Raw genomic sequence first — 123112 nt, 5'->3', positions numbered from 1 at the left:
TAATTATTTAAGCCTGTTGACCATTCATGCTGTAAGTAAAGAAGGAGAGAACGGGGAGTCATGAATGTCATATTTGGAAAAAAATGAACTTTCACTGTTGTCCACTTCTTTGTACATAGTATCGTTCCTCACAGTGTTGCATACCTGTAAATGCAGTTATATGCTGATATACTTTTAAAAGAGACTCTGGATATTTTAATCCACAGGCGAATAAAGACAAGTGACCTTATGGTCTGAAACTGGGTGTGTTTCATTTCCTCAAACATTTTATTTATACCTGGAAAATGGTATTCTATATCAGTACTGTAAACCCTTGTGTTTTCATTAATGTGTTTAGTTTAAATAATAACATCGCTCAGTGAATGGTTTATCAGCAGTAATTTATATGATTACTTATCTAAAGGAAAAGACCTTGATATTGGAGTAAACATGTGATAACATAGCAGCAAACACTGTTACTACTGGGAACCTCTTGCTAAGGTGACTGATTGTGCTGTTCAGAGTCTAAGATTTTGAGGAGGATGCAGGCAACATGTCTCCCTCAATATTAAGAACATGCACATATGCCACCATCCCCTGATAATAACATTAAAGTAGCGGAGGACATTTACTTTAACAAAATTAAAGACATTGCCACCTTAAATGGATGCAGAGAAGGCACAAGTTGATGCATGAAAATTCCCCAAAATGCAATCCAATGTTGAAACAAAACCTACACCTTTGTAGGTCTCTGCCATTTTAAAATGATATGGCATTAAATGTGTGAGATGTTTGACTTGAATGTACATGGACAACAATGCAATGAAATTTAGATGATATGCAGTTTTTGTTTTTGTTTTTCCTCTGTCATAACACAATATATACACATACACATAACATACTTGCAAAAATATAGCCAATACCCCATAGAAAAGAACTGATATTTGAAGAGGCAACAGATAGGATTCGTTTTTTTGTTTTTTTTTTAAGTTTGGCGCCACCTAGCATCAGTGGTGTTGCTCGCACTGTCGCAACGACTAAATTGACCGTAGGGATCAGAGATAATCAATAAAATGTAAGCTGTAAAGACACCAGTATACTACTATGTATATGTAGAATGAGAAGGTGTGTGGACACTCTACTAAATAAATGAGTAAAGAGACCGAGCAACAATTATCAGATTTATCTGGAGAAAAAACAAATAGTAATGCAAATAATTATATCAGAATGCACAGTACCAGTACAAACAACTCACAGTAAATTATACCAATATGTACAGTATCAGTGCAAACAACAGTAGACACGTAAGGGATAATGTATAGTGAGCCTGTGACTGTTGAAAAATAACTCCCAACAGGGGAATGGTTCCATTCCCCCCATTGCTATGGCGTCCCTGGCAACGGAGCAGCAGAGCACCGGCGATATCTCAAGAAATAAACACTGCATTATTTTGTTGAAATTGAAATGGGAAATTGAATGGGAAACAAAGTTCAGTGTTCACTTAGGTGGGCCTAACTTAGCTGGGTGATGTCCGTTGATAGCTGCCTCCAAGAGAACAGAAGGAAGGGAGGGGGAGAGGGGGGGAGAATAGATGTTTTCTGTTATTTAGCTTTTTATTAGCTTTGTTTGCTTGAATTTGGCATATTCCTATTTGAGTCTTAGTAACAATTGGGGTTTGTAGTAGTTTTCTTTTACAACCATTTTCTGTTTTTTATACTATGAACCCTATCTACAGATTTTCTTATGCAAGGTTTTCTCAAATAAAGGTTATCATTTTAATGGAGAGGAAGGGGTTATCTGACTATCTCTCAGCGTTACATCAATTTTCTGGGGTGGGTCGGGGTGGGCTCTGGATGGACTTTTTTTTTCCATCCGTTTCTTTTTTTTTTGAGGGTGGGCTGTTGGAGCCTGTTCTGTTTGGGCTTCGCTTTCTTGGAGCAGGGGTTCAGAAGGGATAGATGGCAGGCTGGGTTTGTGGGTAAAGGTGTTAGAGGATTGTGGGACAATGGCTGGGTGGGACAGGACCCAAGGGATGGATCTTTACATCTGTTACTTTTTATTTGTGGTGGCTGTCTTTGGTTCATTTTTCTGACATTGTTTTTTTGCTCTGACACACATGACTAGTGTTTCGCGCTTGTCTTGGAATGGGCGGGGATTTAATATTCCTCATAAACGCACAAGCACACTGGACCTTTTGAGGAGTATGAAAATAGACGTGGCTTTTTTCCAGGAAACGCATCTACTGGAAAGTGATGTCTCCAGACTTCATGATAAACTCTATCATGTTATAGCTTCCTCCTCAAATTTGAAGAAAAACAGAGGAGTAGTGATTATTGCTAAACGTAGTTTTCAGTTTACAAATTTAGATTCTGGGAAGGACTCTGAAGGTAGAGTAGTCTATATTAAAAGTCTAGTGAATGGTAAAAAAAATTAGCTTTCATTTCTGTTCATGCCCCTAACTCATTTGATAGGAGCTTTTGATTATCTCACCAAACTTATGCTGGATTTATCTGATTTTGGTCTAATAATAGGAGGTGACTTTAATGCGGTTTGGTTGCACTCATTAGATAGAACTGGTGTAGCTGAGGGGTCAAACCAGCATCTTTATTTCTAAACATTTATTTGAAAAAGCCTCTGATTTTGCTCTTCTTCCTATGTCTCTTTCTGACCATAGGGCTGTATTTGGCAGACTGGCAATCCCTTCTGGCCCCAAAAGGGCGGCCCGTTGGAGGCTTAATTCCACTTTATTGCAGAATGAATCTTTCCTAAGGGAAATGAAAGATCAACTGGACCAGTTTTTAGCGATAAATAGACCTTCTGTTGATGACCCCAGGGTTCTCTGGTCAGCTGTGAAAAGGTTCATAAGGGACAAAACAATTGGATTTGCCTCTAATTTAAATAGAACAAGACTGCAACATATTTTAGATTTAGAAAATAGAATTGCAACTTTAGAGAGTTCTATGTCTCTGAATGTTACCCCTGACCTTATCCTTGAGCGAGACTTACTAATAAAAGACCTTAATCAATTATTGAGGAACAAATCTGATTTTCTAATTCATAAGACTAGGCAACTTGATTACTTGCACAGTGCCCAACTAAGTCATCTACTGGCTTTGAAACTCAAAACCAATGAACAATTGGCTAACATATCCTCAGGCAAATCTTCCACAGGTAAATTATGCTCTGATCCAACGCAAGTCAATGATATTTTTTGTTCGTTTTACTCCACTTTGTACTCCTCCGAGATTATTTGTAACGAGCACTTGTGCAGGAGTTTTTTGAATCCTCTTCATCTTCCAAAGCTTCCTGATGACGCTGCCCTGGAACTTGATGCTCCCATAACTTTGACTGAATTGCACAAAGCTCTGGTGAGTATGAATAAGAATAAATCCCCAGGGCTTGATGGTATACCCCCAGAGTTTTATCTGGCTTTCTGGCCCCAAATCCGTCCTCTTCCACTGGAGATGATTCATTCTGCAATTAATAATGGTTGTTTCTCTAAGAATACTAATATTGCCATTATTTCTTTACTTTTAAAAAAGGGTAAGGATCCTTCTGAATGCACCAGCTACCGTCCTATATCAGTTTTAAATGCTGATACTAAGTTATTTGCTAAAGTCTTAGCTTCCCGATTGGAACCGTATTTGCCCACTCTAATTCATTCAGATCAAACTGGCTTCATTAAGAAGCGCCTTGCCTCAGACAATGTCCGCCGCCTTCTCCACATCATTGAAGCTTCTAACACCGCAGATTCTTCAAATGCCATTTTGTAACTTGATGCGGAGAAGACATTTGTTCACCTTGATGTAATGATTCAAGTCCTATATAATCATTATCCTATATTATCAGATAGTGCTGTCGCAAAATTTAAGGAAATGATTACTCCGTCATTAAATTCTATACCAAGTCCTTCAGTAACAGAGGTTTCCCGTACCGACTTTAACCTCTCCCGAATTGATCATTTTGTTGATAGTGCCGTAGGCTCGCTGCGAACAACACTCAACTCTGTAGCTCCTCTTAAAAAGAAGTTAACAAAGCAAAGAAAGTTCGCTCCTTGGTATAACTCTCAAACCCCTAAGTTAAAACAAATATCGTGAAAATTTGAAAGGAATTGGCGATTAACCAAACTGGTAGAATCTCGTTTAATCTGGACAGACAGTCTCAAAACTTATAAGAGGGGCCTCCGCAATGCCAGAGCAAACTATTACTCAGCATTAATAGGAGAAAACAAGAATAACCCCAGATGTCTTTTCAGCACTGTAGCCAGGCTGACTGAGAGTCAAAGCTCTATTGAGCCTTGTATTCCTTTAGCCCTTAGCAGTAATGATTTTATGAACTTTTTTAATGACAAAATTCTAACTATTAGAGGCAAAATTCATGACCTCCTGTCCTCAGATAGTACCTATCTAACCTCAAACACAGCTGTAAGACCTAATATATATTTAGATTGCTTCGCCCAAATTTCTCTTCGAGAAGTGACCGCAGTGATTTCTTCATCTAAATCATCATCGTGTCTCTTAGACCCCATCCCAACTAGGCTACTTAAGGAGGTCTTTCCTTTAGTTAACACTCATATATTAGATATGATCAATATATCCTTATTAACAGGCTATGTACCACAGTCTTTTAAGGTAGCTGTAATTAAACCTCTACTAAAAAAGCCCACCCTGGATCCAGAGGTGTTAGCCAACTATAGACCAATATCTAATCTTCCCTTTCTGTCAAAGATCCTTGAGAAAGTAGTCGCAGACCAGCTGTGTGATAATAATTTATTTGAGGAATTTCAGTCAGGATTTAGAGTGCATCATAGCACTGAGACAGCACTAGTTAAAATTACAAATGACCTTCTGATTGCTTCAGACAAAGGACTCGTCTCTGTACTTGTTTTATTAGATCTTAGTGCAGCGTTTGACACTATTGACCATCAAATTCTACTGCAGAGACTGGATCACTTAATTGGCCTAAAAGGTTCTGCACTAAGCTGGTTTAAATCTTATTTATCTGATCGTTTTCAGTTTGTTGACGTTCATAATGAATCATCCTTAGGTACTAAAGTTTGTTTTGGAGTTCTGTGCTCAGACCAATCCTATTTACTCTATATATGCTTCCTTTAGGTAACATCATTAGAAATCACTCTATATATTTCCATTGTTATGCAGATGATACACAGTTGTATTTATTGATGAAGCCAGAAGAAAGTAATTAAATAACTAAACTCCATAACTGCCTTAAAGACATAAAAACCTGGATGAGCACCAATTTCCTGATGTTAAATTCAGACAAAACCGAAGTTATTGTTCTTGGCCCCAAACAACTCAGAGACTCTTTATCTGATGACATAGTTTCTCTAGATGGCATTGCTCTGGCCTCTAGCACTACCGTAAGAAACCTCGGAGTAACATTTGATCAAGATTTGTCTTTTAATTCTCATTTAAAACAAACCTCACGGACTGCATTTTTTTTATCTGCGTAATATTAGGACTATCCTGACCCGAAAAGATGCAGAAAAATTGGTCCACGCTTTTGTTACCTCAAGGCTGGATTACTGTAACTCTCTATTATCAGGTAGCTCTAGTAAGTCCTTAAAAACTCTCCAGCTAATTCAGAATGCAGCAGCACGTGTACTAACAGGAACTAAGAAACGCGATCATATCTCTCCTGTTTTAGCTTCTCTGCACTGGCTCCCTGTAAAATCCAGAATTGAATTTAAAATCCTACTGTTAACTTATAAAGCTCTAAATGGTCAGGCTCCGTCATATCTTACAGAGCTCATAGTGCCTTATTAGCCCACCACAACACTGCGCTCTGAGAACGCAGGGTTACTCGTGGTCCCTAAAGTCTCCAAAAGTAGATCAGGAGCCAGAGCCTTCAGCTATCAGGCTCCTCTCCTGTGGAATCATCTTCCTGTTACGGTCCAGGAGGCAGACACCGTCTCCACATTTAAGACTAGACTTAAGACTTTCCTCTTTGATAAAGCATATAGTTAGGGCTGGCTCAGGCTTGCCCTGTACCAGCCTGTAGTTAGGCTGACTTAGGCCTAGTCTGCCAGAGGACCCCCCTATAATACACCGGGCACCTTCTCTCTCTCTCTCTCTCTCTCTCTCTCTCTCTCACTGCATCTTGCTAACTCGGCCATTCTGGATGTCACTAACTCGGCTTCTTCTCCGGAGCCTTTGTGCTCCACTGTCTCTCAGGTTAACTCATATCGCAGCAGTGCCTGGATAGCGTGACGTGTGTAGTTGTGCTGCTGCCGTGGTCCTGCCAGATGCCTCCTGCTGCCATCATTAGTCATACTTCTACTGTTATTATACACATATGATTATTGTCACACATGTATACTGCGAGATATTAATATATACTGTCAACATATTGTACCATAGAACTATAACTATAATATTATTACTTTCATTAATGTTGTTGTAAGCTACTGTCATTACCGTCTGTCCTGCATCTCTCTCTCTCTCTCTCTCTCTCTCTCTCTCCTTCTGTCTCATTGTGTCATACAGATTACTGTTAATTTATTATGCTGATCTGTTCTGTACGACATCTATTGCACGTCTGTCCATCCTGGAAGACGGATCCCTCCTCACTTGCTCTTCCTGAGGTTTCTACCGTTTTTTATCCCCCGTTAAAGGGGTTTTTTGGGGAGTTTTTCCTTATCCGCTGTAAGGGTCCAAAGGACAGAGGGATGTTGTATGCTGTAAAGCCCTGTGAGGCAAATTGTGATTTGTGATATTGGGCTTTATAAATAAAATTGAATTGAAATTGAATTGAATATAATGACCCAACGGCAATGGTGTTGACGGGGAGCACCTATTCTAGGAAATTTTCTATCTCTAGAGGTTCTCGGCAGGGTTGTCCCCTTTCGCCATTGTTGTTTGTTTTGTCTCTTGAGTCTCTTGCCCAGGCAGTCCGGCACTCAATCAAGCATAACCCTATTATTATTCACAATACCAAACACTTTATATCTTTGTATGCAGATGACATCCTTCTTTTCCTCCGGAGTGTCTCTCACTTTCTTCCTCACCTTTTGAACATCTTTAAGGACTTCAGCCAGGTTTCAGGATATAAAATCAACTGGGAAAAATCAGCATTACTACCTTTAAACTCTTCCACCAGACAGGTATCTACCACTGCGGCCACTTTAAACATACCTGTGGTCCAGACTTTTAAATATCTAGGAGTCTCAATTTTTCCTACAGTTTCATGCACAGTGACTAACAATTATAAGAAAGTACTCACTGAGGTGGAATCTAGTCTTCAAAAGTGGAGCTCTTCATCTTTGTCGTTTCATTCCCGCATTTCAGTTATTAAAATGAATACTCTTTCCCTAATAAATTTTGTTAGTTTTATGCTTCCTCTGGCACCTCCTAAAGGCTATTGGAAGAACATTCATTCTTTAATCTCTAAATTTATCTGGGCTGGAAAAGACCCAGAATAAAATTATCTGTCCTTCAGGGACCAAAAAAGTTTGGAGGATTAGGGCTCCCAAACTTTCAATGGTATCATTGGTCCTTTTTGTTGCGCCCTCTCTCCACCTGTTTTGACACAGCATCCTGTGTATCTTGGCGTCCTATTGAGGAAAGCATTGTTCAGCCCCATAGATTACAAGATCTCATTTACTCAAATATATCTATTTGGGCCTATTATCACAGAGCTTATCTCCACCTGGAGTGCTGTTGAAAATTTTTGCAATGTGACTCCCAACTGGTACCTTCAGTCACCCATATTCTTGAACCCTCGTCTCCAGCTGGGAGGGCGTCCTATTTATTTTTCCAGCTGGGCAAATAACGACATATTTACACTTGCTCATATCTTTGGGGCTGAAGGTCTCCGCTCATTCACAGACATTCAGAATCTATTTAATCTACCTGGTTCCTCCTTCTTCTTTTATCTTCAGCTGCGCACAGCAATGTGCACGTATGGGGTGCCCTGGGATGGTACATTAGGTTTGCATCCTTTACATAAGGCACTGACTGGGAGTAAGGGTTTGGTTTCTGCGGTTTATGCCATCTTGATACAGGCACCAATTAAGCCACTTTTCCTTGATAGAGTTTGGAAGCAGGACCTCTCAGCTGATGACAATAATCTGGACTGGCACTTGATCTGGCAAAACTTGTCTTTATCTTCCAGAAACCCTAACCACCGAAACATCCATCACAAGTTCATACACAGGTCCTATTTCACTCCACACATTTTGTTCAAATTTAAAGCCTTTCCCTCTCCTAATTGTACCCTGTGTTCTCACATGGTTTGAGAGTGCCCAGGTGTCGCGGATTTCTGGAAGAAAATTTGTAGTGTGCTGTCCATAATATTGTCAAAGCAGATTCCTTATTCGCCTTCCATCTTATTACTTCATGATTCTTCCAACTTGGATCTACCTGTTAAACGCCTTTTCCTGGCTGGCCTTACTGATGCTAAAAGGCTGATAGCATGCAGAAGGAAACCTCCCCATTTGTTATCTTTAAAGAAATGGTTGTTAGACTTCATAGATATAGCCATCATGGAACGTTGGGCAGCCAATTTGCATTTGGCCAAACCTGACAACATTTTATGTTGGGATGATGCCATTGCCACTTTAAATGCATTATTGTAGCCATCTCTGGTTCTTCTTTGGGCCCTGTGGGTGGGTGGGTTTAGGGTAGGGGATGTGGTACTCCCTATTACTATTGTTACTATCTTTTTTGCTATTGTTTTTTGTTTATTTTTGTTTTTATTGATAAGGATCCCCATTAGCTGTGCCCTAAAGCAGAGCTAGTCTTCCTATATGATCATACCTTTTTTATGGTTATTTTTGTTTATTATGTTGTTATTTTTGTTTAATCAATGTGTGCCACATCTGTTTTATAAAATGAAAAAAACAATAAAAAAATTTATCCCAAAAAAAAGAAAGAAAGCTAGCTGGACATCGGTTTTGAATCCTTTTTGGTCACGGAGCTGCCTCCATCTCTTGAACGCCTGACTGAGGTTTACTCTTGTTTTTCCTCTTCTTTTATCACTCTCCTTTTTGCTTTTCTTTGCCTCCTCAGACAGAGCAGCTTGTTTTCTTTCGCTAGGCCATTTTTCACTTATCTCCAAACTTTATCCGTCTGACACTGTGCTCGTGACTCAACTATCTCATAAGGACCAGCTCCAGTCCCTGATTGGCTGACCGACCAGTTTTGCAATACATGACATGTTTCCTGCCGTAAAGCAGATTTTTTCCGCGAAATTTCGCCCTCGGTGGCAGAAGCTTATTACAAAGATTGCAAAGCCACGAAGTAACCTATGTAAATGCTGATAGTCTGATTTTACTGTGGCCACTACCCTGTGCAACCCACATTATTTTCATAATGATATATTTAGGAAAAAATGCTATCTGTTGCCTCTTTAAAACAAAGCATACTGATTTATTAGCATGATTTATAAGTATGAGTTATTTATTAGTAGTAGTACTGTATGTAAATGCTGAGGAAAAAGTTTTTAAAAATGAAAGTATAGAAAGTATACAAGAAAAACTAAATATGCACAAAATGTAAGTGTTATACACAATAAAATATTTAAATTTAAGCTGTTATGTTTCAGAGTCGTATCAGGAACATCATTTCACCTAAAATCACCTTTTGACTTTGCTAAGAGAACCTTTACTGTTTCTTTCAGTGGTTAGCACCTTCAACATGAACACAAATATTATACTGCACTGAAGTTATCCAAAAAGCTTTATCCAAAAGTTTGTTTCCTTAATCATATAGTTGACATTGTGTTAAGGTCAACGATTACTTTGTGCATTTCTTATCTTTACTTATCACCTGTTCACGTGTATTGCCTTATCATTGTGTAATAGGAAAATGTCAGTCCACCTGTATAAAAGAGGATGCATGTCTGTCTGTCAGCATCCAGGTTTTGGAGTCCACAGGTGAGTATACTCACAGTAGACCTACTATATTACGATTGCAGTATTTCAGTTTGAATGGTTCTGTGAGGTGATCGACTTCAGTGACATGAGCTAAATTCGACTGAAATTCCTTCTCTTATACAGTTGACAGCAGAGCCGAGACAATGAAGTGGGCCATTGTTGTGTGTGCCATGGTGGCACTGTCAGAGTGCCTTGTCCAGTAAGTCAGCCTTACCAGTGCTGTTTTTTTTTTATTTTTCCTACTATGTAGACTGTATGTACTGTACTCAAGAGTAAATCAGAATTTCAGTAAAGGCAGCTAGGTCAGGAGAATTTCTCTGTAATGTCCTAATATATGAGTACTGAGAGGATTACAAGGACGAATACATCAGCAAAAAACTTCAACAGATCAAGAAAAGGCTTACAAATGTAGCAACAGAATTAAGTTGTTCCCTTTGGTAACACCTAGGGTCCCTCTGGAGAAGGGCAAGACAGCCAGGGAGATCCTGGAGGAGCAGGGTCTATGGGAGGAGTACAGGCTCAAGTACCCATACAACCCCATAGTCAAGTTCGATAATAGCTTTGCCGTGGGCACTCAGTCCATGACCAATGATGCTGATGTGAGTAACAGCTGCTAAAGCTTGAACAGACAAACTTTAATGAATGGCTGATTTTGATCATGAATAATGCTGGTATCTCCTCTTCAACTCCAGCTGGCTTACTTTGGAATCATCTCCATTGGAACTCCTCCTCAGTCCTTCAAGGTCATCTTTGACACTGGCTCATCTAACCTGTGGGTGCCCTCCATCTACTGCAGCAGCCCAGCCTGCAGTATGTAAAACTGCACATGCACATACATCAAACATTTAGACACATGTTAGATTCTGATAATGTTTTGCCATCTTACTTCCCTCACTGAAGGTATTTCCAACATTAACAGTTTGCACTGGTTATCTAAAATGATTGCAAGACTTTCCTGTCAGTGTTAGGGTTAGGGATTTCTTGAAGTCTTGCCAGTCTTGACTGACATTTAAAGTTGATACAAGATCACACAGAAGGCTGGCACATTTCAGCTGACCACCAAGGTCCCTGAGGGAACCAGGTGCTTATTCAAACTAAACGACATTGAATATAGGAAAAACCAGATGACACCGAAATCCCATGGGTAGGGATAGAGTGGTCTGATATTCCTAAATAGGATTTAGAAGCATTCAAGACTGAGTATGGTTAGTATGAGGGCTGTTGTAAAGACCAGCTTAATCAAGCCCAAGTCAACTCCAAGCCCAGGTCCAGTCGAGTCTGAGTCAAGCCCAAATATAAGTTTAAGGACTACTACAGGTCTCTGCAGGTACGTTAACTGATATGATATCCTGTTCTTTGTGGTTGGTAAAACAAATTCAATTATGGTGGAATTTGTGGACATTTTGCCATCCAATGTTAGCTGGTGTAGCTAGCTAGTGACTTGCTGTGAGTGATGTTACGGTTAACAGACTGTGGCAGCAAGTGCTGGGCTCAGAGTCAGTGTTGCTTCCAAAACTGGGCCAGTGCCAGAGAGAAAGAAGCAGTGGGAGGGGTACGTTTTCCTCTGTACAACCTAACCTGAATCAGCAGCCAGCAACAACTTGATAAGTTCTCAATAGCCAAGACTGAGACCAAGAGAATACAAAGTCCAACAAGGCCTGAGACCAAGACAAGTGCAAGACTTCAAAAGTGGTCTCAAGCTGGACTTGAGACCAAGACCAGACTCAAGTACTACAGCCCTGGTTAGTATTTCGGCTGAATTTTGGGTGAGGGGATAAGAACCTGAGATAGCTATACGTGGATGAGAGGTCAAGATCTTCCAGAGGATACACAGTCCCTGGGAGCTTTTCTGTGCCACTTTTATAAATTTGCTTTGTATCTGACATTGTACATTTTCGAATAGCAATTGCATAGGTCTGTTGCTTCTTTGCTGCTCACCTGTTTAAATATCTTACTGTACTTTAATCGTTTTGACTGTCAATTGCATCATTTTCTTTTGACTCCTGCTAAAGTGCACATCAAAAAAAAAAAAAAAAGTGAATTCACGCTGTAACAGCAAATTTAAATTAGATGTTTTTTTTCACAATCTCTACCTTCCTAGACAACCATGACAAGTTTAACCCCAGCCTAAGCAGTACCTACAGGCAAAACGGCGCTTCTCTCAGGATCCAATACGGCACCGGCAGCATGATTGGTTTCCTTGGATACGACACTGTGACGGTGAGAGACAGAAGCATAAAGGGTCACTTTTAATCAGAAAATGATTTTTATTCACAGTTCTAACAGAATGGTTATCACTGTGTCTAACCACTTTTAAGACATTGAGGTACCCAGATTCATTTACAATTGAATATCTTTAAAAAAGAAAAAGCAATAGAAGATACCATTGTAATTTAAGACAGTCTTACACTCCTGTGCTCTCTTTATGTTTGTCCGTCAGGTGGGTGGGTTTGCTGTGCAGAACCAGATCTTCGGTTTGAGCACAAGTGAGGCTCCCTTCATGCAGTACATGCGTGCTGATGGTATCCTGGGCTTGGCATACCCACGCCTGTCTGCTTCCGGTGCTACACCTGTGTTCGACAACATGATGAAGCAGGGCCTGGTCAGCCAGGACCTGTTCTCTGTGTACCTGAGCTCGTAAGGACAGTCATAGCTTCGCAGTATCCTACTACTTACTTATACAAAGATAGCAACTAATTTCTAGTACATTTTTCAATAACTTCACACTTTTCTCCATAGTAACAGTAACAGTGGCAGTGTGGTGACCTTTGGAGGAATTGACCCCAACCACTACTCTGGCTCCATCACCTGGATCCCCCTCTCTAGTGAGCTGTACTGGCAGATCACAGTGGACAGGTAAAGCCACAGATACAGCATCCCACGCCCCCCGCAATTTAGCCAAACCAAATTGATATCGTCTGCAAAAGTGTTTGATATCTGCTTGATGCACGCATTACTGTGTATCCCTTTCAGTGTTACCGTCAATGGCCAGGTTGTTGCTTGCAATGGCGGTTGCCAGGCTATTGTGGACACTGGCACTTCTCTGATTGTTGGACCTCAGAGCAGCATCAGCAACATCAACCAAGTGGTGGGAGCTTACAGCCAGAACGGAAATGTAAGTGCCAATAAAAGACATAGTTATTGACTGAAAAAGATTTCTTTAGCCTTACATTAAATACAGCTTAACCAAGTTAAAAATTGAAGAGTGAATCAAATTCTGATATAATGTCATCCCTTTTACATTTTCTCCCTTAGGATATGGTCAGCTGTAACAACATTGGCCAAATGCCTGATGTGACCTTTCACATCCAGGGACAGGAATTCACCCTTCCAAGCTCTGCCTACATTCGTCAGGTAACTGTTTGTCTCCCAGTGGGACTAATATTTTCTCATTTTACTATGCTTACTGTCTGACTGAAATTCTTCTTTGAAAACCCCCCATAGTCTTACTACGGCTGCCATAGTGGCTTTGGCAATGGAGGAAGCAGCCTGTGGATCCTGGGTGATGTCTTCATCAGACAGTACTACTCCATCTTTGACAGAGGCCAGAATAGGGTGGGTCTGGCCAGGGCTGCATAAGCTGCCTGAACTCACCATGCTCAAGAGCTGTGAAACAATCATGTGTACCCTGTGATTTCCAACATGCCTAGACTTAAATCTTTTCCTTGCCCAATAACTAATCACATATCCTTAAATCCAATAAAAAGAGTTGAATCAATATGACTGGTTTTTTATTTAATTAAATAGAAAGTACTCTAATTCTGTGTCTATGATAAGCTACTGTAACATATAATTTAACATAGAAACCTAACAGAACACATCCATTGATGTGGAGACACTACATGTAAAACATACATGAAACAGAATAACTTGTATGTAATAGATTTTTGATGGATGTTTTCCAATCCAACGTGTGCAGACACAATAAATCACCAGTGTGTTAAATAGTGATTAGCAAATTTTAAGTCAGTCTATGTAAGTATCTATTGCTGGCTTCAGTGGCCACAAGGGATAATGGTAAATGCTAAGGTCACAGAAGTTACTAAATGAGTAACGTCAGTTACGCAGCAAAGTCTACCTAAAGTTTTAGGTAGACTTCATTAACTAACATGAGGCACCAGATACTGGTCATATCAGACTGAGTAAGACTGTAGCAGTAAATCCCCTGAGTGTATATACTTGATCAAGGGTCTGTAAGAGAATGAATTTCTTTCAGAACTTAAATAGTCTCTGACAACGTTCTGGAAGGCTGAAACAGCATCATCTCAATAGCCTTCATTCAGTTACTTCTTCAGCGACGTGATAACAAGTAGTTGAATAAAGGAGTGTCCCACTTGGACAATTCTGGTGGTCCCAGTTGAGTAAAGAGTGTCCGTCCTGGTTTTGAGTCAGGCTGGGATTCTCATCTTCTAGCCTACTCCCTCAGCTGTAGGCTCCAGGTTCCCCTGGAACTGCTGCGTGTCCTTCTCTATAACCTATAAGTGGACCTTTGAGCTTAGCTTATTTTGTTACACTTCTATAGCTTCATTTTAAGTTTTAATTAGTGTACATAGGATAAAAGTATAACAAGCCCCAATGCAATAAAACTGTGTACATCTTTAATTTCCTGCAACTATTCTTTTTACACGTCTTACGGTCCATCACTAATGGGGTTTGTCCTACACTTGTGTTTAAAAGTGTGTACATTTATATCTCTTTCTGGGGGGTTTTTCAGTGACTTCTGAAGCTTCTCGATGTCAGTGTTAACGTTTATGTTGACATGAACTGTAATTAAAACTGTGTACCAAAAATAACTTATTTCATTATGATTTTAGCACACTAATTTGAAATCAATCATAGGGACTGTAGTACTTTCTTGTGCTACAGCAATTAGGCTTGGTTGTAGTAGAAATCTTAACAATAGAGTATCAATGATTTAAAAAGACAATTTCATGTTGATCATGCTAACAATATTAGAATGAACCCTAACAAAACATAAAGTTCCAGTCCTTGATAATGATTGGCTAAACTGGCTTTGTTGGCTCCATGTTGACACCACAGATGTTTAGATGTTTCAGATGTTTAAAGTTGCTCAGTGTGGCATGAAGCCAAAAAAGTTGAACTGCATGGGTGTAAAATTACCTTTGCCCATACAGCAGCAGCACCAGAGACTTAACAGACAGAGCCAGCTACTTCTGGTATAGCCCTCCACTAACTTGAATGGGGATAAAATGATTAAATTGCATGGCTGGCTGGGTTGTGACACTCAAAAAAATGTATTCACTGATTGACAGACGTCTTTTCCTCAATGTAAGTTTATGGGGAAAAGTTTTTTTTGGCCTCAGGGCATCACGTGATGGACCAGAAATTCTAGATACCCGGTTTGGCCACTATGGTAAACTGGCTTCAAAGTCTTGAAGCCAAGCCTTCCCTGGGGCCTTGTTGCCACATATTTGTAAAGCAGCCAGCACTTTTCACACCGTCTGAGTGTTTCTCGGAAACCATACTAAATGTTGCTGAAGAACTAGATTGTTTGGGGTAAGAATGATTCTTTTCTATCAAAAAAAAAAAATATTGCATTATTGTGTGAAACATAAGTTTTGTTGTAGTACCTGTATCATAAAAGCAGCAAACAACTTGAGGTCCTGATTTACAATGATTTTAGAACAGCCCAGGGGTGTTGTTAGTCACTCTGCCTAACAACTCTGTTCTAAAATTATTGTAAATCACAGCCTGTTGTTTTATTCAATTTTGCCTAATATGACTAAATTATCAGATAACCAAAGCCTGTATTGATTTAGTGATTACATTTGCTTCTGGAGAACAACTTAGTCTGATAGAGTCACAAACATATTTTCTTTCCTGACTATTGTTACGTGATGTAGGTGCCTATTGATGGTATGAGGAAGGTTCACAAGAGCTCCCTATCCCTTTCATCAAACATTCCAGAACCAACTCTATTCTTAGGTTTCCTCATACAGTGAGCTTCCTGGTGACATAAACTTGTATGACTACAGCAGGTACACACTTTTCTCTCTTACTGTGGTGCTATCAAAGCAAAAACTTGAACACTGCAGCCTTTTAATGAGCAGCATTTTATGAAATATCAGTTCTTTGTATACTTCTGCACTGACACATTTGAGGTAATAAGGAACCCAAGGAAGGCTGCAAACCACCTCAGCAAGGTAAGTCGTGTTCCTCTAAACTTTTGACCTTCATTATGTTTTTAATGGCAACCTATTCATCATCAGCTGCAGATTACTGTATTGTTGAGAAAATGAGTGCTGACTTTGAGTTGTGTGCAGAATTTGAGATGCCAAAAAGAGGCAAAAGAGAAGTCACAAGCTACTGTGACTGGATGTCGCAACTGCCACCTCAACTCCACGACGTTCCTCTCTTTAATCTGGCCATACCAGGTATGACGATTATACGATTTAGTTGCTTACTGTACATTGCTACTGCACAGCACTTTGCCCACTTTTGACAGTGTATAGGTCAAGTGCATTGCAATTAACTTATTGTCACTTTCATGTGAAAAATGTGCATCATTTAAAGCCTTTATTCAGCTTCCTAAAATATTTTATTTTCAGATTTGTTTTTAAATGATAAAAATGAAAGACAAAAATCCAAATCACCAAATCTGGAAATATATGATATGGACAACAATGATATGGGATTTATTAAAACAGTACCATTGCCATGATACATTTGTGTGTATGTGTGTGTTCGGTATTTAGGTAGCCATGACTCAATGAGTTATGACTTGGACATTAACTCCTCTATAATAAAGCCCAACGGCCTGAAAAGACTGAGCAAGATTTACTGTATACGTGAAATAGTGCGCAGATGGGCAACCACTCAGGTAACATACGTTTAAAACCCATCAGTACCCACTGTATTTGTACATTTAAAAAATATAGAGGGGTGCATTTGTTTGACTGTTGTCATGGCTTTGCTGCAGGAGGAGACCATCACAAACCAGCTGGATGCAGGAGTTCGCTACTTTGACCTGAGGGTCGCTCGCAAGCCAAACGACACCGACCCCACCAGGCTTTACTTTTATCATGGGCTGTACACACGCACTGATGTGGAGGTAAAGATGGAAATGTCATATATAACCAAAACAACATTGCCTCTTTTCATTATTTGTACACATGGGCCAGAAAATAGGCCCCTGGGCACGATATACAAAAGGCCTCACCACCTCTTCTACTTAGGAGCAAGACACATAGACTTCGTGGTAGTTTTGGCTCTTTTATCTATACTATATAATGACAAAAACTCTGTCTGTCTGTCTGTGTGTCTGTTCCACGTTTTTCTCCTCACTAGCTATGTTTCCATCCAAAAGTGATTTGAATCACTGGGAAATGCGCATTAAAAGAAATACGAATCCTGTGTGTTTCCATTAAATGTACGGACTTTGGTGAAAACTGTGAACTCGCGCAAGTTTTCCGCAGAACCGGAAACAAAACAAGTCTCGCATTCTTCTTCTTCTTTAATTTTTTCTGGCGGTTGGCAACCAGCTTGTAAATGCATTACTGCCTTCCCGACCCGGAGTGTGGATATCACCATGGAGAGAGGTGCGCTATGTCAGACTTAATTCGAACATTATTGTTTCCATCCCCCGTTTTGTGAATCAACATTTTTTCGAATCAACCAAAACCCGGCTAAAGCAAGCGTATTTTAGTTTGTGCGAATCAGGGGATTTTAATTCGAATTTTGGCGTTTCCATCATAATTTCCCAATGCGATACTTCTAGATGCGCATCTTAACAGGCTGATGGAAACATGGCTACTGACTTGGTCAATCCATGTGAAATTTGGCACAGTGGTAGAGGGTAATGGGAGGATGCGAATGAAGCAATATTACATCAATTGGCCAAAGGGGGGCGCTATAGCAACCAATTGCAAACTTTGAATGGGCATATCTCATGCCCTGTATGTCGCAGAGACATGAAACTTTGCACAGAGACGCCTCTCCTCATGAGGAACAAATTTGCATCAAGAACCCATAACTTCCGGTCATATAGATTTTCCGCCATTTTGAATTTTTTGAAAAAAACTTCAAATTGATCTTGAAGTGTGACCGATCTGCATGAAACTCGGTGAACATAATCTAGGGACCAATATCTAAAGTTCCCTCTTGGCAAAAGTTGGAAAACTTACTAAAACTGAGCTTCTATAAGGCAATGAATATTGCGGAGGGCGTGGCTCATCACATAAAGGTGTATAACATCTCAAGGGTTTCACCGATCACCATGCAACTTTGTAGGCATATGACCACACATAATCTGAGGGGACCCGTCCATTATTGACCTGATCAAACAAAATGGGGGCACTAGAGAGCTAATTTCTTATTGATTTTTACTAAACTTGGTCGATATGTAGAACGGGACACCTCAAGGTGATCGGAGAAATTTAACTCTAATTGGCAACTGGGTGGCGCTATAACAACAGCAAAATGCTTAAAAATGGCTAAAATGTGACCGATTGCTGTGGCTCCCCCTGTGGCTGAATGTTGGCTTTTTTATTTTTTGGTATAACTAAGTCATGATATGGTATGCTGTACACAATCACAGAAACTGCGTCATTCTGTCAGTCAGTCATTCTGTCTGTCCCATGTTTTTCTACTCACTGACATGGTCAATCTATGTGAAACTGCACATAGGCAAGGAGGACTGGCATAGGTAGAAGGTGACAAAGCTGCCAGTGGGTATGGATGGACTAGTTTTGTTTGTTTTGCATCTCTTTGTAGTCTGTGTGCATCTTTTTGTGGTAATGTTGTGTCTCTTTGTATTTATTCTGTGTCTCTTTGAGGTATATTTGTGTCTTTTTTGGTATTTTTTCTGTGCCTTTGTATTTCCTTCGCATGTATGCTTATCTTGTGTGTCTTTTCTGTCATTTTGTCTCTCTCTAAAGTATATTTGTGTCTCTTTTTAGTTCATTTGCATCTCTTTGAAGTTATTTTGAGTCTCTTTGAGGTATATCTGTGTCTTTAGTTGTTTTGTGTCTCTTAGTAGTTAATTTGCATCTCTCTGAAGTCATTTTGTGTCTCTTTGAGGTATATTTGTGTCCTTTTGTAGTTTTTTGTGTCTCTTTGTAGTTCATTTGCATCGCTTTGTAGCTATTTTTGTCTCTATAAAGTCATTTTTTGTCTGAGGTATATTTGTGTCTGCTTAGTGGGTCTCTTTGTAGTTCCTTTGTATTTCTCTGCAGTCATTTTGTGTCTTTTAGAGGTCAGTACATGTCAATTTGAGTGACATTTTGCAGGTGACCAAGGGGGCCCCTGACATTATGTGCCCCTGGGCCTATGCTCTGTAGGCCCAATTAGTAATCCATCTATGTTTATACATCAATAAATATTTAGGAGGAAATCAATCTCTGTGGATCATAAGTGATCTGTGGTATCAGGACTTTTTACTTTATAGGCTTCCAGTATTTTTAAACCCTTAACTTTTATTTCAATAAATGTATAAATAAAGAAACAAACAACAAAAATAATGTACAGAAAATATGACGGCGCAAATAGCCAAATAGATAAGACATATAATGTGCCTAAAAAAAACTTTTAAATGACATTTTAGAGATTTTTGGTATGGGGGGCATATGAGAGGGGACATGAACTCATGACCTCAGTATTTCTAAAATCCTGGGTACGGCCCTGAACATTGCTGTGTTACGTCAGTCAGCAAAAGATTTCATCATCCCTCTCAAGTTTAGACAAAAGTTGACTCATTGTGCATAACAGAGGTCAGATGAGATCAGAATAACTTAGTAACTTTTGCAGTTGGTTTGCAGTTGAGCTATTTTTTGATATTTGACCATCCATTAACATTTTACCATGAGCAATAAAAAATCGAAATGATCCAATAAAATGTAGAGAGCATTTTACTTTTAAATAAGTCAAACCAAATGAAAAAGTATATCAAAGTAAAGAGGTACAATGGAAACGATATCTATAATTGACGCCAACTGTATTAAAAACTTTCCTTCTGCCATTGTGATCAGACTGTTCTCAGGGTCATGAACGACTGGGCAGAGAAGCACCCCAAAGAGATCCTAATCCTGGCTTTATCCAACTTCAAAGGGTTCGACAAAAATAACGAAGATAAGCTCCACAGCCATCTTATCAGCTTCATCAAGACCTTGTTTGGAGCCAAACTCCGTGAAAGGGTAAAGTATACTGAAACTTTCCTTTAAGATCAATAAGTAAATATATATTTAAAGTACCTACAGCAAGATGGTTTTCACATAAAAACAACTTGAGCTTAATACGACTTCCATAATAAAATCTTTTAAGGTATCACACCGGGAAATCATCCCTACACTGAAGAGGTGCTGGGACAAAGGCACGAACGTTATAGTGTCATATGATCATCCGGCACAACAGCACTTTGAGCTATGGAGTAAAATACCTTATTACTACGGCAACAGTATGGACACCACAAAAGTTGAAATGGAAATTCGGCGGGTTTTGGAAACAGCACGGCCATTTCAGTGTGAGTTTTCTCTGCTCTTGTGGCTCAATGAGCTGTTTTTAACAATAAGGGGTTCGCTTTCTACATGGTGACAAGGGCTGATAATGTCTTCATTGCTGTTATTTATGAATAACTGAGCCATTTTAAAAATGATGTTCTGTTCCATGAAATGATTGCTGAGTTTTCATTTGCCCTCCATGACCTGCAGGTTTCTTTGTGTGTGGCCTGAACCTGACACTGCCAAGTAATGTCAAGATACTCTTGTACATCCTTCGCTTTTGTGACAACTTTGCCAACGTCGTACAGAGGAGTCTGCCAAGGCTGCTGCGGTGGGTCAAACAGCAAGGTCACAAAACACCTATGAACATTGTGGGCTCAGACTTGGTGACTCGTGACGACTTCGTCTCAACGATTGTTAATCTCAATACTTTGAAGAATGTGAAAGCATAGTGGAAACACATTCCACTTTTCACCTTTCACTTTTGTTTTTTCTTTGAAGGAGAGACTGGGTATGGTTGTAACACTGATTTTTTGTGTTAGAGCTGTCAAATTTTGGCATCAAGCATCCTTATTTCTTAAATAAGACTGTAGAATTAAAAACCATACACTAACAAAAAATACACTAAGTAAAACTAATAACCAATTCCCACTAAGGTCTAACATGCTAACTTGCACCTTTCTGATGCTCAGTGAGTCAAAAATACAAGTGTGCTGCCTCAATCAAGACATTGTCTTGCTGCACATTGAAGACTTTTTGACTGCTGTGATCTCCCACAAAGGACAGCTGTGTTGATCCAGCCCGTTTTCACTCCCACTCGTCGCTGCTTTGTCACATATTGACGCATAAAGGCACCTTTTGTGGTTTGATACGCACATGGGGGATTCTATTTCTGATGCCGCCAACAACAATTGAACTCATCAAATACTGCTGCTTTGTCAGTGAATGTTGGCATCACTTCACAGCAGTGCAATACGCACTGAGGGGCGGCTATTTCTGAAGCTGCAGGAAAGTACCAACACATAAAGTGTGAAAACGTCCCTATAGGGTGGATGGTACAAGGAAACACCGGACTTTCACCCAGGAGCCTGCAGTTTCCCATGTGAACCCAAAAGTCAATGGAGATATTTTAACAACAATGTAGTGTGCTAGTATGTGCAGCATGCTACACCGGTGACATATGTCCCATTATGTATGTCGGGTGAAATGACATTATGTTAGTAAGAACTGTACTTATTTTAAACCAAACCATGATGTTTTTTATTAACCTCACCACATGCTTTTGTAGCCTATACTTAACCAGGAAGTTTTGTTTCATAAACCCAAGGAAATAATCATAAAACAAAGTGTTAAACTATGTAGTAAGTTTATTTTGATAAAGACTGTATGTATGGAGTTAGCAGAAACTGTACATTTCCTCACAATACATGTAACGATCATCAATCAAGACTGTGAATGTCTAAAACAGACATGAGGCTACAGTTACAGGTGATATTCTAGCACCACCTATTGGATGTTCAGTGGTAGTGCACTTCTTGTAAGGTCAGTAATCTCCCAGCATGCTTTGTGTGTGTTCCTTTCCACCTGACACTGTTGCATTCTGGACGGGTGCAATTAAAGCCTGGGGTCAACTAACATGATAGTCTGGCTCATCTTTGTCACACCACGAACCCAAACAGCTACCTAGCCTGTCATGTTTTGACATTCAGGTTCACTGTCAAAGTGGCGGTGTTTGATGAGTTGGGATGAGAATGGGTTGAATGAACCTCTTTCCTCGAAGCTTTGTTGTTGTTTTTTATCTTTTTTGCATTTTTATTATTTATCTATTATTATTTTGAGTATCTGTCTTTCCCTGCCTTACCTCATCTGATGCAGCTTTAAGTACGTGTGCAAGCAGACCCCTGTCAGTTTTTCTCACCAACGCTCCTGGCAGGCTGAAAAAAAAGAGTAAGATGAATAGAGAAAATGTTAGCCTACTTGTCATTGGGGTGCTAAAACCATTCCCACTCCTGTCAGCCAGGGTTCAGCCAGCTATTGCAGCATGGTGGTTTGAAATGATCAGAGATGAAATGCCTCATGTTTTACCCGATCATAGTCTCTGATACAAGTTACATAATTCTAGGACCCTACAATACCAGAGTGACGACACTTCCATTGACTCCTGTGGTATGCTGAAGTTTAGCCTCACGCGCCCTCTAGTGGGGCATGAGGGCTTTACCTTTCCGACCAGAAAACCCGTTCACTAACAGTATGTCTGATGCGCACTTGCTTGTAAGTTGATCAAAATGGCCTTGTTTTTACTTTTAGGTGTCTTGGTCATAGGGCGCACAAGAATTCCTGGTCGGCAGCAATGCAGCAATACTGAAGTTCAGTCAGTTCTTGGTCAGACATGCAACTCGCTATCTCGTCACTAGAGGGCACGTGACCAACTTTCCGCTTGACCAGTGTGTGTTGCTACTCTGGTATTGTAGGATCCTACATAATTCTAACTTCAGCAGTATCAGGACCAATCAAAATATGGACTTTGTTGGAAAAAATAGTTTCATTCCTGAAAATCAGTAGCAGCTGCAATGCTGCATACTTCTATAAAATTTAACATGCATGGTTAGGGAAGAAGGGGTCATACAATAAATGCATTACATGACTTATTGGTTATCACTTTTTTCAAGTGGTGCCGTTACAACCACACCCAGTCTCCCCTAATTTTCTCCCCATTTCCCTTTACAATGCTTTCAATGACTTCCTTCTCTCAAAAACATTGATGTATTATTATAGAAACCAACACACGCTGTGATTGTTTTGAGTGTCCCTGACCTGTTGGCGCGCTGTCATGTGTCAACTCATGGTACTGCAATAAAATGTTAACCTCATGCCTGGAAGTTTTGGCTGGTCTGTGGAAACAAAGTAACGTTAGCTGACGCTAGCTCGCTAAATCAACTAAGCTAGACACTTTGCTGGATTAGGATGTTAAGACTAGCATGGCGTCGGTCGGCGTCCAGAAATAGCCGCGTGGAGCCTGCACGCCTTTTAACTGCAGCTTTCCTGGCAGCGGACGGTCCACAACAGAGCTCGGGGGGTAACATTAGGTGTTTCAGACAATTTCCCCACCCACCAAGCGGCAGGTCACCGCTCCACCGCCATCCCCAGCCGGCCTACCACCTCAGGTAAAGCCACCACGGCTAATGGGTTGCTAACGGTAGATGTGCGTCACTTTGAGATGTTGCAGCAAACATGCCTGAGTTTACAACAAAGTGAATAAAGCGTCAACATGTTTGTGCTGTGTTTATTGTCGCGTGGTAGCTGTTGCGACGATTGTTGGCGTGCTTTTGGACGAGTTGAGATGCGCGAAACTCCAATACAAAATCATACAATTTAATATTTCCCTAGCGTTAACTTTAGCCAGGAGACTAGCTACTGTGATAACAGACATTTTACTAGGGTCCGAATGCCTTGTATGTTAATTCGGTGTAACTACACAAATCAACAAGCGACACTTTTTCCAGTAGTTCAGCAGCTTTTTCAACCGTTTTCCCAGCTGCACTGCTAATGGTACAAACTAGCTAAGTGCCTTAGGGTTACATTTAGTAAAATCAAATGCATTTTTCATAGCTATTTCGGCCGAATTTTACGAAAATGTCTAAAATATCAGACAGTGTATTCAGTTTTTTTTCCGGCACATGTATTTTTGTTTATAAGCAAAGTAACATTCACGTAGCGAATATTTCAATGGGATTCGACATGACTGTCCTTGAGCTAACAGCTACGGTGCTTGACAGCCACTGCAGCTGCAGGGAGCTGCTGAACAACCCTCTTCAATATCAGCTAACTGGCAGCGTGATAAAACTTTATTTTAATAGCATGCATGCCGATTTATACAACTAGACTATTGTAGTGAAGTTAAACGTTAGGTAAGCTCCACGCTGTCAAAGCATGGATTGCTCTTAATGAGTTAATATTACATCAGCAATCAGTGTTGCTCTTTTCTGTAACAGAAACTGCCATACACCTTTTTGACAGCAGAACATTTGACATGTTATAGCAGGAGAACCACAGTACATGTATCATTAGTTCGTGAGTGGCCAAAAACTTTTTAACTGACCCAGTGTGGAAACAACACTGCAACTGGAGCAACCTTAATGCATTGCAGCCATTTCTAACATTAATAATTACACCTGTGTTTTCCCTGCTGTGACATGCCAGTCTGTGTCATACAAAACATTTGTTAAGAGTGAAATATTATTGCAGGGACACACATCTTTGCCTAGCATTAAAATGTGCAGCGGTTTTTCAGTTGGAGTTTAAATGAAGCTTAATAATACAGCCACTAGGGATACCATATTCTCTGATTAGGATTGGCACCATCAGTGTAAAGGCTAACGCAAGAGCAATGCAATCATTTTCTTGTACATAGCTGTTAAAGCATTTTTCAACCTGGACCATATTTCCTCCTGTTTTTGTGTCAAAGATTGCTTTCACACCTGTAATTCAGGTTATCTGGTTCAGCCCCTGTTCACACTGACTTTTTACAAATGAATCAAGAGGAGTAAACATGAGCTTCCACCGACTGACAGGTAACTCCTTGATTGGACAGTTTTGGTGTTTGTCATCCTGCAACATCAGGACCCACATGAAGAAATCAAATTCTGGTGACTGACAGAAGTTTATGTAGCCCTGTTCGGCTTCTCAAGCATTTATACTTATAGTCTTTGGTGTCACAAAGAGCTGATGGAGAAAGAACTGATTGTAAGCATTATTAGTAGGCTATTATTACACTGCAAATTGATTTCATGTTATGAATGTGACTAATATAGAGACAGGATGAAAAGAAGGTGTCTTGTACAGCAATGACTCAGGGCTTAATACTTTTGGATCACTGTCACGCTTTTTAACAGAGTTAATGAACCGACAGTGTACACATGGTTGGATACAATCACGGCAGTTTTACCAGCCTTTTAATCAGGCAAAATACCCGTGCCGATGAGCATCTGATCAGGATGCCTCCTGGGTGCCTCCCGTTAAAGGTGTTCCGGGCATTTCCCACTGTTAGGATTCTCCGGGGTAGACCCAGGAAACGCGGGAGGGATTACATATCTCGTCTGGCCTGGGAACACCTCGGGATCCCTTCAGGAGCAGCTGGAAAGTGTTGCTGGGGAGAGGGACGTCTGGGGTGCATTGCTTGGCCAGCTGCCTCTGTGACCTGGCCCGGGATAAGCAGATGAAAATGGATGGATGGATGATGGGCATATGTGTTACTATGGTTACACGTATGCATCAGCATGAATAGGTTATGGGATATACATGGCCTTTATCAGGATCAGTTATGAGATTGATTTTATGATCAGCAGATTCATTTTGATTTAGCTGTTGAAATCCTGTTAAAATCACCTGTCTGATACCATAAAATCCCGTGAGTGGTTTGTTTTCTTTCACACCACAAACGAACTGCACCAGTATGCTTGGGAGCTGACCAAGACCCACCTTTTCAAGTGGTCTGGGTTCAGTTGTTTTGTTTGCATCAGGGTTTGAATGATAGCTTTGACACCAGCCCAAATAAACTGTAGTAACTGCACAAACGGACCAAGTTTGTTTTAACCAAACCCAACAGGTTAGGTGTGAAAGCACTCTAAGTGACTGTTATGAACAGTCTTTTTTTTAAATTTTTTTTTAATTAGTCCAGTATTAAGAGAGAGAGAGGACTGCAACTGTGCAACACTCACAATGTAACCAGATGGGGCAATTGTAGGCTATTAAAAATGGGTATGAAATGAATCCCACAGACAAGCTTAGATTGTTTTCGTAAGTGTCTGAAGTGTCTCTCTACCTTTTGCTTGATCTTGTCTGTTTGTTACTGTGTCCGAGTCTCCTTCCGAAATCTCACGAGATGTGTAATCTGGCTCAAATAAATATGGGTGGCTGTTGAATTCAAAGGCTTAATCGTCATTGTTGAAATCAGCTGTATAATCATCTGTGACATTTAAAGTCTTTTAAATTAGGCTAAGCTATGTTTTCTATTCTTCAACACGACACACTGTTCCCTCTCACACGTGTTTCCAGTGTTCTCTTACTGCAACAAGTCACCTCTTGTGAGATTTCAGAACGAGGCATAAACACAGTAACAAACTGACTGGATCAAGTGAAAGGTAAAGAAACACTTGAAATAATAATGACCTGAACCTGTCTGTGGCAAAAATAATCACTTTTAATGGACTTACAGTGACGGTGCGCAGTTGCCCCATCTGGATAAATTGCAGGCGTGTCACAGCTGCTGGCTGCAGCCCTCTCTTTTATTGCTGGACTAAATAAAGAAATTGTTGTTCATATCAGTCATGTAGACACAAAAACATGGGAAAATAGGGTCCAGGTTGAAAAATGCTGAAGTTACCCTTTAATGCCATTCACATAAAAGAAGTCAATAATATTTTTTAATTCATGGCATGCAGAGGTATTAAAGTACCATGATAATGAATGAAAAAAGTTCTTCTGTAGAAATCAGATCTTCTGCTCAATAGGATATCTGGAGTAACTAAACGCACACAAAATAAATCTTTTAAAGATGTCTGTGATGTTGTGCAGATTTCTCCACATTGTGGCAAACAAACAGCGTCTAAAATTCTAAATATGTTTGTGTGTCCAGTTCATCTGTCTTCATGAGCATGGCGTCAGGGGGTGAAGAGCCGTTATCCTCCCCTCACAGACACACCAACAGGTTAGCCAAGGAGAGGTCGCCCTATCTGCTGCAGCATGCACACAACCCTGTTGACTGGTGAGTGCCTTTAAAAAATCTGATGGATACACATTTCAGAAATCCAATATAATTTTGTAAATGAATTTCATGCCTGTTTCAGGTACCCATGGGGACAAGATGCTTTTGACAAAGCAAAGACTGAAGACAAACCAATCTTTTTATCAGGTAGGAAGCCTCTCTCACACATGGCCACTTTGTGTTTTGGTATTAACAGAAGAGAGCTGCTCCATATAAATCATACTTACATGTACCTCTGATATGATGTATGTGCATGTACAGGAAATGACACTAAATCTTTCTCTCTCTGACTATCAGTGGGCTACTCAACGTGCCACTGGTGCCATGTTATGGAGAGGGAGTCTTTCGAAGATGAGGAAATTGGCAAAATCCTGAGTGACAACTTTGTGTGCATCAAAGTAGACAGAGAAGAGAGACCCGATGTCGACAAGGTCTACATGACCTTTGTACAGGTGTGTGTACATGTGCGGTTTTATTTAGGTTTTCTCACACAAGCCTGTTGTATTTATTTTTTCCTCTGCTGATGCTCTCTCATGACTGTTGGTTGCTCATGTCTGCAGGCAACAAGTGGAGGTGGAGGTTGGCCCATGAGTGTGTGGTTGACCCCTGACCTGCGGCCTTTCATTGGAGGCACTTACTTCCCTCCCTCAGACCGTGCGAGAAGGCCGGGGTTTAAAACAGTTCTCACCAGAATCATGGAACAGGTAAGTGTTTTACAAAGTACATCTTTTGTTCTTGTTTGTTCTCAGCATCATTGTCACACCTAAATATGACAAGCATGACTTGTGATCCTCAGTGGCAGAATAACCGAGCTTCCTTGGAGTCCAGTGGAGAGAGGATCCTTGACGCTTTAAAGAAAGGCACCGCCGTCGCTGCAAACCCAGGAGAGAGTCCTCCACTGGCCCCAGATGTTGCCAATCGCTGCTTCCAGCAGTTGGCGCATTCCTACGAGGAGGAGTATGGTGGCTTCAGAGAGGCTCCAAAGTTCCCCACACCAGGTACTGTAGACTCAGCAAGTACTGCAGCCCTGTTATGTCTATTGAGTCCTCTTCACCAGACTCTTTCTCTACTTATATGTATCTCCCTCCCTTCCTCCATAGTGAATCTGATGTTCCTCATGTCCTACTGGTCTGTGAATCGCTCCACCTCAGAGGGGGTTGAGGCTCTTCAGATGGCGTTACACACTCTCCGCATGATGGCGCTGGGAGGCATCCACGACCATGTGGCTCAGGTTCATACGTGTTTGAATTGAAAAGCAATTTAAGGAAGTTACAGTGTGCATTTTTCACTGTTTTCTGTTATTTTATTGACTGAAATATTAACTAAACACTTAGTGTTTATAAGGTTCTGTCTGCACATATACAGATATTTTTGTTCACAGATATTTTCCTAGATGTTTTGGCCTTCTTGTTTACATGCAAATTGAGTTACAGGTCGGGGGGGGGGGTTTGAAACACTTTCTAAGGTGCAGAGCTGTCAGAACCCTGGCTACTCTGTGTCTGTAGATACACTGGAGCATTTGGGAAACACTGATGTCATCTCCTCAATTTGCACATACCCATTGTTGCTTTGTGTAATTAGCATATGCCAGAAACAATATCAACAACAACAGCAGACTACCAACATGTTTATATGTGTCAGCAATGCTTGGTCTAATGACTACTTCACACTTAAACTTAGTATTGCTGCATGCTTTCATGGACGAACAGAGCTGTCTGCTGTGCTCAGTGTTGTTCGGTCCACCTCAGCATTAATGGTTTTAAGCCAACAAGAAACAACGGTCACCTGGTCGAATCAGCAGCTGGTGGGCCAATTTTGAGATTGTTGCCTGTGAGGAGTGGAATGAAAATGTTTGCAGGTCTAGAGCATCAGCCTTGTCTTTGAATGAGCTCCTCAGTACTTATATTGAAGGGGAATCAATAATGATGAGAACTGCAGTAGGTGTTTTAAAAAGGTAATCTTAGCCTGTAAACTTCAGTACCTTTGTGATGAGAGGAGACTGCTGAAGACGACTGACGCCAGTGAGAGTTTGGAGTTGTTTATGTTCTAGAACTAAGTTATTTTGTAAAACGAATGTTGTGTGGACAGAATTACTTTTCTAATGGAGGGAAAAATGTCTGTTTTCAAAGAAATATATATATAAGTGTAGACAGGGTCTGAGCAATAAAGAATATTTTCTATTTGCAGCCCTATTTTGTTTGTTTGAATGCAAGTGTTTTATGTTCTGTTGTTTCAGTTCAGGTGTTGCCACAGCAACGTAGTGTTGGTTGTTATAATATAGACCATTTTATATACTGTACCTCACCTAATGTCTCTCTCCTGCAGGGTTTTCATCGTTACTCTACAGATTCCTCCTGGCATGTTCCCCACTTTGAGAAGATGCTGTATGACCAGGCTCAGCTGGCTGTAGCCTACATTACTGCCTCCCAGGTGTGTGTGTGGTTGTGTCTCTGGCTGTGTGTGTGAACGTTCTTTGTTTATCTGTCAGGGTGATTATCCCTCCATCACTCTGTCTCTCTCTTATCCGAGTAATGCATCGCCATATTACCCAGTCAGCGAAAATCATTGTGAGACGTGGCAAACATCGATTTTGCTTCAGAGTAAATACAAATGCTAATAATGACATCGAAAGTCCTAAAACACACATTTGTAAGGCTCGTTGTTGACAGTTTTTACCAAGTGTCCCCTTACTGGGATCTGACTGCCATAGTTTTTAGTTTTCTCAGGAGTGTATGCTGGCCTGTTTTCAGAGTGGACAGAGACAGAAACAAAAAGTGAATTAGGACACAAGTGTGCATGCAAACTCAAATACAGACACACGCACTGCGCACACATATGTGCTTGTGTTTAATGAGGCTGCCTCAGCATTTGCATCGGATTCTACATTTAATACCCTGCATATAAATCACATGACAGTATCGTTAAGGTTACGTTAAGGTTGAATCATGACTCTAAGCAGGTGTGTGCTCTCTGTGTCTGCTTTTCCAGGTATCAGGTGAGCAGCTTTTTGCAGATGTGGCTAAGGACATACTGCTCTATGTCTCCAGGGACCTGAGTGACAAGGTGAATCAGCTACAGCCTTGTTACGACTCTTCTGTGTGTTTACGTGTACGTGTGTGTAGTACTGGATTTATGGGGACCAAAAGTTCTCACTGGGGCACTAAGGTGACTGTGAATATTTTATATCAAAGGTTTTTTTTAGCATTAAGAAGATATACAAAGGAAAAGATTTAGATGAGGCTTAAGATGTAAGTTAAGGTTAGTGGTAACGTAGTGTTGTGTTGGCAGAAGAAAGTCATTAGAAATAGAGCAATAAACTGCACCTTGTTGTCACAATGTCTCTATCTGCTGCTGACAAAGCAAGAACATTAACTGTAAATTCCACCAGGAGATAATAAGTGTGTGTCTGTCTATGTGTGCATGTGTGTGTTCGTACACCCTTGAGGGCAAGGGGTGGGACCCCGCTGACAAATAGCCTCTTAAACCCCTTGCTCTCCTCTGAGGGTCAACCCTTTTTCCACTTTGATTAATGAATCAACAGCAGCAAACGGGGCACACAATTAAAACCACACTCGTTGCAATCATTATATTCTTCAAGATTTATTATCTAATTATACGCTAATGAATTAACGTCGCAAAGGTAATTCACTATAGAGTGTATGTTTCTTTTGTGCTACAGTGGCTGGGAGCTTTCCTCAGTGAGTTAGACTCCTCGACTTAGGACTGTGAAAATACTGTACGTAAGGTGTCTGCAGATCCTTATGGAGGGCTTACATGACACATTGTATGATCAGGTTCTTTAAATGTATTGATACATAATTTGATTCCTGTTGTGTAATCCCTGACAGCCCTTCAAAAGTGTTGATTGGTTAATTGATTTGTGTCAGAGATGTCAATTCTGTTCTTAGCTCGAGATTTTGATAGTTTCTTGAGAGCAGTTTGGTAAAAAAAAAAAAAAAAGTCAGTCTAATTGGTTCATGGTTGTTTTCATGCCAGTTGTAAAAAGCATTACGTATTTAATTTTAACTTGAAGGGGACCTATTATGCCTCTCCTTGGGTTCATATTAAAGGTAGCCAAAGTTTCAGATAATTCGGTAGATCTATGCAGATGTGTCCCTGTAAGCAAAAACATCAGGCTTTAGACCGTTCTGGATACTTGGTTTCTACGTTTTTTCTACTTTTGAAACAACCTGATGTCAGATCATGACAGATTTTCTGATATTGTCATCTGCTGCGGGAACGCTACTGAAAGTGTTTATATTGTTTTACACTGCTACATGTAGCTACATGCTAATGTCAGGGAAACCTGTAATCTTACAACGCTCAACAGTAAGGATTGCCCAATTGCCAGGGGCAAGTAAAGTACCACGTTGAGCTAGTAAAGCTAGCAACTCACTTTCCTTATCGGGCAAGTGGTAAAAAGGAAATAAACACATTGTTTTTACCAGAGATGTTGATGGACGTAGCTAAGGAGAGAGCCCTCTTGCGTGAAAAAATGGTGTCAGGCAAAGCTAAAGTGAAAGCTAAATTGCCAGCGATTTCAATCATCCTGAGAACAGGAGTTTAATTGGGTGGTGTTAGAGGATGTGGGTGAAACTTCATGTATGTATGATGCAGTTTGCTGCAAATTTGAGAGCAAGACGAATTTTTAAAGTCGCATAAAGTTTCTGAAAAATGTTCCAACATGATAATTAACTGAAGTCTTTGCTGTTCTTTGATATCTGCTAATAAATAAAACAGTATATATAGGGGCAAGTTAAAATTGATTGAGCAAGTAGATTTTTGACGCACTTGCCTGACTGGGCATGTGAAAAGAAAAAAAACGTAGTACCCTGTCTTGGTAGCCAATGTTATTAATTTTTTCCCCAACTTTGGATCATATTCCTGCTGGAACATGTCTGGTTGTAGTTGGAAAGCTATTATTGGTGATTTTGAAGGGAATAAAGTGCCATTATTCTCCATTGTAGTTTCTTCCTGGCTTTAATGATGGTGCAGACATGGCAAAAGCACAGATGCAGAAAGTCCGTGAACGCTGAACAATCAGAGGAGACTGGGCTTTTTTTGGAGGAGAGCTTAAAGAGACAGGTGCTAAAACGGAGTGTTTCAGAAAGAGGGTGAATACAGGTGTTATAGCACAGACAGTACGCGCTCTAGTAAAAATATGTGGTAGTATGAACCTGAAAAAGAAGGTCAGAGGTAAAACAGACTTGAAACCTTTAACCAAAGAGGGCAGCAAACCTCTGCTTTTCAGTCTGGTGTTAATTGACTCTATACAGTTTATACTTTCACAGTCATGTTCTCAAACAGTTAGTCTTCATTGTAAATGAACCATGTGACTGCACGTAGTGTAGGCTATTGTGAATTCTGCTGTATTTAAAGGTGTACATACATACCTCAAGTCCTGTATTTATCTCAAGTTACATAGTCATTAAATAGTAGCTTAATTCTTCTCTTTCCACTTCTTCCATTCCTGTCTGTTCTCCAAACAGTCTGGAGGCTTCTACAGTGCAGAGGATGCAGACTCCATCCCAGCATCAGGGGGACCAGAAAAGCGTGAAGGGGCTTTCTGCGTCTGGACAGCCTCAGAAGTTAGGGAGCTATTGCCAGAAGTGGTTGAGGGTGCCACTGGAGCTGCCACACAGGCAGATGTCTTCATGCACCACTATGGGGTCAAGGAGCAAGGCAATGTCACCCCAGAACAGGTAATGACTTAAGTTATATTCAGAAAATTCACTGTTTTGTGATCAGATTATTCAAAAATATTTATATGGAAAAATGTCATTTAAATTAAAAAAAATTGCACACAGTGCTCTGTCACTTGTTATATTTTAATTAGACAGCATGTTAAGGTGTTAAAACTGTCCATTAAGGCATTAACATGGCAGCTGTTCCAGTCAGTATGAGTTCATTGCTGTGAACACCCTCTTATCCCCTGTGCTGTTTGTTGCCAGGATCCCCACGGGGAGCTGCAGGGCCAAAATGTGCTGATTGTGCGTTATTCGGTGGAGTTAACGGCTGCTCGCTTTGGCATCAGTGTCGAGAAAGTCAACGAGCTCCTGGCCTCGGCCAGAGCCAAAATGGCAGAAGTGAGGAAGAGTCGGCCACGCCCACATCTGGACACCAAGATGTTGGCCTCCTGGAATGGTAAAGTCTAGACAAGTTTGCATAAAAATTAGGGTAGTATCAATAGCCTGCTAATGTTGCTTATCCTTTTCTATAACAGATTATCGTTTAACTTTTTAATCTCACACTCTAGACCACATTGGTTCACTGATGATGGATTGGTAGTAGGGGTCTTGTTCAGCATGGGTTGTATAAAATGACTATTTCACGAACATGGAGTATAAATTGTCTTGTTTTTTCAAAAGCCACTGGCATGAGACTGGTTTCAGTTTTTCAGTTCTTTTTCTCTCTCTTGTTGCTCCATCCCTCTGACAAACACACACACACATAAAGAAAGACTTACAAACATTATTCATCACACACTCCTCCACCCATGCAGATCACTTTCTCCTGAGGGATAGTGTGTGAGCAGGCAAAGTGTGTGTCTTATCTGCAGGGCTCAGGACTTCTACTATTTAGTCACAATTTGCTACCATGGAGCACCACTGCAACTTGCAAATATTATTAATGTATGGACTGGAATGGTGTTGGTTTGTTTCCAGCTTACAGAGGAAAAAAATGCTCATGTTTTATGGGGGCACGGTAGCAGTGTGTCTTAATGAGTTTTGTGATAGTGTTAGCAGACGATGCATGGTTTTATGTACCTGAAGGGCTCCAGACCTTGACTATTTAGTCACATTTTGTGACCATGGAGCACCAGTGCGACTTGCAAGTACTACTAATACATGAACTAGAGAGGTGTTAGTGTGTTTTCAGTGCACAGTGAATAAATCCTCACATTAAAAGGTGCACTGGCAACAGTTTAAATTTCTGCTAACTGTTAATGTCTACTGTTGACCAGAAGCTTCATGTTCACAGCAGAAAACATCAGCACTTCCAACTTGAGATGAGCCGGGTGTTTCAAAATAAAAGCACTAGTGGTATGGCTTTGATTTATTTAATTATAACAATACTTAAACTTTATTATAACAGTACTTTATTTAACGTTATTGTAATAATACTATATTTAACTTTATTGTAAATAGTATTATATGCCACAAATGTACTTTATTAGACTAACTTTTATATCAGTACTTTTAAAAATTTTATTATCACAGTAGCTACTTATTTAACTGTATTGTAACTAGAATTAATTTAATAAGTTTGTATTTCAGTGGTTTACAGTAGTTTTGAGGAGATATCAGAATATTGAGATATAAATTGTGTATCGCAATAAAGCCTAAAAATATTGCAATATTATTTTTAAGCCATATCACGCAGCACTAATTAGTAGTTCAAATTAAATGTTGGAAGTACTTTGTGCATCTTCTCTAAGTCAGATTTATACACACAATCATTTATACACACATTTATTTTCAGCAGTATGAAAATGTGTGTAAATTATTATGGAGGTACCAGTTGTCACTTTCCATTAGTGTGATGCCAATTTGGACACCTCAACGTTGTTTGTCCTGCACATTGTCTCAGATGTGATTAATTACAAGAACACAAAGCACACCACACACACACATGCACGTACACCCACAAATTTTGTTCCCATGGCTGACGTCGCAAGACAGAGTGTGTTAGTGAGGTAATGAGGCTCTGCGATCCCGAGAACTTTCCAATTAGACACGAGACTCTCCTTCTCCTCTCTAATGAAGAAACCTCTCCATTAATCACCTGTCCTCTGCTGCAACACTTTGAAGACCAGACTGTGCACTCACCAGGCTTTGATACACTACATGAAAGAGGGAAGAGAGAAGGAGTGAGAGAGAACAAGGAAAGTTCAAAGAGTGTGAAAAATAACTAGGCTGGGACTGTGCGGCTACACGGTGGCACCTCAGCGGAGAGAGGACATGATGTTTTAAGCTGAGTCAAAGTCATTTTTCTAACCAATCATCCCACCTCAACCACCATAATCATCATTACTACTTCTACCCCTGCAGGTCTGATGCTGTCCGCCTACGCTCGCGTTGGGGCCGTTCTGGGGGACAAGGCCACGCTGGAGAGGGCGGTACAGGCTGGTAACTTCCTCAAGGAGCACCTGTGGGATGCTGAACAACAGACCATCCTCAGATCCTGTTACCGTGGTGACAAGATGGAGGTGCAACAGATGTAAGAAAATGATTGTGTATCACCACAGTACACTCGCACTGTATACAGAGAAGATCAGCACATGAGGAAGTAGGGCTGTCAGCGTGAAGGATTAGGGTGTGCTCAGCGCAATATTTGGTATAACTGCAGTTTTTTATTGTTTTTGCAAATTACCTTATAATCTTATTACCCTGATTTTAGTGCTTTGTAAATACACTTTATTATATTGCTAATGTTAGGCATATTGTTGCTTTTTAAATGACACAGATGAGACAGTTTAAAACAAATTTAATACTTGTTCATTGTTGTTGAAAGCAGAACACAGAAGTGCAATGACGCTCAATAAGAGGGAAAAGTGTTTTTTCAGCTGAGGCACTTTGGCTCAACTGGTTGCTATGACACAGAATATCTGCAAAAATAAAAATGTTGGTACAAGGTAGAGTACCTGCTTTCTATGAAGGGAAGGCTGATGAACATCGGGAGAGAGGACGGACGCACAGGTCTGTGTACATTCAACTTCAATGTCTCCTTTGTTGTTGTTGTTGTTGTTGTTGTTCAGTGATGTATCGGCTGGTCTTTATGGTATTTGTCCTGCCTCTCCTCCACTTTGACTGGAGTAAAAAGTGACAGTGACAAGTAGCTGCAGCATTTGACACATTATTTTTCAACTCTGGGCAACCAAAAAAAACAGCAAACTTCAAGCAGTGCTTAAGTGCAAATAAATACTCAGCACCTCGTCACAGTGCTGGTGTTTGTAGCATAGTGTAAATATACAGTGGTCCCAAAGAAACATAAACATACAGAATATGGCAGTTGCTGGCCATCTCCTGCCGTTAGCTGTTGGCTTGTCAATAGCGTGGTATTGCAATACTGCTGTTAGCGTGACAGCCCTGTTTTGAATGAAATCTCTCATAACAGTTGTCACCTGTATACATGATCTGGTCATCATAACTTGTGGTGAATTATAGAGAAATAGTCACAGTTGCAGAACCTTGAGGGTCCCCACTGGCTGACTTAGAGTGTTAGAGTGTTTTGACATTGCTAACGGGAGAATCAAAATATGATCCTGCACCTCATTTGAAGGTCTACTCTTCATCACTATGAGTTAACCTTCATAAAGTAAATTCATGTAAATCTGACCCGATGAAAGGTTTAATGTAAGATGTTTGGCTTCATGCGCAGTAAGAGTCTATGACCAGATGCAGTGGTCTACAAGACATTCTGAGGTGCAAAAACTTTGTCATCAGTGTAACAGCTAAGCTTAGACTGAGGGTGATTTCAGACCTAGAGTTGTCTTGCTTTGGTCCAAATCTGGGACTAAGTTTGTTACGAAGTTGCATAATTGCCTAGAGTTGGTTTGTGTTCTCATTGAGGCATTTACAAGGAGACCAGATAAAAATGCCTTGCGCGAGAAGAGCTCCTCTCGAAAAATCCAGGAAGTAAACAAAACGTTGAAGAGGAGAACTTGCAAGATAAATGCAACACTTTCTAATGTCACAATGGAGGGACATCTACACAGTTTGATTTTAGCGCTGGTCATCATGAACTATATTGCTGTTATTGTTCATTTTAGTCAAACCATACAGTTTGAAAATGAGGCGCGGCTCCAACTAGAAAACAATGTTTTGATGCATTGGATGTGCTGAATGTGCATATTAAGGCAGTACAGGAGGAGGTGCACATTAATAATCCTCCAGGACTGTAACATGCTCATGTTTAACCCAAACAATGCCTAATGCAACTGCAGTTAGTTTGGATCGAGGTTCGAGCACAATCTCACCACAAACAAACCGTGCCAGAGTTAGTTTGTAACCCGACTGAGACCACCTCTTCAAGAAGGTCTCGGCCCTATTGTTTAGGTGTACACCTGAGTGTGATTGCTGTGTTCACACCTGCCCAAACCGCACTTAGGGGGTAGAAGTCCTCAAGTTCGATTGAACCGAACCAAACAGGGCAGGTGTGAAAGCACCCTCAAGTTCAAACAGCTCAGTCAGTTTGTCTCTTTCTCCTTGATGCCTCAAAATTTCCAGCAGTGAGACAATAATGCTTTAATATAACTCCCTTAAGACTGAATAAATGAATGTGGCAAATCCATTAATGGAGAGTTTTGCTTTTAGTTCAGCAGCAACAAGCAGTTGTTCTGTGCTAGGATGACTAACTGTTTATACACAAACAGGAAACAAGGCTATTGGTTTAAATCAGGTTACAGCAGGAAATCAGAGAACATGTTCACATGTTCACATGCACTACAGTAACCTGGTTACTGTAAAACTGCATTTACCTGCATGTCAGTAATTAAATTTCTCCTCTAGCCTCGATCATGGTGTATATGTGAAACAAGATTGGCCATATTTTAAATGGATTATAGATGCCTGTTGAATGACATATGATGGTGATGAGTTCTTTCTCGGTCAGGGCTTTTGGGCTGACAGCACAGTGAGACGAGAGGCTGTGTAGTGGGAGAATATGCAGTTTTTCTTGCTGATTGTATGTGTTTGAAATCTATGGAGAATTATTTTGACTTTAGTTAAACTAAGAAATCAGGTTTCTCTTGCAGAGTTGTAGCTGTGTCAACAAAATATCTTTTAATCCCATAACCTGACAAATAACACACAGAATTTCTCACTTATGTGACATTTAAAAAGTCAGGCTACTCCACACAGCCAGCAATAACATTAACTGGCCGATCGTCTAGTTGCAGTATCCAATCAGCGGAGGAGACTGAGAATGTTCTCGAAGCATCACAACATAAACACACAGGGCCTTGTTGATGGCACACCACCACTCCAGGTGTCCTCGTTCTGTTGGCCAGCCCGGTGCCCTAGATACTGTAAATGAGTGAGTGTGAAATGCCACCGAATCAGCAGAAAAATATGCCAGGAGACCCACAACACGCATGATGAAATGCATACAGTTTTAAACACACGCACCAACAGGTCCACACTAAACACTCTGGCCTTGTTCCACGGTTTCTGTCTCATTCATAAATGTCCAATTCAGGATGGTGTCAGCATTGAGAATGCTTACAAAGGCCATTTTCTCAAGCTTGGTTTGGTTTCCACATGTGGGTAAACCACTCTGTCATGCCAGGCACATATGGGTCGTGGACTAATTTACCAGGAGGAATGATAGCTGCTGAGACTAACTGGGTTAATAAGCTGTGGGGGTGTTTAGGAGCTGATGCCATAGATTTTCTGTGGCTCTTGCCTAGCACTGGGTGATTGAGGGTCTCACTAGTGTCCTCAGGGATCAGAGGGAGGGTGAGACAGTGGCAAGGTGCTAGTTGGATACTGATGATGTTGACTCACTCTTACGTGATTCGTCAACATGCTTGGTCATCCGCAGCTGTTTTGCACTGCATCTACCAGTGATTACTTGTCAATGAGTTATTTTTCTGGGTGTCTGCAGGTTGTGTTCCTTTGTTTTGTCCAGCCATTGTGGCTACTGCATCTTGTTAGCTAACATTTTTGTCTGTTTATTTCTAACATCTGTTTCTGCTGCAATCACATAACAACATGCTGTAGAAACTTTGATAAAGTTGCTGCTATGGGTTAATTCATGCCATATGTTCACAACATGGCCAAAAGTGTATAGACACTCAAACAAAGTATGTAGATTTCACATTTCATCTGTATGTTAAGTATATGTAGTATGCTGTTTTAACAGTCATTACTGTTCTTTGCTTCTGTTCAGTCACAAGAGCATTAATGGGTTAGCAGTCCAGTTCCTCTACACCATGGACCTGACTTAATGCATGGGGGCATTGTCATGTTCATGTGTCATGTCCTCCCTAAACACTTGCCACCAAGCTGGAAGCATACTATCATCTAATATCATTATAGGGACTAGGTCCACTTAGTGTTTTTCTTCTGTGACCGTGTCTTATTTTTCAGTTGTTCATAGTAAGGAGAGAGTGTATGCGGCTGCATGCAGTCGCCAAGAGAAAAAGCGCTGCTTCCAATGTCCATTTTCAGAGCTCTCCAGCTTTTTTTGTATAGCCGCTTACATCTAGTTGAAAATCTGAACTTTTCAGAAAGGTGCTGGTGATGTTACTGCCACTTCTTTAGCAAATGTATGATAGTCAGTTCAGTTAAAAACTCTACCAACAAAGACAGAGCAGCCATTTGTGGGAGCAGATCAGCCGGCCACTGAATGCTGTGCTAAACTTGTTGCGAGCTGTGTAGTCAGCCCTCTATCAACGTAGCGTTACATTAGCTACCCAGTAAATGTTAGTGTCAAGATACTGTCGTCATAGAAACAAAACCCACGCTTAGCACGTCATTTTAAAAATAAGACGTACATTTAAATTTTGCCTCAGTTTCAACTAAGGGACCTCATCCAAATGATGCCAAACAGCTCCAGACCAAAATACATCAACACACACTTTTAGCCATATAGTGTATCAGTTAGCATTAGCAAACAATATAGTGAACACCTTTTAAAGGACAACAATGTGGAATATATACAATTTGTTTGGTTACATTTTAAAGGTCCAGTGTGTAGGATTTAGGGGGATATGTTGACAGATATTGTATATTGTATGCCATTTTGTTTTTGTTACCTTAGAATGAGCTATTTATATCTACATATGGTCAGGTCCTCTTACAGGTCCTCTTAATGGAGTCTGCCATGTTGTTTCTACTGTAGCCTAGAACGGACAAATCATTCACTGGCTCTAGATGGGGCCTTTTGAGTTTTCACATCGGCTACTGTAGTTCTCCTGCACACTTGGCTCACAGGAGAAATTTCACTTCTGCAACCTCACTGCTCGATGCCACTAAATTCTGCACACTGGACCTTTAGAGGACAAACTTGTAATAGTATTTTTTTCAACTGTCAACACATTTTTTAAAAAGCAGCAAGAGAGTGCATTTTGGATGGACTTCTAGCCAGATTAGCCATTGTTAGCCATACCAGTTGATAACAATGCATTACACTGTATTTTGTGCATACAGACACTGTAGCAACATGCTCTTACACCCTCCCACATTACATTTACTCTTTTACACACAATAATATGGCATAACATTGCGTTTACAGTGTATTGTGTGGTCTTTAGAGATGTAGTAAGTTGTGTAAGGGGAGAGATGCAGCGACAGAAAGCAGAAAATAAAGCACTGGGTGTCACCGCACAGAAAGGTGCACAAAGTCTAGCAATTAAATGAGAGATACAGGAGTGTAAGTTGAATTGTAAAGGTCTCCAGAATGTCACAGGAAAACAAAAAACAGCCATGTGTCCTGATTAATGAGTCAGACAGGGGAATCTCTCTTCCTCTTTCTCTCTCTGTCCCTCTTTCTCTACATTGCTCTCTCTCTCCTATTATTTTTTTATGTCTCATTATGTGTTATTTCATATGCAATGACACAACGCAGTAGTTCAACAGTATATTCTGTAGCACGAGCAATCATATTAAATTATTCTCTAACATAAAGGTCGCCGCTGTTGTAAAACTGATGGGAGTCAATGTGTTTATGTGACCCACATCGCCCCAATGGGTTTCTCCCTGTAAGCGTTACTGAGGGGGAAGTGAAGTAGCTCGTGTATGAGAGAATCATTATGAAGCCATTATTATAAAACTGTCTCTGAGTGCTGCGGTATGATACGGGAGACTGACAAGGCGTTTTATCTTTGCTCTGAGGGAAATGACTCATTTAACACGCACTACTGAAGGTGTGAATGAAAGGCTGCTGAGTATTTCTCAAAGGCTTTTACATTTTTGTGTTTGTGTATCAGTGAGGCCCTCTTGAGGGCTTGTCTGAGGCTGTCATCCCTGTGGCTGGAGTCACCTCAGCCACATGACATGTCGCAGTGTGAAAGGAGGGGGCTTCTACTAAACAGAAAGGGTTGTGTTTAGTAAGTGCTGGACTGGGAGTATGTCAGGAAGGAGCATAGATTATGTAAAATAATGGACGTAGCCACCATGAAGTCAGCCATTGGTTTGTTGTGTCTAGTTTTGAAGTCTCTAGTTCGGCATTTGGCCATCGTCATATTAGAGTGATGGAGACAAACGTAACCATATTTGGACAAGAGGGTAGAGCTATGCTTTGCTTTAAAGCTTTCGATTTACTGGTCCATCTACGTCCCAGCCCTCACCTATGGTCATGAGCTCTGGGTAGTGACTGAAAGAATGAGGTCATGGATACAAGCGGCCAAAATGAGTTTCCTTGGAAGGGTGTGTGGGCTCAGCCTTAGAGATAAGGTAAGGAGCTCGAACATCCGGAGGGAGCTCGGAGTAGAGCCGCTGCTCCATTGCGTCAAAAGGGGTCAGTTGAGGTGGTTCGGATATCTGATCAGGATGCCTCCTGGGTGCCTCCTCTTAGAGGTGTTCTGGGCACATCCACTGGTAGGAGGCCCCATGGCAGACCCACAATACGCTGGAGGGATTACATATCTCGTTTGGCTTGGGAACACCTTGGGGTCCCCCAGGAGGAGCTGGAAAGCGTTGCTGGGGAGAGGGACATCTGGAATACTTAGCTCAGCCTGCTGCCCCGTGACCCAGCTTCAGATAAGGGGTTGAAAATGGATAGATGGATGGATGGTAGAGCTTCGCCCTAACACTAGCTGCTAGCTTGGTTAGCACAGCGCATTTACAGCTAGGGTTGATTGTGAAAATGCTAATGCTAGTTTTTGCTAGCAAAAAACAGGCTTAAAACAAACTGTACTTAAAATTGAATATCTGCCTCCCTAGAAGGTCTTTTAGTACAACCAAAAGCTGAACAAGACTTTTTTACAAGATCAGAACATTAGCGTTAACTTTTAAGAATTAAAAACACTGAAATAGTGACTATGGCTACACCTGTACTCTAGGAATCCGAGGTTAAGGACTTCTTAACAGACAACACCCACCTGTCACTCAAAATGGCCACACCCGTAACTATGCATAACTTTACGCCTTAATAACATTGAAATGTGTGGGTTTTTTAAAAATTCACCCCTTGTGCAGTTGTAATGAATGGAAAAAATAGCCATAGAGACCAAAATTGTTCTTTGCACAAGACTGTAAACGTGTTTATTTTGGCTGTGAAGTTGGGCGCATTAACAGGGAGCTCTTTGGGGCTTGTCTTGCTTTTGGAGCCAACCCTCACCGGCCCTTAAGGAAGCTGTAGTTCTTGGCACTTCTGTGATGGCTTCATTTTTTAGTCCCCAAGGTTGTCGCTTGGAAAGGAGGCAGCATAGATACAATGATCAAAGTTATTCTACAAGAAGTAGCAAGGGTACAAAATTTTTGCTGATGTAAAAAAAAAAGGTCTCTAAAACTGAACAAAATAAAGTTTCACATTACTACTTTTTGTTGTTCTAGCCATTTAGCCCATCAGTAAACATTTTATTCACCACTTTGATTGCTAAAATCTGCTTCGACAAAATCTGATGTGGCAAGAAACATGAACTGTGCCTGTACTTGGACATGTACTTACCGTAGTTTGCCTCTGTAATGAAGGATTACTGTTTATATTTCAGGTTAGTCACTTTTTGTTTTACCTCTGGCAATGTTGCTGTGTTGTCAGATCAGCAAATACTTTGATGAGTACAATTATGATATGTTTTGAAATTTCACTACCAAAATAATACCTAGGTAGTAATAACCAAAATATTTCGTTAAGGTGACTGTCTTTAGTCACCCTTAGCAATTATTATTTTTAGCATTGTATGTCAATCTCATGACTTTTCCTCCACTACCAACAAGAGGTTGACATCGTTGGTTTTTAATTAACTGTCTCAACAAATATGTGATGGATTGCAACTGCCACTACATAGTTTAGCCTTTCTGAGGCTACTGCATCTTTAAATCAATGAATTTAATTTAATGACAAATAGCCCCCTCGCAGATTTTAACACCCCCTTCACTTACTTCATACTGGCTCCTGGCATGGATGCAAAAAAGGGCAAACTGCACTCAGCTGCAAAACCTCTTTGCACTGTAATATCATGAGCTGAATATCTTCCGTGAATTAGACTTTGAGACAGGGTAAATAGCGGTTGCTAGCAAAGCACAATTCATGTTGCTGTCAGGGGCGGTGGTTCATTCTTTGTGAATTTGCCTCTTAGTCTTTTTCTAAATCTTAGCTTGTTTGACCTTAATCATGATGTCAAATTCCAAATACTGTACATTCTTTCCGCTTGTATTTTCATGTAACTGGCTATGTGCAGTGCAGGAGTGCCTGCTGCTGTCTCCTTGGGACTTATGAGTCAACCTTTGTCTGTCTGTCTGGAAAAGATAGGCCCAAATATGACTCCTCACCTCCCCATGACCTCTCAAAAGCCATCATGCACTTCATCTCCTCCAAAGCCTCCTCCTGTTCTCAGCCTCTTGACCACCAGCCACCAGCCTCGCCTGACACATCGCTATCTGACTTCCTGTCACCATCCGTCCCCCTGCACTCACCCAGACGGGGTGCCATTGTGGGAATTGGGATAGGGACAATTGTGACGGAGCCCAGAGGGGGCTTGTTGTTGGGGTGTAGATGTGATTAAACAATAAATCACATAAAAAAACTGAAAGAAATTGGGTTGTAAAATTGATGCTGGTAAGTATAGACGGAACACCAGGTGTGGAGAGGATTTCAAAGTCACATAAAGTAAGTTTAAATTAGAGGATGTGGGATAAAAATGTTAGAGGGTGCAAAGGTTTCCTGAAAGATGGTAGAGGGAGAGACAGGTGAAAGGAGAGGTTGCACACTGATGCCAGAGGGAGGTGGGGTGGTCTAACTGTAACCACATTTGCCTAATTACTGTACTGCTTCCCTTGAAACTTCAAAGACTGTGTGTGCATGTATAAATGTCTCTCATGCCCTCTGCAATATGACAAGAGCAACAGAAAGCAGATGAGTAATTTCACTTAGAGAAAAATACTGTAGGGAGAGATTATACCTAGCCTGTTATGTGTATGGTGATGTAGCCCTGTACTGTCACAGATGACTCCTTCAGGCTTTTTTATTATTTTCCAAGCCAGTTCTTCTGGGTTCTTTTTCTTTCTATATTGTCTTGATAAAAACCATAGCTTGATCCGCTTTGTGCGTTATAAACAAGCTTTTGGTATGTAAAAGATAAAGGGGGAACAAACAAGATGGAACTAGTTCACCGACAGTAACCCATCTCATCACTTCTCGCACTGATCCAGCAGTAAATTTTTAATGAAACTGTCCTCATTCTTTCCCACTGATTTTCATTTCTTTCCTCCTGCTGTATTCTCCAGATCTCCGCCTATCTCAGGCTTCCTCGACGACTATGCCTTCATCATCTGCGGCTTGTTGGACCTGTTTGAGGCCACGCAGCAGACGGACTGGCTGCAGTGGGCCGAGGAGCTGCAGCTCAGGCAGGACGAGCTGTTCTGGGATGACCAGGGCGGGGGCTACTTCTGCAGCGATCCCAGCGATAGCACAGTACTCCTGCAACTCAAAGAGGGTGAGGGACAGATACGCTAATGTATTAACAGATATCACCAGTGAAAATCTTGAATAGCTGGCCCTTTGTGTGACAAACAAAGCCGTGATGTGAGAGTCTGCCTTACTCAAGGCTGACAACAAAAAGGGAGGCATCACGCAGATATATCAGTCAAAAATTTATTTAACTCAAACTAAAAAACATATTAACCAACTAATGGGGTGTGCAAGTATTAGAGGAATCAGTCATGTTAGAAGTGTGTGGATGAATTAAAATATGGTGTAATGTGTGTTGGCTAGTGCAGCACACCAAACAAAGGAGAAAACTGACATACCTACAGAAAACCCAGCTGAGAGAGAGAGAGAGAGAGTGAAGGTAGGTTTATGCCGACCGCGGTGTCCCTAGCATAAAATTCAGGCCACAAAAAATAATTTCAAAAAAAATTTTGTACCAGGCTGTAAACATGTTTATTTCTGCTGTATAGTTAGGCATTTTAACATCGGTGTTAATGGGGACTGACTCGCTTTTTAGAGCCAGCCTCAAGTGGCCATTCAAGGAACTGCAGTTCTTGGCATTTTGCATTGGCTTTAGTTTTCAGCCCCGGAGATTGCCAAATTCTAATCGATAGTATCTGCAAAACAAGGAGCAGAACAGGACAAACAGGTAGCCAAAGGGGGAGGGGTCATTACTGATGGGAATGTCATTCATTATGCGTGGATTCAGGCAAACACCAAGATGAAGTTTTCACCTGATGATGGTGTTTAAAGAGCTGATAAGGGATTACCAAAGCTATTACAGTTCATCCTGAGGGAAACATTAAAGTCTGCACCAAAGTTTTTGGCAATCCATTCAATAGTTGTCGATATTTGGCTGAAAACAACAAATGTCAGCCTCATAGTGGTGCTAGAGGAGAAGTCAACAGATCCCCAAAATCACCAGAACAGGCTTCATATTCTGGAGTTCACAAGTATCTGTACAAAACTGTATGACAGTCTCTCCAATAGTTGTTCAGATATTTCAGTGTGGACCGAAGTGGTGGAGCGACAGACCAACATCATCCAGCTGTAGAAAATAAATAAGGTTTTGATGCTGCTACTGCTGACTGTAGCTCTAATAGGTTGAGAGATGCAGGGACGGATTGATGGACAGGTGAAAGATTAACGGTACTACTGGAGCGTACCTCTGTGGCCTGGACAGGGTCAAGGATGAATAACTCAGACAGATGAAAAATACAGGGTTTGAGGTCTGCAGACAGGTTGCTCATATCAACACACTGCCACAATCTGGTCACAGTGAAGGGAAAAAAGGATATATTGTATTTGAACAAAAACATTAATGGGTAGGTGTAATCATTCAGCCATTCATCTATTCATCCGTCTGTTTCTCACCTGTCTCTATCTTTCACCTTATCGATTGATCCGGAGCTTAACAAGATGGAGGCTGCTGCAGTAATATCACTGCCAGTTTCACTCCATTGCTACACTTAAACCACAGGAGAGGGGGTCAGCAAGGATAGATGGATGGATAGATGAACAGATAGAAGATAAAAGACGAGAGCAGAGGAAGATTGACCTCCCCTATCTACCTTCAGTGAAGTGCAACCGTCTCTCTCTGAAGCTGAACTTCTCTACCATGAAAGCACTCAAAAGACCGATGCTCTGAGTCCTCAGCTACTTTGATCAACACACGTGTCAAATCTGTCTCTATTCTGAAACTGAAATCCACTCTCTGCCTCTGCCGCCTCTGAAGTCACTCGCGTCTTAACTTCATCCTGGATCTTTTTTTTTTTTCTTTTTGTCCTTTGTTGCCATGCCTTTCAGTTCAGGTATAAGGTACGCCATTCCCAAAACTATACTAACTCTAACTTCATAATAACTAAATTCAATCTTGCAGACATGACAGTGTGACATTGAAAACAAAATTATTCAGCTTTCTTATAATAGCCAGTGGGCAATGTGGGCAATTTTAGTGATGCTTTCCGAATTATATTTACAAAACTGTATGTTAAAAGAGGCCACTTAATCATTTGTAAACATGTCTTAAACAAAAAGCAGCAAGACTCGATGGACACGGTGATCACTGATCCACCACTTTAGTCCAGACTAAAATATCTCAACAACTTTTGGATGGATTGCCATGGAATTCTGTACAGACATTAATGCCCCTCAGAGGATAAGGCCTCCTGACTTTGGTGATCCCCTGACATTTCTGTTAGCACCCCCATGAGGTTGACTTGTGTAGTTTTGGGTGAAATGTCTTGACACCTATTGGAAGGACTGGATTGCCACTGAATTGGGTACACACACAATCATGTTTCCCTTGGGAAATTCCTTAAATGAAGAACTATGAACAACAACAACAACAGTTTTGTGCGCTGAACCTCTGCCCTCTATTTGACCATGGCTTGGGTCACGACCTAGAGGTTCTAGTGTTCTTGTTTTGGCTGGCAAGTGCATCTTCTCAAGAGTGTTTTGCAACCCATATTCCACAGCGAATGATGTCATCCACATGCTCACAAACAAAATAGTCAGGCTCAAAAATAGCAGTGGGCTCCAATGATTCAGTGCCACTTGCTGTCAGTGGTCTCCTGAGCTCCTGCACACATTGCAGTTTATATGAAATATTGGTTGTGCATGACTTGTATAATGTTCATTTCAGATTCTAAATACAGCAACGAAAATACAGAGCAGCAACTGATATTTTTCATCTATGCTTTCATTATGTATGGCTATAGTATACAATAAATCCAACCCTTGTATGTCTTTTTAAGTTCTCCCACTTCTTGGCTGCTCTGCAGGACTCTCAGAGCCAGCAAGGCTCATCTCTTTGAACACAGCTCTACAAAATGTACTAACAGCCACATTGAAAAACAACACACGAGCTATGTGTGGATACATGCGTGGGTGGTCCTTCTTTCTCCTCAGGGGAGTAAAAATTTACCACATCGTCCGCCATTGATCCCTTTAGTGATTAAAATAAATTGATATTTCTCTAGTGCTTATGTGACACTGATGTAATTTCACTCCTTGTGGTTTTTTAGAAGTAGGCCATCTAGTTTAAACTTGGCAGTGCTGGAAATTGAAATTGCTGTACAGAAGATAGCTAGCTAACATTAGTGAGCTAGGTGGCTAGCTGTGATGTGTGCTGTAATGGCATAATACATGGACAATCAGTTCTCAACTTATAAAGTGACTAAAAATCTCGTAACACAACTTCGACATATAGAAAGTTAGACAGAAATTTATGCTTCTCTTTCCTCTTCTTGTCTGTTTGCCATTTTTCCAACAACGCATAGCATGATGGTATGTTGTGCTTGTAAGTGACCACTGGTTGTACACTACTTGTCATGGTGCACTGTGAGATATATTGTGTCATCTAATAATTCTCACTAGACATTCAGGCAGCACTTCAACATAGCAAACTCACTGTATTGTCGACTTCATAGTGAGTAGAAAGTAACTGTTCAGCAACAGCCTTGGTCTTGTTTATTTTTACGTTAGAGCCTGACAGATACTGGATTTTCAGAGAGACATTTTACTGTCACTAAATAAACTTATTGGTGCTCTCTATTGGACAAACTAAGCAACAAAGTATAGTTTCAGTGGACTTAAGTTCCACAGAATTCCGTTTTAGAGCAACAGGTGTTTGGATTTAATGAGTGCGCTTGTTAAGTTGTGACGTAGCCGAATGTGTTGTGGTTGCTCATAGTGGCTGTTTAAAGCAAGAACAGAATGTGTTCCTGGAGTTCTGATTTCAAGACATTAAACTCTGAGTCTATGACGTGTTATTTAACGTACTTTACATGATTACAGATTACTTAGTCGTAAGCAACATAAATGTATGTAATCTCTCGCTAGTGTAGTCTACATGCTAGGTTTCTCCACCGAGTACATGTATATATGAATATTGGGCTAGTCGCTAATGTCTTCTACACACTCACTAATAACATACAGATGTGGAAGTTGGTCATTTGTCGGGGTCAATTTGTTGACCATACCATACTACCATACTTCTATTGCCATACTGTGTGTGCATTATCATTTTTTCAAACTTTAAGACGCTCTATATGATGATAGGCTGTTTCTTAACAACCACAATAAATGTGTTTGGCATTTCTGTGCTGCAGTTCCTTGATACTTTTTAGCCAACAGATGCAATGTTATCAGTTACAAGCTAAAAGTGGCTTATCGCAAACTCAAAACAATATAAACACCATAATCAGAAGATACACCGTACAGATGTACCAATAACTACATCATGTATTAGGAGTGTAGCTTAATGTTGCTAAGCTGCATTATCTAATAATTGCTTGTGGCTAACACAGTGCTTTTGGACCCAGGGATTGATGGATGTAAATAGAAATGAGTTTGACCCTGCAGTCCCTTTTCAGCTGCTCCTCCACTTCTCCAGCTGATGGCTGCTGCCAGTTCAGAGACGCTGACACCTTGTGGACATGCAGACATTTACCTTTGATCTGTCAGAGCAAAGTTTCCAGTCTGGTTCTAATCGTCGCCGGTTTTCTCTTTGTTTTTCCTCTGGAGCTCCTCTGTCTGACAGCAACCATCCATTTTAACTGCTCGCTTTTCCCTCTTGTGTTTTTACTCTTATTCTCTTGTCATCTCTACTCAGCATAATATCTTTCTTATAATATATTATGTGCTGTCAATAGGCTGGTCTTTTCCCCAAGCTGATGGATCTCATCCTGTGTCTTTTCTCTTTTCTTGCCATAACAGGATACACATGTTTTTGTTTTTGTTTAGTCTAGGCAAAGGCATAAAAAATCTGTTGTACCCATTTGACCTCTCAGGTTCATAAATTCATGTAACAGTAATATTAAATGTACTTAATGATTCACTGCCTTATCTTAGACTTGTAACTTTTAACTTGTACTTAAGACAGAAACTAATTCCAAGGACTCTGTCTGGAAGATTGTCACTTTTAATGTTCCAGATGCCAAACTCATGTTTTTTTCCCCCTAAGAAGGAACGACACACACACACACACTCATGTGCCTATGACAGATAGCTTGGTGCAAATAGTTCAGACAGGGGCAGCACACCACATGGGCGGGGAGAACAGGGAAAAAGTTCGTAGTTACTCTTGTTAAGAACTACTGACAGATCTAAGATGATGGTTGCATGTGCGTATGAGCTTTTGTGTACGTGGGAGGGTCCCGAAATGTGTGCGTGTTTATCGGAGCTGACGTGTGAGAGGTTTCTCTTATGAGAGGATTGACTGTGCCATTACGGCGTCGGCGGTGTGTAGGGTTGAAGCCCATTAGTGACGCTACAGCCGCTGCAGAGTGGACGCCTGTCCCAGCAGCGTTGCCTGTCACCGCAAGACGGATTACCCCACCACACTTACTGCCACTCTACACGCTCCCTTTTACTGACCTGCCACACTCCCCCCGTGTGTATTTGTTTTTAGGAGTGGGGTTTAAATGATATACAGTAGCTGTGTGGCAACATATTTGACTTTTATTTGACGAAAAGGAGATGTGGTGTTAAAATCTGTTTCTCAAAATGCACCACCAGATGTATTCTACACTTCCTTATAGACTTGTTTTGTTATCTATTTATGTGATTATTTATTTCGTAATTCAGTTTTATATAGAACACTTTGGAGCTCTATAGTGTTTTAGTGCTGCGTGTTTGTGGGCTAGTCTATCATTGCTTAATGGACAGACTTCCCTGAGTCTGTTTTGTTATGGGTCTGTTATAGGTGTGTGTGTGTGTGTGTGTGTGTGTGTGTGTGTGTGTGTGTGTTTGGAGGCAGTTTTTGTCATGGCTGCGTATGTATATGACCTCATTCCGTGGGGCGCTTTAAGAAAAGATATGTGAAATGTGGAAAGCGGACAGCTCAATCTCTGTGTGTATTTACAGTATGTGTGTGTAGTGTATGTGTGTGTATGTATGTTGAGGCTTCCTTGCCATGGGGCTTAGGGAGAGCTGAAACATACTGCAGGATAAAATCAAATTATCTCTGCAGTTCAGTCAGGCGTACAGGTTCACATGCATCTGTATGCGATTGTAAATTCATGCTTGTCATAAAAAATACTGTATGTGCAGCGTACAGTAGAGTTCTCTCTGTGTGTGGGAGGTTGTTGTTGCTATTTATAGTTTTTGACCTAAAATTGCAGTTTGACTTGAAAGCAGCTTGTGTCAGCTACCAACTCAAAAGTTTCTCTCACATTCATTCACACACATTCATAGAACATCAGAGCATTGCTGAGAAGCAGACGTGCAGCGGGGTCATGGGTTATGAGAAGATCACCTCCAGGCTCTCAATGGACACTGATAAGAGCTAAGGACCAATCACTTAACAGGGATAAGTCATGAGGTCAGCTGTTAGGCGCATCACATCACACCACCGATTGAGAGTCTGTGATGGTTGTGTACTGGGGGAAGTTATAAGAAGGAAGATACAGAACCTGTTTTTTATTCAGTAGTTTGCTGTTTTTCCTGTTAGTTTGACAGATTGCAAAAGAATGTCTAATATTTTTGACACATTTGTTACAAGATTTATGTCCCATGAAAGAGAAGAGACATAATATCTGCTGTGTACGCATCCTATTTAACTCATACATCTTCTTTATAACTCTGTGCCATCACTTTTCCTAATTTTTATTGATCATGTCACTGCTAACCTGCGTAGTGTAGACTTTGTTGCTTTTTGAAATGTTTTGCTTCTTTGTAAAGGTACAATAACAAATTGTTGATGGTAGTCTTTTTCCTCTTTATCACATCTCCTTTGACTGTGGTTTGTATATGTGTGTTTGTTTTCATTTGTTGCTCTCCGACGTTTAACGCTTCCGCCTCTTGGCCAGGTCACCATTGTAAAAGAGATTTGATCTCAGTTGGTTTTATCTGGTTAAATAAAAGTTAAATAAAAAATAAATAAAATTTGTATGCCTCCACACTGGCGACAGCCAAGACTGGAGGCATTATGTTTTTCAGGTTGTGAGTGTATCTCTTTGCCCATCTCTCTCATTCTTGTGAATGCAATATTTTAAGAACGCCTTGTGGAAGTTTTTCAGATTAGGCACAAACGTCCACTTGGACTCAATGATAAACTGATGAGATTTTGGTGGTCTAAGGGCACTGTGACTTCAAGTAGGTCTCATTCTTGTGAACTCAATATCTTAAGAATGCCTTGAGGTAATTTTTTCAGATTTGGCACAAACTTTCACATGGATTCAATGATTAATTGTGTTGTGGTGGTCAACGGTCAAGGTCACTGTGACCTCATCTGTCCCGTTCTCAGAAACATGAGGAGGAACGCCTTGATGGAATTTTCTCAAATTCGTCACAAATGTCCACTTGGACTCAACGACGAGCTGATTAGAATTTGGTGGTCAAAGGTCACTGTGACCTCACAGAACACATTTTTGGCCATAACTCAAGAATTTATACACTAATTGTGACAAAATTTAGCACAAATGTCTTATAAGATAAAATGACGAACTCAAAAAACATTTTTGTCCAAAAGGTCAAAGGTCAGCTTCACTGTGACATCATAAAGTTTTGCAAAAACGCTTTTCTGGCCATTAATCAATGCTATTATTTAGGAATAGAAGGTGAGACATTTGGTCAGATACTGAAGTGGTGACACTAATCATGTGTTTCCACCTTGAAACTATGCTGATTGTATGGATCTTCTGTACTGTGGGGACGATGATGTGTGTTTGTAGCATCCACGCTATAGAATTTCTAGCTTCTTTTCAGGAACATCCATACTTGAAACCTTGGCTACATATGAGTCTGGATAGACATGGTTGTAAACTGTAACTGCAACTTGACTGGGTGGTCGGGGCATACAACCATGAGGCGGTAATTCTAGTCTGAAATCCTGTCCATTACCTCATTGATATGAAGTGGAACACGAGTGTGTAAGATGATTTCCTGTCTTTATGAGTGTGTGTGTTCTGTATTGGTACAGAACAGTAAGCGACGGCAGAAGGTAGTCTGTAAGTTTGCTGTTACTGTACCGTATTGAGTTCATGTGTATTTCCCCTGACAGGAAACAAATATACCCCAATGATAAATGAGTAAGATAGTGTGATGATTAAGGCAACATCAGATCTAGTGTAAAGAAACACACAGCAGTTGAGGTATAAACAGTTAAAGCTACACCAATCAACATTTTTTATGTCAACAGTTGGTCAAATGACAGATGTACATAGAATTATCTTGCAACTCTGCAGCACCCTTCCACTCTGTGCAGCTTTATAGCCTCTTTGACCTCATTTTTTTGATTCTGTGTCCTGTTTTCAGCAGCAGGCAGCTGTTTTCAGGAATTGTTTCAGTATTATTTTAAGCACTGTATACTGCCAGCCAAAGACTATTAACCGTTGCCTTATAAAAATGTTTTTTGTGTCTCTCAGATCAAGATGGAGCCGAGCCCAGTGCTAACTCAGTGTCGGCGTCCAATCTCCTTCGTCTGTCCCACTACACTGGAAGACAGGAGTGGCTCCACAGGTCCAACCAGCTGCTGGCAGCGTTCTCCGACCGTCTGACCAGAATCCCCATTGCACTGCCTGAAATGGTCCAGGCTCTCATGGCCCAGCACTACACACTTAAACAGGTTATTCTTCCATCCTCTCTCAAGTTCATATGGATTTATAGATACATGCTAGTTTAGGCACCAGAGCACTTTACTTTGTACTCTGTGTTCACGCCTCAAGTGTTTGCCTGGCTGTGAGCCTGAACTCATTTTCATGTCTGCTTCGTGAAAGTAAGCATTTTCTGCCTGCCTGACAAATTGTGCAAACACAATAGATATCGACAACAAGTGAACCAAACAATACACAGCAACTGAACAAGAGCTGAGCAAGACACAGGAGAAACAATGCACATCTCTATATTGGCTGTGCTGACTCACTGCTGTTATCAATAACCATTCACTGGAGTGAAAGTGCATCACTGCAAGTAGACTAAACTGTTACAGCAGGCCACAGTGCCACAGAGTATGTGTTTTTTAACAGTAGGACCATTTAGATATTTTCAGGAAAGACGAACGATTTATACAGTTCAGTCTTTAAGCCACAACCTGAGGCGTAAAATAGGCAATAAAGTGGCCCATCAGCTGTGGGGGGCTGTTCTGGCTATTGACAGTTGTCAATAAGTTTGGTTTAAAGCTCAGAGGCAAGTAAAAGTTTGTTTGCTAGAGGAGGACTGTAATGTTGTATGGTTCACAGTAAGATCCTATTGCCAAAATTTCTCTCATTCATATTGGTCGTGGTAAGGGGAGGAGGAAATATCAAAGAGGGATATCTGCTGTTGCCACAGCTCAACCAGTCTGGTCAGGTACACATGATGTGTTGTGTTGCCATGGCACTTTCAGACACTCTTATTGCCACTTCGCGCAGTGACAGTGAGAATAAAAGTGCTTATTTGGAGAAATCGACTTGTGGCTCTGCTTTAAATATTTGAAAGCCTGGTGACAGCTGAATAAAATTTCTAATGTCAGAAATTCATCTGAACGTCCCACAACCAGTCAAAATTAAATGATTCAGCCATTATTGGTCTTGGCTCCAAAGCTGAAATTTGGTCCGACTATAAAGGGAGTCAGGGGCCGTACACATGTTGCATCTTCATCCACCTGGAAAACGCGAGGTTGAGCACTGTCATTACTCTTGTGCCTTTTCTCTGTGCCAACTCTTCAAGGGTGTGGACGCAGGTTGCGTCTGTGGTTGCTAAGCGACCATAACCAGCACCGTATCATAGCCTACTTACCAGAAATTCTGAGTGCAGAGCTGATCATCTTCCAGGTGTTGCGTTGTAAGTGTGTATTTGGCCAAATGTATTGTTTGTGGGACAGATATAAAGCTCTGATAGCTCTGTACTCAAATGATTAATTTCCCCTCAATATTTATTACAGACTGATATTTATGGAAAAAGGGGTAAAATATCTGCCGCCTGTGATTGGTTGTTCCTTGTCACATGACATGCAATGCCCTGAATAATAGGCGCTTGAGAACGCATTCACACCCCGAAGGTATTTGAGGGCATCTGCCATGCATCTACATTGGAAACTTTAATCTGAGGGCGCAAAAAACCTGGCATGTGTTTATGCAGCTCAAACATCTGGTCAGAAATTGACTCAAATTGCACAGTGTATGCACAGCAAAAATTTTTTTAAATCTTGTGTTATTCTTATATCATCGCTGCAACTTCTACAATATTCGGTATTGATGGTTATAAAATATGTATGATTAATTAAATAATTCCTTTGATCTATTTGGGTCAGAATGATGACAAACAGCAGTCACGACTTAATTAAAGCCTAAAGTGACACCTTCAAATTGATTATATTATCTGACTGATGAAAAAAGAAAAGGATTTGAATTTTCAATACAAATCCTCACCCTTGACAAGTGTTAGGTATTTTTACCGCTATGTACAGTTTCCTGCTTCTTATAATCTAAATGATTCACAGCTGATTGAACATACTGCTGGTTTGGAATTAATCTATTTACTAAGAAAATAAATCAGCCAGATTAGATGGTAGTGCAACAACATTTAGCTAAGAAGAAATAAAAGAAATAGTTCTTAATCCCTCATTGGGGTAAATAAATGTTTTCACTTGTGACCAGTAACATTTTTTCTTAATACAAATTGGCTGAAGATTTTGGTTATTTATTTCAAAATTACAATATTTAATATCTCATGCAAGAACTATTTTTGTTTGTTAGAATATTCTAATTGTACACTCCTAATCATGATGCAATTAAAAACAAGTCAAGTGGCATTATTCATAAACGCTTCTTATTAGGACCAAGCATCATCTAAGGCTCTAAATTATATATTTGTCACATTCTGCATCAATACAAGTTTTTTAACCTTAAATAACCTTGTTGTACTGTAACTTGAGCTGTAGACTCAAAGCACCATGAAACAAGCTGTGTTTTGATAAACCTCCATTTGCAAAGTTCTCTCCTTAAGCAAGAAGCGAATGCGTTGACTCGTAATTGGGAGAGATCATCTGAGGACATTGGCTCTATCTCAGCTCTCTGCATACATGCACACTTAATCCCTGGACACACTGACTCTCAAATCTTTTCCCCCAGTTTTTAACAGCCGTCATGCATTTAATAGGTTATTTGAACTGTTCGGCCTCAGTTATATAATCCGTTTTGAAATATTAACACCCTCAGTTAGCCTGAAACCAGAATACTAGCAAAGCACAGCAGGAGTTGCCCTGAAGTTTCTCAGTCACTCCAGGAAAACTTTCAGCATGAAGGCATGTGCTGCACAATCAAAGCAACAGAGGATGAAATAACAGGGGTAGAATCAGAGCGGGGGATAGTTAGCCATCTGTCAGTCATGTCTGACCTGCGGAGGATGAGTTGAGGATGCAGGGCGAGGGTAACAAGCTCAGGGGCAAGGCGAGGTGAGGCAGTCCCGGAGAAAACACCTGCCTCCCTTGTTACTGCTACAAATACAGCACTGACCTCTGTCACTTCCTCCCCCTCTCCCCTCCTCTTACGTGTCACCTTTCCCCTCTTTTTTCACTCTATTCATACTTTAATCTCGTTATCCCTATGTCCTCATCCTTCTTTCCTTTCCTCCATATCTTCCTCCTCTCACTGCCCTCCACTTTTATTTTTATAGATCGTGATCTGTGGCCAGAGGGATACCCCGGACACCACGAGTCTTCTCGCCACAGTCAACTCCCTCTTTCTACCACATAAGGTAAGTGTGTGTGTGTGTGTGTGTGTGTGTGAGTGGGAAAGAGTGGTGCGTCATCTTGACAAAGTTCCGTGTCAAAGCAACCCTGAAAAGCAAATATCACGTCGCAGCACATAGACTTGCATTGATTTACTCCGGCAGCATTAGTACCTTTTATAGCGGCAGCAGATTCACAGTAACCTTTGAAACATGCACATGCAAAAATCACAGACACACAGATGCAGAGTGGGACCGAGCATGAACAGTGCCTGAGGTGTTGGCTCGTTTAAGTGTGGATCTCGAAAGGTCAGCCTGAGCTCCTCTCCTCTCCTCTCCTCTCCTCTCCTCTCCTCTCCTCTCCTCTCCCAGCTATCTCTTTTTAGGCATTAGCTGACCTTAAAGCCCTAACCCAACATCTATGATTCCTCATGGGTCTAAATCTTAACTCTGCAGTGGAAGAGATTCTTGGTGTGTATGTGTTTGTGTGAGTCTTCCCTGCCAGCCCTGACTCAGGCTGTTTGTCATAAATTGGACAGCTGTCAGTCTGAGTCAGACTGACATTCAGTATGGTCAGCCAAGGCTTTATATTTATTTCCTCCAGTCACATTTCTCAGACCTTGCAGCTTTAAACTTTAAGAGAGTTCTTTAATTCTCATCAAAAAGAACTTTAGCTATTTTGGGAAATTGCAGAGAGTTGGATGAAAAGATTGATACCACTATCATGTCTGGCCATTAAGTTTGACAAGACAGTCACCTTACCTTAGCATGAGGATTTACATCTAAATGTAGTGCAAATTTTAACCAAATTTTCAGAAAATGGACAAAAGATATGTGAATTTATGCACCCTTCCACCTACAACTCTTTTGCGAATTTTGGGAATTGGTTCATAGAGATAAGCTTGAGGTGGCACTTATTCTCTTAATGCATAATAGTAGCACAACTGTCAGGACTGAGACAAGTACAGAGCATTTTTGCGCTCTCTAATGTGTGGGTGTGTGTTTGAGAGAGAGTGACAGAAAGAGGGCAGAAGAGAAGGTGGAAGGTGGACTGTTGTTGCACACAATGTTTCTGCAAGTTATTGATAACATGAAATGCTGATTTGTCGCTTTTGGAGCCACCTGTGATATTTATATGACATTACCAGTAAAAAATAAAAAAAAAGGAACCACTTGCATATTTGGCAGCCTACTGTTCATCTTGTAGATAAATCTGAGTTGTTAATTTTTAAGCATGCAATGAATGCCGTTAGCGCTGCCAAACACCTGCGTGTGGACGCACAAACGGACAAGGGGTAGCGGGGGCTTTTAAGACACAATGTCAGACATACCAATTGATAGCTTACATTGTCTATGGCCCCAACCGTAATGGAAATGCACCTGTAGAGTTTGGAAGGACAACTTTCAGCAAAGAATGTCCCCCCTTAAACCACAAATAGCCATTTAACACCTCACTTTTTGTGAGGATTAAACAAAAGGGACATACACTTCTTCATTATTTATCTGTATTGATGGTTTTGAATATGTTTGGTTGTTGGACAGTTGTTGACAATTTCCTTTTTTAAATGAGACATGAATAGTGAGAAGGGGGTGGGATTATATAAGGGTATAATTCCTACTCCTTTTTTGTTTTACTTAAAATAATGTTGTTCAGTCAGTCATTCATTTATTTATTCATTCATTAGTGAATGATATTGGTGCTGGTAGGCTGTTTTTTTTTAACCTTTGGACATAGCCAGGCTAGCTATTGAACTCGGGTTGGTCAATGTAGCAATTTTATATCCATGTCATGATCTTAGATCTTAGATTTAGACATTTAGACATTTGTAATTGTTTCAGATAATATAAGTTAAATGAGCTGCGCTTGAAGGAAAACAGAACTGAAACTGAAATTAATAATATACCTAGTAAGTTTGAAATCAAGTAAGCTCAAATATATCAAACAACCGGGTGCTGAGGAAAGACGGAGGGAGTGAGTGACGCTGACTGCAGCATGTCCAGCGTGCTGCAGGAGCTGAAGTCGCTCCACACTAAAATGGATGGGATGAAAGTCGCTCTTAACACCAAAATTGACAGAATGAAAACCTCCTTTGAGAAGCAACTAAATGCAAAGGTGGACAACCTGCGTGACTCGCTGGAAAAACTGGTGATTGAAAACAGAGATTGCTTGAAAGCTGAACTTGCTCAGAGAACAAAGGAAATCCAGGAGAACTTGGACATGGAGATTGGTCACATGGTGGCCCGACTTGAGCAAGTGGAAGCTAGAATCAATAAGGCTGGAAGTAAAGAAAACACTCCCTATGACCCTGATGTATCCATCATCATCTTTGGCCTGTGCTACGAGGAGGGCGAGGACGTCACGGAGCTGCTTAAAGAACTCCTCACTGAAGGACTTCAGTGGGACAGTCCCCGCGGTATCATGGCTGCTGAGCAGCTGAGAGAGAGGGGTGGACGGCCCGGTGTGATTAAAGTGGAGCTCGGCTCTGTCCAGGATAAAGTGGATGTGTTGCGTAAAAAACAAGGGCTGAAAAGCAACGAGAAGTTTCAAAGTGTTTATATCCGTTCAGCTAAGACACATACCGAACGGCTGATTGAGCTAAATTTCAAGACTTTATTTGAGGAAATACCCTCTGGGCGAAAGTTTTATGTTGCGGGAAATGGGAGAGTGAAGAGGCGCTCTACCCCCGGTGTGGAAGACAGCTGAGATGGGGGGGTGCAGAGGCGGCGTGCGGACAACTGAAGTTCATCTGCCCAGCCTGTAAGTCCCGAACAATTTACTCTTGTACACTGGAATTTAAATGGATGGACAGTCCTGAACTATGAGCTTAGGCTCATGTTATTATTGAGTTTTGATCCGGACTTTATTTCTCTTAATGAGTCTCACTTAACTGGATCTCAAAATATTGACATTGATGGATATACCTGGTATGGCCATAACAGGAAAACTCATATCAAGGCACCCAGAGGTTCGGGGGGTGTGGGTATTTTGGTTAAAAATAAAATCTTTAGTTCATACAGTGTAAGTGTAATTGATAAATCTATCGATGGGTTAATCGGTTTAAAATTTATGCACTTAATGACAGAACACTGTTTTATAATTTTTTCATGCTTTCTCCCCCTGAAGGTTCAGTATGGGCTGATCCGTATGGTTTATATAATCAGTTACTGATTCAGGTATATAATTTGTCTGAAGCCGATGCTGTTTATGTGTGTGGTGATTTGAATTCTCGAATAGGGCATCTGGAGGACTGTATTAATATGATATTAATATTCCACCCAGAGTTATTTTAGATAACATAATAAATAAACAGGGGGAAATGTTGGTGGAATTTTTGAGGGACTCCAAATGTTGTGTATTAAATGGACGGATACCTGGTAAAAACAATTATACCTCAATATCAGTAAAAGGGAGAGCTGTGGTTGATTATTTGATAACTCCACATCATTGTTTAAACACCTGCATTGAGCTAAATATCTATAGTCCAAATGAGCTAATCGAAAGGGGGAGCACTAGGTGCAGGTGGGGGGTTTGTTACTGATACAGGTTTAGCCAGTGACCAAAATAGACAATATCCTCCCAAGAGTATTAGAAATGCCTCCCCTCATCTCTTCTCCTCCAGTAGGTGTAAAACGGTTTTTACTCAGTTTATAGGCAAACTGTCTCAAGTACATTACCAAAAAGAAACTGATGAATGGTATGATGAATTTTGTGAGTATGTGTGTAATGTGCCTGAGGTTTGTAATAGGTCAATTCCTGGGAGGAATGGTGGATGTGTTAGGAAACCCAAACCTTATTGGAATGAACAATTGAAAATACTGTGGAAGGAGATGAGGGTGGCGGAAAAAAGTTTTCTAAGATGTGATAGTTTGAATATGAGGGAAAAACAGCAGTTAAAAAATGAATTTAAAATTAGACAACAAACTTTTGATGAAAAATTGCAGGCCTGCAAAAGAAATTATGAGAGGGGTCAAGCATTGAAAATAGAGCATATGCAAACAAGTAGCCCTCAGGGGTTTTGGAGCTTAATAAATAATCTGGGCCCCCAAAAAATTCAAAAAATTCCAATGGAAGTTCTGTTGGTAGATGGATCCTCAGTTTTTGTTATTGACTTTGTTTTAAAAAAAATGGGAAACTGATTTTGGTTCCTTATTTTCGGGAGGTGATTGCCCAGTAGAGTGGGATAATTGTTTTCTTGCAGGGAAAATTATTCAGAAAAATATGATGGAAACTCATATGCAACAGGAGTCCTATATTGAAAATAAACATTTAAATGCGACCATTACAGAAGAGGAAGTCAAGAGTGTGATTAGTAGACTCAAAGTGAGGAAAGCCACGGGTGTTGACAACTTATCGAATGAAATTTTGAAATTACCTTGTTTATTTTACATTTTATTTAATCTTTTCTCCATTTGTTTTGACTATGGTTTTCTTCCCTTGGTTTGGCAGAAATCTATTATAAAACCAATCCCTAAGTCTAAAAACAATGATCCCAGAATCCCCATGAACTATAGGGGGGTAAGCCTTTTAAGCTGTGTGTATAAAATCTATTCCAGTATTTTAAATGAGCGACTGATGCTATTTTTGGAAATGTTTGGTTTATTAGCTGATGAACAAAATGGCTTCCGTAAGAAAAGAGCATGTATTGACCACATATATTCTTTATTTACTATAGTTCATGCCAGAATACAAGAAGGGGGATCTGTTTTTTGTTGTTTCATTGATTTTCGCAAAGCTTTTGATTGTATTCACCACGGTCTTTTTAGCTTTAAATTATTAAATATTGGAATAGATGGTAAATTTTACAAGGCACTAAAAGCTCTTTATCGGAACCCAGTGGCTTGTGTGCTGGTTAATCAGTATAGAACGGGCTGGTTCCCAACTCCATCTGGTGTCAAACAGGGAGATGGGACTCTGCGGGTAGGGCCCTGGGAGCCGTCCCTAATAAAGTTAAGTTTTGCAGGGATCTTGGCTATAAAACCTACACTCAGCTGTTTAAATCTTGTGTTTGTCCTATTTTAGATTATGGTGCAGGAGTTTGGGGTTATGGAAAACGTATAAAGTGTGAAGCGGTACAGAACAGAGCCATGCGTTGTTTTCTGGGTGTGCATAAATTGGCCCCAATACTTTCATTATACGGTGACATGGGTTGGGAGCCATGTGAGGTAAGGCATGGGGGTGACATGGTGCGATTGTGGAACAGGTTGATCAATATGCCTGATAATAGACTTACTAAACAATTTTTTTTTTATGGGATCTCTTAAACAAATATTCTTGGGCCAAGCAGCTTGAAAAATTATTTGATATGGCTGGTCTTCAATATGTATATAGAAATAAATTGTCTTGTTCTGTCAGTCAAATTAAAAGAGTATTATTTGAAAATTATAAACAAAAACGGTCAGAAGAGTTCAGTGTAAACCAAAATTGAGAACATATCGTCTGATCAAAGGTAATTACGGCCCAGAGCATTATGTCACCCTCAACCTATCCAGAGCTCAGATGTCAGTTTGTGCCCAGCTGAGGTGTGGTATTCTGCCTCTGGCTCTAGAAACTGGACGTTTGGAAGAAATTGAAAATGAATTTCATTTTTTGTTTTACTGTCCTTTGTATCACGACCATAGGCAAAGGCTTTTCTGTAAAATTTTATCTGAAGATGGACCAGATTTATTTTCAATGTCTGATGAAGGCAGACTCCACTATTTATTTTCAGAAAAGGTATTCCTGTTCGCTAAGTTCATCCAAAATGCATATGAGCAGCGTAGGAGTACATTATATGTGTGAAACACTATTACCACCTAACATCAATATGTATGTAGGTGAGAAATGTCCATGGGTATATATATGTATGTATGTGTGTGTATATATGTACATGTGTGTAGGTGGGTGGATGCATATATGAAAGCATCATTTCCTGTGCTTTCCTTTTGGTTATGTTGTTCGGCTCCTTCATGTCAATTTAAGTGTCTTGTAAGCCCATGAGGGCTGGGCACCTTTGGTGTATGACACTTGGAAATAAAAAATAAACAAACAATAAGCGAACATAAAAGTTAAGTGAGTCATTCTCTGACATTAGCAGACTGTTCTATTATTTGACTTTACCCAGTTAGTCATATTATCCACATCACTCATGATTATTTATCTGGAATCTCATAGTGTAAATATTTTATGAAAGCACGAATAGTCAGCCCTGCACTAATATCAATAGAGAGGTATTTGGTCAGAAATATTATATTTGATTTCCTCCATATCACAGTGCAGCCCTGTATTTAACTATTGTTAAGAACTGACCTTACATGTTAAAAAATCCTATGGATTATTATTACGTGTTTTAATGCTATGTACCATAAGTGTTAACTTGTTTGATAGCATTACAGCAGACACTTTCTTCACCTGTATTTACAGGACACATTTTTATGTCATTGTTTAATCTGCCTGTAGTGTGATTTTGACCACATTGTTTTTGTTCAGTTGGTCTAAAACTTGAATTGTTGCCTTGACGATGAGTCTAGGACTCTTTAAAAAATTCTTCGTCTCAGTGGGACTAACCTGTTTAATTCTTCAATACAAGTGTCTTTTCACCAAAAACACACACTTCTTATTTTTCCAAATTATAAAAAGAAGCAGCACAAAAGCAAACATGCCCAGTGTAAGTGAGATGTGGGACTCGTGGTGTCCCTTATGAACAATTCTGGACATGAAGTGAGGGCTGAGGATTAAAGCGCCATCCAGAGTCAAATATTCATCAGTGTTTGATGTTTCCTTCTCTTGTCGCTTTTTGTGCAGAATTGTAAAATAAAGCTTTACATACTGGTCGAGTTACTAAATAAAACACACTCTCTCACACACACGCGCACGCACACACACATGCAGGCAGCCTCACTATTCTGACTGTGTAAACTGCTCTCAGAGTTCTGTTTATTCGACCAGCAAGAAACTGAAATTAGATCAGTAAATTAAAGCAGTGATTCGTCCAGAGACATGGTCCATCTTTCTTCCTCTCTCTCTTTCTTATTCTCACACACACACGCTCAACAGGGCCCTGTTGAAATATAGATGAGTTGTGCACTATCAGGTGGTGGCTGCAGTAACATCAGGCCACTCCAGATCCCTGCAGAGAGACAGAGACCAAGAGCAAGTCAGATAGAGCCATTAACAGGATGGATCTATTATTAAGGGGATGTATGTTGTGTACTATCACACCCAGCCAGGACCGGTCACAAGCTGGGCTTTGATACTGTCAGGTTAATCACATGGGATTCTGTAGGGGAAGTCTGCTAGAGAGTGTCTCTGTTTATTCAGAATTTAAAGGCATTTTAATTTCTTAGTTAAGCTAATGTGATGTGATTGATAGGTTTATGCCTATAAAGTTGGTTTTGGTGTTAAATGCAATTCTTGGTGTTTGGAACCTGCAGTTACAATAGCATGGTAAGTGTTTTCAGTTTGCATTTGTGATAGTCTTCTTCAGTCTAACTAACAGAATCCAAATAGCTACTGTATTTAATAAGATTTCAGTCTGATTTAGGGTGTTGGCAGGTGTCTGCTAATGAGTGCAGTGATGGTAGAGCTGAGGGCACAAGAGGAATGGAGTTTAAAAGGCTCTATACAGGAAAGGATGAGAAAAGAAATGATGGTGACCAGAGAAAGACACCAGTCTTTACCACTGGGACCAATAAAATGTTTAATGAGAAAGAGATACACACTTAAAGCAGAACAAGAATCAATGCCACTGAATACTCCCAAGTGGGGAACAATGTGTCTTTATCACTTAAACAGAGGCAAAGATTTTTTCACAGTGTGTTGCATGAAAATGTCTGAAATAAATAGACTTCAGTTGTATTTTCTTAGACACTGAATGGAAAGAGGAAATTGTGTTCTGTGTGTGTGTTTATGCAGTGAAAACTCTGTGTGTGTATGCACAGAAGCCAGGCAAAAAAAATAGAGGACACTTCTGGACAGGTCTGTCAGAGTGACAAGATAGATCCAGATTTTGTTTTAATGAGCCTTCATTGAGCCTCAGAGTGAGATCATGGAGAGGATGGGAAAGGAGTAAATGAGAGTGTGTGTGTTTGTGTGTGTGTGAGAGAGAGACTGTGTGTTTCCAGATGTTGTAGGAACAGCTGGCCATCAGTGGCAGAAGCAACTACCTTGGCCAGGCTGAGATGTGACGATCCAGCACAAGACTTAACACACACACACACACACACACACACACACACACACACACATGATGAGATGTAGCCTTCCCAGAGGAATAGCACCGCTGCCTGCAGCAGCTGTGAAACACATACACTTTCGTAACTGGCAGGCTCACACACTTTCTGATAAAAATCACACCAAACACGTAAACACAAGGTGTCACATGTGCATGCTGTGCATTTATATACAGACATTACTGATGAGGTAAGAAAGGGGAGAGGTGCAGATGGTGCAAAAAACAGATATGTGATTAATTAATAAGGAAGTTTAGCCTGTGACAATTTTGTTAATTAATTAATTCACCTTTTGCTCAGCCCCCTCAGGCTTAGTGACTGTCACTACACCTGTCAAGTCTGTGCTTACGTGGATGATACGCAGTTTACAATATCAGTGGCTACTTTTCACATCAAATTCTTTGCCATTTTTGAAACAACACGTCCATGATATCAGAATGAGGTAGATATAAAGCAGCTTGTAATGACAACTGTTGCCAATAGATTTTGTGTTGGTTGTCCAAAATGTTGGACTTGAACCCAAATGGACCTTGGAAATTTGTTCTGAGATCAAATTGGACTTGATGATTCTTAATAAGTACATGTACCCAACCCGTTCTCCCCGAAATATAACACACCTGACAGGTCCGAGAGGTTCTAGATCTCTGCTCTATATTATTGACCTAACATACTGGGTAGTTAAAATTGCTGCTTAAAATGCTGTTATATCGCAAACACTTTAATCATGTTGGATACAACATACTGCTAATATAATGTTAAATAATGTTCATATGTAGAATTTTTTTTTTATTCTATTGTCACTTGCTCTGTTGTTGTTGTGATGCTAGCTGCAGTAAGGCCTCAATTTCCCCGGCTTGGGGATCAATAGATAACCCAAGTTTGTTGTATTCTCATCTGATTGTACAGCATTTATGCGTTTCTCTCATGACCAGTGCTGATCCAGGGTCTTCTCAGACCTACTTAAGTATTACACATAATGATCAACAGGTAATAGAATGGGTCTCGACTTGGACGCAATTGACTAAACACGAACTTAAACCCGTACATTAAAATGATTTTTTTTTTTTTTTTTTTTTGGCAAACTCTGGCTGGCGTTGCTGAAGTTAATCCAACACAGATCATGACAGACAGAGCCGCTAATGTTACCCTAAACTCTGAAAGCTTCCAGAAGCAGTTTCAACACAGTGGAGATTTACAGTACTACACAGTGGATGTAATAGTCATGAATAGGGCTTGGGTTTTAATGCGACTGTAACTCCACAGATATCTCTTTGGCCTTTGAAGTAATGCTGGGTTTTTACTGCAAGGCAGTGGGACAGTTAGCAGGACATGCTAACAGCTGTACTTTCCAGCCTACCACACTTCAATCTCTAAACCATGGATATACATTATAGAGACCTGGATGTAGCGTTGCCCTGTTCAGTCCTATGAGAGTTGCTCAGTGGCGCATGAAACCAAAATGCAACGTATGAAATTAACTGGATGATCAAGGGATTATTGGCACTGCTTCTCCACTGTGCAGCCCAGCCAGCAGGCGCACTAGAGACTAGCAACTTCCGGTTTAGCGCTCCGCTAACTCGTGGGGATAAAATTATCCAACTGCGCATCTTTTCTAGACTTTGCAAATGTTATGAGACCAAATGGATTAATAGGGAAATGAGTCATTTCGTTGGGGTTGTGACGCTCAAAGAAATGCATCCACTGATTTCCAGATGTCTCTTTTGTCATGGAAGTCAATGGGAAAAAGTCTTTTGGGCTGTAGTTACACTGTTTGACCACTACGAAAATTGGCTTTGAAAACCGGCACACCTCCTGGGGACCTGTTTTAAAAGGCAACTATTGCTATTTCTAATACCCCATGCACATAGTTGGAACATGCTTGACAGGCTTGATTTGCGTAGCTTAAGGTTGCTAAGCTATGATTAGACAGTTGCTGTTCAGGGGAGGGGCTTAGTGAATAACCAATTTTAAGTTGTTTTTCTAAACAAATATGCCAAACATTTGCTGGTTTGAACTTATCAAATGTGAGGCTTTGCTTCTTTGGTTTCTGAGTGTTTGTTGGACAAAACAAACTATTTGAAGACATCACCCAGAGACATTTTGTATTCTAAAAGATTAATATAATTGCCTAATGTACTTTGCGATTAATTCCAGGTACTAATGAAAAAAGAAATGATGTGATGATGAAATGAAATGAATGATTGAAAGATAGCCTGAGAGCAGCAGAAGAAATACACAATTAGAAAATGGATAACATTAATTGGAAGAAAAGCAATTAGAGTGATGGAGAATGGGAACCAGTATGATAAAGTGTATGATGGAGTCAAAAGGGTTAATTGTGTAAGTGCTACAAGTGGAAAGAGATGGAGGGATGTTGAATGAGATAAACGGAAGAAATAGATGGAAGAGAGAGTGAGGGCATTGTGCTCCACGTTACATTAGGTAGCTACGAGCAGAAAACATGTCTAATTTAAATCCAATTACTCCTCGCCTGTTTTTCTGGTTCAAGGCCGGCGTGCCCTAATTGCTCTGAATGAGGTGCTCAGAGCCCAACTCATCCTAATCTTAACGCACACATACACGCTGAGATCTTCACCTCATTTAATTTATTTACAGTTTTAAATCACCGCAAGACTCTATGCTTCTCAGCTCACCTCAGCACTCAGGGCTCCTGCTGCACTTTTTGCTTGTTGGAATCAGTTAGGGCCCAAACATTGCCCTTGATTGTAATTGCTGCAGTGAATTGGGATAATTTTTCTATTAAACAGAAATATAGCTTGGTAAGAGTTTGGTGGAGGTTTGTTAATTATAGAGGCTCTGAGACTGGGGGGGGATGCTGTCTTTCTAGCAGTTTTTCTTTAAGGGACTTTCTCTTCCCTTTTTCCCCGTACGTGTGTGTGTGTGTGCGCGCGCACGTGCATGCGTGTTTCTGTTTCTGATCCTCTTGGCACCAAAGCCTTTCTATGCCTGTGCCTTTCTACTCTCTGTCTCCCTCCTTTGGAAGTGTGAAATAATGTATGAGAGGGAAACACACTCGGACAATGTATGTTTTCTCTGAACATTTTCAGCATCTAGAAATGTTTCTAAACAACAAATATGTATGGAAAACTCCCTTTACTACTTTTTCCTAACCATCTGAGAGGTACCACAGACTCATTTTTGTCTTTTAAAAGGGGCACAGGGGATCTTTATGGGGAGATAGCAGGTCAGCAGTAAATACCACATAGAAGTGGTATACATCATCTAAAAGCTAGGAACCTGAAGATTAATTTGAGTTGCAGCTATTCAAACTTTAGAGTTTATTGTGTATAAGGTCTTAAAACAATATGCTGGAAGTGTTCAGTGGCCATTCCCATGCTCAGTTATGTCTCATAAGTTGTTGCAACAATTTTTGGATCAATACCCTTTGTTACACAGATTTGGTGCTAAATTCAAGCATTTTTAACCAATGGAGAATTGATAAAAAATGGTGTAAAAAAACATGAAGGCAACAATACCTTAAGGCATCACTTCCGAAAAATCCCCACTGTGATTTGGTATCACTTTTGATATTTGGAGATTTGTGTAAGAGTGTCATTTTTTCTGCAATTGGATGGCAAGCCCTTCTATTCTGGAAACTGCTTAGAAACTCCCATTTTGTCAACATACCTTTCAAAACCATACATCGTCTGAGTGCCTTAAGTCTTTAGTTTGTGGCTGTAAAGTTTCAAGTGGCTGTGATTATCTTAGAGGTCACAATTGGTCATTTTATACAGCGATGTCCAATTGGTTTCACTACAATGAATTGGCTTCTATAGGGTCTAACCTCATGGCACATAAATAAAATTGGGTTCATTGAATCCACAGGAGTCTCAGCATTCCAGTCACAACTAATTAATGCATTTCCAAGACTGTTTAGGGACCGACAATGCAGAAATATTCAAATACATTATGCAAAAATGACACATCTGTACTGCCTGCAAAAAGCTGCATGGTTTGCCCATAACTGCGTGGAACTAGCATAAAGTGGAAATATTTGCGAAGGGAAGAACTATCGAACCCAATTTCATTCTTGCTAAAAATTTAGCCTGACTTGGCAGTGTAATTATATTATTTCCAGACAAGCTAGCATTACGTGGTTGGTACCAGTGGATTAGCTTCAAAACTCCACCTGCTCAAGCCTCTGAAAGACAGTAACGTTAGACAAGATCACTGGCAGTCCTGTGGGTCTCTTAATGAATGCTACTTGAAAATATATGCTATTTGTAATATGACACATGAAAGTCCAGTAAGGAATGGCAATGAGTGAAAGTAAAAGCACTAATTTTGACCGTACCATACCAATACCAATAACTCATTTCCTGCAAGTGGAAGGAGACCATATTGCAGACATAAAATATTAGGGCAATGATATGTTCTTCGTAGTTTTAGCAACTGAAAATCATTGCAATGAGGCTGAAGCACTCTCTTTTAGATGCAATAGTGTTTGAAGGTCATCCATATTGGATGAACCGTGTAGAGCCCATAGCCCTTTTTATAGTTTCGCCCCTATGTTTTTTTTTTTCTTGACTTGTGATAGTAAGAAAAGCACAGGTGTGAATAATTAAAACGATGATGGCAATCATTTAGCTGCTTCAGTTTCAGGGTCCTGGCATCGTTCATGCTGGCTTACAGGGACACTTGAATAAAACAGAGCCAGCTGTTAATGTGATTAGTAACACCTGCTCTTTATGTACTATGACAAGTTAAAATGTCTGCAAGGAAAAAGGCCCATGCAGCAGGACAGTGATCCTGAACATACAGCTAAAGATGAAGGCCTTTTTTTTATGGCTGAACAGATGAATGGCCCTCAGTCACAAGACTTCAGTCCAAGAAAGTAGTGATTGTTGCAGCAGTTCAGGCTTACTGGTTGATTTTCCATACTTTTCAGAATGATGCAGAGAGCAATGTGGAACAGTTGATTAGTGGGGATTTCAAGTTGCTCACGTAATGGAATTTCTTCTTTTTATGCTTGCATCAGGTTAGCCAGCAAGGCTGCATTAACGAGTTATTAAAATTATTATATGAAGTTGTTATTTAAAGAGTGATGAGAGAAGCATGCAGAGCTTTTACTTAGCGGTGCGGTGTGTAGGATCCAAGGGGGATATATTGGCAGAAATGGAATACAGTATAATAGTAATGACAGTGTTTTCATTAGTTTATAATTACCTGAAACAAGTTGTTATGATGGGCCCCACTGCATAAATATGTATATATATATATTTTCCAACAGTGTGTCTTACTGCCGCCTTTATGTTATCTGCTTGCAGATGTGCCCAGTTTGTTAGTCTTGACAGATTTTGCACCTAAACAAGCAACTGTAAATAGTATCATCTTGTTACATAAATAAAGAGACTTGATATTGTACATCAGCATACATATTAAATCATCATTACATATCTGTATATGACAAAAACTACAAAAGAAAGTAGGAAATTATTAGTTGGAATAAATAGTTTTCATAGTTAAATTATTAGGGATGCACCGAAATGAAAATTTGTGGCCGTAGCCTAATAAAATTAAACGCTTGGCCGAGTACCGAATACCGAATACTGTTGTTTAGTTTTTGTCATGAGTTTAGCATTCACTGTGACTTAAAATTTATTGCAAAAAAAAAGCCATAACATGATGCAGTGATTTCAATGTCCTTATGTTGTAATGGTAGCATTTTTGGTTCCATTCAACCACAGAGCTTATGGCTGAGGTCAATGATGGTGTCCACTGTCACCTGCCCTCTCTCTGCCATGCACTATGCACACCAACTTAAAGGACAGCACCCTCACCACCTTTGGAGGGTGCGCATATTACAAAGACAAATGTGATTACAAATTAAATGAAATGCAGCTCCTACAATCTTACTTTAGTAAAAGACAAATTTAACAGCATCAAATATACTTAAACAAGCACCAAAAGTAAAGGTACTTATACAGAATGCTAATACTAACTAAAGCTGTCATATAAATGTGGTGTATACAATGTCTATTTCCCTCTGAGATGTAGGAGAGTAGAAGTAGAAAGTAGCATAAAATGAAAATACTGAAGTAAAGTACAAGTACAGCAAAAATGTACTTGAAAGGGATAGTGCATCCAAAAACGAAAATTCAGCCATTATCTACTCACCCATATGCCGATGGAGGCCCTGGTGAAGTTTTAGAGTCCTCACATCCCTTGCGGAGATCGACGGGGGGAACGGGCAGCACACCTAACGGCTGATAGCGCCCCAGACTAATGTCCAAGAGCACAAAATTGAATCCAGATAGTATCTCCATACTGTTCATCCATAGTGATCCAAGTGTGCTGCAGCCCCGACATAAAAAGTTGTTTGGAAAAACGTCATATGAACTCTGTTTTTAGCCTCACTGTAGCCTGTAGCTCTGACTGCTTCTCTGTGCTCCGCACTCACGTGTGCACACTCAGGGTGATCGGTGATGCACGGTCTCTGAAGAGCAGCAGTCTCGTCAGTACTGATGTCCAGATTCTCAAGTGCAGCCATCGCCAATTCCCAGTCTGAGCAGCAAAGACTTTCCTCCTCTGTTGGCATTGCTTTGTATTTGAAGCAATTACACCACCAGGTTTCCAGTGCTTGACTCCGGTATTCTGTGGCTGGCTGAGGGTTAGGCTCCTGAGCTGCGGCGGCTGCTTCGTCCAGTAGCCTGAGTTCCATCCGTATACTCGGGCTCAAAGAAATACGGCTCAACAAAGAAATGCTGTTCCTCCTCAACTGCAAAGTCTTCAGACATGTTGGGCTGTCCTTTGCTAAAAGACCATAGTGCAAATTATCTTTTAGCTACTGTGGTTACCGTTGTCTCCCCCTGCGGTGCACGTGTCACGTGATGTAAACACGGGTAAGCAAAGCTCATGCTTTCGCTGGTCTTACGCAGGCGCACACGTGAATGCGGAGCACAGAGAAACAGTTAGAGCTACAGTGAGGCTAAAAACAGAGTTCATATGACGTTTTTCGAAACAACTTTTTATGTCGCGGCTGCAGAATACTTGGATCACTGCGGATGAGCAGTATGGAGATTAGGGATGGGCAAACGATCAAAATTCATTATTCGATCAACAAAAAAATTAACGATCAATTATCGATTAATTGATAAGCGAGTATTTCAAAAGAGAGAAAACAAAAGAGTGCAGTGCAGACTGTCGCTGCAAGAGAGCGCAGCTGCCCCAGTTTTGAGCTTCAACCCCCCAGGCCAAAGAGGAAGAATGGCGCGTGCACAGTTTACCCCTGGGTGTTTGCAACCGTTGCCAGCCAGAGTTACAGGATTCAGTTTTCAGCAAAACCTCCGTCTTTCAATGGCGTAGTGTTTTCAGAGGCCTCAAGGGAAGCCGCCGAGGCTTTGGAGAGCAATGAGAGCCTCCGTCTGTTTCTGATTTTTTGCCTGGCGTAGGTCCGGTGGGGGTCTCGTAGGCCCGTCGAGCCGCCGTGCTTGCCGGGCGGAAGGGTCTTGTTGGCACGGTGACTCGCCGGGCGGGGGATTTCGTTGGCACGGCGGCTCGCCGGACCTATGCCAGGCATTGTAGGGGAAACACTGCGACTATCGATCAAAATTATTTGTGATCTATCAAAAGCCTTAACAATCAGTCATCGATAATCGAAAATTGATGCCCATCCCTAATGGAGATACTATGTGGATTCAATTTTGTGTTCTTGGACATTAGTCTGGGGCGCCGTCTGCCATTAGGTGTGCTATCCGCTCCCCCCACCAATCTCTGCAAGGGATGTGAGCACTCTAAAACTTCACCAGGGCCTCCGTCGGCATATGGGTGAGTAGATAATGGCTGAATTTTCATTTTTTGGTGCACTATCCCTTTAAGGACAGTAGTTGAGTAAATGTACTTACTTACATTCCATTGCTGATTGTAAAAATACTGAGACTGGTTTTCTATTCGTCAACCACAGTCCCTATAAACATTATATTTCAGTCAGGAACACTTTGGTCAAAAAAAACTTTATTTCCATTTGCAGTATCTTATTTGGCGGTATAGCTCTGTTCTGGGGCCTCTCTGTCTTTCCTCGGGCCTACGCAGAAAGCCTCTTTCACGCCCCTATGTGGAAAGGCGGAGAGAGCACACCTGTCTGCCCTTCCACATGTCAGAGAGGGAGGCAAACTTCCCTGCCCTTCCATGCGCCTACATGGAATGCCTAAGGCAGGGAGAACAGCAGCAAAGACCACCCAGTAACAGAACAGAGCAGCATCGATGGCAAACAGAAATGACGTTGATTAAGTCAGACACAGCATGAGAAGGAGGAGCTGGGGTGGAGGCAGGTTGCAAAGTGACTTGCAGAGGAAGCAGCAACAGTAGGCAGGCCAGAGCAGTTTAGGTAGGGCGCCCTGAATGAGATTTGCCAATTGGTTGCATAGAAAGGAATCATGTGATCTATCAGCTGACTCCCTTCCATCATTCAGCTGCTCCATCAGTTAATCGGCAGTTGAGATCAGCTGATGTAGCTGGGATGTGAGCTGAGCTTGACATCGTGTCCTGCCTGAACTAATGCTATGCTCAATTTCAGGTCAAATTACAATCCTGCATTTCTAAAATATGAACTGTTTAGTAACTCAGCCTGGTTTTCACCTTAATCACAGTAATTTTCTCACCACATAAAGCAGTTGTGAAAGCACTTTATCAGACTGCATCGGCCTGCTGTTGATGGTGTGACTCTGATCATTTGTACATTAGCACAAGATGGATTTTTTTTTCTTTTTTCCAATTACAGTAAACAACCACAAAAATCATTCCAATCCCGAAAAATAACATTCTCAAATCCCCCCAAGACTTGTGTCTGGTTTTCTCCTTCTCTTTTTCTCTATTAGTGCTTTATGGAACACATTTACACAAAATGGAAACCACCCAGCTTTAAGCATGGTGATTTACATTAATAGAGCATGCGTTTCTGTGTTCTCAAGGTTGTTCTGGTAATAAAGCAACAAAGCATGTGGTTCAAAGTATGAATTCCTGTCAGAGCAAGATTTACGTGTGTGGTCTTTTATGACTTGAATAATGTTTTACAAGGTCTGTAATCCCCATTGTGAATTCCCACTGTTGTTAGCCTGAATGCCTCTTGTCAGCGCTGCTTATTAATCAGTCTCTGCAGTGCTTTTGCCCCCCCACCCCTCCAAAAAAAACCTACTGTATCCAAGTAAGTGTTCTTGGCTGTGTTGCATGATTTAAAGTCAGGCAGTCACAGAGAGCAGTGAAGTTTGCCGGCTCTCTCTGGAGTGCACTTAAGTAAGGAAATAGAGTGGATGAGAGAAGGAAAGGTGTCTGTGGCAAGTGTTAAGGAGGACCACAAGATGACGGTGTCAGTGAAGGATGCGTTGGGGCAGAGAGAGCAGAAGGTATTACAGGGATTTTGTAGGATTTAAGAAATAAGACAGGAGAATTCCTGGTGAGAGATAACTGTGACTAGACAAGTTTCCAGTTTATTCCTGCTTCCCTGCCCTTCTACGTCTGCCCATATTCCCTCCAAGAGGAGGAAGGGAGCGGGACAGACGGGAATAGAGAAGAGGGAAGGGAGGAGCATGGCCTTTAAGAGGAGAGAGGGTCCTTTTGAACACATCCCTGGAGGGAAATGACTGTGAATCCCTAACAAGACCTGAGAGACACAGGGACGAGTTAGCAGGGTGACAAAGAGGGCAAGCAGAGGGAGGGAGGGGAGAAGACGGGTGGAGATAGCCAGAGGATAACTAACACGGCTAACAGCACAATGCAGAGGAGGATTAGAGCTGGGGCAGTCTCACAGTCCTCCCCAGTGACCTTTGACCTCTCTCACTTCAATCCGCTGCCTTGTTACACCTCTACTCATTTCTCCTCTCCATTACGATCCCTCTGTTCCCCTATCAAAGGCTGGATGTGTGTGTGTTTGTCCTTATGTAGTATTGTGTTCCAGGGATTGATTCTCCTGTTCTCTGTAAATGACCTGCTAAGCCCAATAACCAGTCAGAGAGCAGAACCCAGCTTGATTGACAGCTGTGGGAAAGGTTCCAGATGGTTCCTGCAGCAGGAAAATGCTTCTCAGGCAGATTGCAATGCATTCATCCTCCTCCTCCTGCTTTCTCTCCCTTGTTTTGCTCGTCATCGAGCTATAGACTCAGACATTTATCTCGCTCAATTCTTCTTAGATGTGCTAATCTGAAATTTTACATATCCCTCCATCTAGTAATTCCACCATGTGCCCGTCCATCCATAAAGCTGTGGGGGAGGTTGTACATACACTCAGGATCCAGCAGAGAGTGGACAGCTTTAGTGGTTTTGACGGAGATATAATCCTCTCCCCGTGGTTGTATCTTGTCTGCACGTCTGCTGCAGTTCGAGCTTGACGTCCCACACTTATCCACATCTCAGCTTGGTAAATAAAGCCCATGCCGGACAGATAAGACGTCTGTGCACATGTGCTTACACACAAGCACAGTTGCGGATGCCCAAGTGTTTTTCTCACTCTGTCCCTCTCTCTTTATCTTTATAAGCCGTGAATGTTTTCCTGTGATATAATCAGGGATGTAGAGGAGGTCAAAGCAATTGTCCAAGTTAGGTTTAACCACTGTTGTGGAAGAGGGTTTTCCTCAGGCTGCAGACAGAAGGTGGAGGTCACTACTGTTTTTATAGGTGTTAATGGAAAAACAAATGCTATTTTATTGTAGTTATAATACTATATCATCTGTATTAACCTCTTCTATTCTATCCCTCTCTATCATAGACCCATTTTTCTCTTTTTTATGGGGGGCAGGGGATCTTACGGGGGAGATAGTAGTTCAACAGTAAGTACCACTTGTAAGTGGTATACATTATCTGCAAGCTAGAACCTAAAGATTCAACACATTCTCACTCCAACCTCGTCACATACTGACGTTTAGGTCATGGACTTTCCACATCAATGTACAACATGCAAGGTACCCTGGGTGCGTTGGTTGATGACGTTTCGGGACACCTTGTAAAGTTCTGCTTGTTACATGCAATGTCTTCATTCAAGATACACTTCGTTGTCATAGGAAGTAAATGCACTACATTGGTACCACGCCTTGAAGTGACAACAAAAACATGGTTAGGTTTAGGCAAAAAGAACAGGGTTTGGCTTTAGAATCTCTCTTGGGTGAAAGTGAGTGTTTGTTGGACCCACCTACTTTCGTCCTTGTCCAGCCGTGTTTCCCCCTGACGCTGCATGGTGCTATTAAATTATAATGGCAACTAGGGCTGGGCGGTATTCGTGGTGACGGTAACTTACCGCAGTAAACATGACCCGCAGTGCTGCTTTTGTGGTTACCTTCATACCGCAGTACTCTGGCTACGGCGGCAGAGCGGGGCCCGGCGGCCGGCCTGCCTGCCTCACGCACCTCCCTTGCTACGACCACACCAAACCCAGGCCCACGGGAGAAGGGGGTCCGGAAGCCGCCGGCCCTCCCTCTGCCCTCTAAAGTTTATACATACTAGCCTATATAACGTTTTATACACAATAATAGATGGATTAGCAACCGTTTTACTTCTGACGATAAATACTTTCCTTCCTAGACTTGGCTTGGTATGGCTTTTTAAATTGTTTTATTTAAGGTGTAAAAAAGTAGAGAAGACGATACCGCGATATCATACTGTCACCGCATACCCCCAAAGTAATACAGTGATATTGATTTTAGGGCATACCGCCCAGCACTAATGGCAACTGACCACGTATCAGGCCAATGTTTTCATGTATCATTTCATGTTGTTGCAGTCATTTTTGAGTTGAAACCATTTGTTACACAGATTTGATGCAATAATTAAGGTTTTTTTAAGCATTGGTGTATTGATAAAAATGTTAAAAGATTGCTCCGAAATACCACATTAAGGCACAAAGATCTTGAGAAACACCATAGCAAAATCTGTGCTGTGATGTGGTATCAAAAGTTCTGACATTTGGTGATATCTGTAAGAATTGTAGGCAATCACTTCTGTTTTGGAAACTGCTCAGAAACCTCCTTTTTGTCAAGACACCTATAAAAGCCACATATCTTCTGAATGCCCGAGGTCTCTAGTTTGTCGCTGTAAAGTTTCATGAGGCTGTGAATATTTAAGAGACCACGATAGGTTATTTTATACAGTGATGTCCCTTTCAAAAAATGGGGGACTAACATCATCGGACATGAATAAAACTGAGCTTGTTAAATCCACACGAGTCTCAGCTGTCCGCTAGTACCCAATTTATGAATGTCCAAGACTATTTAGGGACCCCAGTATGCAGAAATATTTAAATACAATAGGCAAAAATAAGAGGTTTGTACTGCATTTGCTTGAGACTAGCATGAAGTCAGCATGTTTGTAAAGGACAGACATGTGGGTACCTGTGTTTAGTCAGGTATCCTAAGGTAAAGGGACCCCTATGAAAATGGCCATGCCAGATTTCCCTTGGCCAAAACTTAGCCTAACTTTGGAGTGTAAACTTTTAAAAAGAATAGTTTAAACTGTTATTACGAAACCGTTGTGTGATCAGCAGTGGAGAAACTCTGAGCCTCGCCAATTCCTCCACTTCTTTTAACTGATCCCTCTTCAAGCTACAGCAGACAATGACCCTGATAAAGACCTGTGAGACTTCATTTTTGTATGAACCGTACAGTGTGCCTTGGATTGTTTTTGAAGAAGACTATTCTTCGCTCATGCAGTGAGCCCTTCACAAGATGAAATGAGCCCTCCTCTTAATTTGAAGACCCTTTGGGAGACAAAACTATTTTGTGATCATGATGTCTCCCACTGAAATTAAATTAAAGAGGACATAAAATGATTTTGTTTTTAATTAATTCATTTTTTAATTACTTCGGCAAGCTGGTCTGTGATACTGAAGTACTTTTTTCCCTGGCACAGCTCTCACTTTCTCCACATCTCATCAAACGGTCTTCTCGCCCTTCTCAGTTATTCTTCCTCCCACTGTAGATGGAGCACGATTTTTTTCACATCATTAACAGACAACATATGTCTGTACATATACATTACTGTAGCATGAAATGAGATGTGGGCTAGAGCACAGATGACCTCCTGCGCAGTATGATGTAACAGCCCTCATGTTGCAACCAGTGAGACTTTCACACGTGACATAAGACTCAGTTCCTCTACACCTGCCTAACTTTGCGGTTTCCTGTGATGAGTTGGAAACAAAACAGAATTTTTTTATCGATTCTGACCTGCTGTGTCACTGAGAGCTAATGAAACACCTCTCCTGGAGTCTCACACTCTCACAATCTCACACGTTGAGACAGTTGCGAGTTGTTCTGGGGGGTCATTCTCGGCCTTTTGCCAGCATGACCCTGACTGAGGTTCAGTAGCCAAGGTCTGAAATTAATTAACTGAAGTATTTTTCATTTATTTCAGACTGAATCTATCATACTTCTTTGTATTTTTAGAGTTTAGAGTTTAAGTTTTCTTGATGAAAAGACTTACAGTAAGTGATAAAGTTTTACAGTCAGTAATAATGTCTAATGTCTCTTTCATAGTGTATCTTACTGCAATAGGTTTTTTGAGGCTGATACAGGTTTCAGAGTTTTACAGTGGGCTGTAGGGTTGGGTATTATTTGGGTTTTTTCTGACAACAGTGCTAAAACAATACTATAAAAATGGTACCGGTACCTAAATGTGTCATCTATAACATTTTATTCCAAATTTTATTCCAAATTCCCCCTAGGATATCACAGATTTGAGTTTTAGCTCTCTAGTAATTGGATTTTGGATGGAAATTTTCATGCTTACTAATATTTATGGACTGTCTTAGATCATAGGAATAAAGTATGAATTTGGAGAGTGGGTGTAGTTCTGTCTTTATTTTTTGTAATTTTTTTTGCAAAGGCAAATTTTAACTTGAAATTAAACAATATACTAACTTTTAACAGCTTAAACTATACTTAAATATTTAAATATGAATAAATACAAAACACTATTATCAAATTCACTGAACAAATTCACCTAATAAATAAAACCTAACCCACCTACAGTAATTTAACACTAAATATAAGTTACATTACTTATAACAGCAAAATAAGTTCTGAGTTGGGATCAGTAATTGATTCCCTAACTCAAGAGAGACTCAGCAGCCAGACATCTCCACATTATCCGTTTAAGAGGGGCTTAGATTGTCACTACAAAAAGAATAGCTAGTCCACCTTAACATTCCACCTCAAGTGAACCAGGTCAGGTTCCAATGGGAGGCTAACTTTGCTCACCGACCTCAGGGCTAACCCAAAATCTGCATTGTGAATCCGACTGGTAGGTTCCAGTCATATAAGAATCAGTGCCATATTGGCTACAGGGTTTGGTACCCAACCCTTGTGGGCACCGGGTGAGGACGAAACTATCTGATCCAAAACCCATTCTACTATACTATAAAGTATGCCAGAAAAACATTTAGTATGTCCATATACATAGTGGGTGAAATGTAGCAAAAAAAATATGAGGATGTTCTACCACAAGGTTCCAATTTTGCAGAATGCCACATGCATGCTGACGATACCTCACATTGACTGAGCCTCAAACAGATGATGGCGCATTCAAGTAACTGATGACCAGTAGCATAGTAATAAGAGGAATAGGACATAACTATAAAAATAACAGCGACAGAGGACTGCAGATGTTGTTTCAATGTCACAAATATATTAGAATCTACAATCTGTGCAGTTAAAACTTTAATGTCAAACTACATACTATAGCCCCTTTTACACTGCCAGATTTTCCACGAATGTTTGGCCGTTTTGCCAGCAAGCTGTGAGCGTTTAGACACACATTGGCGAGTTGATCCGAGGTGCCCAATTTTCCGCCTTGTAGGGTAGTCATATTGGTGGAACCCTTTCAGTTTAAACAGACCGAGGTGGCCTTCTGCAACAGGAGGAACTGTTGATGACTTGTGGGAGGAGCTGTGGTGAATAAACAGGAAACAGCTGATAGCGAGCAGCTAGTAGCAAGAGGGAAACGCAAACCTGAAAGACACTGTAAAGATGAGCAACAGGGGGGACAAGGAATTGCACACCCTCCTTGCCCTCACAAGCGAATAGGCCATTAACCGTCAGATGACGGGGACAGTGAGGAACGGGCCGACTTACGAGAGAATCGCCGAAGGACTGATTAGCCGTGGCCTCCCTCCCACATCACTGTTTACATCACACGCTGAGCTACACGTTTTCTTACTTGCTCACGCCCACCATTGCCCCGAAAAAGGCACATTCTGTATAAAGAAAAGTAGGTAAGCGGCATTTTGCCGCACTCCCCGATTTTGTTTTTATACTGCCAATGCTGAAAAAAGACTGATTGGGCTTTCCTGCAAATTTGCACAATTCCTATCTTAAAAAGGCTATTGCAAGGTAACAACAGCAGAGTTCTCCAGGTTGATCTATATCTCGTAGTGAACTCGGTGAATGGCATTTGTTTGATCTCCGAGGTAACAGATCGAAAAGCAAGAGGGTCAAAGTTCAGGGCGTAATGTTATGAGACAGTAGTATGTCCTGATTGTGTGCATACTGCATGCAACAGTACTTACTTTTTAAGGGCAGCTGCAGTACATGCTAAAAGTAAACAGAAAGAGTATGTGATTCGGAACGCACCCTATGTTTTTTTTTGTTTGTTTTAATGTCTAAATTAGCTACCCTTATCAAGCCTAACTAGCCGCCACCTTTTTTTTCTCATCATGCTGTTACGTTTATATTACAGCTAAAAATTTGACTTTAACTCAATTATCAATGTGCAATAACTGCTGGTTAGCACATAGTATTTATAAGCCATGACGATCAAATCTGTTTCTTTCCATTTCTAACTCATTCCAGTGTAAATAAGAGTAACTTAATTGTGAATTCAACTGCATTAAAACACAACACAGGACATCACAGAGAGCAGGAGGTGACTTAACAGAAGTTTAACACGCTGAGAAAACTTCTGCCCTCTCTAACTTTATCTGCAGTCACTCATTTTAAATGTCGATACAGCCGATCACACAGCTGCTGTCGTTATGCTAATTACGTCAGATGGCTTTGCGATTATGCAGTAATGATTTGATTACCACCGCAGCACAGCAGCTTGGATGACATTTTAGCTGCGATTAAATCCCTCGGTAATTTCTTCCTTGTTTGGTTGTCTGACAACAGAAACAGAGACGTATGTAAATGAAAACAACTGTATCGTAAATTTGTCTGGATGAAAACACAGTACAGGTGACTTGTGAAAGGAGGCAGGGCGGAGGTTTCCTGGACTGACACACATTAGAGCAACACTGTCTGCAGCCATCTCCAGATAAAATGTAAAACATATTCTGTTCGCCTATAATTCAACTTTCATCACCTCAAGTTTCCCACTTTTTCTACTTGTGTAAATTTAAAGCAAAACATGCTGACTGTAGACTTTTACTGTTTGGACTGTTAACGTGATCAGTTTGATATCATAGCGCAGGATCTTCTGTTCATGAATCTGAACTCACACACTTCATCATCTGTTCTTCCACTGGAACTGACCTTCTACAGATATTTACAGCTTTGTTTACACACAAATCTGTGTGTGTAAAACTAGAGTTTGCCATGAGTGTGGCACGCAGTCTCTCTTCCTCTCTTTAACTATTTATAGCGTATACATATCGGGCTGTAACGTCGTCTGATCTAATTTATCTCTTTTTTGGGATCAGAGATGGGGCGACAAAATCTATTATTATAGGCTAATTATTACTCTGGTTTTGCTCTTCCTGTGTATATTTAAAAAGCCTTTCAACTCCAGTTAATAAAAGGAGTCCATATGCAAAAAATTGGTCCTTATTAATTCCTTCAACGGTGCTTTTATAATGAAAATAAATGCAAAGTGGTGTTTGATTCAGTAGCCGCAAAGTCCATGTGTCTTTCCAAAGGTTTAAATAATTAATGGAGGAGTGTTCTCCGATTAGAAAAATGAATATAACTGAAATTTCTTCAGGAATTAATCAGTTGAAAGAACTTTCGCGCTTAGTTAAACCTTCCTTTGGTCCATTATGGCAGTCAAAGACACTGTGAGGCACACATTGACTCACAGAGCGTGTATAGATCTGCAAAGCGTCAGTGAGAATAAAGATTTGCTGACAAGGTAGTTGTTGCTTTCTCAACAAGGTGTAGCTATAGGACTTAATCAGTGTGGGAAGTCAAACAGTCCAAACTCCCATAAGTTCTGACTGCGCAATAAACAGGGATTGGTCCACTTTTGGTTGGGTTGCTGGGGTGATGGTGTCCTGTCGCATCAGTTTTCTTTGAGGACAGTGCATCAGAAGATGTATCCATAAAAACAGGTGTAGGTGTTTTCCTCTGTGCCACTGTAGTGCAAGAAGACATGACATTTACTTAAAATCTTAGCTTAATCCTTCTGTGCTCATAATGCTCGTATGTCAGATTTGATCTCATTCTTAACTTGGCATGACTTTTATGACTGTAGCATATGAGAATTCCCTTTCATCTCAAATGCAACATAAGCTGATGGAGTATGTCATAAGTGTCAGGGCCTGATGGAGGAGAGGGGCCGTTAATTCTGCTCAGACACTGAGGCGTCCTCACATCCCAGCGCAGAAGCTGGTGATTTAGTGGAGAGCGTCCTGTAGACTCTGTCAGCAGCTGAAAACTGATGCTCAGCGTGACAAAGGACAGAGCACACCGCCGGAACACGCTCGCCCACTCAACTCTCGTTCATGTCGGAAGACACACAAGTGAACCTTTGTGTGTGTGTGCGTGTGTGTGTGTGTGTGTGTGTGTGTGTGTGTGTGTGTGTGTTCATTTTTTTAGGTCTCAATGAAAGTGTTTCTGTGATTGAAATTGAATAAAAGAAGGGAGTTTGACATTTAAAATTGTAACTGTTTGACCTTTTTATGTCCAACAACAATAGCAATTTGTGTTTCTCTCAGTGCAAGACAGAATATCACAGACAGTGTGAGACAAAAGGCAAAATAGTAACACCGAAAACATAGCAGCGTGTTCCTCAATTGTGCATGGATCTAAGATAGACAGTAATGATTGCATTCACAATATCATTGGCATCAATCTGAGTCTGGTAACAAGATGAATGAATGAAAATGGGTTGGACTCATAGGATTTATTTAATATGTGTGTCTGAGAGCATGTGTGCAGTGATGTTTCACTCTATGGGAGCACCTGCATTAAATTCTGTCAAATTTTGAATTTGGAGCGTATTTTGGGTCAAATTTTGAGTTTCTTCAACTTTGGCTCTAAACCTTATGAAAAATCAGCGTAGTCTTCACACCTATGGCTCACGCAGCTGCCCGAGAGAGCTCAGCTGCACGTTCCATCGGAAATAATGGCCTGTCTCTGGCAGTGGCGCCCCCAAAGGCAAGGCTATGAAATGACGGCTGGCACATGCACTCTAACCCCATGGGAGCTATGGGTTACTACACCTGCGCAATGTAACTGGAGGTGCATTGTTGAAGGGGTACAGCAGATAGCGCTAGAAAGGCATAGTGTTGGCACAGGTGCTCTTTGGGTGCCCTCGGCTTGAGAGAACTTCTTAGGTACACCGAATGGATGGCAGCTGATAAACTATAGAATGCTTTCATATAGAGAGGAGTTGTTTATTGTGTTTTATTAAGGACCTTTTCAGTGATTGCAGAACTGTAATACCCTCCCATATCGTAATTCTTCAAATAAAATATATTCAAACCCAAGACCTACTGCGGACACCTTCATCAGCCCCATGTTCTATCATAATGCACCAGCTATTGAGCCTTCCGACACCTGCAGAGCAGATTTTACTGTGCATGTGTTGTACCCCAGTGGTATGATGATGTGATTTTTAACCTCCTTGCCCCATGGGGAGCCAGGAGGGGCCATAGCCACCCTGATCCAGTTGTTGGCTACCCTGGAAATCCAGAGTTCTCGCAAGAGTACAATTTAAATTTGCTCAGCGAGTCATTCTGGCAATCAGTAATGATGCTCATTACCCATGCCGTTGGAGCCGAGCTGCACCAATCACAAGGTGGGCCAGAGGCGAGCTAAACAGATGATGACAGCGCTGCGACGGCAAAGTCCGGAATCAGTCAAGTAAACATTGCAAGATGGCTACGGATGAACTCCAGTTGTTTGAAACAGCTTTGGCCGCTACAATGAACGAGTTAGACTTGGCTTTTTCTCTAAAAGAGGAACCGAAGACGGCGCTCGAATCCTTCCTTTGCAAGAAGGACGTTTCTGCTGTTTTGCCGACCGGATACAGCAAGAGTCTTTATTGTTCTGATTGGTCGTAGTGTTATCCAATTGCATGCAGTGATATTTTCAAATGCATGCTTGGTGCCGCCCCTCGAGTTGGGCCATTTTCATTACTCACAGCCAGACCCTAAATCTTTCTAGATTTGGGTCTATATATCCAGGCTAGTTGTTGGCCCCTTCACTGGCTGAAATATTTGGAGGCCAACATTGCCATCTTTGAGAGGCTATGGCACTTGCTTTTTAAGATATATCAAAGGTCGAGGTTCCTTGTGAAACTAGACAACCCAAGGTATCCATTGGAAACAAACATGTCGATATATCTCGTCGGGAAGGGGGCAAAACAATGCTCCAAAGTCAGGCTCAATTTTGGCAAAGTAAATACTGGCATGGCCTCAGGTAAACTTGAGAAGCCTTGTTGCAAATGAATGTTTTGTTCTTACAATCAAGGTACTCCTTCAAATTGAAGTTGTATATTTGGTTTGTTTGCGTTTTAATGAAAAGGACAGCCTATTTGAAGAACAATAAACCACATAACATATACAGATACAAAACATTCAAACAGGATTGTTGTGGAAGTCAAAATGTCTGATAATTAGTAATATGATCTTTAAAATAAGTAACCAAAGTATTTTCTGAACAGAAATTTAAACACAACACTTTTGTTTTTGCTCCCATTTTTCAAGGCACACATAAATATATATCTTGGGTGCATGAAAAAAGTCACAGCTATTTTAACTTAAATCTGTGAAAAATGAGAGCAAAGACAAAAGCGTTGCATTTAAATTTTTGTTCAGTGCATATCAGTATGTGATTCTTTAACTCTTATATTGACATAGTTTTTAATGTAGCCTATATACATCAACAGCATAATACATTTCCAGATATGTAGTTATTGCTTTTGCTTTTGGTGTGCCACCCCAAGGTTATCAGTAGCTCCATCTTGTCGCCCCTATGAAAAATTTCTTGGGTTGCCACTGGTCTCTGGCGGTTTCTAACTGGTGCTTTTAGTGTAAAAGCCCTGTAGCATTTCAGGTGTTCAACTGGGTTGAGATCTGGTGACTGCAGATGCCAGAGTATGACTCACATAATTTTCAAACCGTTGAGTGAGCCCTTTGTGCCCTGTATGGAACCACTTGTATTTATTATGATGTTCCACTCATTCATTTGGAGTTATCCTTAATTTGTATATTTAGAAGAAGCCATATTAATGTGAGTTTGTGTTGAGTGCCAGGCTTGAACCCATGCTGTCCACATTAGTCTGGATGCTAGAGCTCCCTCAGAGTCAGTGGAACCCTAATTCATAAAGAGGGGAAAGAAAAGAGAGATCAGTTAATCAACACACACAAAATAATAATGCTCTTAGATATAAAAACACATCCATAGCTGTGAGGAGCAAGCAAACTAAATGAATTGAACTGGACAATAAATACTGAGATGAAAAGTGTACCCAAACGAGCGGGTATTTGATCTCTAATAACAGGGCAGTTTCAGCTTTATCAGATGCCTCCTTGTAAGTCCATCTCCACGTCTTTGATTTATTTGGTGTCTTTGCCTTCTTCCTTCATTTCAAATTTCTCCTGCCTATTTATTTTCCTCCAGTGCTCTCACCTCACCCTCCTCCCTGGCCTCTCTTTTCCGATGAATATTCAGTTAAGTAAATGGATCTGATGGTGAAGTTAGTGTTAACGGATGACTGACAATGTGTGTGCCGCATGTGGCCCTGCCGCACCGCCTCCCTGCGTCGCCCAAATTTTGTGTCAGAGTGTGAATGTGTGTGTCCGTTTCTGTCCTGGGGCGGCGGTCCAGATGCCAGGTTGTTATGATGACTGAGCAGGTCCCTTCATGTATATGTGTGTGTGTGTGTGTGTGTGTGTAAGACAGAGCAGAATGAGAGGGATGGAGGAAGTAAATCGCCTCACGCTTGGGTGCACACGGCACTATTCACAGCCACTGTCATCACTCTTCCTCAGGTATGTCGGCGGCTCTGAAGAGTGTGTGTTTGGTCTGCTCTTTGTGTTTCCTTTGCTTTACCTCGGCCTGTGAGTCTTATGCGCACTCGGTGAGAAGCCGAGGAGAGAGAAAACATTAAAATTGCTCCTGAAGATTTTTGTGTGTTTTTGTGTTACTTCCGGCACAGGTACACTGTGTTCTTTGAAAGCGTCTGAGCTCGACTGCTTTGGCAGCGCGAGAGAGAAAGAGTAGGAGGGAGCTGTCAGTGTAGGGACATTTAACGGGTGGGAGTTGTGTGTGTGTTGATGTGTGTTTGTTTGAGGGTTGCCCAGTGTATGAAGGGATTAACCCTGTGGGAGTTTGACTGCGCTCTCATGTGTAGCCAACTGTGCTGTCTGCTACAGCTTCACACACACACACACACACTCGTGCGCACACAAATTTTGCCGTACACAGAATACACGACCACACACTTTGCGGTCGCTTCATCACATTCACAAGCCTCATATATACGTTCACACATAATCAGTCTCCCTGTCACTCTGTGTTGCTCTCTTTCTCCATCACTCTTACACACACACTTGTCATGTCCAGTCCCCAGGGGTGTGTGCGGATAGTGTTGTTGTGACACAGTCAGACTACAGCATGACCTTTCAGTTGAGGGCGAGCGGCTGGATGTGGTCTGGGCCCATAGAGGGACTGCATGAAGCTGACAAGCAGAAAGAAGAGTCGGGACAGAGGGGAAAAGGTTTGGCTTGGCAGGGAAATCCTCCTCCTGTCTCCATAGCAACAGTCACACCGCTATGACCAAATTTCATCACACTCTTCACCAGTCTTCCCCTGTACGTGTGTGTGTGGTTAAGCTTTTAAAATGTTTTCCCCCTCTACAACGATCTGTGTGAATCCATATTTTCCTGCGTTTCAGGTTATTTATGCTCTGAGTTGTGTCTGACAGGTGTTCAGCATCACCGTAGAGAATAAGATAAGATAGGGCAGCATCGCTTCATCATCCCCTCAGGAGGATTTTTATTTACCAGGCATCACATTTAGCAGTGGGAACAGACATACCTCACCGCTACGAAGACGATCCTCAATGGCATGAGACAGCAAACGCAGCCCATTGATAGTTTCTTGGCGTTAGAAGTGCAGATGGCTACCAGCACAAATGAGCATCTAAATGGCTGAGTGGAGCACTGGGAGCACATTGAGGCAGCCGTTGAATGGGAGCATGAGGTCTCATTGAGGCAGGATGGAGAGGAAACAGTTCTGCATGATGGTGTGGGTGAATGCTGCTGGCAGTCCAACAGGGGACAGAGGAGGAGTGTCTGGTCTAATGGCCAGTGTAATCTAATGGCCAAGGCTAGATTAAAGGTAAAGGCTGACAGCATTAGGAGTACCTGATGCTCGAGTCCCTTTTAGCCACCTGGGTACATGGCTTGGTTGAATTAGTGCGGTGCAGTCACACTGAATGGAGTGGGCTACAGATTATGGGGACCAACCTGGTAACTGTAAAGTCACATGGTCAGCTAACATAAGTGCGTCTTACGGCCATGACACACCAAGCCATTGGTTGGCCGTCGGGCACACCTATGCAGTAATCATGCTGTCTAATCAGCATCTTGATATGCCACACCTGTGAGGTGGGATGGATTATCTCGGCAAAGGAGAAGTGCTCACTAACACAGATTTAGACAGATTTGTGAACAATATTTGAGGGAAATGGTCTTTTGTGTGTATAGAAAATGTTTTGGATCTTTGAGTTCAGCTCATGAAAAATGGGAGCAAAAACAAAAGTGTTGCGTTTATGCTCACCTCCAGTGTAGACACAGTGTAAGGGTCTACAGCCATGGTAGTTGCAGGCCCTACAGCTGAGGCTGATTTGACAATCATTGTAATGTCAGAGGAATGCTAAAGTCATTAGGACACATCATCTGGGAACCATAAATGTCTGTACCAAATTTCATGGCAATCTATCCAATAGTTGTTAAAATATTTCAGTGTGGACTGACCAGCAGCAGTTAAAACAAGTTTTACTCAGTGTCCACTTACTCTTGAGCTTATTGAGCTTATTATTCTTGAGCTTTTGATGTAATATAGTCATCATCAGTAATTTGCTCAGTTTCTGTTAAAATGTTCCAATTATGCATGATTCTGGGAAACCTTGATGACTTCTCGTCTATGTTGAGATAAAAATTGAGCTTTAAATAGATTTTTGACTTTGAAACTGTTAATAAAAAACATGTTTTTCAAAGACTTTTCTGACAGAATACAGTCTGTAATGGGGAAAAAAGTGATTAAATTCAAGTACTTGATTGATTAAAGGAACAAGATTGCAATGCTGATTAAGCATTCGACAAAAGCAAATATGACCAGCCGTAACATGGAAGTTATCCTCTGTTATTCATCTTACATAAGGTCATCTTACAAAAAATATTAGACTGTACCAGTGTTTGTTAAATTTGCTTGTTTGCCGAAAGAAACACCAATGGACCTGCCCTTAGCTATAGGCAAGCATGGCCATCACAGAGTCAATACAGTAGTTGGCATATAGCTATAGAAGTGTTTTACAGCTAGGTGTATTGAAATGATGGACATTTCCTGCACCATGTCTAGCTTTGATGATCAATCAAACCCACAGCCATCAGTGACCCTCAGTCTACCATCTGAGATACATGTCAGTCCTCTCTGGCAGAATTCACCTGAGATGAGATGTATCACCGGACCTCTCTCCTCATTCTGTCTCTTTGTTTCCTCCTCTCCCTCCTTTTATCTCTTCTGCCTCTGCTTGTTGTTTATGTTGTCATTTCTCGCTCCGTTGTGAACCAGAGGTGTTGCCGGGCCAGGAGGAAATGACACGTGTTTGACAGAAAGCTGCCTTAGGGACGGACAGGGCAGCCCTCTTTAACTTCACTCTGCTGCCTGTCCAAGAGCACCAACACACACACACACACACATAAGCAGATACAAAAACAGGGAATTTCTGTCATCCTCCGTTTTGTCACCTTGAGCCACATTCACACACTTGTCAATAATTTCACACATTTGAATGATTTGTTGTGGGTGTGGAAGGGCAGCACTGGGGTAGCGGTGGAGTTGAGGTCTATTTGGGAACCACTTCTGCTACAGGCAGGACACGTGAGCCACATATCCATCCACACACTCTGTTGTCTTTCTTCGATTGTGGGCATGAGACGATGGCAGCTACTGACCCAAGATTGTATGTTATTTTTAGGAGGGTTATTTCAGTTTGTTTGAATACTTATGTGTATTTGTATGAGACATGACACAGCTGTATTAAAGCTTGAGTGTGGGAATTTTACATATAAATGAATGTCCATTACAATTAATCCCTTGCCAAATGAGTTCACACAATGCTGATTAAGCCCATTGCCACCAGGGAAAGCTCTCTGTATTTCGCATTATGCCAGAGTTGTGGTGTCTGTGGCGACTGTCTTGGGCTATCACACTGAAAATAATGCATTTTACACCAACCAGCCAGAGCTAAAGGGAGCAGGAAGGGTGGAAAGACCATATGGACGCTATCACAGAAAAACCCAAGTGTCCATGAAAAGTTTCTGGAGAGGATGCTCCAGATAAAAAAGAATCTCAGTATTTAGAGGAAGGTTTTAAGTTAAGTAAAAAAAAAAAAAAAAGCAATCAACAGGCGTACACATAAGCACATGAATCCACAGTGTTTCTGTAAATACTATCCCTGCCAGAGGGGGAAGACAAACGTTCCGCACACCAGCTTTAATGATAAATGAAAAGTGATCACTGTCACAACTGGGAGTCATCCCTTGCTGAGATGCTCCACTGAAAAATGAATGCTCCACAAATTGTTCCTAGTTGTATTGGGATAATACGAAAAGTGTGGGGCTGGGATTTGCCCAGGGTGGAACTGGGTGTGTGTGCTTTCTTGTGTTTGTGTGCAACATCAGTGGAGCAATTGAGTGGATTGTGTGCCTACTGTGCTTGACTGGAAACGCTAGGGGCTCAACACACTGAGCACTAGCATTTTTGGTGAGCTACCTAGCTGCAGCTAACTTTCTCATAGAATTAAACCACATCAGCCAGTGCACATAATGGTACTTATATCTTTAATCCATGTGCCATACGGGAGGCTGCTGTATAAACTCTTGCAACAGCAGCTGAAGCATTTTAGTCAGCAAGCTAATGCTAACAGTGTTAGTTATCTAATGCTAATCAGAAGATCACAGATACAATGCTTTTATCTTCACAACTTTATCTTCGTTCTTAAGATTCTGTCTCTTGTTTTCGTAAAGGACTGGACTTGTGATATCATTGACATTTTGTTGATGTGTGTTGAAAATAAAACTATTACTAACTAATGTGATTAATGCAAAAGTGAAATAGATCAATTAGTGGTTAAGGAAAGGTGGCAAACCCTTGATTTTATTTACTTAACTTATTGTAATAATGATTTATGTAGCCAAATCCATTATATTTTTGTATATTTATGTTGAGAACTCCAGTTAACCCAAAGACAATATTAACTTTGTATAGTGCTCCCAGGGCTTTCTATGATCCCAGAAAAGGTTTTCTATCCAATAGCTTTAAGCAGAGTGGAGCACCCTAGAATTGAAAGCATGGCCGTGCAAACACAATGGAGGCTGAACAAAAGACAGCAAAAAGGTTATCAAACATCTAAAAGAAACTCCATTTCTGTGTAGCTTTGCCTTGGTCTTTTGCATCCATTCCTGAGGTCCATCCATTAAGGATTTTGTTGTAGCCATTGAGCAAATGTTTAGTGAAAATCGTTGTGTAGAAAATAATTCTGGGACCACAGGGAGCCTAGAAACATGAGAACTTTATACACGTGTATTGTTATGGGCAGACTATTGCTTTACTGCCTTCTAGCTGTTCTGGGGCTCCGCAGTGCAAGTAATGGTGAAGAAGGGAAAAAAGGAAATTTTTTGGCATATTAAACTGACACCATTTTTCTTCCTCCTTTACCCCTCCTTCTCTTTTTGGCAGGTTTTGATGCTCATTGACGGCACTGCAGACAGTTTCCTGTGCCAGCGTCTGCCAGCCCTCTCTTCCATGTCCCAGCAGGGTGGTGTCGCCACAGCCTACGTCTGCCAGGACTTTACCTGTACTCTTCCCGTCACTGACCCTCAGGAGCTTCGCAGGCTACTGCTGGATGGAACCACGTAGATTGGGGCAGAATGGCGACTGAAAAACAAAGTGACCGAGATTTTAAAAGGAGGGCTGTTACCTTCATAGACTGCACTTTTCTAATCTGCAGCCCAAGCCTAGCTTATCTCTGCTGTTTTTGGCTAGTGTAGTGGCTACTTTACCATGCTCCAAGTTCCTAGGTGACTTCATCTGCAAGGTATTTTGGTTCGATTGTCAAAACCCGTCAGCTATTGGTCCAATGACAATAAGTTTCTGAGGGCATGAGGACAATATTTCAGGGAAATCTGGTGAAACAACAGATATATGAGATCTAAGACTTCCTCTTCTGTGTGCCCGTCATTTTGGCTAGTCAATATTAACTGATATCTGCATATGAATTCCGATACAAAAAAAAAAAAAAAGTTGATCCTAAGCTAGCTTGTCATTGGACGATAGCCGATGGGTTCAGAGATTGCATTTCGGACAACGCATTTCACCTCTCAACACCAACTGCTTACCTGCCACTCAAACATGATAGTTTAATACTACTTGGACTTCAGACTGAAACTGGAATGCTTCTGGTACCAAACTCTTGTACCGTTGCACACAGATTCTGCATACATAGGCAGATATCAATTTATAGAGATTATCTCAGTTCCAACTTGTGCCCCAGCTAAGTTCAACCTATATTCGAAGACCCAGTGTACTCACAAGATGCAGGGAAAATGTGACTAAGGGTTAATTTGAGTTTAACCTACGTCACAGCAGGCAATTTTCATCCAATTTACATCTCACTCAGTCCACTGCTGACTTGATATTCCAGTATTACGCCTACTTACACATAAACGCCATACCACCGCCAAAAAATCTTGTTGCAATCAAAACCTACACAGACCTCAAGTATCTTCTAAACACCATGTTCCAATTTTTTTTTTTTAGCCAGGCACACTGGACACTGCATTATGGCTCTATTACCTGTCGTAAATAATGGACAGCTATATTCTAGCACTTTATAGAAAAATTATGGTAAACTACATAACCTAGAAGAGTCGCTATTCAGACTATAAAAAACTGTGTTGTAACCTTAACTATGCCAGCATAAACATTCTTACCAAATATAAATGTATGCTTCTGTGGCTCTCGCTAGCAAGTCTGACTTTGCCATATAACGCCTGGGCCGACTGCCCACGTGAGCCGCGTGGCTCAGGTGTAGCTCTGCTGCACCACAGCTGCGACTCATCCACAGATTGCAGCAAAAATAGACAGTGAAAATGATCTGTTGATAGTCACACTGACATTATACCAGCAACATTACACCTCTCACTACAGTTTCTATGTCTTAAGCAGTAGGATAAAAAAGCATAAATATTCATTTCTAACATTTCTCATTAAGGCCCTCTAGCATTTCTGTTGACATAATCCTTTCATTTGTTAACACAGGGCTTTCATTTTTAAGCTACTATGCTACTAGTTTGCCATTTTTAAAGGCAAACTTCTTGTTCTGTGTGAGCCCCAGCAGTACAGCAAGGTAGCTGTCACACACAGGGAGAGGTTGGCAGTGTGGCCCGGGCGTAACAATCCCTAATCCAGCCTATTCTTTTGCGCAAGACCAGCTAGATATTACCTCAAATATCAACTTAAGTTTGTTTTAGCTGGCTTTCAGAGATCGTTGATAAGTGGAGCCTTACTGAAATTCAGGAATGCAAATGTCCTTATAAAGAAATACGCACAGCAGCAGTGGCAGCCTACTGAAAACATGTAACGCTTGTACAAAATGTCCTGGCTTGACTGTTAGCCCAGAAGTAAACTGCAGACTCTTATTAATAGACTACAACCTAAGAGCACTTGGATGAATTGGACTGGCAATATTTTGCAGATGAACCAGTCTGCCCTGTCGTCCTCTCCTGGCCCTGTGTTCCTGCTCCCACATTCAGGTCACATGGATCTGACAGTGGAGGCCTGCATGCCTGTGTGTGTGCTCAAGTGTATAAAAAAAAAAAAGGTTGGTCTGTACGTAACCATACATTTTAAAATTATATGTGTGTACATTTGAATTCATCTGTAGTCACGTCACAGTGAAGGAGCTGCTCCTCAGTTTACCATCTGCTCTCAGCCCTGATATCTTGGACTCAATGTGAGAGGATCTTCTCCACTGCTGCAGAGACTTGTGTCTTGTGGCTTTTATCCTGAGGTTTAGACAACAACAATGCACTGCATGTATACGCACAACTCTGAATAATAAAGTTATTTCCCTTATAAGCAGTGTTCATTTCATTTTGGAATGGGTGCTTTTTTGTTGTTTGCAGTTGTTATTTCCAGGGTGCTCAACTGTTGTCTTGAAACTAAGCTTTGTGAGTGGGATCACTCAAACACTTGAAAAAGTAGCTTAATTTTTTAGGTTCAGTTCACTTTTTTATGACTCCATGCTGGCAATAGCCATGGCCAGAGGCATTATGTTTTCAGGTTGTCTGTCCGTCCATCCATCAGTCCGTCGGTCTGTCACATTCTCACGAAAGTGATAACTCAAGAACGCCTTGTGGGAATTTCTCCAAATTTGGCACAAACACTCAATTTAGCCCCATTTCCACCAAGCAGTCCTGTACGCTACAGTTCAGTTCAGTACACTTTTTTCCCCGTTTCCATTGTGAAAAGTTGTGGATGGTACCAATGGAACTATTCCGTATCGTCCCCGTTTTTGGTACCCCTACTGTTGGGGTACCTAGCACACAGATCTGGTACTAAAAGGTGGAGCTGTGAACACTGCAGTCCATTGATTGGTCAGAAGCGGACGGTCACTCTGCTCAGTGCGGAGTTGTGGCTGGCTTTGAGGTTCATGTAACCACTGTGCACACTGTGGCAAGTTTTTTAACTGTAACTATAAAATGAAAGGATGTTCTTCTGCCTCTCACAACAGCTGTTGTCGGAGAAAGAAATTAATTTAATTCACCGGGCCGACTGCCGGCGACCTTTAAGTTGGGACGTCAATCTGTAATGTTACTCAGTGCATGAGATGACTACGTGAATCCATCAGCACACCCTAAATTACTGTGACCATTGACCATTACCATTACTTTTTTAAATGGCATACACTTTTAGTAATAAATGGATTTTAGAGTGTTAATTTCAACCGGGTTATGTGAACTGCATATATCCCAATCCTCACTCAGAGAAAACAAAAACAACGCAGTGGAGCGTTGTTGCTGTGGGCTACGGCAACACTAAATCCCTGAGCTTGCCTTAGAAGGACTAAATACACAAACCTGCTATTTTTAAATATTCCACAGAGAGAGAGACTCACTGCAGCCTGTTTTTATTTGGTTCTGAAAATGTTTGCGTGTAACTCTGTTCTATGGACGATAAACGAGGTGCAGACTTCCATCTGTGTCACTGGTAATGAGGAAATACAGTGAGTGCTGGATGGAGCAGTGAGTGACAACAACCCCGCCCACATTTAAGAGTACTGTTTGCGGTGGAAACGCAAGGGTCTAGGTGCCACGTCTGAAGAGTTACTTTTGGTTCCAAAGGTACTATATCGAAAATGTTTGGTGTAAACGGGACTTTTGACTCAACAAAGAACTGATTACATTTTGGTGGTCAAAGATGTACGTCACTGTGACCTTGCATCCTTCTCATTCTCGTGAGTGTGATATATCAAGAACACGTTGAGGACATTTCTTTATATTCGCCACAAACATTCACTTGGACTCAACAATGTTCAATCAGATTTTGGTGGTCAAAGGTCAACCCGCTCCTCATGAAGATATAAACACCTCATTCTGAGGTCAGGAAAACACAATTCCTATTTCCAGGTCACTAAAGAAACATTATATTATATACCATTTCTGCCAATATATTCCCCTAAATCCTACCGACTGGATCTTCAAGATTTGAGGAACACTAGCATATGTGACATGATATGTTGGATATTTTTGTGACAGTTTTATGATGAGTTCTTTCTCTCAGTCCAGGATGGGAAATCTCCTGCAGGAACAGAGTGAATCTGTCCCAGCAATCTGCCTTTTTCTTCTTTTGTTCTATAAATATTCATCATACGAGAGAAACCCACTCTTGTGTATCATTTTCCTCGTCTCTTCCCCCAGCAGGCTGGGTGAAGGTAATGTAAACTCTGTGTGACTGTGTGTTGTATCCAGAAGGTGCACATGGGAGAGAGAGTGTGTGTGCGTGTGAGAAAGAGAGAGAGACAGATGGACCGCTGATGTCGAAGGAGGAGAGGGAGTTTGTCTCAAAGGGCGCTGCTTTGGGCTCTGGAAGCGAAGGAGAAGAAAAGACTGGAGGAGAGACTCACCAAACGTGATGTTTCCATCACAGCATGATGGCAGCCTTGAACTGTATCCCTCACCTCACCCGAGAGGTGACATGAATCGTCGCCTTAGCCACCAACGTACTGTAAGAACACCTAGACCATCTGCACTTGTTTACTTTTGCTTTCTCTCCTCTTTCTCCGTACACTTTTGTCTGCCAATTCCCTCCCCTCCCCCTCCCGTCCTCTCAGATCTGGCGAGGAGAGCCTTGTCGCCTCAAGAACGAGGGAAGTCATTTTGGCAGACGGCTGCTTCTGTGGAGGAACGAGAAATTGCCAAGAGAGGAAAAGAAGAAAACCGGGTGAGGAGGAGGAATGTGAGGCGCAGAGACTGACAGGGATAGGGGAGAGCGATCACTCCGTTCCATTTTAGCTCTGTCGTGTCCCGACCTCACTTTTCTTCACCTGTCAGATTGTGAACAGTCATGCTTTCTGGCACTTTGGGGCTCCTTTTCATACATCTCCAAATTCCTACACATTCTTATCTCTCCCTCTCTCCCCTTGGTGTCTTACCCTATCATCTTCTACCAGGTTGGGACCTCACTATCTTTGGTTACAGACACACTCATGTCTCTCTCACTCAATAGCTCCACAGCTCTGTAAGCATGTTAGAACCACCGTCTTTTTAATTATTCAATCTTTCTCCTCACACAAATGCACACGCGTCATTTGTTATCCTCCTCCCCACGTGAATTCCATCACTCCTCTCATTAATGTTCTGCACTAATTGTTGTGATGAGCTACACAAGCTAAATTTTAATTGTGCTGAGATTAGTGGTCGACCCCGGTGAACCCGTTGGCCCGATAATAATGAAGTTGTAATCTATGTGTCACAGATCAGCAAATATTTTAATAATAACTTTATTTGTATAGCACTTTTCATTGCAACATACAAACAGCAAACATAGTGAATGAACAAAAGGACACTAAAAATAATGCAGGCGAAAGTAAAACCAGATAAAGGAGATGAAATAATATAATATTGTCCAGGAGATTTAGTCATTAATAGACAGTTTTAAAAACTTGCAGCACGGCAACATGCTCACAGTAAAAATACTGATAGACAGATCTTTAACATGTATAATAGTAACTTAGTTAAAGTCGGAATTGATAACTTTTACAAAATAAAACTGATTGAAAATAAACTAAATGACAAAGATGATCTGTGACAAAAAAAAAAATCATATTGCTTTGCCTGCTCTGCTGCCTTGTAGCCCTTATAATGGCTTTGCTGCATGTGAACGACAACAACCAATCAGAGTAGAGGAATCTTTAGTGCAGCTGTCAATCACTCTGTGAACTGCGGTCAAACAATCAAACTAGGCAGCACTGATCAAATATGAATCAAGAGTCTGTCATGCTTTGCCTATTTCTCACCTCACATGTTTCAGATACATTTTACTGTACTGTTTAGCTGTAAAATGAGAAAATCTGTGACCCTGCTGCCATGTTGGATATAGTCCACCGAAGTCCCAAGCACTATCCAAAAATGGTCATAAAACTTAATAACTGTAAATTTCATCAAAATCCGTTCAAACTTTTTGAGTTATTTTGCAGACAAACAGACCAACGCCAGCAAAAACATAACCTCCTTGGTGGAGGTAATGATTGCTAAACATAAGGTACAGCTCAGACTGATGGGAGTGTCATTAGTTTTGCAGGTATTTGGTCTAAAATTAAAATACTGGACACATTAAATTTGGGTTTGATAATAGTGCTACATAAAAAGTTAGGAAATCGCAAAGGTGGTAACAGTTCATCCTGTGAAGATTCATTTGTGTACCAAATATCATAGCAATCCATCTAATAGTTCTTGAGGCATTTCATAATGACATACAGTAATGTTTACCCTACGGTGGCGCTAGAGAAAAAGCCATGAAATCACCAAAGTCATTATGAGGCATCATATAGTACTATGAATGTCTATACCAAATTGTCAAGTTATTTATCATTATGCACAGTTACAGAGAAGCAGTGGCAATGGAAATTTCAGATCTCAGGCTCTTTCCAACAATGCTCATTAAATATGCATAAAGTAAATCAGGTTGTGCCAGTCCATGTAGTAGATGTTGAGATTTTGTCACTGGATAACTTAAGAATTTGACCTTCTCGTGGTGCTAGAGGAAAATTCAGAGGATCACCAAAAGATGTATCTTCTGGGGATTATGGGTATATCAAAAAAATGTAATGGCAATCTATCAAAAGCTGTTGATATATTACAGTTGAGACTAAAGCGGTTGATAGACTGCTAAAAATTAAACAACATGGGCACCAAGTAGCTCAGTGGGTAGGGCGGGCATCCCATGTACTAAGGCAATGTCTTTGCAGCAGCAGCCTCAGATCTGATTCCAGCCTAGAGCCCATTGCTACATGTCACCCCCTGTCTCGCTCCCCCTTTCACACTTAATCTGTCCTGTTAAGTAAAGGCATAAATAAATGAATGAATAAATAAATAAATAAATAAATAAATAAACAATATATACTGACTACTACTTATGTGACCGATAGGAAGCACATAAAAAGAGAAAAGAACAGGGCCCAGAGTTGAACCCTGAGGTACGTCACAAGTATGTTTTGTAGACAATAAAATTAGGCCAGTAGTTTCAACAGATTATTAGAATTATTTGTTATCTGTTTTGAATGGATGATTTACAATTTCCAAATGCTTTAGTTCAACTATATGTACACACTACATTTTGGCTTTATGTGTTGAAAGGAAAATATGAAAGAAAGTAAAGTTTGGTTAATGCACAAGTTTATAGCTATGTGTGCGTGTTTGTTTATTTCATAATTAAGTGTGGGTTGTGGATGAGAATATTATTGAGTCATGCAACTGTGTGTGTGTTTCTGTAAAGCAAGGATATCTAAGGTTGTGTGTCTGCTATTGTGCTTGCTATCAGATATAGCTGCTGTGTTTGAGTCTGTTGGTGTGATAATGAGGCCACAGGGGGCTGAGAACAGTGACACACTAACTTGTAGAGAGGAGGAGCATCCAGAGGCAGAGGGTGTGTGTGTGTGCTCTTATTTTACTCTTCTATCACCAAGGTGAGAAACCTGATGCATCTTGAAAATTTCTCTTTGCTCTGGTGTCCTACAGAAAACCTACAAAGAAAACCTTTAGATATAGAACGGTTTGTCCAAAAACAGTAAATATATCAGAGATATATAATCACTCTAGTGGGTATTTTGTGTGTGTGTGTGTTAGTGTGTGAGTATCCCACCAGCAGTGCCTGTCTGATAAGCCCAAGAAACTCCAAGAGGAAAATCAATACTTCTGCTCATCAACCCAGGCTGGAACCTTGGTGATCACACTCAGACAACGCACGCACGCGCACACACACACACACACACACACACACACACACACACACACACACACACACAGGTACAAAAAACAGAGATGAATGAGAGAGAGTCCTTTGAATCCAAATGTCTTGATGAACCATACACCATAGTGCTGATATGTGGGCACCTCCTCTTTCTTTGAGCAGCAATAGCTTTATCCTTGGATAAGATGAAGTCTGAGCCAACAGACGTGAGGCTTCTGGAATGAAAATGAGCATCGGGCACAATTTAATTTCATTCCATGCAGTATGTGATAGAACAAGACGCCCAACTCTGCAACTTGGATGCTTCACAAGGTCACACAGTAAGACTACCCGGTCAGAATTGATGTTTTCTTTCACTTTGTTTAATGTCTACGATGTGCCCCCGAGGCATGGAAAGAAATAAAAGGGTTTTTTTGGCCACCTGGGGGCAGCAGAACAACCTAAGATACCTGCTTTACTGAATTTTGCAAGTGAGTAGGCAACAGTTGGTCTGCCACATGTCTACTTCTACCTTAGCTATGCTTCCTCGCCTCCCATGTCTTCCTGTGACCCAGAAATCATTCCCCCTACATCAAAAAGAAGGATCTTTAAATCCATTAAATACAGCTGGAGATGAGGAGAGAGGAGGCTTCCAGAAGAGCTTAGAGTGAGGAAACACCAGGGTACCCTACACAGAAGTTTTTATCAAGTAGCATAGCTATGGAGCTTCTCAGGTCATGGCAAGGTTGTTGTTGTTGTTCTTTTTTGGCATTGTGTTGCTTTGCGGTATGTAATATTTAATGCCACAGCACCTATGATTCTTAATTCATACATTGTATTCTCACATTGCTTACTTGGTAGTGTCATGTATAGTGATCTATAGGTAATATAATATAACACAGATACATGGTAAATGATAAATCTAACACTGTAGAATATGTAGGATAATTTACTTTTATAGGACTTTGGCATCACACAAAGCATCAGTTTGTTTTTTATTTGTTTTTATTTTACAATACATTCAACATACACACATTCTCATGCAGCTATGTGGTGTATTATTGTGCAGATAACAATGATGCAAATGAATTAATAGCCTAAGTGATCATAATAACACTGATCAGTACATAAATTACAAGATTTAAAAATTAAATTGTGATTAAAATGTACCTATCTATCTGTTTTTGAAAGACTCTGTAAGGTTTTGAAACTCGTCCTAAAATGGGGTTCTGTGGACATTTGTACCAGTCGGTTTGACAGGTGATACAACTGTGCAGCACGTCATATGTAACTGATGTTGCTTAAGACTGATGCCATGGGATTTTTCATTTGGCAGCTTTGGCTCCCCCGTCCTTGCGTCTCATCCTTGCCTCCTCCACTGGCATCTCTTGTAGGTGGGACTAAGATGCGAGGAAAGGAAGCAAGTGACGGAAGTGAGGAGACAACGTGAAATGCACCTACAGAGCAACATTAGCCTTCACATTTCTGTCCACCTCATGAATGTAAATCCAATATTTGCTCTTTTTTTTAGCTCTGTTTCAGTCTCCACCAACTCCTGAGAGAAAAATATACCTCTTTCGCTGCTAAATGCTTCATTAGTTTTTTTTCTTTTTGCTATTAAGAATTTTCTGAGGGTGCTGGGAACAAGATAGATTCAAAAAATGACACTAAACCAAAACAGTGAAGTGAAGTTGCAGTAAAACAAAACAAAAGCTGAAAGATGCTAAAATGCTCTTTAGAGCTGAGGGAAACTGCAGAGTTGGGCAATAATTCTATGTGGGTTGGTCACTACAAGCAACCGTTTTCAAATGACACAGTTATTCAGTCCATTATAACAGTATTTATAAGTGTAGTTTTAGGGAACCATGATTACTTCATCTATAGTGTCCTATAGTAGTATAGTCCTAAACAAATTTAAACCACTGGTACTCCTGTTCTTTGAATAGAAAGCTGTAGCCCCCAACTCTTTCAGCTGGTCATCACAAAACTTTTCATCACCCAAAATAGTGGTGTTAAAAAAATAAATAAATAAAAGTCACACTACTCTTTTCTTTTTTCGTTCCCTAATGCCAAATTTGACCGCTCCATTTTTTGCCGTCACTATTCAATGAGACATGTGTGAAGCACTGCTTAACAGAAAGCCCGAGGTATTGTTGTAGGAGGTGGTGATGAAAGGAGAGAAAGATCTGTCCATTCACATTCATCATCACTTTGTCTGGTGTCAGTGGGAGGGCTAGACAGATGGAAACAGACAGCATCATCAAACCACTACACATCCACACCAGGCGTTACCACATTACACTAGGTGCGGGAATCTCGAGACGCGTCAAGAGTCGATTCCCTCATTTCAGAGGGCTCCAATTAAGGCTGCACAATTAATTGAATATTAATCATGATCACAAATTTGCAAGACTGCCATATTTACATTTCAAGCCATGCTCCACTCCTAGAAAACTCTTCTGCATATCCAATCAAGGGCTTTCTAAACTAACTGCAGCCTTCACTTTTGAAAAGCTGCCACTCCTTCTCACATGCACCCTGCAGCAGCAGCCTGTGAACAACTTTACTGAATGCTGCAGGTGCAGACAGTCCGAGAGGAATAATGTTAGTAATGTTACCTCAACGAATCATCGTCCTTGTCCAGTGTCAACCCAGACATCCATAACAGTGACGCTGCAGCACATCGCTGTACTGTGACTGCTGTGAAAAAAAAAAGGTGCAAATACCCATCCATAGGAGATACACTTAAAGGGAAATTTCGGTTTATTTCAGCCTGTCTCCTATCATCCTAAATTTGTTTCAAGTGACTAGTGACTTAAAAATAATAGTTAGCATGTTAGCCGTTAGCCTAGATACAAGCCATACACTTATGTTAAAACGTAAGTGAACGGGCATACCTTCAAGTGCAAAGTTAGTCCACTAAACAAGCTTTTTTTCCACAAAGACCGCCTCATATCGTTAGGATAAATGTCAGAGAACATATAGAAAACGACATGTAAACGTGTTGTCTTACCTTACCGGTGTGGTGCCATGTTTGTTTATCCCTCTAGCTCTGCTTTCCAAAGCACGGCTGAAATCTTGCGAGAACAAGCAGCAACAGCTGCAAGGCAGAACCGGACAGTAGTCTGAAAGGTTCATGTATTTATTTTATGAAAGATTTATAGAATAATGGCTGACTTTGTTCCAGACTTCGACTTTGTGGAGGAGGAATTTGATTTTGCAGAGTTTGATGGCCGCCCTTATTTATTTGAGCCAGAATACACTGACAAAGAGCTTCGTGAAACTGAAGAACGGAGGAGGAGAGAGAGAGAGGCGCAACAGGTAGAGGATGAGAGAGGAGGAATGGCTGCTGCAAGGCTGCGTAGCTCTGGAGATTGGTGGTGTAGCGTTACCTGTGAATGCTGTACCCCAATGCCCACAGAAGAGGAATGCCTCTGTTGCAAGGAATGGGACCGGTTGCAGCCTTATTTTCAAGGTCTGGATGTGACCGAGGACGAGACACCTCCACCTGGAGTAGTATCCAGCTGGGCTTTATCTAGATTTCGTGAGATTTCAGGCATGGTATGAGATCGCTGCTAGTTCTTGCGATATTTCGGCCGCGCTTTGGAAAGCAGAGCTAGAGGGATAAACAAACATGGCACCACACCGGTAAGGTAAGACAACACGTTTACATGTTGTTTTCTATATGTTCTCTGACATTTATCCTAACGATATGAGGTGGTCTTTGTGGAAAAAAAGCTTGTTTAGTGGACTAACTTTGCACTTGAAGGGATGCCCGTACACTTACGTTTTAATAGGTCTGACACTACTATGCGCCCCGGCTGTATCTAGACTAATGGCTAACATGCTAACTATTATTTTTATGTCACTTGAAACAAATTTAGGACAATAGGAGACAGGTTGAAATAAACCAAAATTTCCCTTTAATACAAAAGAATAGGAACCTTCAGTCTTATTTTGACTTTTGCATTTAAAAATTACTTTTTGTCCCCCACTCCTTCTTAACAATATCACACATTACATGTCATTAAAACTGTGTGTCACTGTAATCATATATCTGTCACCTTATTTCCCACTCCACTAACCTCTCTGTCTTTCCGTCTTGTCTTGTCACTGTATCTACATGGAGCGCAGCAGTGTTGGATCATGACTCAGACTATCAGGTGCAGCAGTATGTCAACAGCAGTCATGAGCAGTGGAGTGCATCCAGCCAGACGCTATCGGGCCACCTGACGGCCAGGGTGGAGGTGGAGAGGTAATGGAGTTATCGTCACAGTCTAGTCATCATTCATGATTCATCTAGTGCTACCAGCAGGACAGGATTTACAGTTATTCAGTGAAATACTTCAGCATCTAGAAGACAGATTGACTCAAACTTTTGTACAGGTTTCCATGCTCCCTATAGGACGAATCCTGATAAGTGTTTTGATTGTGTAGGTTTTTCCTTTAACACAAGATAGACCCTTTGTCACACATTTGCTGGTGTGCAGTATTGCAGTGCCAGCCCAAAATAATAATAGTCCTATTTCCAGCTCGACATGTTTTCTGCACCCTCACCATATATTTCCTCTCATGGACTGCACATGATCTTTTTGCAAGTGTTCTGTCAGTGCATATCAGCCTGCCAAGTTTAGATGTCAGCTACAGTTTGATATGTGGATCTACTTTATTTTCTCCTCATAAAACAACACAAACACCAAATACATCTGTATATAAAGACATGATTTTATAAAAGTGGATAAATCCCCTCTTAAATGTCTGTGGAATAAGAGTGTGTCAGTCCGTGAGTGGGTGTGCATTTGCCTTGCCTCCCTCATGAGCTAATATTGAATCGGACAGCTCATGATAGCTGGTTAATAGCAGCTCACTTCACTTCCCCTCTCTTGGCGCTGTGTGCAGGTGACACCCAGGAGAGAAGTAATAATATATATGGGAGAAGACAGAGAGGTTGAAGAGATGAGTGAGGAGAATGGAGCAATGGAGGAAGAAAGAGTCAACAAGTCAGTTATTTAAAGTGAAAGGGCCAGAGAAAAATACGAGGTGGTGTTGCCAGAGAAAACACAGTATGGATTTTTTTTTTTCTTTACTGTACCTTAGATCATTATAGTTTTAGTGCTGTGTAGACTGGCTGTCTTTCTTTTGAGGTGAGAGCTCCTGTAACTTGTTTCATTGCTCCCGTTCAGTCACTTTGTGTGAACATTATCACTGCCCTTCTGTTGTTATGTTGTTTTCCAGCTGCTACATTGCAGCATAAAGCTGCCCAGTGGATATAAAGTACTGCTCCAGTAGAGATATTATTAAACAATGTGAGCAAAGATTCCTTCTCCCTCATGAGAGCAAGAAAAACCATTGCAGAGCCACTACACCGGCCTATAAATTATACTATGACGTCTAATGTTTCCCAGACAGGTGTGTTTTTTAAGTACATACCACTTGGGCCTCTGGAAGCCCATTACAACTAGAAAAAGAAACTGGAACCAGACTTGCCACTGGTCGTCTGTGAAGTGTGTTAGAAAGACTTTAAGTGGCTTTTGAGGTCATACGCACCACAGCAATATACAGTAGTATTGGGTGTTTTCAAAGTTATTGATCTGACGCAAATCATCATCAAACTTCTCTTTGCATTCAACACCAGTCAAGTTTAAAAGAGGTATGTGCAACAATCAGAGCAGATCTATGATTCAGTCGGATCCAGGATTGCCTACGCAGTTCTAAACATGGAGGTGGCTGAGCCTACAGCTAGCAGCTAGCAGCTAACGGTGCTAACAATGCTGACAGAGCTACCGATGTTAACGTTTGGGGGTACCGGAGGGTACAAATTTTATGACGACATTCTGCCACTGTGAGTCAGGACAGTGCTATCAGTGGTAACCACTGTATGAGCACAGTGCAAAGTGGCAGCAATTACATCTTGGCATGCACAAACATGCCGGGGTCTGCCAATTGGTCCGACAGCCCATTGGTCCGACATCCCATTGTTCCGACCATATTAAAACCATTGTTCCGAAGTCCTGTTGTTCCGAAATCATCATGATGCCCTGTGGTTAAGGTCTGGTTAGGTTGAGGCACAAAAACCACTTGGTTAGGGTCAGGAAAAGATCATGGTGTGGGTTAAAATGAAAAAGAAAGTGGCAAACACATAAGCCGTGAACCTGCTTCACCCCAAGCCTTTCCCAGCTGACCCAGAGCCGGTCGCGGCGCACCATCAAGGCAGAAATATGCCCGCCGGGAGCGGTTCAGCACCACAGAAAGCTCCCCACACAACCCCGACCCCAGAGTTAATAACAGGAGGTTATGGTGTTTCATTCTCTCCTCTCTATAACACTTGTATCTTGACCAGTAGCCTACTTTTGTTGCGTTGCTGATCCTCTGTGGTACACAAATACAGTATAGCCTAGTATAATCACATATCGGAACAACGGGACATCGGACTAATGGTATGTTGGAACAATGAGAGGTCGGAACAATGCTACGGCACCAAACATGCCAACCTGTTCTCATCCCCGCATGATCAAATACTGATGCGTTTTCACACCCCTTCATGTCTCATGGTGACGCACAGGGCAACCTTTAGCATATCAGCTAAAACATATTGTAACGCATGGTAAATGTTGTGAAAAAAATCATGGTTAGTTTTAGGCAACAGTTGAGAAAGGGGATCATGTTTTGGCCTGACATGACTACATTTGTATGTTAGGTAACATGACATAAATGTCACTTAAGTGATGTCATACGCAAAGACTGTAAGTAAATTGCGCAGCGTTACATTAGAGCCCTGTCTCACTCCGAAGGTGTCAAAATCCGAAGCTTAGGGATTGACTTGCAAAACCAACAAAAACATCCTTTAACATAGGCATGACACGTTGCCAGTTGCCATTACTGTTTAATGGTGCTCAGCGGCATCTGAGGGAAATGCAGTGGGACAAGGACAAAAGTTAAGGTGGTGAAAGTCCGACTGGGGCGCGAGGGAGTGGTGGTGGATGGGTCCAACAAACACTGACTTTCACACGAGCATATAATGCGTCCCGTAAGATTTTAAAGCCAAACCCTGTTCTTCTTTCCTAAACCTAACCATGTGTTTTCGTTGCCTAAACCCAACCATGTGTGTTTGTTGTTGAAGGAAAAAAAATGGCTATTTGCGGTGTTGTAAAGACGCAGTGCGTTTATTTTGAAGAAGACTTTATGTAAACGTTAATTTTCCCTTGAAAACGGAAGTGTATCTTGAAAGAAAACAATGCAGAACTTGACACAGCGCCCTAGAACATCAACAACCAATGCATCCAGGGTACCTTGTGCGTTGTATGTGAATGTGGAATATCCATGATCAAACGTCAATAAATATATGTATGGAGTTGGGCATTTTAACATGGGGGTCTGTGGGGATTGACTCGCTTCTGGAGCCAGCCTCAAGTGGCCATTAGAAGAACTGCACTCTTTAGCACTACTGCATTGGCTTCATTTTTCAGCTCCCAAAGTTGCTGCTTGATTACACCACACACATACACGGGTAGCATGACTTTATTCTCTGCTCAGGATGCCATTACTCCACTATATCTTCACATAACAAGTAGTGTTTTACTGTGATATTAATGCTCTGAATGTTGTATACAGCTCCTTTAATCAGAGCTGCTATTGATTAGAGCTTGCTCCCATTAAAAACCAGAGTTAAAAAATGTATATAATGGGAAAGTTAAATTAATGTAACTTGCCTGCAAGTCACTTTTAATGTGTGTGAGCTAAATGTGTGTTATGAAATTTTAAAACAGACATCATCAAGAGGAAATTGATCTCATATTTTTTCATTCAGCATGAAACAAAGTGCATCAATCTTTGTGTTTTATTGTTACTGGATGAAAAACAAATTGCTGAAGGCTTGAATGGAATGGAAATTAGAGTCCTGTTGCTGTGACTCATGCAGGTTTTGATTCACTTTTTCTTTTTTTTTCTTTTTAAATTACAGTAAAACAGATGTCACTCGCATCCACTCACAGCTGCTGATGGGTGAAGATGTGAAGAAAAAGGGAAAAAGTGGGTGAAGAAGAAACATAAGAGAAATAATCAGCACTTTATCAGCACAACAGAGTGAACACTCTCTATCTCCTTCTCTTCTGAAAGTCCCATAGATTTATCATGTGTTGCCAGACCTGGTTTGTGTGGTGGATAGGGAGGTAACTAGAGCGATGGAGGCTGAAGGGGAACAGGGCGACTAGTTCATCATGTTAGCCTAGTTAGATGAAAGCAGAAGGAAAGAGATGCTCATTAAATCTTTCCGTCCCCTTTGCCCAGCTCCACATTTCCCCATTTTCCTTCCCAGTTCCTTCCTCTTCTTTCCTACCGAAGTGTCACCGTTTTGCATCATGCTTGGCAAGGGAAACATAAGCAGTTGCGCAAGACAATCTGGTAATTATATACTTCCTGCTGCCCATTTTACCCCTCACTGATGTCTTATTGTCATTATTGGTTTGCCATTTGCTCAACCAGTCTGCCTCAGACTGGTGCCACAGTCATTTCCCTCACTTAAAGCTGAGGGGTAACAGAGTGTCGGCTCAGTGTGGGTTAATATAGTCTTTATGTTGCTCTTTTGTGTGCTGTGTGTGACAGCTTTATTGGCCTCTCTGTCTTATGTGTTTTATATTATTAATGTTTTATGCTGGCCTCCTGATCAGATCATCTCTTAAAATGGGATTTTCTCAGTGAGACCTGGGAAAATAAAGGAAAATAATTCAAGAAAAAAACAACTGAGATGGTCCATTTGTTCATGCAGCCAGCAGTGGTTTACTGAAGTCAGTGCTGAAGTTTTACAGATTGTCCGCACACGCACACACTCCAAGTATCCCTGCCCATCTTTATGTCCAAGCCCTTGACATTTGCTCGACATTTGATGACATTTGTGGACACATGTAAACTGCCGTTTCTGAGGGTTTATCAAAAATGGAAGGAGAATAGTGATGGCCAAATGTCAACGGACTGCAGCCATCTGTTGTTATGGCTGCGGCACTGAGGTGAAGTGCGCTGTGGGACAGTGTCACAGTGGTCACTTCTGCTGTGTCATGGCTCACAGTGCTGCTTTGGGGGGTTTCGGCTTCATAGGCACAATAAACTGGACACTGTTTGATCAAGCTCAGGCGTTAAAGCCCCTGGAAACTATTTTTCATGTCTTAATCCCTACATACTGTTCATATTAATGACATAGCCGCAGACGCTTCCTGTTACCTCTCTGTCAACTCCAGTGAATTTGTGCTTTTGGTTTGCTTTGGATGGTGGTGGTGTATGGCCACTCATCAGGATATGGAAGTAAACTCAGTAATCAGTCTGTAAACTCTCCCTCTGACGACTTTTAGCTAGCTACCTGCTAGCTAGCCAGGTTGAGGTTTTCAAATGTAAACATCAGTAAACACTGAAGAAATATGGAGAAGAATGAGCACCAGCTGAACTAGCATCCTGCTAGCCATGTACAGGTGTTGGAAATCAACTCAACAACCTCCATTCTGCATTAGTTTCCAAGAGGATATCAAGAACTGTAATCATCTGTGACTTACCAAAACTTGGCTGGTTCCATACTAAACAGCGCCATTCGATCAGGTGTCTCTTTTTCTATGTGCCAATCCAGCAGAGTAGAAAGAAGGAGAAGAGGAGGAGTGTGCTGTATGATGAATAAGGACAGGTGTGATGGTGAGATTGTGAGGCGCTATCCTGTTCCTGCCGTGGGTCATTGATATACACTCTTCAGTGGTGGCTGCAGAGGGATGCCATGTTCAAGAGAAGCAACCATTCAGCCATCTTGTTAGGGTCAGGATGTATAGACAGATAAATCATTCCACAACCAGAAATCCATGAATTACCAGAACCATCCGCACACATGAATAATGGCTTGGCATGTACAGTAGATGTCTTTGGGACAGGACTCCTATCAAACATGTTAAGTTTAGGAGAAATTTGACCATGTACAACAGAATTACAAACTACTTCCCGTTCTGTGGCAAAACATAGAAATTCATTGCCTTGCCCTGACCATGCCCCCCAACAAAAACTCAAACGCTTTGCTGATTAGCATTATTGGTCTTTAGACTGCGGTTGCCCAAATTTGAAGTCGATCTGGCAAAATCTCGAGGAGGAGTTCGTAAAAGTCCAATGCCTGGAAATGGCATAAAATACCCCAAAAATGAAAAGTTCATTTAAAATGGCTGACTTCCTGTTGAGTTTATGGTATGACTCTAAGAGACCTTTTGGGTGTCTTGAGATTTTACATGTACCTCCCAGTTTTTGTGCATCTAGGTGAAATGTATCGCAGGGGCTATTTCATTGATATTTTCTTTTATACTTTTATAGTCTTATGACCTCCCAACCCCTCTCTCTGTTGGTTAACTGGGAATTGATGAGTTTTATTTACTTATTTTGAGGTTATTTTGTAACATTGCAGGTGTCACAGGAACAGTTCTCGCAACAGTGTCAAGGCACCCAGTGTCTGTTCTATGTGCACCATATATGATAATGCCTATAATGTTTTACTCTTTCAGTGATTCAACATCCTCCCATGACTTTAAAGACTAACAGGTATCTGTCTCGGAAGGAACCTGGGCAAATGTGATGGCAGGATCAATGTCCCTCTTGTACTCTGTCTTGACTGTTCCATAAAAAAACATACACAGAAATGGCATGTACAGCTTCAAGATTCCCCAAAACTATAATAGGTAATTATTTTACCTTTTGCTTTTATCGCTTAAAAAAAATGATGCTGGTGGTTCATGAAAACTTGTCTTACTGTCTAAATGCCTTTATCCTGTCTGACTTCTTTCGTAGCAATGTGTTCTGCTTCCACAGATGTTGGCTCTCTTTAGAGGGTTTGAAATTGTTCATGGCATTAAGTTGAATTCTATGTGAAAGCACAGCACAGAATGTACTTTGCTTAGCTGTAATCACTTTGTGGCAATTCCATTAAAATAAATTGTCTTGAGAATTTGCTTTTGCAAGTGTTGGTGTGACCAAGCCCTTAGAAGGCAAATACCCCAGGCAAACACATAATGTTTGAGTATGGAGAGAAGACAGAGAGAAGACAGACGGAGCGGGGTATGAAATTAATGAATATTCAAAAGGAACAATCAAAAGAATATTCAGAAACAGCCAAAGGAATATGTGTACACACATGTGGCCTGGCATCATTTTAAACTTTTGATTGCTAAAGTCATTTTAATTGTAGAGAAATTAATGTACCATAGCCTTGCATGCAAGCCCCATGCACAACTCTTTATCAGCAACAAATCACCTCAAAGCGACATTCCTTTCAAAAGTTCCTCCCTACACTGTCAGTGAAATTGCAACCAGCTAGGCCTTTCTGATGAAAATAATATTAAGAAATTTCATATGACAGATGCCGAGACAGGCGATTATTGTTAGCATATGGTGCTTCATGATTCAGTCCCGCTGTGACTCAGTGAAAGACCAATATAGACGCTCAGCTTTGCCAAATTCCTTAAACAGCCTCACACCCGATCATCAGAGGAAGGAGGAGGATTGACGCTTAGATATGGTGAGAGGATATTGTGAACAATGATGTTGCAACAAAGTGATGGGGCACCAAAGGACAGGTCAACAGTGTGATAAAGAACAACTGACAGATAGGGGACATACTACTGTATTTGTTGGGATGGCTCTTTTGAATGACTGAATTATTCCAAGAACAGCTGGATGGATTGCTATAAAATCTTGTAGAGTCAGTCATGGTAGTCAGAAAATGAATCCTATTGATTGATTTTGACTTCGCTGTAGCACTGCCAGCAGGTTAAATTTTCACTTACCTGATGAAATACCATAGCAAATTCTCATTCATGGTTCCCAGACAATGTATCCTAATCATTATGACAATCCTGTGGTTTTTCCTCTTGCGTGTTTGTGGTTTTAAGTCAAATGTCTCAACAATGATTGGAAAGATTGCTATGAAATTTGATACAGACATTCATAGCCACATCAATACTTACAGACCTAATGACATTAACATCAGCCTCAACTGTACTTCATGTTTCATGCTATCGCAAATATTAGCATGTTAACACGCTAAACTAAGATGGTGAACATTGTAAACATTATACCTGCCAGTATTTTAACAATGTCACTGTGAGCATGTTTGCATGCTGAAGTTAGCATTTAGTTCAAAGCACCACTGTGTCTGAATACAGTTGCTAGCATGGCTGTAGACTCCTAGGGCCATTGAAATGATCTTTTGTACGTGGCGCAAGTGTATACAGGGCTGTCCAACTCTACCTTTGCGAGTTAAACAGTGCATCATCTGGGTACAAAGTAAAGCACAAGGGGCAAAGGGTTTGTATTTAGTCCCTTGATTAATCATAGGTGTGTTTTGGGCATAACATGAATTCAACCATTCAGAGTGTCATCTCCCATTCACTTTTAAAGCCAGGTGTGCCTGCACCTGGTGCACTGCTATTTAGAAAGTGGAATCAGCAAATTGGAGAAAGGAGCAGTTTTCTGCTGAGAGTAATGCCGAAAGAGCAGTAATGTTATTGCTGCAAATATTGTGGGACATGTAAGCAGCAAAACTGAAGACTGTAGTTATAAACTTGACAGAGGAAACAGAGCTTAACTTAGCTTCTGAAATCATCAGTGAAGTTACACTGTTCTTCATGCATAAATGTGCACAGCATCTCTCTGAATGTGGAGTCGGACAGCAGCTCTGCTCTGCTCTCTGCTACGTTCACATTTTAGAGAACATCATTAATATTTTTCCTAATTAATGATGACCCACCCGCAAGCATCTGCATGTCCCACTATGTGTAACAAGCAGAGTGTACATGCGTTGTGAATATTACTATCTGAATAATGTGCCTTTAAAAAGCAGGAAAATACTGCTCCATTCTGACTCAATGCAAGGGTCTTATTTTAAGACATACACGCTTATTGGTGCACAGATGGCAACTGCATTGCTAGTGCGCTGCTTTGCGCTGGGTGCTGATTAGTGCCGGGTGTAAGATAGGGCCCTTAGTCGTACTAAATATAAAAGGATGGATGGATGGATACAGCAGGGGAATGAATAGTGCCTGTAACAGATGAGTATAGATGGATCAGTGAGCTGAGGAATGACTAGATAATGTGGGAATGTGGGAATAATCTAAAATAGAAAAATGAAAGAGATTAAGGAAAATAAATGGCTGTTAACAATGAAAATACTGACTTACTGTATGATCCTTGCAGTCGAGGCTGGTGTTTGAACATCCTGTGAAGTCAATGTTAACAGCAACCCTGTGAGTATGATCACTATAAGTGCAAATAATTTCAGTTGCTCTGATTTGTCTTTGCAGGGATAGGCGGCCTTGCACTGCACAGAATGCAAACAAACAGCCTCTCATTAAATCTAAATCTCCCTCTGTGATTTACTGTTAATTTCTGCTCATACATACTCAGATAACTTTGATATTCAGTGAGCAGTGCATGGTGTACTGATAATTTGATTACTGCTGCATTTCCATTGATTGGCTGTTGTGCTGTGCAGCCGGAATGGCTTTTATAATGAGAAGACCACTACTGTAGCGCAGATAAATTCACTTCATGGCTTCATGGCTTAGACGTTTGTTTCCCTGCATCAACCAGATTAGACTTTATTGAAAATCTCAGTTTGACTGCATAATTTGGATAGTGTGCTGCTGTGTGTTAGCCAGGTATTCATCATTTAAAATAGATGTTTTTGGATAAAGGCAACTACTATTTCTGTGTAAAACACAATCAGCATTTTGATCTGCCACAGCCACTTGTGGACAGCGGAATAAGGTGTAAACTCAACATGACCCACCATAAAAATTGCTCATAAAATGCCTATTTGCACATCCAGCAGCAACATGGAGCAGCATCAGCTTTTGTATAATTTTTCTGCTCACTCGATGGATGTAGGTTGCTCTTTTTTTTGCTCTGTTTTGGTTTCCACCATCTCCCAAAGGAAATGTCTGGCTCTTTAGCTGCTAAATGCTCCAAAATATATTAAACAGCTGGGCACTAAGTGTGTCTGTCTGCTGGTTGGTCAAAGGGAAGGTATTGGACAGTGAGTTTATTGAATGTTTTTGTCTTTTAAGTTTGTGGACCAAAGGAATTAGAAAAAACAAACGCAACCTCGGAACCCATCGGCTATCAGTCTGATGATGCAACCCTTTCTTGTCACCACCTCCCCATCCACAGACTCTCTCACTCGTTATACTATATCAGTTGCTCTTGATGGTCAAGTATTGCCATGGAAAGGTTTACATTAGAGTTAGTTGAAAGCCTGTTGTGTTGTGCCTTGACAGCAATGTGCCTTTTTGGGGGAACAATCAATTTTTCAAAGGTTTCAGCATACCTAGTGAATATCTGAGACAAATCTTCCTGTCTGCGCAGATCATTTCTATAGATATCTTCAAATAATGCATCTTTAAAAAATACAAATTAAATAAAAAGCTAAATCATCCTCAGTCGGTAGCCAGTGGGACTGTTCCACCACTTTTGCTCTCCAACACAGACTTGTTGCCTGCTGCTCAGATGTGATTGGTCAATGCTGGTTGGACCACAAACGAACTACAAACAGAAACCAGAACACTTCTGATATCAAAATGTTGTACTGTTGCCTACAGATTCATACATATGCAGACATCTGTTTATAGACATTGCATTACACATCTCATTTGAACAGTTGTTAATATAAAAAATATTGATTGGTGCAGCTTTAAAGGATAATAATGGCCCATCATTATTATCAGTGGGATAGTATAGGAGAAGAAAATGAAGGTAAAGCCTAAAAGTCCCATCATAGCCTGAATGTAAGAGGACCTTCATTAAACTAGTCCTGTAGAGAAGAAAAAAAAATCCCTGATATACTGTTGTTCCAGCGATAAAATATTCAACATCCTTGAAGCTTTATCTCGAGCTAAATGAAACATGAAACACTTCCATCAAAGTGTGATGTGAATGGCAAATTTGTGGGGCTTGTCTCTCAGTCACATACTGTCCTGTTGGAAGTGTTAAAAATGATTGTGACTGGCAATGAGCATTTTTCAGACTATTTTGGTCTGTTGGAGCTCCTCATCTTGACATTCAGTGACAGCGGTTGTCTTGGCAGCTTGACAGATGATTCGGTCCCTGCCCATTTCTACAGTAAAGACATCAGGAGACACTTCCAACTTGTTTTCACTCATGAATTTATTTCCTCAATGGCAGGAAAAACAGAGCTTCTGTTGGAAACTATATGAAAATAAGACTCAGATTGGAGTAAACCAGTATTATCTTCTAAATTTATGTGGCCAAGTGGGTGTTTGCCCTGCTCGACAAAGCTATACAAAACCCTTAATTTCACCCATAACCCATTACATAATATCTTAATGACGGAATCGAGGCTTAAACCTCAGCAGGCACGTCACATCTGCAAGCTACTTCACAGGCTCCCGGCCCCTTGAAATAAGATTGATAAAGTGAAAGTAGAATTCCTTTTTGATGAGACATCTAAACTCTAAACAGTGCTGTGACCACAAAGAACATGGATAAAAGCTGCAGATCATTTTTCTTCTGGACATTTTGCAGCCGAGAGCAAACACTTGCGTGGCTTCTCGCTATTGTGGCCGTAACTCTCTCCAGACTGTTGAAAAAAAAAAAGCCGAAGGCCAGCCAAATTGTGGACACCCACACACACACACACACACACACACACACACACACATACACCCATCTTCTCCATCTCCCTCTCTCTCTCTCTCTACCTCTCTCTCAGGTTAATGAAGTGTGACTGCTCTGACAGGAGAGACCCGCTCAGAAAACCCACTGAGGAGCAGGTTACACCCTTCATATTTCCAAAGAAAACACACACACACTCAGGCATCCAAGAATACCTCGGCTCAGTCTTTCTATCTGATGGCATCCGTCCTGGGAGTCTCTGTGTGTGTGTGTGTGTGTGTGTGTGTGTGTGTGTGTGTGTGTTTTCAGTGGCTTATGGAAATGTTCTTCCACCTACGATACTACATCTGTTCCCCTGGTACCACTCCCCTCTATTCCTCTGATCTGTGTCCAGATGACATTCCTGTCTGGCCAGCTTCATCACAGTCCCATGATGAATGAGACGGCCTCATTTACATAATAAACTGCTGGAGCTGGAGGAGCAAGAACGAAAGGAAACCCACTTGAACTTTGGATGCCCATCTGAACTCTGTGAGAGTTCAGTCTTTTTGGGGTAAAAAAAAAGGCCACATTTACTGTTGTATGTTAAGATATTCATTTTAATGGGGAAGTGGAGTTTAGCATTCTTAGATATAGTGAAATAAACGTACTGTTGGTGACAGTCAGTTTAGTGGCATTTTTTTAATCTGTGAGATCAATGACTATGATGTACAGGTGCAATTAGATTTAGCTGCAGCTTACACTTTGACTACCTTTTTAAATCCCTGAAATAAAGTTTGCAAACTACAGTTTTTATATCATTTGACAATTCATTTCTGATGAAGTACACCATGTTTGTTGTCCTTCTGTCCATTTCTTTGTGCCACAACAGCTATTTTGACAACCATTCACCATGAAATTTTATATGCATATTTGTGGTCCACAGAGGATGATTCTTAACAAGATTCAGAGTAACCAGCCACGCTAGCAGCTCTGCAAGGCTGTACTTAAGGACAATTCCACTTTGAGTTTAAAGTGGTCATGTTTTTTAGTGTTTCATCTCCCCTTTAATGCTAATGTAAATGTGCTTAATGAAAATAATGCTAACATGCTGTTGTTAAGCAGGCCTAACCAGGCTATCATAGTAAGTAAATAGTAAAATCTGCTAACACCTGAGGTTTAACCAAGTCATTGTTTTGCAAGTCACCAGTAAGTCTCAAGTCTGCACTCAAGTCCCAAGTCAAGACAGTTAAGTCACAATTTTGATAATCTTATCTTACTATATAATGACGAAAACTCTGTGTGTGTGTGTGTGTGTCTGTTCCACGTTTTTCTCCTCACTGACTTGGTCAATCCATGTGAAATTTGGCACAGTGGTAGAGGGTCATGGGAGGATGCGAATGAAGCAATATTACATCAATTGGCCAAAGGGAGGCGCTATAGCAACCGACTGAAATTGCAAACTTTGAATGGGCATATCTCATGCCCCGTATGTCGTAGAGACATGAAACTTTGCACAGAGATGCCTCTCCTCATGAGGAACAAATTTGCCTCAAGAACCCATAACTTCCAGTTATATAGATTTTCCGCCATTTTGAATTTTTTGAAAAACACTTAAAATTGATCTCTTCCTAGGAACTGATCGCTGTGGCTCCCCCTGTGGCCGAATGTTTTTTTGTTTGTCTTACAGGACACAAACGCTACTCTCTCAAGTGAAAGTTGCGGTTTACTGGACCCATCGACCACCCCTCCCGCCTGCCCCATTTGGACCTTTCATCCTTGTCCTGCCGCATTTCCCCCTGACGCCGCCAGATGCCGTTAACCTACAATGAAAAAAACAGCTGCGTATCATGCCAATGTTAAAGGATGCCTTTTTCATTGGTTTCTGACGCTGCAAGTCACTGCCCAAGCACTAGATATCGACAACTTTGGAGTGAGACCGGGCTCTGTATTTGGTTATAAACCAAAGTATTGCTGAAGTTAAAATTTTGGCCTGATGATGCTTGTAGTTAAACAGTCCATCCGATAGTTGCTGAGATTTCACCAAAAACAAACTTATGATAGTGCTAGATAAAAAATTAAAAAGGGTATCTGTAGGGGACAGTGATTGTCTAAATCACATGACAATCCATCCAGTTATTGAGATATTGCAGTCTGAACCAACATGGTTTGTGTGGGTAAAATGTCATGGACCCTCTGACGCTTTGTCTTCTCTACCATAAAGTTAGATTTTCTCCACTGACCTGCGCTGTTCTTTGTACCATAAGATCAGTTAAAATTATCCATATGTCTGAATTCATTTGTTGCAATGCTACCATAATATTGATAAGGAAACTAGCAAATCAGGCTCATTTATCGACACAACCGATAAGATCAAAATGTCTTACCAACACTATGCAGCTGCATACATGTGGGCCAGATCTAGTAGACATCAGTTGGGGCAGATATGGTCTATATGTACTGCAGGTGTTTGGGGGTGGCTTTCAACTTATGCAACTTATTGCTTATTGGGCCAGAAGTGACCAATACACCACATAGGCTACTGGTTTTAGGATTAGATGTGTTGCATACAAGCAAGATATGGCCCACGCAGGAAACTGGTTTGTGGGTGAGTTTGACCTATTTGTATTTAGGTCATGTACGGGCGATAGATGGCAAGCCAGTTTTCAAGTAAGTTTCGTTTTGTAGCATGTGGGCTAGATGTGGTAATACGCAGCAAAGAGGTTTGAGGATGGTGTAGCAACTATATAGTAGCATGCTAAGAACTAAAAATTACCAACTTATGAGCCTGTGATTTTAAGAAAATTCAGGCCACTAATGTTTAAAACCTTTTTTAAACAATACAACTACAGTCTTTAGCTATATGCTGATATGCTCTAATTTGTTAGCTGTAACTGTACACTGATCCAATGTTAAATTTCTATCACAACATTTCTAAGGTGATGAAGAGGTCTAGTTTAAGAGCAAGGAAATAGAGTGTCCCAGGGATGACGTTTTTGTTTACGCTGATGTGGAACTTGGCATTGCACTGGTTCCCACGTCAAAAAGCCCATGGGATTTTTCCATTGGATTTTGGTATTGCTGAAAATAAGCTATGTGGCAAGTGAAAGTTTATGATACATGTTTTGTGCAACAATGAACACCACCTCTACAATTATTGAAGCCCAAGTGCAATCGCCAGAGAAGCTAATGTTAGGCTAGCAAACTACACTACATGACTGAAGGCTTAAAGCCGTGGGAACTGCCCATTGGTCTGACATCCCATTGTTCCGACCATATTAAAACCATTGTTCCGAAGTCTGTTCCGAAATCATCATGATGCCCTGTGGTTAAGGTCTGGTTAGGTTTAGGCACAAAAACCACTTGTTTAGGGTTAGGAAAAGATCTAGGTGTGGGTTAAAATGAAAAAGAAAGTGACAAACACATAAGCTGTGAGCCTGCTTCGCCTCAAGCCTTTCCCAGCTGACCCAGAGCCGGTCGCGGCGCACCATCAAGGCAGAAATACGCCCGCTGGGAGCCGTTCAGCACCACAGACCGTCAGACCAATGGGCTGTCGGACCAATGACATGGACCCTAAAGCCGTTTCCGGTGCGACTCGGCATGATGATGTTCTGTAGTCTCATTTTGTCACTTATTGGCTACCGCCTCTTTAAAGACACATAACGCTTCAAAGTTCACAAGTTGGGTTTTTACCAATGCATTATAGAACAAAACGTGAAATTCTCTTAAACTTGTGTGAACCACAGACATCATTTCAGGCATCTTATTAAAAACGCATTCCAATAACCCACTCATTCCTAGAGCACTCTATCAAGCTGAGGTGACACATAACCAAGAGCATGATGGGATGGCCCCTGCTGGTTGAACCTGTGCATTAGCAGGCCTGTGCAGTTCTCTCACAGAAGGTTCGGCTGAACTGAGAGGATTTAGCCGGCTAACTGGTAAGAAATTACCATTTTTCATCCTAAATAAGTAATATCTTTTCTTAAACTGACCGACATCAGAAGTCAACAGTTGGTTAATCTGCAGTTAGCCAAACCAAGTAACTTTGCTAACAGGAAAGCTTATCAAATAGGGTAGCATAACTTTTCAGCATCAGCTTGGCTTAGCTAAGGTAGATAGCTAACATTATGTAAGCTAACGCATGTAAGTGCAAAACTGTTGAGCTAGCAGCTAATGTTAACCTGTAACTTTAACCTAGTTCAATCATTGTTGAAAGTAAATAAAATGCTATGGCCTTAACAATGGACATGTCAGGCTATTTTGTTAATTAGTGAGCTAATTGTATTCAAATGTGCATTTGTATTTTCTTTTCCAATTTGGTGGTGTTAGCCAAAAGAAGCTAGGTTTCAACTTAGGTTAAAAGTTGATCCAAGTTGTAGCTGACACTTAACTCTGTAACACCTACACCTGGCAGTCACAGAGTGTAAACATTTAATATTTACCTCAAAAGTATTTGGGTGGTCCAACCCTTTTTAATTTAATGATGCATAAATTTAAACATGTGCATTTAAATTAGACTAAGTTTGAACTTATGAACAACTAGTGCAACCAGCTCCAAGGGCAGCTTCTTTGCTCCTCAGCATATGGTTATTTAAATGTCACTGGAACTGTACTGGAGAGATGAACACCATTCCAAAAGATATTCCCTCATTTCGTATTTTAATGATGGTGGTGGTGGAAAATGCTGTCTATCATGTCACTCCAAAAACTCTTTGAGTTCAGATTTGCTGACTGTGAGGGCCATAGCATATAATTAACTTAATAACATATGGAGAATGGAAAAGGACTTAAGTGTCAATGAATAAATGTATAAATAAATAAAGGAATAATTAAAAAAATATGGAAATAAGGAAAAAAAATATTGCTAAAATGCAGTATAGATAAATAAATATATAAATATATAAAAGTTGATAAACAGAACACAATTTTTTTAAAAATTACATTAAATTTATTTCTACAATTATCTATTGATGTATTTCTGTGTCAGTGTGAGATTGCAGCTGGAGGACAGACTGTAATCACTAGAAAATAATTGACCAGTCCTGCTTTAGACAGACGTTAGGACCTACTACCTTATTAAGACATTGACATAGAAATGCTGTAATTAAAAAAATGTAATTGTGCAAAAATGTAGCTATAAATGGAAGATGCAGATTTATTTATGTCCCGTTAAATTATCAACTTTTATTTATTTTTCATTCATTTATGTATTTATTTCAGTGTGCATTTCAAAATGTAATTGTTTATTTGATTTATTTATCTATGTATGTATTAATTTAATTTATTCATTTATTCCTGGATTTTTTAAATACATTTTTGTATATTTATGCATTTATTTATACATTGATGCTTAAGTCATTTTTCATTCTCCTTACAAAGGATTCACTGTCTCCTGTTGCCTTGTGAGGAAGTATCCACATTTGTTAATGTTTTTAAACTCATTTATTCAGGTATTTTTTTTTCCTAGCTATGTCACCTTCCTGTGTATATTCAAAGTGTACTGTTAAGCTTAAAATATTTATAGTTACAAAAGGATATTGTCTGGAGGTTATAGTTTCCTTCTTTCATCTTAACTAAATTAAAGTGGGGAGACAAGGGGATGTAGGCATTACATCACTGCTGTAAGAGAAAACTGGTGAACTATAATGGCAAAGACATATGGAACTTACTTAAAAATGTATACGACCACAGACAGCCAGGATGCTGTACAAGGCAAGCCGTCCTTTGGTCTTTCTCTCCATTTTCTTTCTCTCTACTCTCTCACACACTTTCCTCCCTGACTCCTACACTTTTCCATCAATCAGATAATTCAAAACACCCACCCGAGCCATCACGCGAATGGAAATATTGATCTCCCTTTCAGTCGCTCATTTCGATTTGGGGAATGGCTTGAGACAAATGTGAGAGCCCTGGTCTTTTATTTAATCTTCACTGGGTAACATATATACATTCAAAAGGCAGCCTGCTATATTTGTGACATGCAGGATGGAAACATGAGTGCTCAGTCAAACTCTGCAATGCGGGGAAGGCTGCCGAGAGGCCTTTCAATCATGTATGGGATGTAAACACCTTCATCTGTTTTCCTCTCATGATGAAGAGGAATTGGCCTGGTTTTGAAAATATGTTCCCATGATCACAGACTGTGTTTTCTGTTTATTCTCAACCTCGTTGTGTCCGCGCAATTAGTTTGTATTTAGCCTACTGTGCGTCTTTTATTGAGGGTCAGCATAAAACATCACAATATAAAACATCTAGTGTACTTGGATGCTTTCCTCTGTTGGTATTGCATGTGAATGTTTTTGTGTCTGATAAGGTGTGTCTGTGTGTGTATTAATGTATGTGCGTACTGTGTGGGCGTGAGTGGACATGTGATAGGCAGGTGAACAGACTGCTTGTCATGTGCAATTGGCAGGTAGCAGCTGTAGATCATTTTTGAGGTCAGAGGTTTAGAACACACACATATACGCACACACACACAATAATGTCAGGCCACCTTATTAGGATTGTCCCACTAATGAAGGGATCCAAAGGGACTCCATTCAGACAGATGTCTTGACAAAACTAACTAAATTAGACGATGAAAAGTTGTCCAAGTTAGTTTGAACAATTGTCTGACTGATAGAAAGGAGACAAAAAAGTTGAGTCTTTTTCTTTCTCAAAGACAATTCAAAAAATAAAATAAGTTGCTCAGCAAGAGAGTATTTGTCAGTATGTGTGTGTTTTGATTGTATATGAAAAATGTCTGACCAGGGTTAGACTGTCTGTCAATAGATTTGCCCCGGGGGTGTGATCGATTGCTGTGATCGCTTTTCCTTTTCCTGTGTGAATAGGCACGGCCAGCTTTTAACCCACATAGTCAGACTGTGACCATCAGTCTGAATGGTTGACACTTGATCTGTGATTTCAGTTAGCAGCCAGTCAAATGAGGACAAGAATAACCTTGAAGGCATTATGTAATCCTCTAATCAGAGAATTTACATTCATAAATAGGCTAATGAATAGATACTATACAAGTTTCTAATATTGCATTTGTGACCGAGTGTACAAGAGTTCAGTGCAAATTATCCACATTTCCATGTTTGGAAACATTGCATTTACATTAGCCCCTTAAGACATTCTCTGTCTCTCTGTCTACATGACAAACATAATGTTAGCAACTGCATATGAGCTTCATTACCATCTTCATCATATCTCAGCTGCTCAACAACATCAAGCCAAATATTGTCCTTTATTTGGACGTTATGGTAGTCACTGACGTGTTTGTCATATAATAGGCCTATTGGTTGATGAAAAACCAAATTGAAACCAAATCTCCCGTGATGCTGCATATGCATGATCCTGCATTATGCTCAAAGAGTGGGACTTCGTTATGCTGCAGTAGTGCCGGGGTAGTAGCAAAGCGTCTCTTGCTCCTCTCCTTCGGCTTCTTAGTCACGCAGCGCTGGCCTGACTCTCAACGAAAACGCCAAAGGCGAGGCTATTCCCTGGTAGTGCTATATGTCTCTTGCTGGCGGATGTATTTTCAAGATGGCAAAAAATTATGGAACACGCCAAACAACTTACCCGCCCAATGAACAAACAAATCTGAAATTCTCCTTTTATGAGAATAAGTCATATTATTGGTGGAGGTAATAATACACCAATGATGACATATTTATGAATGCAGACATCGATTTTTGCCAATGAACAACTGAAAATGTTACACAATTTCCCTTTAAATACAGCCTTACAGAGCTGCTGGCATTGCTGTTGACTGTTGACTCTCGCTATCCTGAGCACAGAAGCTGCTTGGGTTAATGCATGAATGAGCCTGGTACTGTATTTGTTAATGAAACCATTTCCTTTGTAACTTTGTTCATCTATTGTAAGTGATGCAAACTATTAACGTATAATGGGTAATACTAGAGCAATTATAAGAACCAAGAAATTGTAGTTGGGTAACCTGGGCGCATTTTCCATTTCTAGAATGTTGTACACATAATCTCTCGGGTAATATTCATGGATGTAGTGATATTAATAATTAGGATTATACTGAACATGACCCAGTACGTGCTGTATGTGTAAACACTCATTACGATATATCCACAACATAAGTATGTATCCAATTTAATTTGCATAGGCATACACACACATGCACATTTACATGAACATGCTAATCGGTTCCCCCCAAAAACTTTTATTTACCCTCTGTGGTAGTTTTGGTAGAGTGTTACAGAATTTGGCGACGTGGGACTGCCTCAATAAACCCACCTTCTGTGCCCTTAGCTATCAGTAGCACAGGCTCCAGAGCGGGGCCCCACCAAGCCCTGACTCACCCCAGGGACAGCAGCTCGTCCTGGGTTGACACGTTAAGACCTCCAGTGGGAGCGTTGAGCTGTGTGGGAGCCGACACTGACGGAGCTGGAGGGTGCTCAAAGAGGAAAAGGATGAAAGGCAGAGGCAAAGAGGGAAGCGCTGAGGGCCCCTTCTGTTTCTCCCTTTTCGGTCGTCGCAACTTATTCCTCACTTCTGTCTCTGTTTTGTCATGTTGCGGAAGTAACTTCCTGATATCAATTTGCCTTTGTAACAAAAAAAAAAGAATAAAAAATAAAAAATGCAGTTTTAATTAGGCTCAGAATGGGGGAGGGAATCAAAGAGAAAACAAAAGTAGAGTGTGGATTCTCCGTCTCAGCACCTATCTATTAGTCATTGTGGCACCGCGTTGCAAAATTACTTCTTATTCGACTGCTGCTTATTCTTAAACTTCCTCTTCTGTTCTCCTCCTCGTGGTCCTCCATGAACGTCTATCTGCTGCTTCATCCTACATCTACATCCTCTTTCTCCTGCCTTTCCCTTATTTTCTTTTGATGCCTTTTCCTCCCACTGTTCCTCTTTTCCCTTTCTTTTCCTAATTTCCTCCTCCTTTCCTATTCTCCTCCTCTTAGTTACTTGTCTTTCTTCCTTTTTATTTTCTGTCTTATTCTAGTTTATTTCTTCCTATTCTTCATCTTGCCCCTCCAGTCTCCTCTCCTTCTTCTTTTTTCCCTCCATGTCATTACAGGCATAT

General features: G+C 40.9%; 3 protein-coding genes across 3 annotated transcripts; all 3 read left to right on the top strand.

The window, feature by feature from the left end:
* Nucleotides 1–9993: 9993 nt before the first annotated feature.
* LOC125880860 (pepsin A-like) lies at nt 9994–13592 on the top strand. The gene is made up of 9 exons (XM_049563654.1): nt 9994–10073; nt 10323–10473; nt 10567–10684; nt 11976–12094; nt 12315–12511; nt 12614–12730; nt 12848–12989; nt 13130–13228; nt 13319–13592. Exons 1-9 carry the CDS (start codon nt 10018–10020, stop codon nt 13451–13453), a joined length of 1134 nt encoding a protein of 377 aa, XP_049419611.1. The 5' UTR covers nt 9994–10017; the 3' UTR covers nt 13454–13592.
* Nucleotides 13593–15284: 1692 nt separating this feature from the next.
* LOC125880742 (PI-PLC X domain-containing protein 1-like) lies at nt 15285–22107 on the top strand. Its single transcript, XM_049563460.1, has 8 exons — nt 15285–15391; nt 15739–16038; nt 16159–16269; nt 16591–16715; nt 16815–16946; nt 19861–20025; nt 20153–20351; nt 20539–22107. Exons 3-8 carry the CDS (start codon nt 16167–16169, stop codon nt 20778–20780), a joined length of 966 nt encoding a protein of 321 aa, XP_049419417.1. The 5' UTR covers nt 15285–15391; nt 15739–16038; nt 16159–16166; the 3' UTR covers nt 20781–22107.
* A 1087-nt stretch (nt 22108–23194) lies between these two features.
* Nucleotides 23195–93069, top strand: spata20 (spermatogenesis associated 20). Its single transcript, XM_049563459.1, has 16 exons — nt 23195–23492; nt 26963–27091; nt 27174–27238; nt 27389–27543; nt 27652–27795; nt 27888–28089; nt 28192–28322; nt 29417–29521; nt 30080–30154; nt 32581–32793; nt 33043–33235; nt 35143–35311; nt 44485–44693; nt 53056–53255; nt 56285–56365; nt 90676–93069. The coding sequence occupies exons 1-16, from the start codon at nt 23293–23295 to the stop codon at nt 90853–90855; spliced, it is 2451 nt and encodes an 816-aa protein (XP_049419416.1). The 5' UTR covers nt 23195–23292; the 3' UTR covers nt 90856–93069.
* The last annotated feature ends 30043 nt before the right edge of the window (nt 93070–123112 follow it).

Source organism: Epinephelus fuscoguttatus, linkage group LG20 (genome assembly GCF_011397635.1).
Source record: "Epinephelus fuscoguttatus linkage group LG20, E.fuscoguttatus.final_Chr_v1".
NCBI classification, from domain to species: Eukaryota; Metazoa; Chordata; class Actinopteri; order Perciformes; family Serranidae; genus Epinephelus; species Epinephelus fuscoguttatus.
Note: the sequence above shows the minus strand (reverse complement) of the source record. Positions and strands in the feature narration are given on the sequence as shown.

Excerpts from the sequence above, each read along its gene's own strand:
- LOC125880860 (XM_049563654.1), top strand. The coding sequence starts at position 10,018 with ATGAAGTGGGCCATTGTTGTGTGTGCCATGGTGGCACTGTCAGAGTGC. Across the intron at positions 12,990-13,129 it reads CTTACAGCCAGAACGGAAAT|GATATGGTCAGCTGTAACAA; the intron begins GTAAGTGCCAAT and ends TTTCTCCCTTAG. Across the intron at positions 13,229-13,318 it reads GCTCTGCCTACATTCGTCAG|TCTTACTACGGCTGCCATAG; the intron begins GTAACTGTTTGT and ends AACCCCCCATAG.
- LOC125880742 (XM_049563460.1), top strand. The coding sequence starts at position 16,167 with ATGCCAAAAAGAGGCAAAAGAGAAGTCACAAGCTACTGTGACTGGATG. Across the intron at positions 16,270-16,590 it reads CTTTAATCTGGCCATACCAG|GTAGCCATGACTCAATGAGT; the intron begins GTATGACGATTA and ends TTCGGTATTTAG. Across the intron at positions 20,352-20,538 it reads AACAGCACGGCCATTTCAGT|GTTTCTTTGTGTGTGGCCTG; the intron begins GTGAGTTTTCTC and ends CATGACCTGCAG.
- spata20 (XM_049563459.1), top strand. The coding sequence starts at position 23,293 with ATGTTAAGACTAGCATGGCGTCGGTCGGCGTCCAGAAATAGCCGCGTG. Across the intron at positions 27,796-27,887 it reads TCACCAGAATCATGGAACAG|TGGCAGAATAACCGAGCTTC; the intron begins GTAAGTGTTTTA and ends TGTGATCCTCAG. Across the intron at positions 44,694-53,055 it reads ACTCCTGCAACTCAAAGAGG|ATCAAGATGGAGCCGAGCCC; the intron begins GTGAGGGACAGA and ends TGTGTCTCTCAG.